Genomic DNA, 144,179 nt, shown 5'->3' on the forward strand with positions numbered 1-144,179 from the left:
CTCCATGATCTACTTTTTGGTTGATTCGCCTAAAATGTATCATTTAACTTGGCTGCATTCATAGAACATTTCAATTTCATTCTCAGGTTGATATTTATATAGAAATAAAAAAAATGAGGCAATGCCTTCATGATAAAATGCCATCAAAGGTCCCACTGCACTATTCAGAGCAGGAGCCAGTCACCGGTCACACAGATTCCTGACAGACGTGATGTTTTTGATTCTTGGCCATCATCCGTTTTTCAAATAAAAAATAGAAAACTGCGTGAAAACAGCATGAAGCTGTGACCCAAATCGTTCAAGCTGCGTCTGATATCATGAACTATTTCACCTTGTTTTTGTTTTAATGATATTAGACAGAAATGGTGGCCATATTGAAATATTTTGTTTCATTTTCCTCTATGTTTATGGTTGTTTTGCAGATTACAAATAAATACAATGGAGAAGTTATTTTAACACAAATACTGTAATATGTTATCCCTTTCTAAACTCTAAACCATAAAGTTTATACACATTTGATTTTTTCTGAGAAGTATGTTTTCCATGATTGTCAAAGAAAGATCTGATAAAATTTCCTTTTAATGGGTGGAAAAACAAGATTATTTATGGTGTTGTTTTCGTTTATGTATTTCCCTAATTAAAGCATATTGGCTTCCAAAGGCAATAAAGGAAACAAATTGCTTTGGCATAGCTGTGGCAGTTGGAGGACAGACTCTGCGTATTGGCAGATAAAATGGGATTTGGAGTCTTTGAAACTACATTTGTGCTTCAGTCGATGTTAATAAGGCCTAGCAGAAAGATATCACCACTCCCAAATATTTAGTCTGTCATTTTGTGGTTATACTTTATGTACATGTGTATAAACTTAAAGTTTTTTTTTCTTTTTTTTATTTTTTGGTTAATTATTTTGGGGTGAAAAAAAAAACAACTGATATAATAATTGTTGTATTTTAATCATAGTTACCTCTGGGATTCCACAATATTTATGTAAAAGTTTCAGTTTTTTTTTCAGAAAATAAATTAGCCATATTGTCTTTTTAAAAACATTAGTTAAGTTTAATCCAGGTTTTTATCTGATGTGTAGCCTGTACATGTGTCCTGTGCAGTGGTGTGAAAAACATGTGTGTGAGCTCCATAAAACATGGTTTCAATAGTCTGACTGTGACAGTTTGAACTGGGACCCGAAGGAGAAACCACAAAACAAGCTTTCCTCAAACAACAGCAAGGGGTGGCGATGCACTGCGGAGATAATGGCCTCTTTGAAAACAATCAGGCTTTCCCCTCCTGTATTTTGGAGGGAACACATGTTTGCCTGTCTCTACTTCTGTCAACACCCACCACTACAGTGGCAGAGACCAAAGAGAGCTCTGCTCCTCATGTGCCGAAGGCGGGAGAGTTCCCCTGTCATGGATGGCTGATATAACGACTCATTTCACAGAAATGCATCTGTGCGGTAAACACGGTCAGGCAGGAAGCAGTGAGCTCAAAAACAAGGCAGGCAGACAGAAGTAAATATAAAGAAATGCTGAAGGGCTGAGATTCTGTCTCTGAATCGGTTAAAGTTCCTATTTGGTGAACCAAACTCTAATTCCTGACCTCTTCTTGCCCTCTAACTATGAATCTACCCCTTTCTATTCTTCTAGGAGTGAATAGTGGAACCAGATGTTTTTAACAGATAACAAATGTCAGAAGCAATAGCTGCCTGAGCACCTGGTACAGTACAGACAAAGAGCTCTGGACATTTGAGAACAGATTCCTTTTACTGCATATTCTACAAATTGCATCACTTTAGTTTAATGCGAGATGCAAAACCATCTAGCTTTTTTTTATTATTATTAATAGAACAACATTTTCCTGCCTGCTTTATTAAAGGTGACTGTTGAGAATTTGCCTTTGTGCTTTTGTCATCATCATTTTTATTTTTATAACCGCCTCAGCTGTCATAAAAAAATAAAATCAGTAAAACAGTATGAATATATGACTGTTATTAGGTTTTGTAAATGTTATTTCTGAGTGATCACATTAGATTGTTTTTGTTCAAATTGATGAGAGATTTGTGAACGGCTTAGTAAGCGTCACCACATTCACTTGTTAAAGGTGTTTATTTTTATGTCTCTGCTGTAATTTTTGAATACATTCAGATGAAATGTCCTCTTTACATAAATAAGATCTTACATTTAACTGGTTGGTGTTACATAAATGGCGTCATTAAACGGCCATAAGCTCACGATGTGAGGCAGGCAGTACCTCTGCCTCTCTGAAGAGGGCAGTCTTGAGTAAACAGCTTTGCGATGTTTTTTCTTCTTTGCAGAGACCAGAAGAAGCAAAACACTCAGCTTAAAAGTAACAAAACTGGACCTTTAACCCAAAGATGAAGTGAAAATGTTGGCGTGAGAAAGAAGCTCCCTCCGTTCAGCCCGAGTGAAACACCTGAACCCTGAGAAAGGCGAAGCGGAGCGAACTGACCATCTGAGGCAGCAGCTCTGCACAAACATCCAGCTGCTCCTCACGAAGGAAACCGTTTAAAAAGAGAAGGGTTTGATCTGAGTGCTGCAATAAAAAGCAAAATGAAAACGAGCCCAACCGTGACTCCACTATGAAGCAAACGTACATCTGTGTAACTAATCCTTAAAACTAACAATCTATCACAGCATCATTGAGGTGAATTTTAATTATGTATTTAAAAAACAACTTGAAGCTCTTTAAGTCAAAACATTTTGTTTTGACTGAAATCTTTTGGAGAGCTCTATGTAGGCGTTTCTCTTGTTCCTTCTTTTGAATTGGTCACATTAAATAAAATTAAATAATATTACTGTTTATTTAACCCACTCTGATACTTCAATCTACATCCTTTGGTCGAGAAAAACGATCCGTACATGACTGTAGAAGTCTAATGTGTCACTTATAGTACGACACAGTTGAGAAATCTGGTGTTCAAGTTCAGATTTTAAAGTATATTACTTTATACCTGCTTCTTCTTTTGGGGATTTTTAAAGGTTAAAATCTTCTGCTTTAAGCATCAGATCACCTGATTTTATGTTGGATATTAAAGTTACACTCCACTCTGAGACCCAGTAGCTCAACTGGGGACCTGCCTCTCAGCCAATGACCACTGGACCCCCAGCAACTGGAAAAAGTCTGATGTATGTTTGAACAGTAAGCAAGCAGTTTATGTGAAGGATGCGATTAAACTCCCTGTGTGGGTGCAGATTATTCCTGATCAGATTGGAGGGAGAAGCTTCACGTCCTCTCGATCACTTTGGATCAAACAAGAGGGGAGGAGAGATGGGACTAACATTCAGCTAAGGTTTCTAATATTTATTTATTTTTGCCTGAGATTTAAAAAAAAAAATCTAAGAATTAGTCTATAATTTAATCAGACTGCTGGGACTGATCACTGGTTGCTTTGCTCACGACTGAATCAAAATTAGACACAATGTGGGGAAAATTAACCATTTACTAACCAGATTCAGATGTCATGCAAACATTGTTGAATTGTGGGATTAGTAATCTGATTCCTGGAGATTATCTGAAGCCTCTTGCACCTTGATGTTTGGACACCAGAAGCTCATTCAGATAAAAGGCTGCAGCTCAAGCTTCAACAATATGAACATACTAATTTCACCTGCTGGGCCCTCATTCAGATAATCAGTGTCATGTGTTAGTTAATGAGAATGTTAAAGATTAAAAGCCACTTTAAATCAACTTTCCAGTGAGATATTTGCTGGTGATGTTGTGTGATGGAAACTCTGAGGAAACTAAAGAATTTTCATGCTGCTGTTGACATGAAAAAAAACCCATCATTAATTATATTGAATTTCTCAGCTGAATTAGGAGAAGTGTAGTTTGTTGAGCCTAATAAGTTCTGCCTTTAAATCAGTTTGGAGCTGGCAGTGGTTCTGAAAACAACCCGGTTTAAATTACCTTCAGATCCGTAACATCACCAACCAGAACCACAAGAATTATGCAGGTTGTTGCAAAAAAAGTGATTTTTTTTTGTTTTTTCTACACTTCAGTTTAGTATGTTTTGACATGTTGGGAATTCTGGGTAAACCAGAATTAGTCTGAATTTAGACTCTGAGTCATTTCTATTTTAAATGCAAGTGAACAAACATACAACATAATTTAAAATAAATAATAGTTCTGACCGGTTGCTTTCGGTCCGACTTCATGTGAGCTGCATGTAGAAATCCATCAGGACTCACTGGGAGACCAGCAGGGAAGGAAGGGTGGTCCGGTCCCCCAGCTTCTGATGATTGATGACACTTCTTGTGACACTGACAGAGAGGGATCAGCCGAGCAACCAACCACGTCTGCATAGCTCTGCTTGAGCCAGACGCCAGCCATGCTATTGTGTCATCGACACTGTCGCACACACACAGTGGGACACAAGCAAACACGTCTGCCGACAAGTCAAACACTCATAATGAGTCTCTCGGAAAGAACAGGCTTGATTTATTATTGGTAAAACCCAGGTTCTGATTCATTTTGCATAAATGCAGGACATGATCTTAAAATGCTTCACTTTTGTCTTCGTTCCAAAATCAATTTTCTAAGTTCTTGTTTTTATTCCACAGGTTCAGATTTCAGGATCTCCATTGTCAACATCTAAAACATTTTACTTAAATACACATCAAGATACATTTTTGACATGTTTTAACCATTTTTCACAAATAAAACCATTGCGTCGTTTTTAGTGTCACAGTGAAGCCCACTATTATTCATACCTCTGGGAAATTCAACCAAGAAATGTGTTTCTTCTCCAAACACAATAAAACAATGAGACAGGAGGTTTTATGTGATATGCTGGAAATAATCAATACCCTTCTTAATAATCGGTGGGAAAGTTTTAATTGGCATTACAACAACCACATATTTCTTACAAGTTCTAATCAGCCGTTTGCATGTTTCCCCCAAAAAGTAAAGTAAATAAAATGTCACTATAAATTCATCTCAGATTCCTAAACTTCTAGAACAACTTACGCATCCACTCCAGGCCACAGGTGGCAGTAATGCACCAAATCAACGGAGGAAGGAAGATGTTGTGTTGGAGGATCCCTTGACTTCATTGGCATTTTTCTTTCTGTTCCCAGTAGCAGTTTGAACAGCAACATGATTGTGTGCAAATTGTGCAACAGCGAATTGTGAAGTTGGGTTGTGACTTAAATGCAAACCATGTTTCTGCAACCATGCACCGCAGGCAACGCTGGCCATGAACGGCTCACAGCCAAAATACATTCACATACCTTTTAATTGATTCAGTCTCTTGCCAAAATGTATTTACATTTTTAAAACATTGCTTATTGTTTCGAATATCGCTTTGTATTTAATTGCCTATGCTGCATATATATTTTTTATATTTGTATCTTTGTGAAATAGAGATAACACAAAGTTTATTCTTATTCTATTCTGTTCTGAAATATCCATGATACATAAAGGTTGAAAACTAACAAAGTAACCCTAAAATAATATGTTCTTTCATGGATTGTTTATGAAAATCAGTTTTTCCCAGTGTGGCTGCTCTAAAATCCTAATTTTTCACTTCTCCTCTGCAGCTGTCCAGATGTATGATTTACAGCAGTCTCCAGTCACTTTCATTTTATTGAGTTATCAATTTCTCAGCGTAAAGAAAAAAACTTTCACAAACTCCTGTTACAACTCCAGGCCCACATTGAGATGACATTTAAAGAGCTGGCCGTTAACAATATATCTGGTTGCAGTGAGAAAGCAGGATTTTACTGCCGAGCGCATATCAAATAATGGCGTTTGCTGGCACGTCCGTGTGAACAGAACAATATCTTCTCAGCACCAAGTGGACCGCGGGGAACGCCGTATCCGGCGCCAACCAGAAAGACTGAAAATTCCTGACTTCATAAAAAAAAAAGTTCTGGCCCATCGCAGCGCCTGGTAATCAATATGAAGGGCACAGCTGTCACACTATAAAAAACAGGCCTAATTTGGGAAGAGCCCTTTTCTTTCAGAGTCCTCCTCTGCTGGAGGACATCAGGATCACCTAGATGTAGGTAAGTCATCCTCTGCTTTTCACTACAAAATACTTTTACAAACACCAGAGTTACTCATTAAATGATCCTGTTTAATAATAAACCGCGATTAGAGCTAATAATAAATACAACATCTCTCTTCAGAGCAGGCTCATTCTATGAATTTCATTTCCTGAAAACTCAGCAGTGAAATACTGTACCACAACGCTGCTTTGCAATCTGATACACTGAAGACGAGACCTTGAAGAAGGCCAGAACCACATCTATCAGTGACTAAATCTGTCCTTGCATTCTCAGGGAAGACTCTCAAGGATGAGGCAAGTCTTCAAAAGCATCTCTGCCTTTTGATGTAAACTTCTGTGACTGCTGGGTGCCTCTTCAGCCCTGCCGTCTTTTAATTGATTATGTGAGGCAGAGGGCACTGTATTGTAAATGAGGTGCAAGACAAAGACTTGCAACACTCAGTGGCTTTCGCCCTGTTATTTTCCGCTACTGCGGCGGTTGACGGTAAAGACGGACGCAGTGTACCATTCAGGGAAAAGGTCATGGGAACATTAGGTGCCAAGAGGGAATAAAACATTTTTATTTTGAGAAAAAAACGCAACAAAAATTTAAATTATTTCAGAACAGACACGTCTAGATTTGTCCGTCTTGCTTTTCCCCTCTATGGAGAAAGGAAAGTTGATTCTCAGAAGCTGCAGGAGTGGAAATAAAATAAATCTCCTCTGCTTGCTGCTCAGGGTAGCGTGACATTTGACAGTCTTTTAAGGGGCAGAATGAGGCATGTTTGGGTGCGGAAAAAATTCAATTGTGCTGTATTGATTCGCGGGCGTCTGTCATTATTCCCAGGTTGATTGACAGGTGGAAATTGGTAACGTTAAGTATTTCATATGTTATAGGGGCTGACATTTGTTTGTCTGCTCCCTATGTCAATATTGTTGGAGAGATCTGTAGCGTTATGAGATAGCATTATACACCGACTGTGGCTTTTGTGTGATGTTCCAATGTTTTTTCCGACATAATTTAAGATATATTAAAAAACCAGCTGAATCTCGAGGTGTTTAATGCCAATATTATTGTCTTTCTCTAGGGGATCATGTATGTTCATAGTCGCTGGCAGCTCTCTGTGCCTGCACACATGTGTGCACTGCATGCTACACACACACACACACACACTCATACAGAGAACTAAAAATATTTCCCAGTCACGCTTTCAGGCAACAAACGCAACAAACCCATGACAGTCAAAGGGAGCTATTTTGATTTAACTGTGTCAACAATTAGCATAAGAATGAAGCTCAATGACCCCAGCATGCTGACAGTAGGCTCACCTGTTCCGGTGGTAACTGCAGTATTTCATCCATCCACATTAGCACAGATGTATATTTGTTTCCAAGTTCATGCCAAATTCACTGGAGCGCCAGTTTGTCTGGGTCAGGGGTGCTCAATTAAACTTCAGCGAGGTCCTCTGGTTTATCAGACAAAGGTCCAGAATGTAGAATATTTGCCACATTTATACAGCCAAAACTTTCTTGGCTTCATTTAGTAATAAATATATTTTCTTTTTTTTAATCACTGAATCAGACATGGCAGCATTGTACCTAAAACAACAAGCAGTTGGTGTCAGAAAAGCTACGGATCTCCTTTGATAACTATTTTCTATTCTAATTTCTAATTTTGGGGTAACTTCGCTTTTCAGGACAAATACTGAATACACTCTGCAGAAAGAAAGAACATGGCGTCGATCCTCTTTTTGTCCGTTTTCACCTTTTTTTAGAAACAGTTTGTTTTTTAATCATTAGTTTTTTTCTCTCCTTTCCATTAGCTAAGTTCTCTGCACACAGGAAGTCTTCTTGTTCTTGCTGTTCTGGAAAAGCTGTGTGTTTTTAAATCCCAGACCTGTAAGTCAGATAAAAGATGAGCTTTAAAAACAACAATCAATTTACGTTCAGAAAAAAGCTACTTTTTTCCAGCTCACTACTCTAGATAAAGGTATTATAATCAGGATAAGTTTAAATCTCATCATAATAATGATGAATTATGTTTAAGCTGAAATAACACGTGAAACCAGATGCTTTGGGATTGGAAATAAACTATAAAATTTACAGTGTAAAAAAATAAAATGTTCATATAGTTTTTTTATTTTATAAAACAAAAGGCAAACAGTATTTATAACCTAATAGTGGAAAAACATATGGAAATAAGTATAATAGTAACCGTAAAGTGGTTTATATAATCCAAAATGAATTAAAGGTTCAGATTTCTGAGATATAACTAATTAAATATTCATTCAATTCAGTTTCATAAAATGTGTATAAAACTCCAGTAAAACACTGAGAAACGGCCAAATTCAGACAAATTGTCTGGATTAAAATAAATTTAAATCAACTTTAAGCTCAATGTGTGTCAAGATGAACATGTTATGTGAAGATTAATTAAGAGACTTATTCACAATTTAAATAAAAATACAGAATTATTAGTGACGTTGCTACAGTGCATATTTATACTGTTACATCTTTGCCAATGTTTCTTTCTCCTTTTGTCATTTTGTTTTTGTTTGGATGAAAATAATTTATACTCTTATTCACTGATATAATTAAAAAAGACAAAAACATTCAGCCACCGACGCAGTATAAAGTAATATCTGATCTGTTTGCGATAAAAACGCAGTTTACTCCATCATGGGCAGGTCAGCCTGATTCCAGCTCTGACTTCAGCAAAGCTTAGCAGGTTTTACTGCCTTTAAAACATTAATTATGTCCATAATAATTCCTCAGCTGGAGGCTAGATACATTATTACTCATACATTCATACTGGCTGCTAATTATCTGACTACAGAGGAGAGGAGCTACTGAAAAATATCAAATTTCCAGGAGCACTTATCAGTCTGCGGCTTGTGATAGAGTATTAAAGAAAAGGACGGATGTAAACCGCACATTATCCAATAATAGGAAGAGTTTTATAAACAAGAATCGCTGGAATACTAAAAATGTTACCATGGTGCAAGATTAATGCAAACAAATCCATTTGTATCCCCTTCAAAAGCTAAATGCATTTAGTTTTGGCACGTTTGTAACTGGAACATAAGTTTTCTGATCCACAGAGTAATATTCCACTGTTCAGCATAATCCTGCTGTTTCAGGATTATTCTGGTCAAACCTAAAGGTAAATGTTTAGATTTTACTCACACGTCCCTTTTGCCACACCAACATAAGCACTGTTTACACAGACTTCTAGTCTTTGGTCAACATTGCATCTTAGCTGGACTTAAGAGTGACGTCAGTGGATCAGTGTTAAGGACATTGAGTTCAATCTGCATTTTATTGTTTAATTATGCAAAAACTGTCATAATGTGCAATAATTGCCCTTGAAATGTTTCGGCAGTAGGAAGTTTCTCTTTCGGTACTGATAAAAAACCCTCTCAGACCTTTGTGTACTCTGCAGCTCCCATCCTTAGCCTGCAGCTACACTTATCAAGTCTAGTTTTAACCTGTTTTTCTGACGGACATCACCAGATGCTTGAGAGGCTCCCGGGTGTGGCAGTCTATTCAGAACAACCATTTCCCATTGTTTGCATTGCTATTGTTGTTGTTTGTTTTCCATATGGCCTTTAAACTCAGAGCAAACTCTGATCACTTTTATAGTCTTACATTTGCTTTGCAATTTGACACATTGCTCCAGTTTTAAATTAGTCTGGAATTTATTTTAAATGGATTACAGTTCCAATGTAAAACAATTATAAACTAGGAAAACAAATGGTCAAAAAAATGACTTATAAAAACCGATAAAATGATGATGAAGGTTACAAAGTTGTAATATGTAGATATATCTTTATAAACCCAGAAAAGCTGAAGAATATTCAAAGCATAAGTAGATTTCAGTCGACCTCATTTTAAAACATATTTTGTCTCAGTGGGTATAATTGCTATCAGAAGGTTATAGGCTGTACATACGTATAAATGTGTTTGTCTGTAGTGAAAAGCTTTAGTGGTCAGTGTGACTGGAGCATCTGTAACAGCACTGAAGCCTCACAGTAAACACAGAGACAGACACAAACATGGAGTTCTTCACATAAGACAGGCCTTTTAAACAGAATTCAGTCAGATGAATGCCTGGCTACCGTTTCTTACAAAGATCCATTATGCAGAGAAAATACAGATTTGTTTCAACCAACAAAACAGTCAGGATACGTTTTTGCCCAAGGATTATGAAATATTAAAATCTCAGATTCAGAAAACAACAGTAGCCCAAATCCTAACACAACACAGACGATGTCAAAGCCAGTTAGCCGAAGCAGGGAGTCAACAGTCAGACCACTGATGTTTCTAAACCCAAAGTTTATCCAAAAATAAAACACTCTTTTACCTCCTATTTACATTTTATGTGTCTGTTGTCAGTAATGAATGTCTGATGTTTGGAGATCACATGGTAACATAAACCTTCAACTCTCTGCTAAGAGAGCCATAAGTTGTAACCTGCATGTTTTAACCAAACAGCTGCAGCTGTGATAGTTTCTTTCCCAGTGTCTGAGCCAAATGAACCTCATGATAGCCGCTGCCATCTGTGTATTTTAACTTTTATTGCAGTGCCCCATGTTGTGGGAAAGCATTTAGGTCTGGTTAGAAATGAAGAGTCTGGTTAGAAATAAAGTTTTTGAGTGCTGTGACTGCGATGATCATGTTTTTATGGGGGGGATTGGAAGTGTCCTGATGCTTTCAGGAAACAGTTTGGTAACGGGGATCAAAACAGAGCGAAACTTCAGCCTGGCCAGACTTTCATTTTCAAACCAGTTTCTGTCACAAATGTTTTAATGTACATAGTGAGCTATATGCAGACTGGACTCTCATCAGAAAGCTTTTAAATTCATTTGTGGTGTGCCAGTTTGTTAGATCTCCAAACTAATTTTCTCAAAGTTTCTCCTGACTTCCTCCTTCTCACCAGGTAAATCAGTACTTCAGTTGTCACTTTATCAGCTCAACTTTAATCTGGAGACTTTGTTATCCCCATTGGGTTATGCATAAATACATGGTTTAATATTTTACATGCAAGTTCATCACTCTTCATCAACTTTTATTTTTCTCAGCTGCTTTTGTTTCCTTTCACACTTTTTTAAACACTTTTCTTGACTTTAGCAATGGAAGTTATTATAACTACAGCTTTGATATATGCTCTTTTATTTTGAAAAGTCTTAATTCACAAGCAATGAGAATACATCACCGATTACCAGCACTAGTAGGCTAACCCCATGTGACGGTCATACATCACATGTGTTCAGACTTGGAGCACATTAAAGATTCATGCATGCCTGTAAGACAGAGTTCTGCTGTTTCTGCTCCACATTCTGGGAAATGTTAAGTGGGGTAAATGTAGTTGACGTAATCCCTGGATTAGCATAGCTACCAGATAATGGCCAGGAATGGACACACAGCCTTTCAATATTTGTGCCCCTTAACCTGAGGCAACATGTTGGGTGGACTGTTTGGAGAGGGAGGACTTAGACCTCCAGCTGCCATAAGCTTTATGAGAGGAGGTGAAGAGCAGCTCCAAGCTGTGACTTGTTCCTGCTTCGTCCAATCATTTATAGCTACAATCAGATAAAAACAGGAAAAAAAGCACAACTTTCTCACTTGCATTATTTTCTACTTGTTAACCGAGAACAACGTCGTCCTCTCCTGTCGGTACAACAAACAACCGGATTTGAATGTCAAATAAAATAGTATTTTTTTTAAATTTTAATTAAGAAAAATTCAATATAAATGAATTAGTCATCAAAAGTTGTTCTTTACAGCATTTTAACAACATTGTGGTCTGAGATCTAGTGATATTAGAAGCCCAACATTTCTGAGCTATTACTGTGGGCCCAGATAAGCAGGTTCACTCCTGCTGTATCTGTGGTTAAAACTCTTTATTTTGATGACATTTTTAACTTCTTGAAAACTCCAACCATTTCTTGGTTCGTCACTAAAAAACGACAGATGATAAAATCAGCAGCTGATTCGTCACTGAGCTAAAATCCTACAAGCCTGGACTGCTTTTGGTTCCAAACTTAAATATTTTTATTGATCAAATCTAAACTGATTCACCAAACAAGAATTCTTTAAATTCAGGATTTATTGTTCATATTGTTACTTGCCTGAATTTTGTGGCACTTTACAGCTTTTGTAATAAAACTTTATAATAACTATAAAATGTTCTGCATCCAGCAGCTGTTTTGTTTTGGTCAGGACTTACAGACTGTTGTGTTTTATAAGAGTCATCTGGCTCCAAATGGTTTAGAACATGCAAAGTATAACAAATAGATTATTAGTTTCAATTATAAATAAAGTCAAAGTATTTACTACATAACTGAATAAAAATACTTTACTCGGCACGAAAGGTTTTGATTATAAGTACAAAATGGAAATAGTAATGAACAAAATGGTCCAGGTAAATTTGGCTCCCACCTATTTGAATTTGAAATCAATATTTATTTTTATTTTAAGTTTATAGCAAATATTTCAAAAAAAAAAAGAGAAAAAATTTGGAAGAAGTGAAGTAAAAGTACATTATTTTTGTGATTAGTTTACAGTTAGAAATATCTTCAATGATTTAAAAGGTTAATTTGGCAGAACAGTTTTATATATATATATATATATTGTTGATATATAAATAACTCAGTTTTTCCAATAAAATAAAATCTTTATTTTTCTGCGTGATGATGCTCATTCTTCATCACATTCCTGTGTTTGGCCAACAGAATGCAAATTGTGTTTGAATGTTGCTGCTCTGATCTGGCACTCTGCAAACCTGGAAAAGTTAAATAAGCAGTCTCTCAACTTTTTTCACTTGAGTCGTCAAAAGCGCCCAGAGACTTTTCATCACCAATCACCACAGCGATCGCTCTGCATTCACACAAAAACCAAGGGGGGAAAAAAAGAAAATGACAGTTGGATCATGGCTGTCCACAAACGATGCCTCAAGGCTTGAAGTGTGAGTTTGACCAAGCGTAAAATGTCAGACAGGGAGCTTCCAGGGAAGGCTTGTTGGCAGGACGAAGTGGAAACCCAGCTTTATGTGAGGGGGGGAGAGGACGTTCGGTTTGTACTCTGCAGCATGTGGATGGCTGTGTGCTCCTCTCAAATGTCATCCAAGACGGCCTTGCAACAGTCCAACCAGGAGCTGAAGTTGTAGCCTATATTTTAAGAGGGTGATTATTTATGTACCTGCCATGAATTTTCACTCAGGCTCACCATGTACCGAAACCTCCCACATCTCCCCCCAAAACCAGATGGAACAAGGCAGAGTAACCGCAAAGAGCAGCAGGCTCCAGAGATTTTCCCTGTCTTGAGTTATGAATTCAGCATATGCTGCGCAAAATTATACTTGTGAGTCTAAAGGCTGAGGTTTGTTTGTGAGAAGCTCTGTGAGAATAAACACTGCAATCCCACTCTAAGACCTCAATCAATCTTATCGGGTGGTAGGCTGGATTTGCATGATAAAAACAATCAAATTTGTGGTTTTCAGAGATGATTGCTCGTGGTATCCAGCACCCACTGTTTTTCACAGCCAATGCTAATGCATTATCCACAACTGCAAGAGCAGCATCACACACTGGCTTCAGAATCCATTAATACTATATTCTTACTGAAGAAAAAGAAATCTCAAGAATCGTAATGTTACTCCACCAGCTTATCCCGTTTCAGCAAAGCAACGCAGCATACTGAAAATACACCATCACTGACAGAGAGAGCCTAATCCAGTGATTGGTTTTACCTTATCACACAACTTAAGGAGTGTACACTTCTAAGCTGACGGATTGAACCTCTGTTCGATACAGGTTTGCAAAACTGAATCTGTTGAGCCTCAAAGATTTGATATGGGTATTTAAAGCTCTGCGCGGCATTAACCGCAGAGCACAACAAATAGCCTGCCTTTTAACAGGGCTGGGGAATCCCGGGGCCAGTTGGGATGCAAATTGAAATGATCCAAGAGTGGATTGAGAAGGTGAGGGTGGGCTCGGATGGGGCTGCAGAGGCTGGGTGAGGAAGGTGGGGGCAGCATGAGGCAAGGTTGGTTGGAGGCTCGTGGCGAAGGCTGCCGGGGTCCTGAGGGGTTAGCCGTGATTAGCCTCAAGCTCCGAGTTCAACATGTGGGTGACAACGGTTTTGTGACAAACAGCAATGAAAAAAAGTCAACGTACGTTTTCCACCTCCTCTCCAGAGTCGGTCTGCTGCTCCGCTCAGGTTCTCTCTGAGCTTTGTGCAGCCAACCAGCTAAATGTTCAGATAAACAATAAAAAACAGGAGTCAAGATCTTCTAAAACCAGACTTCACTGGAAGCATTTTCCGCTAATAAAAGTGAAATACAAAGATCTTTATGCGCTCTTCTTCATTCACTAGAAAAACAAGTCGGTGTTTTTAATTCAAAGCCTCCAACCCAGGCTGACTGTCTTTAATGTAAAAGTTGAGTAAATCATTTTAATAGCAGATTGTACCATCCCAGTTTTAGGATTAGCCAGTGATGCCATCATTTGGGAACACTCCTCGGCTTCCCCGCACACACACACACACACACACACACGAGGCTCGCTCATTTTCCACCAGCAAAAATCCACCGACTAATTATAAGAGTGTAACTTGCATACTTTTCATCATTGTAATTAAAATGGGATAAATTAACACAGTGGACATGAAAAGAAGACGACTTCCACTTCTTGACCTTGTTAATCTGGGCTGGAATGATCAACCTAACTGGGATTTAATTGCCTTCTGCTGCTTTTCTTGCAGCAGTAATTTGGTTTGCCGGGCTGCTGAGGCAAGCCAGGCGCTGTTGGCCCATTTAAAGCACTAAAGCAATCTTTTTATTTCTTTTCTTTTTCTTTTTGTTGGGTGAGATGAGACAGGAAGAGGTTGGAGGATTGATAGAGGGATGGATGGCAACACACACTGGGCGACTCATGATTGGGAGTCTGCATGGAAGTCAATGTGAGACTATAAAGAAAGCAGCTTCCCTCTCTAGGGTGTGGTGAGGTTTAAGGGCTTTCGCATACAACTTTAAAGAGCCCAAGTTTTAAATCCTAGGATATACTGTTAAATCACATGGGAGGCTTATTGTTTTCAAGGCTTCACATATAAGCACTGTTAACCCTCTAAATGCCATTGAAACCAGCTCGATGTATGCTCATTATAGAGTATGAGCAGTCATCAGCCGGGCAGGTGTGAGTGAAAAGCATCTGTGATCAAGGGTGGGGTTTATGTACTGCTTTGTTTTACTATCCAATATCACGTTACCTTCTCCTTAATAAGCGATTGTCGCCCTTTACTCTGGTCTCCCTCTTCCATCTGCATGTCCACAGACCAGCGGGCGGATGTCTGCGGCAGCAGCAGGCCTAAAACACCGGGTTTCTGAGCTTCTGCTAAAACACCCACAGAGCCCGGTTAGAGCTCTCCAACACATGCACAGCGCTGCCAAAAACTAATCTATTCAGTCAATATCAACAAATTTTCCTCCAAACATAGAAGGTAATTTATTTTATTTTTTAGCTTATTTTCTCACGGCTGAGTTTGGAGCTTAGTGGATGTCACAAATACTTAAAAACAAAGACATGTAAGTAACCAACAGCCGATAAGTGGAACATGTGAACTCCTGCATGTCAAAATAAGGAAAATAAAACTATAAAAAGCTGAATATTCAGGTTGCTCTGAACACCAAATATGATGGTGGAGATTATTTCAATCACAACTCCGAAATAGAAACAAGTTAAATTTATTTCCATCAAGCAGTTTATTCAAAATGTTCTAGTAGAGGCTGTAACAACTCTTTACAATATGTATCAGTTGTGTTTCATGTGGAAACCTCAAGTATTCCTGATTAAAAATGTTCCTCGTGGACACGAGGCTCATGCAGGATGGAGAGAGAGAGACGGAGCGACGTCATCGTTTCAAAAAGATGCGTCTCGCTTGAACACGGAAACATGGAACCACCATTCAGAAATGTGTCCTCTCTGGGACCCAGACTAAAAAAATGATTGTTTCTGCTCTCCCAAAACGCCGGAACAGTGAAGACTCACAGCCTAAACCACAAAAACCTTTATGGGAACACAGAAAATATGTCTATTTTGAGGGGTCTGAGGCAATTTAGTAAAGTCCAACTGCCTTTGCCTTATTAATTTGTACTCATTTATATTCTTATTTTGGCTTTTAGCCAAACTTTTCTGTCAACGTTTAAAGAAAAGAAAAATCTTCACACTTAGCTTAATTGTCTTCAAGCTCATTTAGAGTTGGACTACAGTGGACAGCGGTATTCATGGAGCCATTTCTGACCATCCACAAACAGGCTGAGGTCCCATCTAAAAATAATAATAACTGCATATTTTAGTAGTTCAAGAAGTAAATATTCTTAAATATGCACTAATACATACAGAGAAAAGCATCTTATCTGTACTGCAGAAGATAATATCTACAATCTTCTTTATTTCTGCTCTAAAATGCTCTGGGTCGCTCTCCAATGGCTTGTCCAGTAAAATTGTAACTAGGGTATTTTGTACCAACCTGCAATATATATATATATATATATATATATATATATATATATATATATATATATATATATATATATATATATATATATATATATATATATATATATATATATATATATATATATATATATAATATTTTAGACATGCTCTACAAAAACATTCACAAATAGGCACATTTTCTGCAAATAGTTTGGAGTTATTCTAGCTGAATTTTGTGTTGTTTTTCTACTGAATAATAGATCATCTGTATCTACTTTTCTGTGAATTGGCATGAATTTACTGCATTTAGCGTATTAGCTTTCACAACAGCTACGTGTGTTTTAAACAGAACAGGCTTAGACCTGAAAAAGGTCTGAAATAATGCAGAATTTTTCATCTATTATTTATATTTTCCATTTCAGAAGTTGGGCTGTAAGCTGTTAAACTCACTTTTGTTATTTCAAGGCTGTCAGGTTCTGTTGAAATTTGACCACCAACCACATTAAATACGTCTGGCATGCAGGCACAGAGTTAACCAATCAGACGTTGGTATGGTTTGATGGTAAAAGTTTAAAAAAGCAACTGTTTAGAAGAAGGTGTTCCAGACAACATGGTTCATTTTTACATTCAGTAATATAAACTTTGCCAGTGTCCAGACTTCATGTTTCTGTCGACTGAACTTCCAAACATTCAAACCCACTTCACTTTTCAAGAGTTTAAAACTTTTTAAAGTCAGTTTATTTGTTGCTGAAGCAGCATTCATAGTCGCTGTGGCTGTTGTTAAAACACAGGATGGAGCTGACTGAACTTTCCTGATGTATACGGCTCACACACACCTACACACACACGCACACACACAGCTCACACACACACACACACACACACGGCTCATACACACACACAATCCCTGCAGACTGCAGCCGGGAGTTTCCTGCAGAGCGCTGTGGAGATAAGCTGCTATTTTTATTGAAAAGTTCAAGAAATCTCATGAGAGAAATTCACAAAAAGTGTTTTTACTGTAAATATTGAAGTCCAGAGAATTATTATAGTTGACTAAAAAACAGTTGGTTATTTTTCAAGCTGCATAGCAGTGAGTACATGTTTCTAAATTAAAACAAGTTGTGCAAAAAACACTGAAAAGATTTGAAAAGCATCTGGTAAAGGCAAAATCTTTGTTTTTGCAAACTAAATCTCAATATTCAGATAATTTTACATGTTTAAACGTAAAATTATCTCAAATAAAGCATCTTTAGTTGAGGACATTTTACTGTTGCACCAAAACATAAATGTCAGTAACACCTCCGGAGTGAGCAGCTCTGCTAACCTCCCCCATATTTTCTTGAATAAAATAAATCATTCCCAGAGTCAAATCCTTATTTTCCGGGTTGTCTTTCATTTCATCACCCGGCGCTCGCCCTCCCTCGCGTGGTGTGCCGTTCAGCGAGTGTCAAGAAGTAAGATATGATTGTATCTTCAGATATTGATCCCCGTCCCAATGTGCTTCATTGCCTCATATTGATTTCTCACGCTGGCGCTGGGGGCCTGAAATTGGTCTGTGCAGTGAATTTCACCTGTGCAGTGTTTTTATTTGTCGTGAAAACATTCATGCACTGCTCACCCATGTCAATGCTCCCTCTCTGCCTGGTCAATTGACTGCCATCTTGTGATGTGTTCAGCGTTATGTTCACAAGTCTTCAGCTTACATCCGGTTTTCTGCAGAGTATCTGTTTAACTACGTCTAATGACCTCTGTTTGCTAAGTGTAAAGGAAAATGTAATTTCAGCCTTGTGATTATTTGAGTTGACATTTTCCTTCATCCGATTTGAAGCATTTAATTTAATGTTAGAGCTGTGAGCAGTAATTATTGCTCAGCTCTGTTTCTAATTTCCTCCAAGAAAGGGTGGATGAGAAATCTTCAGTAATTAAAAAACAAATTGATTCAAATATCTCTGGTTGAAAATATTTATCAATTATCTGTATCATACAAATGGTAAAAGATAAAATCACAAATGCTTTTTAGCTCAAAAGCTAAACAAATGGGATTTGACTTTCTTTGTACGAGTGGATGAGGAAAAGCACAGAATGTGATTTAACACGAGTCGGCTCAGGGACTCCAGCTCCAGTCAGTCAGAGCGGCTGCTTTGTGCCGCTCCCCTGCTGATGACATACATTTATTTTGAAACAGAATTATATGGCGATTTTCAGGTCATAATTTGTCTGATTTGAAGCTGAGTTTTGGCTGTAAAAACCTCTCATTTGCTGTTTAAGGGAATATTAGTGAATGTGTAATTTCAACAGGCTGGAATCTTTTACATCAAATATTCAGCTGTCATTTTCTACTTCTGCTTACTTTTTGTACGTTAAAATATCCTCTATTTAAATATAGTCTGAGTATCCTGTCTTACATAAACACATTAAAATATTTAAGCACTATAATATAATTATTATCTAAAATGTGGGTCTCACTCAGTCTGTCCCCTAATTGTGGTGAAAACTTGGCTTCAGCAGCCTGTAATCCTCCCTGACAGTGGCAGGGCCGTCATGCAGATGATGTGTTTTCACCACTGCAGATAACAGCCATTATTCCAACGAACAGCCATCTAAACAACATGACTCAGCTCAGTCTAATGAACTCACTAATTTAATATGCCACTGTGCTTTGGTGGCAATAGATTCAAAATCTAATCTGGGCCAAAACTGATTAGGCCTATTAAGTGGTAATGGAGCGCGGGGCACTTAGCATGCTTGGAGGTTAAGCACCTCTATCTAAGGCGTGGCTGCTCTTTTGTTGTCCTGCTGTTAAGCTGATTGCATGGCCGCGACCAGCTGCCTGCTTGTGTGGTCTTTGGTTTTTGGTCTTGAAATCCGCTCATCTGGAACTTGGAGATTTTCTCAGGGAAAAGTGAGAAAATCTCTGACTTAATTCTCAGAAATACCAAATCAAAAGATTCTTATTTTCACCACATTTGTTGTTTGGTATATTTGTTTAAATTCCCCGTGTATCTAAACACCTGCAGCCACAGATTAATCCAGCTAAAGTCTAGAAAAAGCAAAACAAATGTTTAAAGACAACAAAATGCACATTTCTTACTTAACAATATGTTTGCTGGACAAATCGATTCTCAAATATCTCCATCTTAATCAAATGTCAGAAAATGAGTATGTGCTGAAATAAAATCTTTCCAAAAGCCTATTGTGTCGAACATAAATAGTGGAATAAGCTGAGAGCATCTTTTGAAGTGTGAGTGATCTGCAGAGCAGCACCACCAGAAGACATTCCTCCCCAGGAGAACTGGCCGCGGGTCTCCGCTCCCAGCCAGCGCAGGCTTCTTTGCCACGGCACGTTTTCTTCTTGCTCGCTGAGGGCCCTGACACTTTTCTGGCACGCCTGAGCGATGGATCACAGGACGTAAAAAAAGACAACGTCCTGCAGCGTTGAAAATTTATGGCCTCACTCACCCATATGTTAAATCTGGGGAGATGGGGCCGGCTCTGAAGGCGACAATCAAATACATCTCAATTAGAGCTGTTTGCTCCTGTAATACCTGCTTTAATTTGATGGGTCCAAGACAAATGAGCCAAGCTGTGATATGAAAGATTATTTCAAAGCGTTTGACATTAAGCTTAAGTTATTTTTGGTTCCTTTTATAATATAATTTTTTATTCTATTTTTGGAGGGCTATTTTTATTTTTTAAGAAAACGTGATTTTTAAGCGGGTCATAAATGTGCTGGGTTTAATTTAAAGCTTTAAGAAAATGTCTTAAAGCAGATAAACTTGCAGGACAAAAATATTAATCAGTCAGGAATAAATGCAATATTTATCTTCTTTAAACAAAAAAACCCTTTCCTGGTCATTATTTACATATATAGTTAATTTATTTTTTAACTCTTACAGAAATGTATCGTTATGAAGACAAATAAAAAGAATTGAGCTGCAGAAAAAGTGACGGCGACGGTCAGGCATCTAAAGCGGGGATCAGACGCCATCTACTGGTGACTCTGGCTATTTCATTTCTCCACAAGGTGGTAAAAACCATAAAGAATACAAAGAGAGCAACATTTAAACTAAAAGAAAGGTGTAGATACTGAGTAAATTATGTTATATGAGGTATATGTAATAGTAGGTAATGGTAAATATGTATGTATTCTGAAGCCAAAGTGACTTAATAACCTGAAATCATTCATTTTCCAGTTGCTAAAGCTCCACTCAGGACTGGATCAGCTGCCGTTTCGGTGCCGACTCCTGACAGCAGCGACACGGAGCAGCTGCCACCATCCTGTTGGTGACTCTGCCATGTGACCCTGCAGCCCATCTGACCAGATGGACTCCTCTCCAGTCCTCCTGCCTCTGCTGCGGGCCTCTTCGCTCGTTTCCCTGCGTCTCTGGGCTTCTGGCAGCTGCACCGCTCTCAGATCCTCTGATACCTAGGCGAGCCGGGTCGGGCCAGACCTGGAGTCAAATTATGTGTGAGTTTGTTTTGGGTTTGCTTGACAAAACAAGATTCACATCCTATGAAGCCCAGCCATGTTGTCATGCATTCTGTACTGTAAGTCACAGGGTTCTGGTATATAAGAAATATTTATTTGCTGATAATTCTTTCAAGCTTTTTTGAAGCTTATTTGCACATCAGAAAGCAGATGGTCCAACCTTTAGATAAAATTACTTCTGAATCCCATAATTTGTCTTAAACCTAAATTCCAATCATGTTTAATTGAATAAAACATGTAGAATGTGATGTTGGAATAAACAGCTCGATGATGCAGGAGAAAGATTAATGTGCAGGTACGTAGACCCATTGGGGGTTATTTTTACAGATGCCATTTCCCCTGACCCGGCTCTGTAAGACGACTCTGCCTCTCAGCAACCAGGTGGGAGTCTTCCCTCCTCAGGACCACGCCTTCGACGTGGAGGATCTCCTTCCAGTTGTGTTTTTATCGTTCCTGGACTTAAGCGTAGGCCACTTAACTATCTAAGCTTTCGTAGTGATCATCCCATTTATCTGGGATTATTGCAGTGAATTTACTGTTTGGTCTTCTTCCAGGCCTAAAATGTCAAGTCCAAAGTCATGTATGCAGTAGCTTTATTCGGTAAGACCTTCGCAGATCCGTCCAAAGCTGGTAGCAGTTGATCTTTGGATAGAGCATGAAATAAATAAATCCTCTTTAGCAGATCAATATTCATCCTATTTAATGCTGGATGTGAAACTGCTGGATTTGAGGTGGTAATGCTGATGTACAGCTAATCGTTGGAAAATAAGCAGCGGGGCTTTGTGATTCTCCAGCAGATAGTTTAAACAGGAAGACGGATGAGTAAATGCCGATTGTCTGGGCAGAGAAAAACCTGATAGCGGCTGCTTGTAATTTATAGCCTCTAATTAATACGCAGAACTTCTCTGCTTGAGTGGGATGTGATGGAGTGACGAGTGTGTTATTGAAGCAGGAAAATGAGCCGGTGACACGTTTCTAGCTGCAGCTTTGCAGCAAAGACATGGAGCCCTAATGATATTAGTCGACACTGCTTGCATAAACAGAGAGACAGGAAGTAAATTGAGACAACAGAGGGATGTGAGCGCTCATTATTATCCTGACTCCCTGTGTGTTTTATTGTATAAAGAAGAAGCAGGAGGACACGACCTCTGGCTGAATCAGAGGGAGGAAACATTTCTTCCTGTGTGTAAATCCAGTCTGCAGAAACAGCTCTAAAGCATACCTGTGACAGGCTGTGACAGTCACTCCTGATGAATAGCTACCGTTAGCTAAGTTTGCATTGCAGGGCCGGTTCTCATAGCATGAAGCAAAGTTATCGAGAACTCCACCAATATTATTTATGGGTATGAGACCCACCCACTCAGACTCCCAGCATTTCTTGATGAAGATTTACAGCACATGCAGCTTCGAAGAGCTGAGATCTGATGTCTGCATACCTGCAGCTTCTAACATTAGCATGACTGCTGCAAACACACAGCCGCTGCTGTTCATCGCCTGTCTGGACTGTGGAGCCTTTTCTACAAGAAGCAGCATTTTAACAACAAATAGCTGAGGAGAAGAAAGTCACACTGGCACTAAATTACTGCTTCATTTTACTTCATCATCAACAATGGCTTCCCATTAAACTCCAAAACCTTTTATAGGGCTCAACAGTCAAATCAAAGAGGTTTCATAAAAAGCCTCTTTTCTTCTCTGAGTCATCCATTCAAGCGCCTTAAAAAAGTCCAACAACATAAATCCTTGCTGTGTCCTCAGTGGGACACAGTGATGGGAGCAGCCATGGATGGCGCCTCAATTCAAACAGAAAAAAAACATGGCCGCCCATCAGGACCTGCAGTGTTTTGGTAACGAGGGCGACAACCACAGGTGATGCACCCGCAGTAAAATCATCTCAAATGCTGATGGATACAATTCCTACTTAATATTTATGCTTTACTTTCCTTATTTTATTGTACAGAATAGGTGTGTTATTATTAATGAACATAAAAACAAACTAAAAATCTTTTATTTATTTTTATTTTTTTTATTTTTCCTTTATTTAACCAGGTAAACCCCATTGAGATCCAGATCTCATTTTCAAGGGGGACCTGGGCAGAAGTCTGCAGTGCACAGCAACCTGGTTACAAAACACAATTGATTAATACATATACATAAGTATAAAACAGTATAAAACAACTTAAAAACAGTGACACTGTTGAAAAGAATCTCGTTGCCTGTTTTTAAGAATCACTCGAAATAAGTCCAATGAAATCAATTCTGACATCTTGAGTTCAGACTGGAGCTGATTCCAGGCTGAAGGAGCATCACACTGAAAGCTTGCTTTACTTTTCGGCAACGTGGAAAACGCAAAAGAAAAATGTTTTTGGAGCATAAAGAATTGGAATGAACAGATCTATGTAAAAGAGAGTTTAAATATGCTGGAGCCAAACCGAGTAGAGATTTATAAATCAGGATCATTCATTTATTCATTTAGTTGGATACCAGGAGACGTTAGTGCCTGTTTTCCTTTGGACTAAAAAAGTGTCCTGCTGAAATCTGTTTTTTTTTTTTTTACAGTGTATTGTGTGTGGCCTAATAAATGATCAATGATTTGAAATATAGACGTTGTGTTACAGCTGTGCCTGTAACACAACGTTACAAGCTGCCCTTTTTCCCACTGAAGCATCCGACCCCTAAATATCTGGGCACGCCACTGACTACAATACACATCAAATAACTTCCTAATATATTTATTCAAATATGGCTTCTACTTCTAGTCATTTTAGTCTCTTATAGATTTAATTCAAGATTCAACATTTCTAACCAAATAATAAGAATTGTGTGGCAGCCACAGTTTTAATTTGTTGCTATGGTTTCAGGTTTTGTTAATAAAATCCAGAGGGAGAATTTGGGTGAATAGACGCTTCCAAAGCATAGAAATGCAGAAATGCCCCTCCCCCACTTGTTGCTTCTCTCAGTAATATTTGTAGCTGCTACCATCTTTCATCAATCTTACAAACACAATGCTGTTTTAGAGTCAGGCTGCCTGAACCGACGGCCTGATTAACTGACCAGCTAACCGTAAAAAAATAATAATATTCTGTCCAATAAGCATTTACAATGCAACACCAACTGCAGCTGGTGTTAATTCTCCCTCATTTTGCCCAAAGTAAATTATCATTAATCAGCATTCTGTCACTTTAAAAACAGTGGGAATAGTTTTATGTTTTAAATTAGCATAATGTGATCATGTTAGACTGAAATATTTGTGTAAATAAAGTGAATCTGAGTTCATCCATCTCATAAGCCTGTATTACAAACCTTTAGACATAAATATAAAGTCTGTATATTGGACAAATGTATTTTTGATTGGGTCATATGATGGTCTGCAACAAGTAACTCCCCTTCCTGTAAACACGTGACCACTGTGTTCATCACAGTCTAAGAAACCATTGTGATATTTAAAGTTTTTATTGTTATTTCTGTGATTATGTGTGATGCGTCTGGGATTGTTTAGACATCAGATGAGACATGGACTATAAATTCACATTAGGTTAGTGAAACCGCTGAACACCAACCATCCCAGAGCAGGCGGGGGAGCTGAGGGAGAGACCGGCTCAGTGCTACAAAGCTGCCGGACCGGGATGTTTACCAAGGATTTTTGGCTCACCAAGCCGAGAGCCTACGAAAGAAAAGAAGAAAGGCAAGACGAAAGAGGATGAAGATGAAAAAAAAAGATATTTGGCATTTCTGACTTTTCCTCAACAAACACCCGAGGGTCTAAGAGTCTCATTTAAATAAACAAAACCAAGGGGGCTGGATCAATTTGTGGACAATAAGCTTTGCCTCGGGGCCCCGTGCTCTGACGAGCTTTGAAAGTGGCGCCGGACTTTGTCTCAGTGAGTCAGAGGTAGAAATCCCATCCTTCAACAGGCTGTTGTGAAGAAATGTTCACAGGCTTCACTGGTGGCCTCGCCCGTCTCTGCAAACTTTGAAGTTTGTGGAACCAGACGCAGGCTGCAAATAGGCAAATCTCCATGTACAAAATGGCCGCTAGCCACAAAGTGTGTAGGAGTGGTGAAAAAAAATCAGATCCTGGTTGAGAGGAGAGGAGCTTGGCTGTACAAATCAATGCTTGGAGCAGATTTAAGGTTGAGGAAAGTGCCTGCAGGGATCAGCAGCGTCTCTGTCTCAAAGGTCCTGATCTCTGTTCAGAGGTAGACAAAGGTGTTTCATCATGACTGTTTCCTTCACTCCACACTCCTACTGTAAAGACTGCGTGCCTGCCTGTTGTAGTTACAACATATGGCCAGCAGATGGCGACCACAACACAAAGAAACCGCTTAAAACTGGAGTGAGGAGTTTTAAATGTCTAGAAAAAGCCAAAAATAAATAATATCCCACAAATAGTTCAGCTGTTTGGTTATTTGATAGACATGTAGCATTTATAAGTTCATTATTTTTGTTATATGATCAAATGCTGTTTATTTTTATATGTTTAAAAATAAACAGCATTTGAAACAAGATTTGAGAATATCAAACAATCAGAAGTTTAATCTGTACTGACTTTAAAGAGATGAAGACAGAAAAAAATAAAATCTGCTTGAATAAAATAAAACAACACAAATATAGCTCTGATGTGCAGTTTTGTAGAGAGTTTTTATAAGTACTGCTTGAAGTCCGTTTGAAAACACTGATAAATCTCCTCTGGGTTACAAGCAGCGATCAGCTGTTATGGATCTGATGAGACCGAACTGCAGCTACAAAGAAACGAAACTTTCTCTGCTGACTTCCTTAGTTAGCAAAGAAAACCAACACCGTCCAACTTTAATGTCTCTCAGCTGAAGCCTTTTGTATCTATTTTTGCTCATGTCTGTTTTTCATCATTCTTATTAAATTCCTCCTGAATCCGGTCGCCTCATGCTGAGCTCCAGGCTTATCTTCACCTGAGTCTCATGCAGACGTTTTGCAACGTTTTTACGGTCAGTTGACTGTTGATGAAGATAAATTGTGGGCAGTTCATCATGATATGAAAATCATTGGCAATAATAAGGTTGTGTAAAAATATAAAACTATTTTAAGCTGACCGTTGATTTAGATTGAATTCACATACATTTACTGTAGCAAAAATATAGAATGAACACTCATTGAATTAAGCTGTAATTTTTAAAGGTTTAGTCCATTTAATATTGTACTGTTTTTTATAATTGTGCTCCTTCTAGAGGAGCTCAGAGCCTAATCTTAAAATAAGGAGTGGGTGGGGCTGCTCCACTTTTCACAACAGGCCGGCTTTTCACAAATATTTTCAAACAGTCAAATTTTCAATTTTTTAAGGTCGGAAAAATGTAGGAGCCTTTGAGGAGTCGGCTTTTTGACAGTGTGCAGCAATAGGTAAGGGAGGGGCCGCACTTTGTTATTGCATTTTATTATTGGAAAACGAGAAAACCCCAATGACATCAGCGACTTTTGTGGCATCTCAACAGAAGGCTTTAAGCCACTGGAAAATTATTGTTGGTATATTTTATAAAGGTGTGTTTGATCTTTATAAACCAAACAGGATTTATAGATAATCCTGTTTGATTATAATTACACCAGGTCTGGTTTCTGTTTCCTAACTGCTAAAACTTGCATCATGCTGCTCCTATTTGATGAGAAGCCATGCAAAGCGTCAGACTGACTGGAGTTTGCTGTAGTTACACAACGAGTAACACTGTGCTGCCCCTCCCCAACCTGCTGCTGCACTGTCCAGATCAGGTGACCCAAACAACACTTTTCCATCATTTACAAGGAAAATAAAATAAATTGTTTTTCTTTATATATTTCTGATTGCAAGCCCAATTAAGGTAATCCTGTTTTTAATGTAACTCCAACTAAATGTAGCATGTCCCTTACATTTAGTTGTAACTGGTAAACCTGTGCTGCCTGGTTAGCTAGGCAGGCTAACTAATTCATAGTTTAGACATTTCGAAGGTAAAAGTTTTGTTTTGATTGACGTTTAGTAAAAATCCACTGTGGTTTTACTGGGAGGCTGAAGCTACAAAACCAACCAGAGAAAATCTGAAAAGTGGTTTCAAGATGCTAACGTCTCTTCCAGCCTTTAGCTTCAGCCTCCAGAATCTGACTCACCTGGATTTACACTAAATGTTGACACCAGGAGCGTTAGCCGCTGCAGGTAAGATAGTAACTACTCAGAAGCCTCCAACAGAACCTTCCTGAAAAGCCTGGACTTTAATACAGTAACTGTTTATGAGCCTTGAAACTGTTTTCATGTTTCCTGTTAACAATCTGTACTGTGAATCTGTGTAAAATTGTCAGATTTTCACATTAGATACATTTTATTTACTCTGACCAGAAACTATTACCGGTTTCATTTTGCTGTTTGTGTTTCACCTCGGTTTTATTAGTGCATCATATCACTCTCTGCGTCCAAAATCATAGATTTGTGCGTAAATCATGTTATGCAAACACAGCAGCAGTATAAATTAGCCTTTGCTTGAAAAGCTGGGATCATTTTGAGACTAAAAAGTATAAGATTGTACAAGAGTACTGCAACATCTCCAAGTAATCAAAAATAACACGTTTAATGATTTTAAGTGCTTTTTTAAAACTAAACTACAAATATTCAGGTAAAAATAAATATTTGTTGGTTTGAAGGCCAAACTTAAAACAAATCAGGTTGAAATAATTAACATTAAATGTAAAGTATTTGGATTTTGGTTTGTACCTGCACAGGGAGCAGTTAGGATCTGGTACCTGGGCGTTTCTACAGGCTGCAGAAATAAATAAATCAACTTATTACAGAAAGTTGTTTTTTTTTGTAAAGAAAATCAAGAGGAAAATTGTACAGCTGAGGATTTGCAAAGATGTTTGTGTCCACATTTTATTATCTGGTGTTAGTTATGATTCATTTCTTCATGAAATAAACAAAACCCACTGAGAGAGTCTGTTAAGGCCCAGTTGCATAGGTTGCTTCATTGGCTTCATGTTAGATATGAACACTGTCACAGGGGAGGTATCTCTTGCTCTTCAGATTGTATAAATGAAGGACTTCAGAGTCTTAATTTCTTTGATCCTACGGCTTCCTGAAATTACCGGCTTAAACATTGTTCTGCTGTTCTCCCATCTTCCCACAGGAGACTTTCCATCCCATCCCAGACACAGAACGAGCTAGCCTAAGCCTCGCTAAGTCACTCTTAGCTCTGCCGCCACAGCTTGTGTGAGCCAATTCATGCTGAATAAGACCATGTTAATCTGGGGTTTACAACGGGACTAAGTAACTTCGTTTCTATCCTCTGTTAACCTGGAATCGCTGCGATGGCCAACTGGACTCAGAGCTGACGCCTCCTTCTTGTTACTGTTCCCAAGACAAGCCACCAGCATGAGCGCGTGTCCAAAACTAAGGCGTCAGATCCAACACCTTGCTTCGTTTCCTGTTCTCTTGGATAAATTCCATCAACATATTGCATTTGAGATTCATTCTTGTTGTCATTATAAAAAGAAGCAGGTTTTGTCTCTATGCTCTGCAGGATTATACTGTGTGAGGTTGAGTTCTTTAGCAAACTTTTGCAAAAATATTTTAAAATCTTTTAAAGTATGAAACCAAGTACATCTGCATGTTTTCTATTTAGGAGTTCCTTTTATTCAGACTTAATAAAAGTTACTAATATGTCACTTTGAGGTACGTTTATACTCTGACAAGCATACTGACGTGAAGTTGATGCCGACACGCAGCTGTCATCTGCAGATTTGAGGCTGTGCTGTTGGTTTTGATGAAGGCCGGAGTCATCATCAGCTGTCAGCTCATCCTGACGCACAGCAGGACTCAGAGGCTCAAACCTGACACAAACATTTCTATTAGCTGTTTGATTTTAATGAAGTCACTTTATGAACCAAAATGAGATTTGTTTTAATTTTGAGACAGGTACATTTGTTTTCCCCAAAGAAAGATGGAAAGCAAATATTCTACAATTATCTACATCTACAGATTCAAGTTAACTCTTATTTTATTTTTTACGAAAAACATGCTTAAAAAGCCAAATCCAAGAAAGAAAAAAACCATTTAAAACAACCCAGCAGCTCTTTTTATAATCCTGACAAAGTGTCTGACATTACTCACAGCACAGCCATAAATGCAGTTATCAGAGGCAAAGTGTGGAGTACAGTCAGAGAACACCCTGCCTGCTGCAGCGTATCTCTGCTCTCTTCAGCCGGGTGAATGTTTTCCACAGGGAGATGGGAGGCAGATAAGAAGCTCTGACGGGTCGCGGAGCCTCTTGGGACTGGGCAGTGTCAGGTGGGGTCAGCAGCACGGCCGGCCCGCGCGCGCTCAGGAGGAATGCAGTCATCTTATCAGTTATAAAGGAGCTCTAGAGCCTCCGAAAGAAAAGCAAACGTCTCCGCAGGACGACGAAGATATTTTTCTTGTCCTGCTTCGCGCTGGTTGGCAGATTTAAAGCTGGGCTGGAGATAAAAAGTATTCCAACTGTCATGAAGGGTGTGATTTAAGACATGCTTCCTTTTTATCCACGCTGCCTCCCTCTATGTTAATGTTCAATAGTCTAATGACATGCAAGCATTAAAATGCATTGCTAATCAACTATTAAAATCAGCCAAGATTAGGGTTGCCACTGATAAGATTTACTACTTATTTACTGTAATACTTTAAAATGTATGCGTAAAGTGAATTATTCAAGATTATCCTGATTGTCAAAGAAGAGACTGATGTAGAAAAAACAAATAAAACATGTTCAGACATGACTGTAACTTTAAAGGGAAGTGAATATGTTTATTATACATTTCATTTAAATATAATACAATATTCTTGGTTTGAAATACAGTAATTTACATTTACTAAAATCATGCACACTGTTAGATGCAGATTAGCACCTACAGGCAGAGAGTTTATTAGTAAAACATCTGAATGTTTGGATTAAGTCGTATTGAAGGGAAGCAGACGGACAAGCTTTCCATAGTAAGAAGATAAACTTTCTGTGTTGTTACTCTTCATCAGTCACTCCTGGCTGCATCTCTTCAGATTCACGTTCAGATTTTATGTTCTGGTACCAAACAAAACCTTCCTCGATTCCAGTGACTCTTATTTAGATTTGTTCTAAATAAATTCAGAAAAAATATGAATTTATGGACCACAGTTCAAGAACGGTGCAAATTTCTCCCTCCAGCTAATGGAGCCGATGCAGATCAAAATTTTTAGGATGAGATTTTCAAATACAAATTCATGTTTACTTGAATTGAAAATGCTTTTCTACTATTAAAAGCAATAAAATAAAAAAACATTTAACCTGTAAATTTAGGAAACTGTAAAACATCCTTTTATTAAGGAAAAGGTTTCAGCTGCAGTGATTTGTTTCATAAAATTTTAATTTATTGCTGAGCAGGAACAAAAAAAAAAAAAGAATTCCTAATAAAAATTTTAACAACAAACATTATGGCCGACTTTGGTCTGTGATAGAAAGGTTTGTCCTCATGGTGGCAGCTTGTTGAGCAGCTCTGTCCTGTTATTTTATTTATTTTGGCTGACAGTTACTCCGTCTGGTTTCAGATGCTATGCAGGTAGAAAGAATTTTGCACTTTTTATTTTACTTTTGGAAACAGGGTATTGTTTATACGACTGACAGCAGGTGATTGAACTTTGACCCCAGTGCCTAGAAGAGGAAGAGAACCAAACAGCAGAGAGAGAAGGAGGAAGTTCAAACCATCAGGGATCACATCCTCAACTCCAACATCTTTCCACCTACAGCCAGACGGAGATTTAAAGAGGAGTGGCAAAAGCAAAGGACATGGATTAGCAGCTTAACAACAACTGATTGCGTTATCCAGGACGTTACTGTGAAATAACATGTCTGTTGCCCAGAAATTGAACTGACAGCCATGAAACTGAGCAACAGAGTCTTCAGTCAGAGGCCTCTTCAGATTGGTTGTGAGACTGACTGCTACCAGAGATCCTTCCTGATCCTTCCAGCATCACCATCCACAACGCCTCTCTGAAGATACATGGATCATTTGAGTTGTGACATTTAATTATAGCTGGTTGTGACTGACTGACTTCTGTCAGTTTCACTAAACGGATGTTCAATTACGCTGTAGAGGATGATGTGTAATTCTGAAAATTGAAACCATTTAATAAGTTAAATATCTTGGTTAGACTTTTAGGGTGAAGTTTCCGTTTTCTGGTTGCTTTGTGGAATTAAAATATTTAAACATTTAAATGTACATTTTAAAATGTGAAAAAGTAACTTTACACTCGAGTCTTCACATTTTACTTTAATTCTTACTTTTGCTTTTTCTCTTCTTTGAAATCCAAAAACCCACTTTTGGAATTTTCAGTGATGATTTTGGTCAAATATTTCTAAACCCAGTTTTGTTTATTCTTTCTAATATTTTTGACTCAATTTTAACCATATTTACCCCCAGATGCCAGAAAAATGTCTGAAAGCACCAAATAAAATGGCTGAAGCTGGTTGTCAGCAAAGACAAAGTATTTTTGTATTTTCTTGAAGAATTCTGCAGGATTTTGCTGAACTCAGAATGCCTTTTTCTCCAGGGCCAGTTCTCATCTCCTAATCCCCGGCTCCGTCTCCTCCTCTCCTGCTTAGAAAGCCGGGGCCAATCAAACACCTCACCGGGACGGTGATAGGGAGCTGGATGAACCAATTACTGCGGCAATGGCTAAAACCCTCCCTGCATACAGCCAAGTCACTAAGTCGGAGACTTGTTGCTCAGCGGGAAGCGAGTACGGGTGGATTAACGCTGCCACAAACAGGCACAAAGGCCAACATGGCAGGGGGCTGTGACCCCATGAGGAGGGGTCTGGAGCCCTCCATGCAGGCCTCATAAAACCTCCCATAACAAGGTGGAGCAGAGCTCCATCAGGCTGAGCTGACCAGCAACTTTACGCTGCATGGACTGCCGCTGCGATGCATTCGGGTGGTCATGACCCCGTCTCCATGGCGCTGAGAGGTTGACAAACCAAAAGTAAATCCTGGAGCTCAAACAGAGCAGACTTATATATAGACTCAGTCTGCTCTCTGCTTTAAACTCCTCTCTGCTCGAATAGAACGGGGCCATGTGTGAAGTCCAGGACAAACAAATCTGTGTTTTTTGTGGCAACAGTACCAGCTGCACCTGCGCTGGATCAGGCTGATGTTAGGGCAACAAAATGAGGTCAATTCTCACACATACTGTCTACTGCAAATTTAGAAAGTTCAAAGATGTTTACTGAAGTGAATCAGTTTTAAACTGCACTGCGTCTGGAAGATGATGGCAGTCAATATTATAAAACCCCCAACATTTAAACTCAAACTATTACTTTGTCAGCAACATTGAAACATTTTAAAAATTTTAACCATATTATTCACTCATTTAGTTTAAAAACTAAATATTTAGTTAGTAAGCTTCCTATTTAACTATATTTAGTTTGGAATTTAGAAATGTGTGGTTGAACTCTGAATTTTCCTAATAACTATATGGTTTTGATAAAATATTACTAATGATGTTTGTCCTATTTATTAAATGCCTCTCTTCAGATTCAAAACCATCATAGAGCCAGGAAGAACAAACGGTAAAACTACTTTTATAACAGATACAAAAAGAGCCAAATGCTGTCTGCAAGCTTGAAATTTAGGTCTGTCTGTACTTTTGTTCTTTTTACAAAAATATGTTGACAATATTTGGCAGAAAAAGTTGACCACAGTTTATTGCAAACCCATATCCCATATCGTTGTTTATGAGAAAAGAAAAAAAAATGTAAATAATGGAAAACAAACCTTACCCTGAAGATTTGAAAACAGATTGCCAAATGTTTTAGATCTCGATCTGCAGATCTCTTTTCTAGAAACATCAGGTAAAAATCATAATAAAACTAGTTTTGCATTATAAAACTGAACTTTTATGACCTGTGAATTCCTTCACTGTGGTGATTTCAACCCATTCGGGCAAAAGTTTGGACTCTACTGATCAAAATGGTCAGATAATGATTTTACCCCAAAAAATAAATGTACAATTCAATGAAAAGCATTATTAGAGTTTCAGAATACATTTCTTCCAACGATATCAATAATCCTGGATAGTTTTGCACAACCTATGTGTGCTAGTTATTGCCAAACAAAAATAAAAAAACAGGTATATATTTCTACACTCAACATTTCATCACTATTTTCATGTATATGAGAAAAATTCCCTTTTGAATTAATAGCTTTCATTCTGCTACAATCAGTTAAACATTCGATTTGAATTTTTGCTACATTTTATTTGCGATAATAAAAATCTGCAGACATTTTTCTCACAAATCCCGTCTATGTGACTCCACTTGTGCACGCCACGCACCGCTGCTCTCAGGAGACACAGATGACACCAGACAACAGAGCACTCTAAACAAATTGCCCTTTGGCTGACCTCAGGAGACCGAACATGTAAACAACCAGAGAGATGCTTATGTTACACACATTCCCCCTCGGCCTAATGACCATCAGGAGATAAATTGGAGGGAGACACGGTTATATACAAGCTTTATATGCACAGATTGATGTGGAATGAATTAGGTGGAGCATCACACAAAGACTGTGTTCAAGAAAATGTTTAAACTGCTTAAAGGTGAGATTTCCCTCTGTAGATCAGAAAAATGATTAGTTGTGACATTATTCTCATAGTTTAATGACTCATAATGCACATTTAGTACATCCAAAGGTAAAGATACACACTTCTTTGTAAATGCTCAAATAAGAATATTTCCCCACTTAACATAACCAATCGATGAGCTTATTCACCGTTTCCACTAATAAATACACAGAAAATTACAATTTGAAATAAATATCTTTCAAGCGAGAGTTAAAGTACAAAAGTTAAAGACTCATTTCTGAAAAAAGAAGCTTTTTATTATTACAGAACTCTAACAGACGTGTTGTGCACAACATTTGGTTCCACAATGTATCCCAGAGTTTGAAAGTGGCGTGTAATTCTGAGGTGCTGGTGCTGTTCTGCAGAGCCAACAGGCTGAGAGCGATGAGCTGCAGACGCCGCACGGCGAGCTGGGGCCTCATCTGTGACTGAGTGGGTGCTAGAACGCCAAGCAGAGAAGCACCAGGTCGCAGTAAAGGTTAACAAAATCAAGGCGGGGAATTTACGATCGTCCGTGCTTCACAAGCGATGTCGCCAGCAGCGAGAGAGGGAGTGTAAAAGACAAGAGTGGATGAGAGGATTATGGGGTGTGTGTGTGTGTGAGACTGCGTGCAGAAGTCAATGTGTGTTTGTTTGCATTTGCCAGTGAGATTTTCTCCTAGTTTACAAGCAATACATTGTGACAGAACGATTAGGGACCTTTACTGCGACTAAGTGTTCATTTCACACACTGTTGGGCTGCGTGCCCTCGGTTAACTGGCTGAACCCGAGACAACGCCGGCTTCAGAGCAGCTTCGGTACGGCGCTGTCTGTCTGTCTGTCTGTCTGTCTCTAAGGGTTGGTTAGTAGTAGTTAACCTTTTATCTGAGAAACAAGCAAATTATCTCAACACTAAACCAGACAGTGGACGTCTTCAGTTAAAATCCCCAAAAACCAAAGTTCTGATCATCTAACCAATGAAGTTAAAAGAACTTCAGTTTCACATTTTAATGCACCAGATGCTCTTCTAGTGTTGTTGTCACCATGCCAACGTGCTGATTTACATCTACAGTAAATGCTGCCTGGCGACGGAGCCACCAATGACGGGGAATTTCAAATAATTAAAACATGCTAAATGCTAAAGCATTTTGGATGGTTAATGAGCCAACAATGATTTTCCACAAACTGGAGGGAGGAACTAACATCTAAAGTGTGTCTGAAGGTGACCATCAATAACTACTTCATGAGATTTATTCAACCCCGGCTCGGTCACAAACACAACAAGTTATTTTGTTTATTAGTAAACAAGATTATTGGTTGATTTATTAGACTGATGAAAGTTGTCAGTTATTTAAAGTCATGTCCAATTGGGTGTTTTTGTTCCATTATCAGATTTACACTGGGTTTAAAAACACAGCTGGGTTCTAGAGTTTGGATTTTAATCAAAGTTCAAACAGAAATATGTTTTAAAAAAACTAATTTCACAGTTTGTGAAGAGAGGTAGGAAAACCAATCTGATCAATTGACAATGATGAACTGATAAACCATGTTGGCCTGATAATAGTTAAAATCCTATTACTCCAGACCACCTCTAAAATTGTCAATTTTAATAGTTCAACTATGAATTATACCGTAATATGCATTTTACTGGAAACCAATGGAAACCATATTAACACTACCACAGAATCCAACATCTACGGTCTCCTTGGTACCTTCATGTACCAAAGAGGAATAAGAGGAATGTTCTGGTTGACTTGTTTATACCACGTAAGATGAAGAGTTCAGAATAGGGTTTACCAGCAAAAATGATTAAAAGCTTTCTGAACCACATCTGTCAGGATCTCAAAGCCAGACAGTGGCTATTCTACCCGACTGAATTTAGGTTTCCATGCATGTTGTAGACCAGATTCAGGTAGAAGTGTCCATAAATGATTTATAAAAACATGAAAACCACTGAACCTCGCTGAAACTCAAACTCACTCACTGAAACACCACCAAGGTTTTTCTCACAGGATCTTCACACAACACTGATGTGTTCATAACAAACCATTTAAAACTTTCATTATTTAACTTGGACCAGCGGATACAGACGGGTGATAATGTTAAAAATACACACATCACCGACACACACAGTGAAGCTCAAACTGTACAGATAAGATGCCTTTCCTGCGTCTTGCAGCCACCTATAAGTGGAATTGAGCCCCTCGATTTTAAGAGACAACGTAGTGATAGGACACTTCATCACGGGGAAAGGTCCTCCCCCACTCCGATAGCTCCAGTTTGTCTGGAAGAAGTTATGCTTTGTGATAGTCTGGCAGAATCATGGATTTGTCTCCTTGAACCAGTTGGAACGCATACAGTGTATCAAGTTTTAGCAGCATATGGCTTTAATTTGACCCCCTAAAACCTGCTTTCATTTCTCTTGATGAATGCCAAGGAGTTCAAAAGCTATTATTCTACGCATTATCAGAGAAACAACACGACATAATTTGCAGATTTTCAGCCGAGGGAACCGTTTAGGGTTCATGGGTTTCCTGCTGGCTCCTCGCAGGCATCCTTTTGTTGCTCCATGTGTTAAGACATTCATCATTCTCACATTTAATAACACAAAGCATTGAATTTCCTTTTTTTTTCTACAAAGTTACTCTTGGGCTTGATTCGCAGTGGGCATCCGTCTGCCTGTCCGCGTCACCCACTGTGTGGATGAAGGCTGATCTAATTCAAGCATCGCTCTGTTTCCACTGCGCCGTGGCGATGGGTGTGTGGGTGGGTGGGTGGGGGGAGTCCACAGCTGATGGATCCACTCTGGGCTTGGCACCGTCCGATTTTTTCCCCGAACGTCGCCCACTGGCTTCTGTTGAAGTTCCATTCAGAGAGCATATTTGCTGGATGACAGCACAGTCTGTGTATCGTTTGGTGAATACGTCGTCGTCAGCAGCTCCTCACACTGGCATAAATCCACGGTCAACAGTTAGTCTCGACTAGGTCAAGTGATTTATACACAGGGGCACGCAGACTTACTTTTGCTCGTCTCTCCACAGACTGCTGCAGAGAGGCATGTTCAAACACACATCTACCTCGCAGCTTCCCAGGGCAAACGATGGAAACCTGTTACTGTATCCTCGAGGGCCGTAATGGGAGTCTTGTTTAAAGTACAGAGGAATCTGGTCTGGAGGTCACTTCTGAGGAAATGCAGAGCCCAAGGGAGTGAGTGCTAGGAGTTTTCCTCTTCATGTAGGAGGAGGAGGTGGTACGCACAGACACTCTTATTCTCACACATGCATGCATTCAGCATGTAGGCAGAAAGCAGGCAGGAGAAGATGAAGTGCAAAGTGGGTTGGTGGTACTTGACCGTAATCTCTGGACTAGAACTGAGAAGGTGCAGTGTGTCTTTGAGGATCATGGCACAGTTTCAACGTTTTCACCAGAAACTAACTTTACTGCATTTTATGTGTCACAGCAACAGAAAGTATAGAAGAGGGACGGTATGTGGCTCAGTGTTGGAGAAGGTTCACCACAGGTGAGGTTTACCCCTCAACGCAGCTGCCCTGGGTTCGACTCCCACCTCTGGGTCATGTGCTGCATGTCTCCCAGTCTCTCTACCCTACTTCCTGTCAGGCTGCTGATCAATAAAGGACACTAGTCAGTCAATCAATCGACACTAGTGCAAGAAAAAGAGTGGAGCAGAATTGTGATAATTCAGTTTTCAACAATGTTTTACAATTAAAAATCTGAAAAGTGTGTGCCGATTCTGGTTTTAAGGAAGTTTCTGTGGAACATAACTCCAAATTATTTGAAAATCCACATATTTGAGGATTTTTTTCACAGAACATAACTAAAACAGTCAAAAGTCAATGTAGCTTGAGAAGCTGAAATACTATTGTACTTGACATTTCAATGGTTGCCATTTCCAAAGCAGCCAAAACAAGAGCTGGATTCATCATTTTTACCATTTATCATTTTACTTCACAAATCTAGTTTATTTTGTTTTGGTAAATTAAAAGAACCTGAAAAATGTACAAAATTTAAAGGGTTTGAATACTTTATGAAGGCACTTCATATATAAGAGCTGTGTTCGGTCCCTGGAAGTGCATTATAATATTCCATAGAGGGACATTTCATACAAGTCAATTGCATTCCCAAGGCCAGGCTGGAGTTAAATGCTTCCCCTGCCACAGTTGCATTACACACTGGACAATTTGATGCGACATTTCATCAATAAAAGGGTCAACCTCTGCACCATAACTCTCACAGGAGTTTTAGAAACTACAATAACAACAATATATGGACGCATTCTGGGCAAAATCTGGATTTGCAGCGTTCCTCAAAGCTGAGAGACAAGCAGCCTGGCAGAACTATTAGAAATCTGTCAAAGTCACATCACTGCAGGGAAAAAGTCTGATCCTATTGATATTGCCTACTGTCTGGTCTTTGAAAAATACATCTAACAGCTGCTTGTCTTAGCCATAGCCCTCAGTGTCCCTGTTGTACATCATCAGACTTCAACAATATTGACTTCTGTTGAGGAGATTAGCTGTCAAGCTTTTATTTTGTTAAGGGATCAAGGTCCTTCATGTTCTTACCTAAATATAACTTTACTCCATCGCAGGATTGAAATTGCTGGTGCAGGTGGTATTTCATTTATAAGAGCCCAGAATGCCTTGGCTTGACCACTGGGCTTCGGGGGGATTATGTCGTGAATTTGTGTTTTACAGCAGCTGTTAGTGAGAAATCACCAGGGGTCTAAAAGTGGATATGAATGCCCACAAATTGGGCCCTATGCTCACTTTCAGTTTTTACTTTTCTGAAACTCCCCATTAATCTGTTCATTTTGAACACTGCCTGCCTATTTGAAGCAACTAGTTACATGTCAAATGTTTGGATAGTGAGGGAATGGAAAAAAGAATGCAACACCAGAGGAGCACAGCGGGATAGGGGCTGTATCAAACTACACCCAAAATTAAACGTCCTTAGCCCTGTCTCTGAGAGCACCAAGTTAATCGTGTTCATGTCTACATTAATAAGGATCTTCTGCAAGACAACTATGCAACACCTCTTTGGTCACTGGAGATATTGATTTATGAGGGAGACGGGGGCACAATTGATGAACTGTTAATGCCTACTTGGATGCTTGGATTGCTGCTGCCATTAAAATGAGACCAGCAAATGAGACCAGGCTGAAAATGTCACCTGGGTGCACAACCTTTTACGCCCCAGAGCCCTTCTCAGAAGTGTAAACTCTATCTTACACACCTCTGACCACTTCCATCGATGGCTTACGGCAGAATCCTGCCAGCAACACAAACCTCTCAACACTTTGCTGTAAATCAAATAGCTATCTAAAGCAGCGGGACTCGTCGTTACAGAGCTGGACGGCAGCAAGTGGGAAATCCCCAGCACTTGGAGGTCCAACAAGATCCGAGGGGGTCACAAGCCTCCGCTGGAACATGGTGTGCCGTAAGAGAGGAAGCCTATCCCCCCTTCAGCCAGATTAAGCCTTGTTGACAGAGAGTCAATAATTAATTCAATAACATATGTATTTGGAAATTAATAGTGGGTTTAATGTGAAATTATTCAAGTGCTGCAGAGTTTCTGGCTCTGATTAAGTCCTAGTGTAGGAATTAAAAACATGTAAGCAAATGTTTATTACATTTGAAGGACAGGAAGCACTGAGCTAGAAATGCACCAAGAATTTATCTGGTTACAGGAACTATAGCCCGTTTTCACCTTGATTGGCTCTTATTGACGATTGGCCAGTCAGAAAGTGAGAAGTCCAACAATTTTCTGATCAAAGGCACTATATGTGATATGGAAAGAGCAACACTGGGAGCGAGAGAGGGCCAGACTTTTAACATGATGACAAAATGTAGACAAAAACTCAAGGTTGGAAAAGCCACAAAATGCTAAAATGGTCATCTGGACTTTCCAAAGTCAGTCGTCTAGAGCCGGTGTCTCAGATGTTGTAGTTCTTTCCCTGGGTCAACGTACCTGACTAACATGAGGTGATGAGGTGGGTGGATCATTTGAATGAGCTGGCAGGGACACCAGCTCTTCTGGTCACATATGATCTAGCTAAATGGGACATTTTTAAGCTAGAGCGAGCCTGTGAGGTTGACATCAAGTCCTCTGGATGTCAGGCAACTTGTCAAGGGTTTTATATATTTAGTTTTAATAACTAAATATATGTGTAAGGACCCTGTTAATTTTACGACCTTGATTTCCTTACTTGTGTCAGTTGGAGGACTTTATTACACCAAGTGTCTTCAGTCCCTCTGAGGTCAATCTTTCAGACATGAGGCCTGTTGGGCCTTTGCTGCGTTTCTACACATGCAAGCTGCTCTTTCCTCCACCTTCTTCACACACACACACACACGCACACACACGCACGCACACACACACACACACACACACAGTCAGAGACACAGGTTCCCTCTGGGAAGCCCCTGTGAGTAATGAGACGCGCCTGTGTTCAGCGTCACATCACTTAGTGTGACATGAACCTGCTTCGCTATGTGTGATCGATCTATTTATTGCCCTGTTTATGTAAAGCCAAGCAAAGTCTCCTGACAGAATTTCATCAGGCTGAAATATCAATGGCCATCACTCACTTTTTATTGCTTTTTTTCTTGTCCTTTTGCTTCCTCTGACATTTACCCTGTGGAGTATGAAGGACAACATATGAGATGTGGAACATCAGGGGTGGATGTGACTCCTCTCCCTTTTAAATGTTATGTTTCCAGAAGACCAGAAGCCTTTTACAGGAGCTCTGACAGTAACAAGGTAAAGTAAAACATGGTGCTGCATGTTCAGGGTGGGATGTTTTCAGGACCTAACCTGCATTAACTCCTCCAGAACCTTCTCCCTGACCTGCTGCTGGGTTCCTTTGTTCCCATGGTCCTGATATTCTCTGAAGAAATCCTTCAGAGAACTGAAATTATACTGAATTCATACATGATTAGCATGTTTGAGTGAGATTACATCTCAGGTCTATAAAGAGGAGGAAGAAAACTTACTATTTTGAAATATCTAACTATAAAATATAAGATATATTTAAAATAATGAACTATTACATCAGGAAGTGTAAGTACAACATTGTTTTGTGTATTATTTCTGTAAACACTGAACTGAATACTTTTGAACCTACTTTTGACCTTTTTCTGTCACTTCTACTGTAGCTTAAATATTTATATTTTTCTGTCTTTGGAAAAAAAAATACAAAGCAAAACTACTTTTTGTTTTTTTATTTCAAGAATTTTAAAGAAAAGTATGCCTGATGGTTTCACAATGTTTTGGCTTAAATTAAGATTAATTAAACATTACTACCGATAAATACGTTCATTCTCGGCCTTGTTAAGCACTTATGCAACATCTACTCTTTCTATCCCTCATAATCTTCAGAGGTGTGATGTTTGTAAAAACTTTCATCCGGACCCGTTGCTTGCGACGGTTGTTGGAGCCTCCGGGTTTTTGCTATCACTGCAGATGCCAGGCCTTCCTAAGAGGGCTTCTCGGGGCAATCCCAGTTACAAGCTGTGGTGTTAACCTGTTGGAGGACTCTTATCAGCGACATGTCATGTTCGCATTTTCCCCGCAGCTCCACCAACCACCTCACAGCCATCTCAGCTCTCTCCAGAGCTCCGCCCACTTTTATCTGGAGTTTAAGTGGGAAACATATTTGTGTCGAGCTTTCCCACAGTCCTGGAAGCTGGAAAAGTGCAAATAGCAACAGGAGTGGAAGACAGTCAGTTTCTGTGGGCTGCTTGGTGCCGACATGTTTGAGACACTTTGATTCAACATTACACGGTTCTGACATTTTAACTTATTTATTCATCTGTAATCAGTTAAGACTCTCAGAAGAGTCTCTTACATATTAAAAGAAAAACATTTATTTATTCATTTTAGAATGGAACTGAATGAAATTAGTTTACAGTGACGACGCAGACGTGCTTTCGCTATTTGAAGTAACTGTTTGGATGGTATTAAATATAAAACAATTAAAAATGTGAAAGTGACAGAGGTTCAACATACATTTTTTAAATCAAATTTAGAATAATTTAAAAAATATATATAATCAGACAGCTAAAATTACTCCATTAGCAAAACTGCTTTTTCCCCAACATCATGACCATGCTACAAAATAATTTTAAAAACTATATCCAAACATGTTGAATGAAAAAGTTTAGCACCATCAGAAATTTCAACTGAACACATAAGTAAAACCCTCTAACATTTATCAAAAACAGGAAGTTTGAAACATAATAAAAAGTATTCAGAGATGCTGAATATGTTTCTAAACTTATAACCAGTTGGGATTTTAATCTGAATCTGATCGAGTTGCACTGTGACTGGAAGCTCCACCTGAAACCTTCGACCTCATGCTGGGTGCAAACCGTCATTCATCTCCGACCTCAACAACAACATGGAGTCTCACTGGCTGTTATCCAACTCATTCTCATGCAGCTATTCAGAAATGTCAATGTTCAAAGCTCTAATGCAGAGTGAATAATTATTTAGTGATTGTTTTGATTCCACCTGGGAAAAAAACATAATTGATAAAACTACAATAAAGATTTTCCATCAACAGCATTAGAGGTGAAAATGGTGGAAATAAAGGTTTTCAGGCTTTTGCAATATTTTACAACACTTTTTTTCCCCCCAACTGAAGAACAAATAACAGTTTTAAATAGAAAATTCACTAGTTTAATTAACTGATGATAATGTTTGACAGACATTGACAAAGTGGACTTTCGGTTTTTTCCTGCTGAGATCGGTGACCCGAGACGCCCACCTACCGCAGGACCGTCAGTAAATAATCACAGAACGGGCCGGAGACATGTAAGAAAATAAATGCTTCAGTGCTTGTGTTATCCGACTTTCCTTTTTAGTTGACTGGAGGACTTTGCTTTGTTAGGCTTCCTGTGACTCGTTTCATGTTGTGAAGGTTTGGGTTCAGAAACAGAGAAAACTGGGATGAAGTTTGTGGGAGAAAAAAAGATGGAAAGAAAAGAGGAGAGATTTGGAAAAACTACTTTTTGATGCAATTTAGGAAAACATGTTCATCCCAACAGAAGAATTATCTGTTTTTTACTTCTGCCCATTGAAATGTAATCGAGCATCCTTGTATGAGAGACACTTTATGTTTCCAGGTGACACAATTTGATGGGAAATAAAGAAATGTAAAGTCATTAAAGTATATTGTTCAAAAATAGCGCCACTCCTGGTATCAGTATGTTGGAGCAGCTCTGGTCCTTCTGATTTGTTCCTTTTGCTCATTTTTTTCTATGAGTCTTTACATGCTAAGCACCTGGGAGGAATTTTGGAAGGAATTTTATTCTTACTTTAAAAATTTAAAAAGGAGATTTAAAAAGGAGTGACAAAAGCAAAGAAGGTGGATTAGCAGTGTCCGTTAACTGATTGTGTCATCCAGGACATGTTACTGTGGAACAGCTGCTCTGCTGCCCACACATCAAGCTGTTAGAATATCAAGAGACCAGCTGTTTCCATTTAATTGTCATTCAAATTTTGAGTGAAATTTTAAAATGTTGGGGAAAAAAACAACAACAAAAAAACCCACAAAATGCAAATTAGGCATGTTTCCAGGCTAGGCAAAACTTTATTTCTTTAGATCTAGTAAGCAAGATGTAAAGGTTACAAACCAGCATGGACCACACATCAGAAAAATGGAGAGTCCTCCCCTCTGAGCTGGAGGTTTTAAAGTTTTCCAGAGGAGAGCGTTCCCCCGTGTGGAGCGCCTCTGGCCGGCCACTGCAGGCTGACACTCCTCCCCTCCGCGCTGGAAGTCTGGATCCCACCAATAGATGAAAATGTTCACTATGCCAGAACTTATTTTGTGTTTCCATCTTTGGAAAAACCAAAAATCACCCAAACTAGCTCTTCTTTTTTTTTTTTTGTGGAATTGAGGAAGTTATCTTCACTTTTGTCATTTCCATAAACCTTTTATAAAGCGATATTTTAAAATGTGCATAAAAAAAACATGGTTACTGAAATAAAGCAACAGTTCAGTCAGAAGCCTCCTCAGATTTGTTGCAAGACCAACTTCCTGCCTTCAGCTTCACCACTGTCCTGCGTCACAACAACATCCGATTTCCCTGTGGGATAAATAAAGTATTTTTATGTTTTCAATCAATAGCAAACTCCTTCATTTGGTGACATAACCCCCTCCTGCTGGCACTTCTCTCCATCTTTGTGGATTGGAAGCCATCGATGGGCCCCGCTGCACCACATGCGCTGCACACACACCACAGTACAGCTCCTCAAATCTCTAGTTCTTAGGGCGCTGTGTATGATAGTGACTGGGCAAGCTTGGGGCTTGATTAGTGCAGTTAGCCCTTCTAAGGCTCTGGCTGTTTACAGTGGATTACAGGGAGGGAGGCAGGGGTTAAGTCTACCCAGGCACAATGCTCCATCCCCCGCCCTCACGGGAGCCGCTGCAGCAGGGCTGGCAGCTCGTCTGGGCTCCACACCGCCAGGCCAGGCTGACAGGTAGCGGGATTTGGCAGAGCACTTTGCATGAGAGCCAACATGAAAAACTGAACACGGCGGATTAGCTCGGGATTATGTTGTCAGAGTTAGCCCTGACGGACAAACTGCAGAGGAATAAATTGCAATCTGTTTGAGGAGCACGCTGCCACGCAAACGGCTGAGGCATCAGCTTGTTGCAAACTGACAGGGTGGACGAAGGAGGGGCGGGGGGCATTAATAATTTATAAACAAGGACCACGGCCGTTAATGACGTCTGGCCACTCTGGCCGGACAAGACGTCTGGTTGTCTAACCCCTGAGACCAGGAGCTGGTTCATGTTAAAGCTTAAAAGCAGAAGTGACAGCGAAGGCACGCTGATAGGAGAAGGTCACACTCGGAGAGGTTCTAAGAAGACCCAGTTACCACTGCGTTTTAGCACCATCGCTCTGGTTCTGATTATAATGCAGAAAGGAAGCTCACCTCTTCTGATCAGCCAACTTCAGTTATGAATATTTCTGATAACTGGGATTTAGGCTTGAAGATTAAAAATACGTATCTGCAACAGCTTCTGATGAGGGACCAGCAAACAATTAATGATCCAGTTGCATATTCTTTGGATCCGAGCACACCGTTTCTGACTTTATATTAGAGTTTTATCCTTACTGTACAGTATATTACTCTCAATTTAGTTGTGTGTGTATATATATTATATATATACACTTTTATCTGTCTAACACGCCTCGACTGCCTGTCACTTTGCAGCTGTTGTTGCGCCTGAATTTTCCCCACTGGGGGAATAAAGGAGATTTCTATTCTATTCCACTTAATGTCTGAAATGTTTTAAAATCTATACATAAAATCTGATTTTTTTATACCGTCAGTTATTAAATATATACAAACTAAAACCTGTCTTTCAAAGGTGAACTATATAGATTTATACACAGAATAAATACAGATGTATACCACTTAACTAAAATGTTGTGTTTTCTTGAAAAACTGCAAATTCCACACTTAAGTAAATTGTCACCATTTACAGAAATAAAATAAATGTAAATCAGATTTATAGGTGAAATATAAGTGCATTTCTGGGAGAAGGATCTAATGATATAAAATTCATAAAACAAATTCTGGAGAATTAATCTCATTTTATTTCTGTCTGCAGTTTTTTCTCCCTGGTGAATAAACTGAGCTGAATTTGAAGCCGTATGGCAGCGTTTTCATTTCGAAGGCTGACTGGCATTAATGAGCTTTATTCTATTCTACTCTCCCCTCCATCATTAGGAATGCATGCCTGTATGTTAAACACATGAATATGCATCAGCATAGAGCATTTGCTCTCTGAGTTCGCAGTGAGTTGAATGATAATCTGCCTGGGAAATGAAATGAACTGCATTTCTTTACCCTCAAGCATGTAATAAAAGACTGAGAAAAACCTATTAATGTGACATTGTGCTTACATTGCAGTTCTGTTTGCTTATTGGATAAAAACTACATTTTCTCTCGCATGACTACATTCATTTTTACTGTTTTTAATAGATCAATTTGTGATCACAGAATCTTACAACTGACTAGCAAACAAGCAGAATGAATTAGGCTTTCTCTATGTTAACTGCATTTTTATGATTGTGAGCAAATACATTAGACAGACATTTGGTTCGTGTGTGTTCCACCAAACAGATCTGATGGTGTCGGCGCTCAGAGCCACGCCGTCAGGCTGGGGTCATTCAGAGGTCAGCGCAGATCACCAGATAACGGCTAACAAATTACCATGATGCCTCGCACTCCTGAATGACGCGCGGGGAGGGGGTTCATGTGGAGGATGGGTCCAGATTAACTGAAAACGAAATAAAACTCTAATGATGCCACGCTTTAACTTCATGTGAGTGACTATCTGAAATTTACTGAAACTATAAGCAAAGATTTATTGATGCAGCTGCCCCTCATTTACTATTGATGTTAGTTTGTGCTGCAGCTTTAGCTCAGCAACACGCCCGACTAATCGTTGCCCATTTTATTGTTTTTATATCTTTAAAACTGTTGTAGTTCATGCACATTAATTTGATGTTTAAATCTGAGTTTTCCTTTCAGAATCAAATGGATTAGGGGTCTTCAACCTGTGGCTCCGGAGCCACAAGTGGTTCTCTGGACCATGCAAAAAAAGTTACTGCCCAGCAGCTAGTTTTACATATAAACATTATAACAAGTCTAAGTCTGAGGAGTGTTCCTGTTTTTTCATAGAATAGTTTCTACAGAGTCAAAATAAACATATCAGTAACAATTTTTAGGTGTATTTTTCTTGCTATTAAGTTGGAAACTATGTGGGTTTATTCCACAAATAAACACTCCAAAGAAGGAAATGTATCCATCATCTTTTTGCATAAGTCTTATGATTTTTTTAAAATGTATTTTAAACCCAAAAATTATAAATAAGCTGTGGGTTTATTAAAAATTACCCATTTCCTATTGTAGATATTTATTTTAAAAACATTTCAAAAGATCAAGTAATGTTTGTGGCTCTGAAAGAGTTTTATTTATCCAGAATGGGAATAAAAAGGATCCTGTGTGTAACCAGACTCATCTAAACATACTAATGTTGCTCTGGCACTTCAGAAAACTGAACCGCATAAAAACAGCAGGAGCAAAAGTAACAGAGCATCAGGTGTGTCACATGTTACAAATAAAAGAGACAGAACATGGATGCTGGATCCCAGCAGTGGAGCGTTTGATCAAAGTGTATCTACTTCTGAATAGACTCAATTTCACTTGTTTTAACATACAGATATAAATACTTTTGACTTTGCATCAGTAAACAGACAAATTGAAGCATACAGAAACTGTACAATAAGCCCAAACATGAAAAAATATGCAGCTATGAAAAGTGAGACAGCGTGTGCAAACAGCAGCCTCTGCAGTGACCCTGCCTGAAAACGCCACGTGTGTTTGTGGATCTAAACTAAATGAGTTTCCTTAAATTTCCTAATTTAGTTGCTGAGCTGTTTTTATTTTATTCATTTTAACTTAAGCAGTGGTAGAAATGGTTAATCTTGGTTCTGGCTGACACTAAGGCTGTAAGTTTCTAAATGTGTCATCTTCCCAGCAGCCATTTTGAAAATAAACAGATAAGTTCCAGCTGTACTGGAGTTGGCCTGTGGAGAACATTACATTTTCCATTTTCCGACAGTATTATCTTAGCTTTCATCTGCTGGGAGGTCAAACAGTAGCAGTGGAGAGTCCCATGTCTCTTTAAATAAACCGCATTGTCTGATGATGTTTTAATGGGCAAACCTCCGTCCCCTGGGCGATGGCCTTTCTGACTGCTTCAGTCATGTAATCTGCACGGGGCACTGAGATGTAATTGCTGTGTACATATCAGCCTTTTCTCCAATTTCTGCACTGTAAAAACTGAACGGTTAAATAAATCCTCCTGGCACGAGTACAGAAAACAAGCAGCATTTCTGTAGAAATCCTTCATTCTTTAACTTTTTACTGTAAATGCGCTGCACCAACAACCACTGTATTTGTAACAAGATCTTTCAAAGTGAAGGACCAGAGTTAATCCTTCAGATTGAGTTTCATTTTTCAGATCAGTTTTGAACACTAACGTAGTTTGACGTGGATTGATCGTAAAATCAGTGCTACAGATTAATAAGGATTTATCCAGAGAGCCAATATTGTTGTTGAACTTAGACATACATTTTACCCACCTTTGAAAAACTTTGACCCTAATTTGTTGAATTAGTATTCCAACAAATTATTTTTTACAGTGGTGTCCAAGTTTATGCATTATGTTCCAACCACTTTATTCCCACATGGGGCTCCAGTTCCAGTCAAAACAAAGATGCCCTCTAACCAAGCAGACACCAGCACACAGACTCAGTGTTTTAGACAGAAGAAGCAGAAACACGTGGAATAAGGAGATGACAAAAAGCTCAAGACGGGAAACTTTATAGAAAAAACACAACAGAGGATGTTCATAAGTTTGAAAGAATGAGATGGAAATGCAGACAACTCCCACGTTTTCCTTCTGAGAATAATGAGTTTCTGCTCAGGGAGGAAATGCTTTAAGAAAAGGTAAAAAATGCCATCAAACAGCGGATGTGTGCGTTTGATTAGTAATTCAGACCAAAGCTGTCTTTGATAAGACAATATTACGAGAGGGCTCAATGAGACAGCTAATGAGCGGCTAAGCTAACTCAGAGCATACAGTCATCAGATTTTCTGGGCGTTGAACTCTAATTGGATTGTGGAGACATAAAGAGACCAGGAACATTTACCGTTCAGTCATCAGCAATTCATATCTTAGACAAATTTGCCAGCTTGCGTTACCATTTGATGAAATTAATTATTGATGAGAGAGAAATGTTTGTCATTTCATTCTTCTGCTCCTATACAGTCAGAGGATAGATGCTGGAAAAATTCCTGGTCCTTTCTGTAATTTCCCAGTTTGTCTCGGTCGCCCTCAACACCTGTCTCCCATTAGAGCGCTATGAGCAACCTTTGACTCGGTGCACAGGAAGCGCCGCGGCGACGTGCCGGACCGTCTAGAACCAGTCTCGGGCCGCCACTGGGGAAGCGGCCTGATGAAGATGTAAAGTAATATCCCAGCAGTACATGAGGTCACTCAGACCCCTTTTACAGTCAACATGAAAAAGGTTCGAGCGGCGGTCACGAGACAGGGCTGGGTCTTTGTGATTCAACAGGGGTTCATCAGTTCAGAGAGCATAACGTGAGTCAGGCTGCTGCTTCAGGCCATTTCTAATCTAATTAAATAATCCTGCATCAATTTATTGACTTTTAGAGACACGCCTGACCTGGAAAAACCATTTGTAATACTGGAAAAGGGGGTAAAATGTAGCATGAGGACCTTAAAGGTGTTTATTCCTCCTGAACTTCTTCTCGTTTTGTCACATTTACCCCTAAAATTCATTTTATTTCGTTGGGACTTCAAGTAATAGACTAGAGGTCTACAACCTGTGGTTCTAGGGCCAAATGTGGCTTTTGGGTTTATTCTAGAAAATTAAGATGTTTTTGTTCCTTTGTAAAAGTTAGACATTTCATTTTGTTGCAAAATCTGAAAATACAAATAAAATGTAGTTGAATTTTCTCAGCTTTCAAAATAAAACATTTAATTTAGTTATAGATTTTTCAGTATTATGGAAAATTATGAGCATCTTCATTTAACTGCTTTGCAACAACACTGTTTTTGGTCAGAGGCCTCTTCAGATACGTGGTAATACAGACTGCTAGAGGAGATTCTCCCTGCTGACAGCCTTTAGCATCTTCAACTCTGAACGGCCTTAAATAATGAGTTATAACATTTAATTTTCCTGTGGAATTAATAACGTAATAATTTTATTAAAATAAGGTGTTGACTTGTGTTTCTTCCACTACTCTTACCTCTTTTCTGTATAATCCACTTTCTCACCTTACCTTCTTTCTGTCCGTGTCCATTAAGCTTGAAATAAACCCAAAGCAATTTCTAATAAACATAAAACATAAATATAATGCTTTACTAAAGTGATTTACTTATGAAAGTAAATAATAAGTAAATTCCTTAAATCATGTGTTTTAGAGACAATCTATGTATTTAAGTAAAGTTAATAGGTAAAATAATCTTCCAGTGGAACTAGTATTTACTTATCAATATTAAGAAATTACTGACTTAAAACAAGCCTATATTTGTTGCTGAAAAGATACTTGTAAGTTTTATTTCTAGTGTACAAAGATATTTGAACTAAAATCAAGACAAAAACACTTTGTAAGGTTTAGTTTTTGCAGTGGATATCCCAGCTTTAAGCCGTCTGTCATCTGAACATGCAGAGACCAACAAAGACCTGGACGCTCACCCAGACTGACCGGATGAAAAGGGAGAAGCAGCCAGAAGGCATCAAGGAGGAGCTGCAGCGATCCACAGCTCAGGTGGAAGAATCTGTGGATGGGACTCTGCATGACTTTTGAATTATTAAAGGAAACCCATACGCTTTCCCCTCTGCAGGCCTCCACAATGGGACACAGCAAACAAGTGGAAGGCAGATGGAAGCTTTATGTTTCAGGAATCAGCGACGTTTGTCTATCAGTTGTGTAAAACGACAGTTTGGAGTCATTTAATCACTAGATGGATGAAACGTCCCACATGGGAGGTGATTCACCTCACAGTCATATTAAGCTCTAAATGCTCGTCGATGTTGGGGAATTCACAAGCAGCCTAGAGGAAATAAGTGGGGGAGGGGCTGCAGAGGGTTCAGGCATCTTCTGTGAATCACGCTGCGTGGCGTGCAATCGGCCCACTGCCCTCCTCTTGACTCCCCCATAAGCTCTGCTACAATAACACACTTTCCTGTCCTAAACACAGTCAGCACCAAGATCCACATGGCTGAAAAATTCAAAAAGAAGAAACGAGTGCGTACCTACAGTAAGAAGATAAAATCTGAGAGGGGGAGTTTAGTTCAGCCCCTGGTTGCCCTCAGAACTCCTCTATTGTTGTTAGTATAACTGTGATGACAAAGATAATCTTTGTTATCATCATTATTATTATCATTCCCCGTTTTAATTAATTTTTCCCGAGGGCTCAGAACAGTAATGAGAACCAGACAGACAGCGAATGGTTCTACTGGACCAAGAAACGATCAGCGCCGAGGTCCAAACCCGGTTCAAGTCAGGGTTAACAGTGCCATCTACAGTAGAGACAAACGCAGTCCATCATGTCTCAGGAGGACGTCAGACCAGCAGACGGTCAGATATGAAGCTTTCTGGAGACATTATGGGACATTCAGCATAAACTAAACACAATCCAACCGGGTTGTAGAACGATCCGTTTCTTTGCAACAACAAGTTCTGGAGCTATACACATTTAATTAAAATGTTTCTTATAATGGTTATAGTTTATATAATTTTACTCAATGTTTGACGTTTCAAGCTGACACACGTTCTGGACATTTATTTGGACAACTTTTTTGCAAAATTAACTAAAATCCATATTTTACACTTCCTGACATGTTTTTAAAACTGTTGATGAATTTCATACACAGATGCTTCAACTTATTCTGGGATGTCAATACTCGCTATAAACATTCATGTTATTTGAATTAATGTTGGTGTCTTTTAATTTTGATTTTGTTTTATCAAACATGAATGAGAAATAAATGAGATATCAGATCAACCTGTATAAATAAAGGTCAAATAAATAAAATGCAAATCTGTTAAATCTAGAGAAGTTGTGGAAAATAAACTTTAAAATTGTTTTTTTATGTAGCAATTTACTCAAGAAAAAAAAAATTGGAATTTGGTTTTGATTGACCTGATGAAATTATTCAGCTTATGTTGAATAAAAATACACAGGTCAAATATAAACCCTTGATTTTAAAATGCCATTTTTAATCACCAATCTAAACTTAATTATTATTATTATTATCCTCGAATACAAACATTTTTTCTCAGTAAATAAAAAAAAATCCAGAAACTTCTCATTGTGACTGGTTGAAATATTTATAAAGATATGTTTAATCTTGTTAAATGGGATTAACCTCTTCATTACTGACTAACTTTGCACATCAGTGCAAGAGACCCATTAACACAGAGATTTTTTTTTTTTTTGTAATATATTTTATTGAATTTTCTCTTTTAGGACACAAATTTACAAACATTCAACTTAACATTATAAACATCACATTCACTCACGCATTAACCATTCAAACCTGCATTTGTTTGATTCCAAAAAGGCCCTTAAAATTGGAACAAAAAGAAAAATTAACAAGACAGTATTTAAATAAAAACTGTAAACAAGAAATCCATTCAAGACACCCATTATTAAGCTCCGTCTTCAGTCCCTATGATCCTCATATATGGCTCCCACAAGTTCTCAAAGTCCCGATGTTTACCCTTGGCGATGTATGTTAGTTTTTCCAGTCCGAGTGAGTTTGCAATTTCTTTCTTCCAGAGTCCCATGGAGGGCGCGTCCATGCTCCTCCAGCATAATGCAATAGATCTTCTGGCTTGAAGAAGTCCATAGTCTATCAATTTAGTTTTAATCTGTGATTGTTTAAATTCCACTGGGTATATTCCCAGAACACAGATTTTAACCTCTAATGGGACTTTCACCCTAAACAATTCAGATAGACACCTTATAACATCCTTCCAAAATTCCTGAATTTCAAGACATTCCCACATACAATGGAGAAGGGTTCCTTTTTCAAATAAGCATTTAGTGCAAGTATCTGGAATGTCACTGGACATATGATGAAGCCTAACTGGTGTTATATAGGTTCTCATGAGCCATTTATATTGTAGAAGTTTAAATCGTGTGTTTATCGTTTGATTTTGTGCTTTCAAACAGGCCTGATTCCAGTCTTCCTCATCTATATCTTCAAGAGTATCCCTTCTCCAAGCGTCTAACTTATCCATTGCAGAATCTTTAGAGGAAAGCATCAACAAATTATAGAACACAGAAAGAAAACCTTTCCCTTTTAAGTCCCCAACACACACCTCTTCTATTTTTGTTAAAGGTGGAATGTCCACTATTTGTTTCCGTTTTGATGACATATAATTTTTCAATTGCAAGTATTTAAAAAAATGTTTTGGAGGTATTAAATATTTATTACATAGCTGATCAAAAGTAAGCAACCTGCCATCGGTATATAGATCTTGAACTTTCTGAATGCCTTTGGTTTTCCATAGCTTAAATCCTCCATCATTTTTCCCTGGGGTGAACCTTTCATTACCCCAGATAGGGGTGAATTGTGATAGCTCTGTACAGTCACCCATATGTTTGTGTGCTGCATGCCAAATTATAATTGTATTTTTTAAAAAAGGGTTCTTTGTGTTTTTTTTAAGTGCCTTTATATCCGAAGAGTGTAGGAAGATGTTTAAGGGTAAATCTGGAACTGATTGCTGTTCAATGTCTACCCAAGCTGGAGGTGCCATCGGACAAAAGTAATGCGTAGCTGATGTTAGTTGGGCGGCCATATAGTACCATCTGAGATTAGGGACTTGAAGTCCACCTCTTTCATAGGGCAAATAGAGTAGCTTTAAACGGAGTCTTGCTTTTCTATTACTCCAAATAAATTGATTAAATAGTTTGTCCAGACTATCAAAAAATGAGTCTGTCAGTGGCAATGGAAGTGTTTGAAAATAGTATAAAAATTTGGGCAAGATTGTCATTTTTAATACATTTATTCGGCCTATCATAGATATAGGTAAATTTGACCATCGATTTAGTATTTCTGTGACTTTTTCCACAAGGGGATTATAATTTGCTATGCTTATTTCATTGAGGGATGGAGTGATCTTAATGCCTAAATATGTAAAACCTTTTGTAGTTGTTTTAAATGGGGTAGTCACAATAGGACTTCTCCTTTCTTCTTCATTAAGAAACATTAACTCTGATTTAGAATTATTAATTTTATATCCTGAAAATTCACCGAACTCTTTTATTAGATTTAACAAATTGGGAATACTGATCTTCAAATTACTTAAGAAAAATATGATGTCATCTGCAAACAAAGAAATGAGATGATCTCTTCCTCCAATTCTAATACCTGATATTCCTGTATTTGCTCTAACAGCCATGGCCAGAGGTTCTATTGCCAATACAAAAAGCAATGGTGACAGGGGGCAACCCTGTCTAGTTGACCGTTGTAAATTAAAAGGTTTTGACATGTTATTATTGGTTAAAACTTGTGCTGTCGGATCAGTATATAGTAGTCGTATCCATTTTAGAAAGGTTTCACCCAGTCCATATCTGGGGAGAACCTCAAACAGATAATTCCACTCTATTCTATCAAACGCTTGACGAGCGTCCAATGATAACATTACTGTGTCCTTACAATTATGCTTTTCATGTAATACATTAAGAACCCGTCTTATATTATGGTATCCTTGTCTCGTTTTTATAAATCCTTGCTGATCATCTATTATTAAATTGGGTAGGTATTTGTCTAATCTCCTAGAGAGAGCTTTACACAAAATCTTTGTGTCACATCCCATAAGACTGATTCCTCTATATGAGGAACATTCAGACGGGGGTTTGTTTGGTTTTAGCAAAAGAGTTATTGTAGCTAATCTCAGTGAGTCTGGGAGTATTCCATCTTTATATGATTCTTCATACATGTTGAGAAGTGGTGGGATTAATTTATTTTTAAATGCTTTATAAAATTCTATTGGAAGTCCATCAGGACCTGGCGTTTTACCACTATTCATGCTGTCTATTGCTTCAGATAGATCTTTTATTGTTACAGGACTATCAAGAGTTGTTTTCTCTTCCTCTAAAAGGGTTTTGAAATTTAATTGATTAAGAAATTTAGTTTGTGATTCTTCGTTTCCAGAATATTCTGACTTATACAAAGTTTTGTAGAATTCTCTAAAATTTTCATTTATTTCTGAAGGGTCTGTGATTAAAATGTCAGATTTTGATTTTATGCTGTTAATTGCTCTTTCTGCTTGCGTCCGTTTTATCCTCCAAGCCAACAATTTACCGGCCTTTTCTCCTTGATCATAAAATGCCTGTTTTGTCCACATTAAGTTTTTTGCCACTTTCTCTGTTGTTAATTTATCATATCTGGTTCTTAAAACGATAAGTTTGTGTAATTTTGTAGGATCGTTGCTCTGATAAAGTTCTGTTTCGCTGGATTTAATTTGTCTCTCTAATGATTTTAGTTCTTGATTATATTGTTTATTTTTATTGCTGCTATAGCTGATAATTTCTCCTCTAATATAGGCTTTAAAAGCTTCCCATCTAATACTAGCTGTGGTTTCGTCTTTATTTATTTCAAAATATTTGTCAATACAAGTTTCTATAAATGTAACAAATTTTGAATCTTTTAGTAAAAGTGTCTGCATCCTCCATCTTTTCACCCCTTGATCAGTCTTATTTACTTTAATTTCCAGGGACACTGCAGCATGATCACTGATTACAATACTATTATACCAGCAGTTCTCCACATGAGGCAGTAACTCCACAGAGATGAGAAAATAATCAATACGCGAATGGGATTGGTGTGTACTTGAATAACATGAAAATTCCCTGTTATTTGGGTTCCTTGTTCTCCATACTTCATTTATTCTTAAATCTTTTATGTAGTTAAGAAGTATTTTCCTGGTTTGTGTATGACTGGTATCAATTTGAGTAGATCTATCCAGACCTGGGTTTAGGGTACAATTAAAGTCCCCTCCCACAATATAAAGTCCCTCCAGCGTTGACAAGGTTAAGAATAGATTTTCATAAAAGGATGGGTTATCATTGTTAGGCCCATAAATATTTATCAGATTTAGTTTTAATGTTGAAATATGTCCCTGCACAATAATAAACCTCCCATATGGGTCTTTGATTGATCTTATAGTTTGAAATGGTATTGACTTATGTATAAGAATAATAACTCCTCTGGCGTGACTAGTAAAGGAAGAGTGGTACACCTGACCCTGCCATCTTTTGGTTATCTGATGTATTTCTGGCTCCATCAAATGAGATTCTTGTAGGAAAACTATTTTAGATTTCAAATATTTTAGTCGGTCTAATACTTGTTTCAATTTAGTTAACTTTCTTATTCCTCTGACATTCCAGCTTGTAATTTTGATGTTTAAAATATTTCCTTTGGTTGTCTTTTCCATATCAGATTATTTAGTTTACCATTGCACTCAAATAAAGAAGGTAAAGGTAGTACTGAAAATACAGGTTTGCACATACATTCACACATTCAACCATACAAGATACAGAACTAGTAATGAACCATCCCCAACTGAACTTTTGCATTTCTTTAACTGAAATGCCTGCCCTCCCCCCCCCTTGAATCAGGTATTTGGGGGACGTTGATCCACACCACTGAGGAGCAACTAGTCAACGTGACCTCACCAAAAACTCCACACGGGGTAGACGGTGTCCACTAACCATCAAAATAAAATAATACCTTTAACCCTTGATAGAACGGTAATAACTTATTTAAGGCTTAGCTTTTAGCATAAATTCTAAAGCAGTTCAAATTAGGCTTAGAATACGTGAACACATAAGTGCAACATGAACTGTCCATTAACTTCGAACTTATCCTGTTTATGTTCCCGTCACTGATCAGTTGTATTAGAACAGGAATATCCACATGAAATGTCTTATCGGTTTACCTGTTTCTTAGGCAGTATGTCTTTCATGACTCACTGATCAAAAGCATCCACTGTGTTTTATTTTGGAAGAGTCTTGTAAAATTTTTCAGCTTCTTGAGGCGTTGAGAAGAGATGGATCTTTCCACTGTGGAGGATCCGAAGTTTGCAGGGGTTGTGTTGGAATCCACGGAATGCGCCGATGTCAACAAACAGCTTCACCACCGGGTGAAACCCGCGTCTGATCCGTACCGTCTCCGCGGATAGATCCTGTGCAAACGTGATTTTGGCCCCATCTTGTATAATATCTTTTTTCCTTGCCTCTCGGTACACAAATTCCTTCTCCGGGAACTTTAAGAAGCGAATCAGAACCGCTCTGCCCTGATTTGGTTTCCCAGAGGCTGGTGTGCGGTGAACCCGCTCCAGTGTGAATGACTTGTCCGGTGCGAGTTCCAGCCATTTCGGTAGCATGTTGCTAATAAAGTCAAAAAGTGGTTGTCTTCCCTCTGCTCCTTCTCGAATGCCAAAGACACGCAGATTCTTTCGTCTTCCTCGGTTTTCCAGGTCATCTGTTTTAGCCTCCAGGAGCAGGATTCGTTTCATTGCCGAAGTCAACGACGTTTCTGCTTTTTCGAGCGAGCTTTCTACTTCGGCAATGCGAATCTCGGCCTCCTCCATCTGAGCCGTCTGGTTTAATAGGTCTTGTTTTACCTCAGACACTTTAACCTCCAGTGCAGACATAGCAGTCGCCATTCCAGTCAGTCTTTCATCTATACTATCCAGCTTTGCTCCAAAGTCCGACCGGAGCGATTTTAGTTCTTCCAACACTTCAGCTATGCTAGCCATATTAGCATCCTCACCGCACGCTGGACTCTGTGTTGTTTTGGTGGCTGCCTTGCGTCTTTTTGAAAAAATTTCGCACTGTTTCACAGACGAAGCTTTAGACATATCAGTGTCGTATCTTTCCAGCCTAACTTACAGCATTTAAAAGGGTTTTAAAAGGGAATTTCGGACACTGTCCTCGGAGTTATTCACCGAGCTGCCATTCCGGTTGTCGGTCACGTGACCCCCCTCTTTCCTTCCTTTTCTGACTGGAAACTTTGATTTCTCTTTTTAACACAGAGATTTAATTATTTGTGCTGACTAAGACAAAACCTCGCCGTTTATCCTCAGTCTTCTCACCCCTGGCAACGGGCTTGTAAATATTATCCTGTTTTCTTTAATCCAGCGCACAACGCCACGCTCGCCCACTTACCGGAAGCTCCGACATTTACTTCGGGATTTGCCGGGGCTTGGGCTAGAGTGGCTGTGAGAGGGAAAGTGCTAATCTACACAGCAGAATCAGGATTAGTGTGGTGAGCCAGGTGACCCTGGCCTGATACCTTACAGGCCACAGGAGAGGACGGCCCACGACCCGCGGCGGGGAGCCGGGGGGACGCAGGCGAGCGGAGGGGATGGGGGTCCCCCCCAACGCTGAGGTCGTCTTGTTTCCCTCCTTTTATCTCGCTTTTTCTCCTGCTGTCTCCTTTCCACACACTTTCTCATTCTGTCTCAAGGAGCCTTGATGAGAATTCCACTAATCATCTGAGGATTAACAGCGACTCAGACAACACTACATCTAATTCCTCCTTCATCGCCGCCGCGGTAACAAGAGGGCTCACACAACAGCACTCTCACACATACAAGACATGTGTGGAGCTATTTCTATATGTCAAATATGTTCTGCGTGATTTCAGTACGAGATTGCATCTGCAACAAAATAAATCATGTTGGCCCTGTGCAAGTCTTACATGGAATTTGTTTTATTTATTTTATTTCATTGCTTTATTTCTCCTTTTTTTTTAAAAAAAGAACAATCCACTCAATGCAAACTTTGATTTGATGAAAAAGAAATGGCTGTTAATATTTGTCAAAGTGCAACACTACACTGTTAACTAGCCATTAAGGAATACTTTGATTTTTTTAGCTCAATCAAGCTCTGACCTGCAGGTCAGAAAATCAAGAGCCCAATCTTTTTCTGATCAGTGAAAACAACTATCAGGTTGCTCTGACAACGACACTCTTTAGTGTGGAAGGTGCTGGTGAGCAAAGATGACTCAAAGTTAGTTATGTTTAGTAGAAGTTTAAACGAAGTTAGAGGAAACAGAGAAAGACATTTAAATCTAACTTCTTTCTCTGACATATCAATCCATCCATTTTCTTGCACCCTTGTCCCTCAGTGGGGTCAGGAGGTGCTGGTGCCTCTCCAGCTAACGTTCCGGCCGAGAGGCGGGGTCACCCTGGACAGGTCACCAGTCTGTCGCAGGGCAACACAGAGACACACAGGACACACAACCATGCACACACACACTCACACCTAGGGGCAATTTGGAGAGACCAATTAACCTGACAGTCATGTTTTTGGACCGTGGGAGGAAACCGGAGTACCTGGAGAAAACCCACCATGCACAGGGAGAACATGGAGACTCCATGCAGAAAGACCGGGGCCGGGAATCGAACCCAGAACCTTCTTGCTGCAAGGCAACAGCTCTACCAACTGCACCACTGTGCAGCCCTTTCTGGACTTTTGTAATTCACTGAGGAAGCAAGAGAGGACCAGTCTCAGCAGATAACAGGAAGGCTGAACAAAATTATGTTTGTTATCCTTTTGGACTTTTAACTTTGTCAAGAAACATGCTGGATTTGGAGATCTCAGTATTAAGGCCTGGACATGAACCCATGAGTCCATGGAGCTGTGAGCCATGACTGCATCAACAGGAATGTCCTGGAACCACCATGTCCATCCTGAGGAGAGGTGCCCAAGTCTTTGGGAACTAATATCCTGCTACTTCCTGGCTACATTTACACAAAGCAGGAGAATGTGACCCAAATCTGATATTTTTGCCCAAATCAGACTCAAATCTGACTTTTTTATGGCAGTCAGAACGACCCAATTCCAAACTTTTCACCACTCAAAAAGTCAGACTTGTGCCACAATATGTGGTACTAAATCTGATTGGTATCCGATAGTTTTCTAAGCATCTGAAAGGTCATGTTGCATTTTATTAGATTTTTATGTCATTGATGTGAGAGATGCGTCACAAGAAGAAGAAAGACACGGTAAATCCTGACGTAAACAACTGAATCATTTAACTTTCTCCTTCCTTAGCCGCCGCCTCCATCTTGTTATGGTCTTGTGACAATATTGTTGGCTCTTATTGCTCAACATCTTTAAAATAAACCAGACAGCAGCATCCTTAACTACCTCTGTAAACGGAGTGCTGCTACGTGACGTCTACATTGTTCTGCAGAAGCAGATCACTTTGGGGTCCGAAAGTAAGCAGTAGTATGAATGTCCACATAAAAACATAAAAATAAAAATAAAAAAATGGAATTGAGTATCATGACCTGCTGTGCGAACGCAGCCTAAGCTGCATCAGCTGCTAACACGACAGTCTTATTCAGGTGAGTTGGAGAAGAAATGCATCTAAATTTGCAGGAAGGTAATTTTATTAGTTTACAGCTTAATTTTTGCCACACTTTTCAGGTTTTCATTTGCACAAATTTTGTTCATTATGGTGCTCTGCACTGTGTTTGTCTCTGACATAAAACTAAAGCTTTGAGCTTTGAGGTTCTAGCATGATAAAATGTGTAAAATAATAAATTCACATTGCTACGCTTGTAGGTGTTATTTTAATCTTCCAGAAAGATCAAACAAGTTATAAAAACAAAGATAACTTACTGCTGGCTTACAATAAAATTCAATAGCATTAAAATCTCATTCATTTTGATAACAATTTATTTTCTCTCAGGTCATGGTCGGCCACCCATACAGACGAAATAAAAAAAGATAAAAAATGTATTTAGATCAAGGGTGTGTAATTTCACACCAGCTGCAGCAAGTTAATAGAAATAGCTCTGAAATGATTATTTTCTCCATCTATTGAATCTCATTGACACAAAATGTCCACAAAAAGAATTGATGACAATATATTGGAGGCATCAGAGCCAAGTGGCTTGCAGTTTCAGTCTGGTTAAGTACATTCTGGCAGCAGTCTTGCACCGTCTCAGAGACAGGTTGGCTTCCCAGCCTCCCACAGTTTTGCTGTAATGAAGGAGCTGTCTTACCCAAACAAACAGGCACTCTGGAGAGGTACCTCAACTGCCTCCTTAATCCAGGAAGTCTCTCTTATCTCCACACAAATGGCCCTGCAGCACATTACAGTGCCATCCATCAGGTAAACCGCAGGGCGACGTGTGGGCACGCTTGCATCATGCTGGAAAAGTGAAAACGCTGTGATGGAGAAGAACATCAGGGCTCCAACACATGATTTGTTGACATGTCGTCATATTATTTATTTTTTTTGTTGGTTGATGCAGATTTAAGGTTGGTTAAGATATTTTTGTTTCTTTTGATTATCTATTTTTAAGATGATTAATATGTTTATAACTTTTCATAACTATAAATCTAGTAACAGCTTACTGTTACTGCATAACGTAATATTTTCCTGCATGGTTTTGCTTCAGTGTTATATTTTTTTGAAAAATAGCTGCAGATCTGATAAACTGAATTATTCTAACCAGTTCATTTTCCTGAGTTTTCTCCTTTTTGCTTTCAGTCCAGGTTTGGCTTCACTGCACCGATTTGTCAGACATGTAAAGAAAAACGGTGAGGAATTTACAAAAAATATAAAATAAAATAAAAATTAACAAGATATATATATTTATTTTATATGTGAAATGTCTGAATTAATTTGTATAAAAAACAATAAAATAGTTTCATGATCTGATGTTTACAAAATAAAGAACATGAACTATGATTTCCATTATAACTTCAAAAACAAAGTATTTATTCTTCGTCCTTCATTCAAATTTGAGATTTACAGCTGAGATTTTGACAGATTTCAGAAAAACGATGAATTGTGAATTAATGTTTTGACTTTTAAAATCCACTGATAAAAAGAAGCCAATACAATAATCACCGTTTAATTCTGGTTATTATTCATTGTTTATAGGTAAAAAGGATATTATCACAAATTAAACCAATTAAAATCTAATAAGTTAAAAGGAAAGTTTAACACATAGATTGTTTAAAGGAGTTAGAATTCTAAGAAATTTTACAAAATATTTCAGATTTTAATTTTTTTCTTTAATGCTTAGTTTGCGAAGAAAAATGTTTAAGAGTTTTTTCATTGCATTGGTTGTATTCCTGATGACTAGGACACAACTAGATGAAATATAAAGTTTAGTTTTACTACATTCATGTAATTACAAACAAATTTTCTCTTGCTAATTTTTCCTGTGTTTTTAATCAACCTTTTTGTCTTTTCTCTTATTTTCAGGTTCATCTTCTTGCTGTCCTGTAAGTGAATTGTCGTCTCCCACTCTGTGTTAATATGCGTATGTGCTAAATTGCCAAGCAGTTTCCCATTACTATCAGTTACCCTGAGGCAGCTTTTGAGCCAGTTGCTAAGAGCTTTCATCCAACAGTGTTGATCGTTAATACTGATCTGTACATTTTCCCAACTAAAGCTCTTATAAAGAGCTAAGACCATAAGACTGTGTTTGCGAGTCTAGTGACTATGCCAACAAGGCAACAAGGAGCTGGAAAGAATTGGAGACGGAGCACGCAGCCGCTTCAGAAAGCTAAAAACAGCTGTGTTTTTACAACCACTGAAACACAACGCTCCAAAGGATTTTTTTCCCATTGGCTACCCATACTGCACCTGCCATTTCCATCACAGCCATGTGGTCACAAAGGGAGCAGTATATCTGTCAACAGGATCAAGTCCTCAATAGACCCCGCAAGCCACTCAATCCTCCAAGACACCCCCTCCTGTGGCCCCAACAAAGCCTCCAAACCCCTCAACCTGGCCACTTCAGCCCAACTCATTTTACTTCCTGTCCTCTGTCTGAGCGTACCTGAGGAGCACAGCGTTACCAACACGCAGGTTGTCAACTTTAAGATACTTGCTGAATTGTTGGTGCTATCAGTTTCACTTTATTATGTGTAGAAAAGCATCTCCACTTTTTTTTATGTGCTGTAAATTAAGATTTAATCAACATAAAATCCTCCTCCTAAAACAAACTTCCATTTCTCTGGTGACATACACAACTGATCAGAGATTTTCCAACAATATCCAATCGTTTTTCAATTTTTTTATTAATTAAAATGCTTGTTTAATCTTGTCTTCAGATAATGTGTTTTGGTCAGTTAAACAACTACAAGTACAGGCTACATAAACTCCCACTGAGTTGAAATAGTAGTGATATGAATTAAATAATTCAAACAGGAGGATTATGAATAAAATCACACCAAATAAAGCTCATCTTTGGTATTGTAACGGTTTGCTTCAGTGAAACCATCCAAGCCTTAATCGATAATGTTTTTACCAGTCTAAGGTTGAACCTTTTGCTTTTCCATTTTAATTCCAGTTGGAATCCACACATTTAAATGAATCCATTTCACCCACCAGTCTTTTTAAGTCACACCATCCTTCATCTCCATTTTAAGAAGACAGAGTTAGGAAATAAACGCTGCAGCATCTTCCTCTGACACATTCAACACTGTTTAATCACCAGACAAGCAAAGCTGCCAAACATTCTGCCTCACAAGCGCCACTGCTAATGAGACAGAAGAGATGCACCACTGTGACAAAACTGACATGACTGCAACTGAAATATCTAAAAACAATTACCCAATAATAACATTACTTAGCTCACACTGCATACAGAAATCCTGCAAAGCTAACAATATTTGATTAATAGTTATCTGACCACTAGGGGGCTTTCAGTGAGAGCTGAAAATTATTTCCTAAGCAATTAGTTGCAGTTTTTCCCAATGCTTCCACTTTTATACATGGTTTTTTTAATACATCAGTCTACACAGCAAAATAGGAAACGGTGTTCCAGCAGCTCAAACACGGATTCAGCATTTTACAACATCTTAAACATAAGAGAAGTTGAATGTAGGTTTGGATCATGACTGGTTCAAATTCTGTCTTTAGGTCAGAATTTAAAGTGTCAGGTGACCAAAGATGGAGAAATGAAATATGAGTAAGCTTGTAAAGAAAGTTGTCATCGTGGCTCAGCTCTGAGCTTGTGAGCATTAAATAGCACGAGTCTTGAGTGATTTTCCTGTGTCCAACTCGAGTGTCAGCATGGGGTATTCGCCCTCTGAGACAGAGACGCAAGAGAAGATGAAGGAAACTGAGAGACCGGGTCGACCTGCTGGGGATTAAGGACGGGTCACAGTGGATCAGCTATGTCTTCCTCTCCCACAGAGGAGAGAAAACAAATATTAATCACCTCTAGCACTTCACACAAAGGGCCCCAAGACAAGGGCAGGAGAGCCAGTTGAGAAGACGACACGGGCCTCGACAACTAATGAAAAGACCTCTTATGGGCTTTTCTGTGGTGGGCCCATGATCTCAGGACACCTCACTGTGGAAATGTGTTTTCAGTGTTTGAAGGAAAATCTAGTTGCACTTCATTAATATGCTGTTGAACATTCATTCTTTGTGGAATTAATGTCCATCACTGTGCACAAAGTATTTATAATCCTGTGAACTTTTTCATATTTTGTAACTTCAGTGCGTTGAGCAGCGTTCCATGGGATGTTTACTTATTTGTTTAATCTCCATGAATGTATGTAGCATAAGGGTTTTTTCACACCTGAGAGTCCGGTAGACTCGATTTGATTAGGGGTCAAAATTGCACCATTTGTTACGTTTTCAGCTGGTGCGGTTCTCTTTCACACTGCACTGCGTCAACCCAACAAAACCCTTTGAGCAACCAGTTCCCCTCCTCACCTGTGGTGGCGCTGCACCATAAACTACTGCAGGAAATTACACAAGAAGAAGAAGACACTGAGCACAACTTCCTTTTACACAAAATGAAACTAAAAATGTAGTGGTGTCAGATTTTACGAGTTGTAGTCTTTTTCTTTTGCCTTTGGTAAAAGAATACAAGTAATTTTTTCTGCTAGAGTTTGTTTGTTTTGATTGCATTTTCCCAGAATGCCCTGCAATGTAGTTGGCTTCCTGCTTTTGATGTTGGTTTCCTCAAACATCTAGGTCTATATTAACTAATCAAATAAAAATGCACAACACACTTTTCAGATTTTTGTAACAAAACTTTTAACCATGTTCATTTTACACCACAATTCTGCATCACTTTGTGTCAGCCTGTCACATACAGTAAGATCCCAGGAAAATAGATGGAGTTTTAAGGTAGTAATGTGACAAAAGGAGGTAATAATCTGTACTTATTATGTGCTGGATATCAGGACAATATTGATCCCAACAGAAAAAAAGCTCTGAATGTGGCAGGAAAGACTCTTGTCTCATCTTCCTCTCGCTGCAACACAAACTCGTCCGTCCTCTGTCCATGAGGCAACTCACGAGCGACAACAACGGACCCCACCTGGCAAACTGGTGGCGGTGCCATCTGGTTGCGACCAAGGCTCGCCATCCGGCCCGCAGTCGGTACCCGATGTGCCAGTGTGGTGTTGTTTAATGAGCGCATATGAGCAAACATTTGACTGCCAGGTGGCGTTGCAGCCACGCCACGCAGACCAGGCGGGGTTCAGCCACTGCCGTTCAAACCCGGGGGCATCAAAAGGGGGCCTTGGATTTCTAAAGTAACTAAGCCATAATCCACCCCCTTATTGGTCCCATTCATATTGAAATACATGATCAGAGGAACTGCAGAGGCCCTAATCTTGCCAATGAGCGGTCCGGCACAGCTGCAGGGATAAAGTCAGAGTATGAGACTGCCAGTATATTAGAAAAACTCAGGCCTCACTGATTGGATTAGGGGAGATGAGGGAGGGGAGGGGGTAGAAAGGGTCTCAAGGGTGAGGAAATGTCATCTTCCAGCGTTAGCTGCAGCGTGGTGGTCTCTGAGAATCAGACGCCGGGACAGGCGCACTTTTGAGGGTTGTGCAATCTACAAAAGAGAAATCGGAGGGGGCGCGAGGGAGAATAGCAACAAGAGAAAGAAAAGGAAAGGCTGAGTGTGCAGCGATGGGCCTCGATAGCACCTCCCAGCCACCTAATGTGATACCACGTCTGGTATTAGCAGGGCAGTTTTTAGGAGGAAACAAACTAGAGAAAAAGAGAGAGAAAACTAAACCGGGCATTAGCTGTCGACTTAAAGGTTTGTTCTGGTTCCTCTGGTAGGAAGAGCCGCCCCGTTTAAGTGCGATTGAGCGTGGCTTAGATGGGGATCATTGGTTATCCTCTCGACTGTTTTGTTTTGAGGTTTCTTTTCTGTATTTACTGCGAGACGTAGGAGAAGCCATTTTGTCTAACAAAGCAGGAGCCAAATATTTCCTTAGTTGTGCATCTGGCTCTAAAATGTAATTTATTCATTTAAACTGGCAAACACAAACTTCTCTGCTTATTACTGTTGCACACACGATACTGTTTTATCCTCAACACAGATTAGAAAAGAACAAACTGTCAAATCCCTTCTGTAATTTTAGAGAGCTGGTGCATCAGTCGAGGACTCCGCTCACCAAACGTTACAGGCTGCTGCTGCTGAGCTCAAGTAAATCTAATAATTATTACCTTTTTCCCCGTTTTTACATATTTCTCACATCATTGACTTGTGATCTGACATCCACACAGATATGTCTTAGAATACATTTAAAAATGTTGGTTTTAAACCATCTTTCGTGTAAAATTTGTATATATTTCAGCACATTTTATTATGGAAGATAAATCAAAAATTTCTTTAAATTTATGCAATGAAAAAAATCTATTATAAGGTAAATTTAAGCATAGTGTTATGTGTATATATTTTTATTTAAAATGTTTGATTTTAATGTTATTTTAGTTGAAGTTTGACCAGAAAAATGTTAATGTTGCAAAACAAAATAAAATACAATTCAAAGTTCCAGTTGCCCCCCAAGAATTTTAGTAACTTAAAGAAATAATGTATATATTTTATTCATATTTATTTTTCAGTTACTAAAAAATATATATATATATATATATATATATATATATATATATATATATATATATATATATATATATATATATATATATATATATATATATTTTTTTTTTTTTTTTTTTTTTTTTTTTTTTTTTTCAACTGAAAACAAAAAGTAGTAAAAATAAGACTGTCACTGCATGTGAAACATTATAATTATGGCTGCAACTAGCGACTGTTTGAGGATTAATTGATTAATCTCTGAAATAAAATTGGCATACTCCAGAAATTTTTCATTTAAAGTGTGCAAGGCTAAACTGTTGATATCCAATTAATACATTAATTGGATAATAAACGATGCTTCTTTTTACAGAATTTGAACAAGGTGAACGTCTTTTGAGGAGCTTTGGATCTTTTTATTTTAAATGTAAAATGCATGTTCTTTACACAGTTTTGGTTTAATTTCTACTCTCAGTTTGTTGTTTTAGCAATTTGCTTTTTTACATTCTTTATGCTCCAGTTAATTAATCAATTACTAAATTAGTTGACGACTATTTGAACAATTGATTTATCAAGATTAATCAGATTATTCATTTCTCTTTCTAATTTTGTTATCATCATGCCATTAATGTGAGAGACAGTTGAATGCTTCAGACATGCACAAAACCACAGGTGGGACATTTTTAATTAGACAATTTTAGTTTGTAGTCAACAAAGTTTTGCTGCTTTTCTTTTTAAATAAAATTGTCTCAATCTGATAATTCAGAAAAAATTATAATTTAAATCTAACCTCTACAATAAACAAAGCGTCTTAGTTATTTGTATCATAACAATAAAGTTATGTGATACATTTTACTTTTTCAGTACTAGTATAGTTCCATTGTTTCATTTTTTGTTGTTCTTTTAGCTGAATATTGGACAGAAAACATGAAGACATTACTGGCGTATCGTCCACACACTGCTGCAACATGTTATTACTATGGAAGCCCTAATGTGCCAATATAACAAAGAGTATTTAACACATAATTTGTGAGTTATAGATAGAATAATATTTAAAACAACTTAATCTAAAATGCAATATAAATGATGAATTAATTAAAATGAATATTTATTTAGATACAGAAATGTAGTTTCTGTGAAATAATGCATCATTACTGCAATGTAAGGCAATAAAATAATTAAAAAGTGAAATATATGTGGAAACCAAATCATTAGTAAAGACTACTTATTAATTACAGATATAGTCAATCATATTTTAATTTATTTTAAATTTTGAATGACAAAGCATTTTACAAATAACTGCTTTATGTTTTGTGAAGCTCTTGCATTTTCACAATTATAAAAATTTCATCATTTCGTGTAATAAACAGCTGACCTGCAGCTTCAGTGTCACTTCTGACTTCACTGCAAGTTTGGCAACGCTACATAGGAACATTATGCTTTATAATAGTTCAAATGTTTTTTGATAAAGTGCTGCTGGGATCATTCTGTTCTAAAACTAAATTCTGCCTCAGTGCCTCTGAGCTCTGTGAGCCTCGATCCACAGGGATCTAGTTGATTTAGAATCCTGCAGCGAGAACGGATCGATTGCCAAACACTCAAAGGTCCAGGACAACAACGGTTGGTCCGGCGTCAGACATTACTGCCCACACTGTGGCTCGTTTTATCTGCAATTTGAAAATTATTAATATCAACAGCCAACTATTATAACACTTCTAATTAATGCAGTTTGATTTCTGACAGCATCCTGATTATCTAATTGGATCACATAAACAACTTATTGTATTTTTACGTCATCAGCTGCAGCTTTAGTTCATAGCTTCCAGATGGGACCTCTGCAGGGGTTCTGTGTATTTTTCTGTTTTTCATAATGCATGAAATTCCTGATCTGTTCTTTGCAACCAGCTGACAGAGCACCCCGTAGTTCTGGACTGACGGGTTTTCTGGGTTGAATTCATCAGAGCCACATATGTTCGGCCTTTTAACATCTCAGAGATTTTGCTGTTTATTCCTTCCGTCTGTTGCTCATGCTAATAGACAGGCTGAGTATGCCAAACTTCATTCTGCAGCTACAGTGATCGCGGTGCGTTTGCTGACAGCTGGGTTTTTATCAGGAAGCACCTGCTGTCCCTCCTCATCTATCTGTGAGGTGGTTTCCATTTCGGAAAGCTCCTCGCTAACGGGTCTCCTTACCGGTGAGCGGTCCCAGAGCCATTCATCTCTTTGGAACTGGAAACATCCAGGTTCACCGGTGAGTCCTCAGACATCAGCTGAGTCGCCACCGTCTGGCTGTCGATGTCGCAGTTGTATATTCTTACAGGCTGAAATAACAGAAAGAGCACTAGTGAGTGAAAGAGTGAGTGTTGAATTTGTCCACCATGTTAACTGTGGAGTAACACTTTAAAAATACATGTTGCACACAGTAGTGCAATAGCACAAGGATCAAGTCTCCAAGCAGCCATGAATGACACCATAATGGACTTTGAAGTGGATGCATTAAGTGATGTTAAACAAGAGCTAAATTTGTCATCTAAATAAACCAAAAACCATTTCAGGCTTAATTTACAGTCACTTCAAGCAACATCAAACTTTCAGCATAATCAACTAAATAAATCCTGACTGATTGCCCTCTTCATGGTTGACTTAAAAAATAATAATTGTGTTTTCTTTGCCCCACACAGGTGTTGTGCTTCACCTTTCGTCTGGCAGTTCGTTTTCTCTCTGGTTTTTGTTTTATCTACAGTCTAAAATATACTTGAATATTTCAAACAAGCAAACATTTGTCAAGATTATTTAAACCCAATGAACTGGTTATTTTTATCAGAGCATTTTTCTTACAATGAAAACAACAAAGATACAGCAAACAAGAAAAAAGGGTAGAGAGATGTGTAGGTAACAGAGGAAACAATGAGTTGAAGAGTTTTTTGCAATTGTCTTTATTGTTTTGAAAGTTCAGTTGTGTCCTCTCAGGGGTTTAATACAATCTAAAAAAAATTTAAAAAATTAAAAGGGAGGAGGCGGGGGTGGAGGTCCTACCATGGGTTCGGTTCGGTCCTGTTCTGCTCATTTGAAGGTAGAGGGGAAAAAACCTGACCTGTGACAGGCCAGAACAATAATCAGCAATTAAATCATTAAATTAAATCACTTTATCGGTAAACACAAATAAATTACACACATTACTTAACCAAGCAAGCAGTTCAAAAACCGGTTAGCATGCCCGTCGAGTACCAAAATAAAATGCATAATCAATTAGAAATCATAGCCGAATAAGCCAATACATTAATTTGCACATTACGCACATGCAAATTAATTATATAGGTTTAAATCAAACTTAAATTTGAAAAACGTTTTTTCAATGGAGTTCCGCGGTGGCAGCGCCACAACAAATTATTTTTAACAACTAGACCAGCGGTCCTTAACCTTTTTTGAGGTTAAGAACCGCTGTCGAACCCAGAAGTTTCATATGCGCATTCACTGAACCCTTCTGTAGCGACAAATAAAATATGATATCTTTCCCCCCAAATTCAAGACATAGATCACTAAGTCTCCTTCTGAGAACAGTTCTTCAAAATATAGTCAGTGTTTTCAGCAAAGTTGAGCTGACTGTCTAGGAACGACCCAAGGTATTTCAAATTTGCCACAGTTTCAACAGGTTGGCCATCGGGAGAAACTGGAACCACTTTAAGGTCTTGTTTAGATCATTTAATTAGCTCTACATTCTCAAGAGAATGAAAAATTAATAATAAATAATAAAGACTTAGTAATGCAATTATATTATCTGTGTTACCACCCCCACGCCACTAGAGGCAGTAGCAACCCCTAAAAGATGCGACTAAGGAGCAGATTTAGAAGTTCACCGAAAGCTACAAAGTTTGGTAAAAACGGTGAGTTTTGCTGAAGTAAATAAAGACACAAGTTCAAATCCATGCTGAGAGTGGAGCTCCTTCAATCAGGGCTCCTCCGCAGCTCTGATTGGCTAAGCAATGTAACGTGATCCTCTGCTTGGCTAAGCAATGTAACGTGATCCTCTGCTTGGCTAAGCAATGTAACGTGATCCTCTGATTGGCTAAGCAATGTAACGTGATCCTCTGATTGGCTAAGCAATGTAACGTGATCCTCTGATTGGCTAAGCAATGTAACGTGATCCTCTGATTGGCTAAGCAATGTAACGTTATCCTCTGCTTGGCTAAGCAATGTAACGTGATCCTCTGATTGGCTAAGCAATGTAACGTGATCCTCTGATTGGCTAAGCAATGTAACGTGATCCTCTGATTGGCTAAGCAATGTAACGTGATCCTCTGATTGGCTAAGCAATGTAACGTGATCCTCTGATTGGCTCAGCAATGTAACGTGATCCTCTGATTGGCTCAGCAATGTAACGTGATCCTCTGCAGCAAGTGATGGCAAAGCGGGGCGTCATCACGACTTTACACAGTGTGTCTTTACCTCCGAGGCAGAGGCTCCGCCGAACCTCTGAGACCGACTCACCGAACCCCTGGGGTTCGACCGAACCAGGTTAAGAACCAGTGAACTAGACAAATCGAATACTCCTAAAAACAGGAGAAAAAATACAAATCTTACTGCTCAGTCAAGCGTACAGCCACATATTGTGTGACAATGGATTCTGAAGACAGATTAGAATGCCAAGTTTTCATCTGGTAGCAAAACAGGCGAAAAAACGCCAACGCTCCCTTATCAGCTGACTTCCGCCAAGCAGTGACGACCAATCCGGGAAGGGTTTATTGATCATGTGACATTTCTTAGTTTTTTTTCTTCTTTTTTTCTGTATTTTAGTGACGCGTAACAGCCTTTGTATTTCAACGATGCACAAAGATAACCAGTTGGGTAAGTTACTTAAAAAAGGTAATTAGTTATAGTTACTAGTTACTTTTCAGAAAAGTAAACAAGTTAGTTAGGTAGTTACAATATTGCGCCATTTACCAGGAAAGTAACTATTGTGTTACTTAAAAAAAGACATGCATAAAAGCATTCAGGTTCACTATGTACTGAAACTAAACAATAAGTCCAAATGTTCAATGGACACAAACAGAAAACACTAATTTACACTACTGAAGTATTACTTTCTACATACACACACTGATCACCTCCAGAACCTACACTGGTAAAAATCAGGGAATGTTGGATTGAATCCGACTTTCCTTGGATCCAGTCCAACCAGTTGTGTTGGTTTCTGGAACCAACACAATTGGTTGTTATGTGAAACTTCAGCATAGCAGACCTAAAAATGACATACAAATCATATATAATACAAAAAGGACTGACTTGTGTGCAAGAGAATTAGGAGCTCTATTCTGGCTCTTTCCCTTGTTACTCACTGGTGTTGGCTGACATCATGATGATGGCTGGCTGTTCTGTAACTGGAGGTGAGGTGTGGTAAACTGGTGCAACTGGACGAAGCATGAGTCTATCCGTCTGGTGGTGACTGTTGGCAGGTGTGGCTGATGTTGCAGCGATTTTGCAGGTTTCAACAGGTTCTCAAAGGTCCAACGTGGTCATTTCAATCCACCCTGGTTATCATGAACTGGTGTCCATAAACATATGCAATTCTCATATAAAGACCAATGTAGCCTGATTGGAGAACAAAATAAAACAGAAATAATCATATTTAGTTCATTTTAGCCTTACTTAGCAACACTTTAGCAACTTCCACCGAATGCAAAAGTTGGTTTGCTCTCAGTTCAAACAGTTAAATACATATCTCCATTACAAAGGTAAAAATCTAAACGTGTCTTTTTGCTTTATGCTAGTCAAGTTTATTTGTATAAATTTGCCTTACATGATAAAAACATATCATAATAACCAATTATGTTGAAAACTGCAAACCAGTAACAAACATTACATTTTGTCAAAAACCATTATAATGACGTGAACTATGTGTAATTTGAGTTTGACTGATTATGAAGCAATATCGCAGCATTAATTATTTACAATACTAAAATCCCAGACAGATAGACACAATATCACTGTAACATACTTAAAGGAAGCAGCTGCTTTTGCTTTCCTTATTTCTTCGCGTTTTGATCCACATAAAACATGTTTTGGAAAATTAAAAATCAGCGTTGCCAGGTGGATGAACTCTAAGATGATCCTTCCTTGCAAACCTGACAGGCCTCTATCGTTGGCCTTGATTATCTGAATCAGACTTTATTCTGGAAGTTTGGCCGACAGATCCATGAAGTTGATTCTTGGAACAATGGAAACCACTTTAGTCTGGAATCTTTTCTTCTTCCCCAACTCTAGAACCATATAGAAACATTTTATGCCCGTCTATTGAACTCAAGACACACAACATCCATCTGTTTATGCGCATCTCGTTTTTCCTTTCTGCACATTTGATTCTGTTCAAGTTGTGGACTTGATGTGAGGACTAGTCTCAGGAGCCAGATGTTTTGTTCAAATGTGTTGAGAGTATCTGCTGTTGTTGTTCAGGTAATGAAGCACTGAACTGTGTTTATGTTTGGATGATGTTAAAAACACTGAAATGAAGAGAAGTAGACGGTTGTAGCTTCTCTAGGAGAAGCCAAACGCTCTTCGTGGATCAACAGGAAGTTCCCTTAGACTCTCAAGTTTTAGAGGAGAATATCTGTTTAGATTTTGGAGACATTAGCAGCTTTGAATTCGATGGTGCATAATATAATACTTTTCTGTTCTTTGCGATGTTTACAATAAATTACCTAAATAATAGACGACTGATGATTAAATGGCTGTGAGGAAACATTTAAAGAGTCTGTGGAAAGAAATCTTTTGAAACGTGTTTTTTTAAGAAGATTAATGAGAAACTCTATTGTCTGAATTCCTTGTTGTCTGTTTACTCAGCCGTTAACTCTACATGACGAGAACTTTGAAGAAGCTCATTTTATCTGGAGCTACTGGGATTATTTTAATTACACACAATGACAGACTCAGTCCTTTTAAAGTTAAACCTCGGTTATGCCTCGGTTTAACAGCAGGTATGGTTGAAAAATCACTGGAAACCCCCTGAGTAGTGTGAACATGTTCAGGATCTGCTGTTTCCCTAAGTAATGAGGAAATGCTTGATGGAACGATGAAAACTAAGTCCAACAGATGCTGTATGCTGGAAACTGATTTAAACTTTAGTTCATCCAAGATGTTTTCCATCTTGTTGGCATTTTAACATTTTTGCAGGAGTTTCTTGAAACTCTTCACAGGAAATCATGAACTCTTAAGTTTGTGATTTTAGAATGGTAAGATGTGGAAAAGTTTGTGCAAAATTGAAAGCTAAATTATTTTATATCTTGTTGAAGAGATGAACTGACATATTATAACTTGCTGACTTACCATTCAAGTGTTCTTCATGAAAATCTGCACAGTGTGTGTATGAATACACCTGCTGTGAGGTCACACAGCTGCGCTGACACCCGCTCCACCTGACGGAGGAGTCATCTGGCCGAAGAACGGCTCCTGGGTTGGACTGCAAAAATTTATGGCTGCCTTCTTGCTCTCATGCCTGTGTGCCATAAAATTTTATGATGTCTTTTCCACGGTATTTCTTGAGCACATCTTTAGCAGACAACGGAGACATAACTCAGCGGTGGTCATGATACAGTCGTAACTTATCTCAGCTGGATGGAAAACTGCTTTCAAGAGCTGTTTGTCAGTGTTGTGATCTTGAGCTGATTTAAATTCCCCTGCAGGCTGGCCTGGAAGAAAACTTTAAAAGTTTGTGCAAATTTCTATATTGTGAATATTTAAGTGAGGGAGAAGTGGACTAATCTGAAAAGTTTGGCCATCCCAAAAGATTCCGGCTCTTTCATGCAGTACAAAGGTTTGAAACTTTAATGAGCCTCTCTGGGATGTGGGCTGGCGGTTCACAGACATCATCAGGACAGGCCAAGTGATGTAAGGACTCTCATCCTGCAGTTCACCACGTCTCAATGAAGTAACCGGCTGTAAAGTCTTGTTTTAATTCTTGCAAAAGTATGAAGATAAATTGATATGAGGTAGCTGCACAACAACAAAAATCACCATCATATAAGTGATAAAAATAGATTAGAAGCCACCAGGCTTGCAGCAGTGTCAAGCAGACATTAATTTATTGTTAAAAAATGCTAAAGATTATGTTTTTATCATTGAATTTGTAGCTTATACTTAGAATTTATTGTCTATAAATGATACAGCAAGACCACATAACAATGATCCAAATACATAAATGCATAAAATAGTCTGTTTGAAAATGTTTCATGGTGGACAGTTTTGGCAGCAAAGCTTCTATGAGTAAGCACAGACTTTATTTTCAGTTTTCCAGTTTAAACTCCATCATTTTTATTCAGAGAAGTCGGAAAGGTCCAAACTTGTCCTCTGAGTGAAGCTGCTGGAGGACACTAAATCCTCATTCTGTTAGTTAAGGCTCAAAGAAATTGTGTGGAAGAGAGAAAATGTCTTGGCAAAAAACAGCACCAAGATTTCCTCAGGGGAAATTATTGTTTTTAATTTAATAAATTCTTTAACTCTTAGCAGAGAAAAAAATGGGATTTTAGAGATTCAAATCAAAACAAACAGAATGTCCAAGTGAACGTAAAAGAAAGTGAATAATCTTTGAAAGAAAATCAGTTTTACACAGAATAAAACAGGATCCAGATGCAGACAGGCTAGCATTTAGCCTCAGCTGTGCTTGCACACACATGCACACACACACACACATGCACACACACACATGCTCTATCAATGATAATGAATTTTGAAGGAGCTGACAATATCTCAAAGCTAATCAAGATGAATGGCTTCAACTGTAGCAAACCAAACAGGCTCCATTTTCTGCTGTTTTAATTTCTTATCTGGGTGGCGGCGAGCCATTAAAAGCATTTATGAACAGAAACATTTGGATGAAACGTAAAAGCCTGAATGCAGTCACATGATGAATGTTGTACGTTGGCAGACAGGAGAGAGATTAATGATGCTGAGCTCAGAGGCAGCCAGGTTTAAACACCTTGACTGCAGATGGAAACTCTGCTACTCCTGATTTTTATTGAAATATCCAATCAGGAGCAAAGAGTTTTGTTTTCTATCAGTCATTCCAGATTTTTGTTACTTTATGTGGTGTGATGTCATACAACATTTTAATGCATTTGTTGAAATAAAATTAAGCTATTACTATCTACTAAAAAGATTATACATCTCTATAGTCTTTCTCTGATTATAGATTATTTGGTATCCAATGTAAGATCGATTTACTGCAACTAAATTACGCCAAATATTGTTGTACATTGCAGTGGCAGCTGGAACAGAAATGCAGATGTCCTTCCAGGTCATTCAGTTCGTTTTTCTTCTGACCATTTGTGCAAAATTGCTCCACCTAAAGAAAGAATAGCTGTACTGCAGCTATAAGGAAAGAAAGATATAAAGGAGCAGGTCAAAGTTTCTCTTTATATGTTGTTGGTTTTCAGACTCATTGTGACTCTGGAGGAGCTGCAGAGATCTTTAACTCATATTACTGAAGCACTTTACAGATCTGGCCTTTGTGGAAGTGGCAAACAGCAGACATTACAGAAAAAAGTGTAATTTCCAGACACAAATTTTGAGGTTAAACTTTTTGTGACAGAAAATGGGCCACACTATCTGCATGGTGGTGGCAGTGTCATCCTGTGGAGTTGCTTTTCTTCAGCATGAACAGAGAAGCTGATCAGAGCCGATGAGAAGATGGATGGATTTAAATCAGGACAATACTGGAGGAAAACCTGCTGGAAGCTGCAGAGGTGCTGAGCCTGGGCTGGAGGTTCACCTCCCAGCAGGAAACCAGCCTGATGAACATCCCATATAAAATGTGAAAAAGTTTAATTAAAACTTTTGCAAGGTACTTTAAGAACAATTTTCTAGCCCAGACTTACTGTAGCAGGACAGTTAGTGGATAGAGTGCTGGTTCTTCGCCACAAGAATTCAATGAATTTGCTTTCTTAACCGAGTGGTGAGACGTTGTGGGAAAAAGGACGACACAGTTTTCAAAACCATCAGCATCACATTTTCCCATAGTAATATTTGCAGTTTTCTTTAAACAGAAAGTATTTTTAGATCAAATGTAAAAGGTAATAGTCTTTATTTCAACTTTTCCTTTCTAATCTTACATTTTTGTCTTTATTTCTTTCTTTATCGCTACTAAAACTACTATAATCTTTTTATAACATGAAAATACTTTCCCATTTCAGATCTTTCGTAAACATTTTGAGCTAAAGGCCTTACGGTGCATGCGGTGGTGACTGGTGGGTGTTCCATCGGTCTGCAGAGTGAACCAACTTGTCAGGGCAGGACGGAGCTCTGGGGTGGGGAAATCTTCCTCCTGCACCCTGGGGACAAGGGATTACCCTGGGCAATTTAGCTGTTTCCAAACAGGTGAGAGCCAGGTTAGACAAGACCGACTTCGTTGGGGTGTCCGGAGCTTAGCGGATATTAAGCTAAAAGCGACTTGGTGGGTGTTCCCGCTGCTCCTTCCTTGTCTTTCCTTGGTTGTTTGTTTGTCAGTCATTAGAGATGAAGCATCATGTGTGGGTAGCTGCTGCTAATCCAAGTGCTAGTGATTATGTGGGCGGTCAATAGAAGCTAATTGTGTGGACTGCAAAGTTATTACCACAAACATAATTAGTCAGCTTTAAATTATGAGGCAATCTCTTGTTGTGCAGCAGTGCTTCCTTTGTTGTCTCCAAGAAAGACATTTCTGTGGGTGAAATGTAATAATCCTGTGAAATGCAAATACAGTTTAACAATCTGAGCGATCAGAGAACATAAATGGAATCGTTACTGGACCCATTTGTCTGGCATAAACCCTCTCAAGACTGGGGACTTTGTGGGCCTTAATAAAGCCCTAATAACCGGGACGTATTGTTTATTTTCTGTTACACTGGCCCTTGGGCCACACAAATATAAACCCTCCAGCACAGTGGCTTTGCCTCAAAGCCTCGCATATCTGCTAAATACCATCAGAGATCTGAGACTTTTCCTCAACCGTTTCTCTCATTACTGCTGGTGGTGACCCAACTTAAAGTCTTCATTTGCTAATGATGTATTATATGTGCTTTCACTATAGAACATTACCTCCTCAGGGCTTTGCTCTCCAGAGCATTTGCTGCTTTGCATTTTAACATTTGCAGCTTGTTTTGCTGAAGCTTTAAACAGTTTAAGAGCTGCAGTTTCATCTGTGAGAAACACAACAGGATTTCTAAAAATGCCAAAATGAACTCAGAGTTTCTGCCTTTAAAAAGGAATGTTGGTGGATAGCAGCTGATTATATTTACTTAGTTATAATTTCTTGAATAGGTTTAAGAAAAACATGTATTTTTGGAGGCATTTTATGACACTGGACTTAATACTTTTAATTTCTAACTATCACTACTTTTAATGAGTACATTTTCTGGATACTCTACTTGTAGATGTGAGAAACTTCACTGAAAGAAAAACTAACTAAAAACACACAAGACACAGAAACAAAAGTGAGACCTCCTGTTTGTACACAATCTTTGCTGTTTGATGTTATTTTTCATCTGTTTGTAGATCAAAAAGATACGGAAAGTAAAATGAAAGTATTTAAATATATATACATTACCTACTGTAAGCATCAGTTTTTACAAGTTTTATGTTAAAAAAATTGGAAATTTGTTTCTTTTGTCTTATTTTATAAATATTTTATGTATTCATATTTTTTTATTAGTGTTTAAAATACCAGATTTTGCCCATAACTTGTTTGCCTGAAATTAAGTCAGATGATTAGTTAGTATTTGAGTCAACTTTTTCCAAATAGGCTACTTTTTTATTCTTACTTGAGTAATTTCTTGGACAGCTACTTTTTACTTTTACTTTAGTGAAAATATATTAAAGTTGTGCTTCTCCTACCCAACTCTGATGTTGCATAAAATACTTTATTAAATATTAAAACTTGGAAATCTGATGTCATTTGTTATGCTTACTCTTTATAAAGTTCTGTTTATATGCAGTGGCAAATAAATACACATATAAAAAGTATTAGTGTGCATAATGTCTGTGGATCTTGTTCTTGTGAAAAATTACAGCTCCACCTAGTGGAGGTTTTGGTTTTAGCACCTACATGAGCTTGACTCGTACTCAAATAATAAAAAAAAATATTCAGACAGCAGAAATAAAAAGGTGGAAAATGATCCAGCAAGAGTTCACCTGAAATAATGGCTTCTACATTTTTCAGCAGAAGGTGTGTGGACGTCTCGGTGAGGCTCATAACATCCCATCGCAGTCACACCTGACAGTCAGAGCTTCAAACCAAGGCCAGGTTTCGCTGTTTGCTCAGAGAACATCACATTCAACCAAATGTGTTTGCTCATACTCTCAAGACATGTGGGCTGAGGAATGAAATATCAAACAGGACAACGGTTAATGGGATGCACAAGTGTTCACACAGCTAGGTGAGAATGCACACGCACACATACGCACACACACACACACACACACACACACACACACACACACACACACATAGCAGATGATTATGCATGCATTCAGATTTGCTGCATTTCTCAAACACATGACAGTGACACACTCCCTGACACTCCACACCTCGCTGCCCTAAAACATAATTAGTCCTCTCTCCTGCTTGTTGAATAATCAGAGACTGTACTGTGGGTTTTGCATGAATAATTTCTAATGTGACAAAGACGGAGAGGAGAAGGAGAGGTGTCCTGTTGTGTTTTGGGACACGGGAAGGCTAGATTACCCGTGTGCCAGGGGAATCTAATGCAATTACGAGTGTTTGCTTACACCATGTGTCCTCTTCCGTCTGCGCAGCAGCGTCAGGACTGCGCCCGCCGCCATCCTCCCATTCAGCCCTCTTGTTTGTTTTCAGTATTTACACCACCACCACCACAGGCAACCCACCCACCCCACACCCCCCTTCTCATTTACCCCTGCTTTCAATATCACTAATTAAAGTAAACCAATAAGACTGGGGGAGGGCAGAAAATAAGACGTGTTTGAAGACCAGATTGAACTCTACCGGCAGCTCAGAAGTCAAAAGAGACATTGTGAGAGGGCTGTTGTGTGTGTGTGTGTGTGTGTGTGTGCGCGTGTGTGTGTGTGTTGCTGGGAAAATATACATTATTTATAATGCAAAAAAGAGGGGCCACATGGGGAGAGAGAAAGTTTATTTAAAAGACTAGGGATGGCCTCCTTATTAGCTTTAGCTCTCAGTTCCACTCATTAGAATAGACGATGATAGATAGATAGATAGATAGATAGATAGATAGATAGATAGATAGATAGATAGATAGATAGATAGATAGATAGATAGATAGATAGATAGATAGATAGATAGATAGATAGATAGATAGATAGATAGATAGATAGATAGATAGATAGATAGATAGATAGATAGATAGATAGATAGATAGATAGATAGATAGATAGATAGATAGATAGATAGATAGATAGATAGATAGATAGATAGATAGATAGATAGATAGATAGATAGATAGATAGATAGATAGATAGATATTTTCCCCTGACTCTGGGAATCTGATGACATGTATTTTTTGTGTACCTAGAACTGAGGATAATTTTCAGATAATCTGCCCGTGCTCCTGTTTGCTCCATGGGATTCAGGAAATAAAGGCAAACATGAGGCGCTTAGAGGCTGCAGCTGAGTTGAGGGGCGATGGGGAGAGTTTTAGGTGAACGCAGGCTGGTGGGGGGGGATTGTTGGTTCTCTCAGCGTGATGCTGTGAGAACAAAGTCCAAGTCCAACTGTCGTTGGTTAGGATTACATATTTGACGTGTAATCCGTTGCTAAAGTTTAAGTATGTGTGTTTTGCTAGCAGTAAAGTTGACCTTACAATACAAACCGTCTGTAAAACTAACTTCCCAAAGGCATTCCAGGCGTTCACTAAGATCTGTCAGTTTCTGGTCTTATGGAGCAAGGAAACGTGCCTAAAATAATACACTTATTATGATTTATCTAAACCTAAAAAGGCAATTATTTTAAAAGTGTAAAGAAGTAACAAGTGGCAAATCTCAGTGGAAGTTTAATGAAAAACCTGGAATGAAGCTGGTTGATGATCACTTGAAATAAAAAAGGTTTGGTTACCAAATCAAGCAAAGATGGTAGTTAATCAGAATGTAATGATAATCATAAATAAAATATCCGGTACAGTGGCAGCAATCAGCCAATCCAGGAGCACAATTTATTTCCCCTGGTGCTGATTGGCTGTACTCCCAAGAGCATAAATAAAGAAGACAGTAGATATTAGCTTCTTGTAGTTGTGAAAACATGGTTTCTTGTTTATGCCATTAAAATGGTGTTTTCAGACGGGGTCCGAAGTATTCACAGATTTCATGTAATGGCAGCCGACTGATCCCTAACCGCCGTGGTGCTGTTCAGAACTGGCCCATCGTACGGGTCGGTTAGTGTTGCTTCATCCCTGAACACGTAGAATATTAATGGGAGGAACTAAATGCTGTAGTGAGGGGTTCCATAAGACATCTTTAAAAAATAACACCAAAGCAAAGCAGAGATGACTCAAAACTTTCGCTAAGCTCAGCTTTAGGAAGCATTAAGATCATACAGTGGAGAAAGAAAGGTGAACTGAACCAGAACTTTAGGTGAATATCTTTCAGCAGCAATAATGCACATTGCTGCTCTGAAACAACATCAGGCTGAATGGAAAAGTAAATGGAAAAATCAGCTTCTGTCCAAATCCAGCTACCTGCAGCGTTCAACCAGTCCAAAACACCAGACCAGAGGGGGTTTCCCAACACGGTGCATTCAAGTACATCTGGTTCACTGGGCTGTCTAAGTATGACAACAACTCTGAAGTGACTTAATCACTTTTATTCCCAGATGTCTGCAGAGTCTCCAACGTCTCTCTGTCGGCTTTATACCTGTACAAACAGACAGAGATTTAAAGGGGTGCAGCAAAAGCAAACCAGGTGGATTAGCAGCTTACCAGCAACTAATGATGTCATCCAGAACATGGTACTGTAAAACATCGTCTCTGCTGTCCAGAAACTGAGCTGTTAGCATGTCATGACAGAGAGCGTCACACAGTCTTTGGTCAGAGGTCTTCAGACTGTCTGCAAGACTGACTGCTACTGGAGATCCTTCCTGTTCACAGCATCCACTCTTTGAAGATGCTTGGATGATATAAGTCATGACAAACATTTAATTTTCCTCTGGGATAAACAAAGTATTTTTGATTTGAGTTGAACTGAATTGAAGAAAGTTGTGAGTTTGATTCCAGCTGCCTCTTCTGTTACATGTTTAATCTGTTTCATCCAAAAGGAAGAAAAACGTATTTCTGTTAAATAGCTGCAGTATTTGACCTCATGTGGAAGAATTTCAAACTTCATTGTATAAATCATTGAAAATGTTTGTTGTTGTACAATGAATGTTTCATCAAAAGCCTAAAAAGAAAATTGTGTTCATGCCCACGTATGAACCTTTCAGTGGAATTGTTATTAATCAATATCATAACTAAAAACTGCAAGAAAAAATGACAATCTGCTCAAAAATGATCTTGAAGTTTGAGTGTGATGATGGCAAGCTATTCAACCTTCAAAAAGAGATTAAAAATGATTCAATGAATCATTTTTTTAGCTTTTAGTCCTGGAACTCCTGCAACATCAATTCAGTTTTACAAACTGAGTTTCTGCACATTTATTATTAAAACTGCAATGCTTTGGAATGAGTAATGGAGCGACGCACCTATAATGGATCATTTCAGGTTTTCTTTACTGTTCACCACAATTACTACCCAAAGAAAAGTGTTCAGTCAGCTGTGTTCAGTTCGGAGTGTGTTTTTTGGGCTCGACCCAATCCCTTTGTGGCCAGGCAGCGAGCCAAGGAACATTGATTTGGAAGCCTCATCTTTGGAAAACAGTGAGTTATTGTGAGCAGAGGGAGAAAAACAGAATGATTTATTTTATGGCGGTTGTCTAACAAGGTAACTGCGACTCGCCACACACTCATTTTGATGTTCCTTGCCTTCCCACAACCTTGAAAGCCTTTTGAAGCAACACTTAAATGATCTGGGACGCATCGGGAAGAGAGAAATGTAAGAGAAAACTAAAGAGAGAAGTTAAGTAGGCCGTAAAGAGCCGTTCAGCCGAAACTGATTCCAAACAATCACTTTAATTCACGTATACACTTCAATCATTATAACAAGATGAAAGGAATCATTATTATTTTCAGATAAAGATCTGAAAAGTGTCAGCTGCATTTGTATGAAAACTATAAAGTCTCCATCCAATTTGACTGATTTGGAACTGTTTTTAAAAGAAATGGGTCAAAATGTCAGAATAAAAATGGTGGAGACAAAATCACTTTATGGTCTGTAGTTTGTTAAACTAACCTGACAAAATGCACAAAAAGTTAAAGAGGCTTTAATATTTTTGTATTTGTAAAAAAAAATCATTAAAGAAAGAAAACAGCTGTACGTATTCCCAGGAATGCTCTCAGACCTTTGCGGGTAAACTGTGCAGACGTCGAGGGAAACTAAATCTCCCAGAATTTTCCTCATGCTTGTGCCGTTTTCAGGGATTTGGGAAAAGCCACCGAGGGTATGAGAAAAGTCTCCCCCTCTATCTCCACCACAAACCAACTGGAGATGTTTTGTTGACTCAAAGTTAACACACAAAGGTAAAAGAAATGCAAAAACTTGCAGAAGGGATTTGGATGTGACATTTATATCCACGCCTGTCACTGAAAAGCCCCATGCAGGTCCCACAGGTGGTAATTATTTAAGACAAACTAGGTTCGTTTACTGCAAGAGAGCGTGGGCATAACATGGTGATCTGATTGTGCATTCCTGTCGTGTAGAAACCCAGACGGGATGTTTGCTTTGAAAAGGTTTTAGTTATACTTTTCTATACAGAGAACATTTCTGTACCAAGTCATTCAAGGACGACTCAAAAGACCTAAAATAAGTCACATGGCTTCTTCCCAGGCCTGCTGCTGATGAGCTGTTTGACCAGAGTGGGAGAGACAAAACAAGGGAGTGTCATGATAGCACCTTCCAGCTAATCTCTCAATTACTACCTTACTGCTACTGTCAGACAAAAGACAACAAAAGCTTAGAGCTGTCACGCATGAATCCCTCCATGTGAGCGCGTGTTTGTCTGTCTCTGCTGTAATAGCTATGTGTGGTCTACGTAATCCTGCTTTTTGTTGTCTATTTCTGTTGCAATTCATCTAGAAAGCGCAGTCATGACTGACAGCTTGCAAAACATGAAACGTGATCTGACACGGCTCATTGAGGAAAGCGTGATATAGTATTTATATGGGATGAAGGTTATGAATTAGCAAAAAAGAGGAAGAGTTTGGAGGAATCTAAAGAAGAATATTCATATCCAGTTGAAGGAGAAACTGCGATGAATGTTTATCGAGTCAGTGGGCCGTTTTCTAATCTTTCTTCTTCATGAAAGCCCCTGCAGTGAGCTAAAGCTTCAGCTGCAACAGCTGTTCTTCCCAAACGCTGAGTTAGTTCACTGTTGTGCCATTTTCAAATCAAGTTAAGTATATTCCTCTGACAAGTAAGCTAAATCTGTGTCAATGAAAGACCAGGGATGTCACAGCCATTGCCTGGCATTAGGCGTATAATGGCCTGGATTTACTGCTAAAACGGGGGCTTCACATGGGCAGCTTCTGGTGACTTAAGTGGGCTGTGGAGCTACAAGCTGCATCAATGCAATGAACTTCCTCCTCAGCTTATTTCACACAAATCTAAATGGAATCATTTATTTAACAAAGTAATGATCACTGAATGTATTACTTTGCAGTGTTGCCAACAGATCAATAAAGACCAAAAGGTCATTTAACCCACACAAAATTATCAATTACTGTATTTACAGACATTATTGACATGAAAAGTTGCATCCACCCTGATAAATGCAGCAAAAATTATTAAACTGATGATGTCAAATTATGACTTTTAACCTTACTGGTAGTAACCATGTAGATGTTCTTCTGTATGAATGCAACCAGAACATTTTTCAGTTCTTTTAAATCCTGGAAAATATTTAGAATTATAATTTAATTAACATTTTTAACATCTTTTTAATTTAACACCCAGAATCATTCAGTGCAAATTTAAATGTTAACTCTTGATCAATAGAAATGTTCACTTACAGTTTTAAAATCCATATTCTGTGTGACCAGCTAAACCCTGCACAGCCGCTTAGTTTGCTTGTGCTTTGGGCTGGCCCTAAAAAAACTATTACAGACGTTTGACCTGCAGCTGAAACCTTTTGCTTTCTAGTTTTTAAGAATTAATCATATTTTTTCAAGAAATTCTGCCACAGTGGAAGATTGTAAAACTATAGTGCAACCAAACATGACCTCTATAATAACATTTAACGAGGAAAAAAAACATTTTTACTACAACTACAGCTCTGTTTAAACGGTTGTGAGTAAATCGACTCATCATGTAAACTCTGATAGATAGATGCTACAGTTCAGACTAATTTTCTTGCTGTGATGTTGATCTGCAGGAGAGAAGACTGAAAACATTTATGTCACATACTCATAAAAAAATCTTAAAAATAGTTCTTGGTTGAAACCATTACAGAGGAAAATCCAATGTTAATATTACTCTCCAGCAAATACACCTGTCCCTCTCCATGCTTGTTTGGTGGTTGGTGTTACTGAGGAAGAGCCAGAACGTTGAAGCTGAGCTAACATCCCATAAAGCTTCTCAAATATAAATTTGTTGTTCGTTTAAAACTCACGATACTTCCTTCTTGGGTTTCTGCTGCAGAGAAACCACTTTGAAATTAAATTTCATGTAGAACTAAATTGAATCAGGATGACACTAATTCCAGATTAAAAAGCAGGTTTGCAGCTACTGTACATTGAGAAAATATCCACACAGTTAAGCCCAAATGATTCACACCGCTGGGAGGTTTAAGTTTGAAGTAATCTCTTAATTTGACCTACGTCTTTCTTCTGACTGGAAGTAGCAGCTGAATCCGAGTCCAGACTTGAATCTGATGGAGAATCTGAGCAGGGAGCTAAAGATTAGGGTGATGGAATGGAGGCCTTTCAACCCCAAGGACATAAAGCTTAAAATACCAGTGGAAACATACAAAAAGCGGAAAAGCAAAGGGTTTGGTTACTGTATTGCCTACACAGATTTTCCATTCAATATTGAACCAAAAAATAATGTTCAAGTCAATAAAATGCAGTTTCCAAATTCTTTCTCCTCTTATGTCATTTTATTCCCCACTAGAAACAAAAAATAAGTCTAAACCTCTGGAATGTTTTTGTTTTACAATGTTCCAGGTTTCAACTGCAAATTTAATTAATTTAATTAAAATGTTATGTGATAAGCCAACACAGGGTAAGGGAGAAGAAGATGATGGATATTTATTCTTAATAAAAACCTGAAGCCTGTTGAAATAAATCAAGTTTTAAGTTTTAACCTCCCCCAACTTCACAGTGGACAAAGCATTCCCATAGCGGAACATAGTGATGGCAGCATTATGCTGTGGGGATGAATCCTGGAAGAAAACCAGTTACAGGCTTCAGAAGACCTGAGACTGAAGTGGAGGTTCAGCTTCCAGCAGGACAAACACTGTGAACATATAGTGAGATTTATTATGGGATGGTTTAGAGCAAAGCAAATTCCTGGGTGAAAATGGCCTAGTCAAAGTCCAGACTTAAATTTAACTGGGGAGCTGTGGCAAGACTAGTCTCATATAATCTCCATCTGATGGAGCTTGAGCTGTTTTGGAAAGAAGAAAGTGAAATGTTTCAGTCTGTAGATGATTACAGCTGATAGAAACAAAGACAACCAGCTGCAGCTGAATGAATGCATGAACGCATGCTGCATGCATGAACGCATACATGAACGCATGCAGCATGCATGAACGCATGAACCCATGCTGCATGCAGCTGAACCTCAAGTGAAAGTTCATCCTAAAAAGTCTCCACTTCTGATGATGAATCCATATATTTGCATTTTTATTTGTCAAAATGCTGTTTTCTCCAATCACTTCACAATTTTGCAATACTTTGTGTTGCTCCATTCCACAAAATACCAATAAAATAGTGTCTATAGATTACTTGTGTAAATATCAGTTTATGGTTGTAATGAGAACAAATATTTCAGTTTTGAATATTATTTCTGTGGCATTCATCTCAATAGTAGCAAATTTCAGCTAAATTAATGCTTTTTTTTAAGATTTCAGATTTCACACACAGACTGATTAATAAAACAACTTTATTGAAATCTAGATGTTGTGAAATACAAGGCAACGCCTCTGACCTTTTTCAACCAAACACACTTTTATTTATTCAATCTAACACTGTTATTGATAAATATTCTCATTTCTTAATAAAAATAAAGTGTAGAAATATGCAAACATGAATTCTAAATGTCAAGTTTTCCCTGTTTCTGTTTCATTGGAAATATGTGGAAAAAGTTGCAGAGACGTTGCGTCTGAGTCTGAAGAACGGTTGTGACAATTCAGATGCATGGATTAAAAACAACAAGCAGGACTCGTGGATTTTCCTTTTGGATATTTTTTCCCATAAAAGAGTCAGTGGTTCAGTCACATGGATGGGAAAAAGCAGCAGAAATCCGTGAGCATGTCCAACACGATGGTTCCCCGTCGCTCCAACACCTGTCTGGACTCGTCTCGCTTTTCCTTCCTCTGATTCGGGATCTCCATGCTTCTGCTCTCCAGTTCCTAAAAGTTTGCCTTAGCTTTGCATTTTAAGGTAAAACCAGGTCATCTACTGCAGTCTGTGATTAATGGCACCAGCAGAGAAACCAAAGATGAAGGGAAGAAATTTATTTTCCATTTTATAAAAAGAAGGTTTGGAAAATCATTTTAGCTGCCAAGTGCATTCATTTGATCCGAACAGACCTTCAATAAAACAAATTCTTTCGACAGCCATTTTGGTTCTTCCCTGTAAAGCATTCCCCAAACAACCTTTTGTCTTCAGTCCTGACAGCCCACAACTGTTTTCCTAACCGCTCAATATATATAATATTACCAAGGACGAAATCTGGTCAGCCTGACCACATGAAGCCGCCGTTCCTCACAGCTGAGGACGGATTCGGCCTTTTGGTTCCCACAGCTTCTATCCCAGCTTCCTGTCCAAGTTGGTGTAAAGCAACTTCAGGGTCACTGTAGCTGCCAACTGTTACAGATGTATAGAGAATATACCCTGACGCTGCTGCAGATGCTGCAGAATTAGGAATTTCTTTCTTTAAATGAGAGACATTAGAGCTTGGTGTTTACATCTAGACTTTAATAAACTGTAGGGAAAACATAAAATAAAAGAAACTTCATAAATGGAAATGTGATTATAGGGACAAATGTTCAAGTTTTTTCTATGATACAACACTGCCATCTAGTGGGATTTATGGTAACTTGATGCTAAAACAAGGGATTTCTTCAAGGTGGACTCATTTCTGCTGTATCCTTCTTTCAGAAGTCGTCCAGACTGATGACTGTTCGGATACTAAACAAATAAAAACAGGAAGAATGATGAGGATAACTCAAGGTTTCCTTCTATAGAAGAAAATACATGACTGCAGTTATTAAAAATAAACTACATGGTGCATTAAAAGAAAAAAAAAGACTTTAATGAGTTTTAAACTCATTAAACTGAGCATGTTTCAGAAAAGCACTGAACAGGAAGTAAAGATGTTGTGAGATCTGCTCAGTGATTTAAGTCTAGCTCTGCTCTGCAGCTACCTAAACAGAGGAAACGACCGCAAATGGAGTGAAAACTGAACAGCTTCTCACCTTTGACCGTTTCTCAGCAGGTCGAAGGCGTTGTTGATCTGAGCCAGCGGGAGGTTATGGCTGATAAATTCATCCAGCTTCAGCTTCTTCTGCATGTAATCCTCCACCAGCTGAGGAACGTCCTTCGCACTCTTCCAACCTTCACAACAAAACATCAAGTTTATTTAGGTCAGTTTCCAAAAGTATTCACACCCCTAGGAAAAAAAACCTAAAATGAGGCTGGGATGTTTTCAACTGACCTCCAAAGTAAGTCCCCTTCAGGGTGCGCCCCATCAGGATCTTTATAACCTTGACGCTCATCGACTCCGTCTCTGTCCACCCAGCAATGACGCATGTCCCGCAGCCGTCTCTTGTGGACTCCAGTGCAGCGCTCTAGAAACAGCCAAACAAGCCCAGTCTTTCAGAAACTACATGGAAAACTTCAACCTTAAATCTTAAGTGTTCTCATTTAGAAAAAGAAATGCCATCCACCATGGTGACTGGACTGCCAACACACTCTAGAGCATAGTCCACCCCCCCGTTGGTCTTCTCCACCAGAATCTCCTGGATGGGCTTGTTTCCATAATCTCTGGGGTTGATACACTCTGTCGCTCCAAACTCTCTGGCTTTCTGGAACTTGTCAGGGTTGATGTCGACCGCGATGATCCTTCTGGCCTTGGCCGCCTGGCAGCCCATAACGGCAGCCAGACCCACCGCTCCGAGTCCGAACACGGCACAGCAGGAACCTTCCTCAACCTGGATGGAAATGCAAAGATGGATGAAAAGGTAAATTAACTTCTTTAAAGAAACAATAAGATATTGGACAATAATTTGGATCAAAATACTCAACAGAAATGACCATATGTAACTTTACAGAAGCCATTAAAAATCATCTGGATGGAGGTAAAGTTGTTCAACAATCACATTTCTCAACAAGGATCAAAACTGGTTCGAATCATCTCGTGTTTCTAGACAGAAATGTGTTCAAATAAACTACATTTTTGCATTGATAACATTTGGAATGTGATGTAGGTGCACCACAAGGGTCGATGCTGTGGCCTCTGCTTTTCTGCTCACTGTATGCAGATGATGCAGTAATTTATGCAACTGCAGCTACTGCTTATCAGGCTGCAGAATTATTAACTCAGCAGTTGGCTGCTTAATGTCAAATTGCAAATCTTCAATGTGTTTTAAAACACGTTGAAGAAAGAGTTTTAAACAAAGGTGAATCCAGAGGAAATTGGTTGATCTATACTGAAATATTTGGGGTTATCTGAGACTCAGTTTGATGCTCATGTCAAGAAAATGTCTCAGACTTCAAGACTAAAATAACCTCTTCCTGTTTGATAAGAAATGTAAGCAGCTCAAAAACACATGTAATGATATTATCACATAGGTCACATTGCTGTACTGCTTGGGGCTGGACTTCAAAATCAGTCATGATTAATGTTATACAAGCAAATGTAATTTGGAAGAAGGAAGGCAGGCAGGCAGGCAGGCAGGCAGGCAGGCAGGCAGGCAGGCAGGCAGGCAGGCGGTCGGTCGGTCGGTCGGTCGGTGACCAATTAGCTTTAACTTGACCTACACCAGGTAGTTTCGGTCCTCTCACCTTCCCGGTTTTAACAGCCGCACCGTAACCAGTGGAGACGCCGCAGCCCAGCAGGCAGACTTTTTCCAGTGGAGCCTTGGGGTTTATCTTCGCCAGAGACGTGTCGGGAACCACCGTGTACTGACAGAAGGAGCTGACACCCAGGAACTGGTAGACCTGCTGACCTCTGCAAGATATTCTGCTCGTCCCGTCAGCCAAAACACCCGCTTGTGTGTTTTCCCTGTAAGTGACATGAAGATCAGAGCGTAAATAAAGTCTGTGGGGGAAACACCATGCATGCGACTGTGTGTGTGACTCAGAAATCACCAGTTCTTCTTGCAGAGGTTTGTTTTCTCACATTTACACTGGTCACACTCTTCACAAAACGGAAGAAAAAGAGGAATGACTTTATCCCCTGACAACAAAATGAAAGCACAAGCATTAAAAGAGGATACAATGGGCAAAAAAGATGAAGTAAAACCAAACTTAGCATGTTTCATGGGCAAAAAAGGGCAACAAAGATGAAGTAAAACCAAAATCTGACTCTGATACTTGTGTGTTTTACTGTGAAAATTACCCGGTGCAAACTTGGTTACATCTGGGCCAACACTCTCCACTACACCTGCTGCTTCATGTCCCAGAACCACAGGGAAAGGTCGGAGGCTCATTCCTCTTCCGGCCTCATACAGGTATTCCCAGTCTGTGTGGCACACGCCTGAGGCAACAACCTACAGAAACAAAACATTGAAACAACTGATCAGTTTCAGAAAGAGGAAGCTGATGTTTTTCCAGGCAGGGTTATCAAGCTGAGTCAGTAACAAGTTTTATCTTTCAGATATGTTTTTGCATAACTTTAAGATAATATTTGGTAACACTTTATTTGAAGGGTTGTGCGTAAGACTGACATAAACATGACATAACACCAGTCACGAACATAAAGAAGTCTTTATGAATGTTTATGACAGTTGTCATGACGTTTCATTCGGTAAATAATGACACTTTTAATGCAAAGTTGCTCTAAAAGTTGCATTAAAAGTCCATTAAAAGTGCCAACTTTGCATGATTTTGTAAATTACGATAATTTAATGCAAAGTTGTCATTTTTAATGGACTTTCAATTTTAGAGCAACTTTGCATTAAAAGTGTCATTATTTAACAAACGACACTTCATGACAACAGTCATAAACATTCATAAAGACTTCTTTACGTTCATGACGGGTGTTACGTCATGTTTTTGACTGTGTCATATCAGTCTTATGCACAACCCTTCAAATAAAGTGTTACCTAGTATTTTAATAACATACATCAAAGTCAGCATGAAAACCCCTAAAACTGCATCAGAAACTAATTCAAATGTGTGTGTGCAGTGTGTGTACCTTGATCCGGACTTCATGAGCCTTAGGAGGGGCAACATCCACTTCTTCAATAGAAAGAGGCTTCCTGGGCTCCCAAGCAACAGCTGCCATGCATCTGATTACCTGGAAAAAACGAAACATGCTAAGTGAATTTCCTTGCCACATCCTGAAGCTATAACGACTGGCAGTTGATGAAGTTCATATCAGTACAGAAATGTTTCACAGTTTTTAAACCTCTAGTTCAAAATCTTAAAAGATTAGATTACCCAGAAAGAGATTTTTAGGGTCAGCCCAACTACAAAGGAAGAAATCAAACATAGACTGCATTATTGTTAAATGCAGCCTATGTTTTACAGTAGAAACCCTATTAATTACAAGAATCTCTTTTGGACCAACACAGAACAGGTGCAATAAAAATATATATTTTTAAGAAGATCAAACATGGCCTGAATAAGTTTAGCAGAAAAATAGCAAAATATCAATTTTCTGTAAAAACTCAATTAACAATTAGAAAACATAATACTTTATTTTTCAAAACTGGGCTCAGCAGCTTCACAGTAGAAACTGTTATTTAATTTAATTTAAAAATACTTTCCTAAAGGAAAATTAAATGTGGTAACTCAGATCTGAAGACTGTGGCTGTACAGAATCTGATACAGATTTGTATGACTGCTGCAGCCAAGGGCGTAGGAACGAGTCTGTCATGGGGGGAAGGGGGCGCATATCGGAAACCTGACAGATCAGTAAATAGCTTAAGCAGAAATGTTAAACTATTGTGCCATCAACACATCAGTAATGCGTTACTCTAATCTGACCCTTGTTTTCAGTAACAAGTAATCTAACATGTTACTATTTACAATCTAATAATCAGATTAAAGTTATGCACAGTATAATGACCGTTATTCCAGGATGAACACTCACTTTAGCATTTGCCTCACAACTAGCAAGCTAAATACTCTGGTAGCACAGACAGGCTACCAGATTCTGATATATCTTATTGGTCAAGACATTTGATTATTGGTCAAAATGCATTGATATAAATTGACTGGTAATTGAACTGGTTCTACCTCTTCCTAAAACCAAAGTAGAAAACAGCTCATAAAATAGGACTCAGCAGTTTTAAACTCAATACAGCAGTTTGACCAACAAAAATAAAATCTAAAAAACAAGTTTTGTTCTTCTTGAACAACTCTCTACATCAGTGCAACAGTTTGATCTACAAGATAAATAAAAATGATACTTTTCACGTCTAACAGACCTTTAGCTCCTCACTGTTAACTCAGTCTCACTTTACAGCCCTGAGTTCAGTAACTTACCAAACATGATCCATAAAAACACTGAAGCAAAAAGACTAAATGTTTTTTTTCCTGTCATTTTCAGCCACAAACATTTAACTAAAATATCTACGGATATGTGTTTCTGTCTCTGCCTCCCTCTGACTCTCTGCAGCCTGATGTTCCTGCATGGATTCACGGATTTACAACAGACAGTAATGTCAGAATGTGAACTAAATATAAAAACTATGTTTTTATCATACAGAATGAGAATTTAAACAACTTAATTTTCAGATGTATACATTATTATACATCTCAACTCTATTTACTGTGTAGCAAAAATTTTCACAAATTTATTTTTAAACCTCTCCTCAAGCACTTTTCTTATTGTCTCCTTACTATTATCCTTATAGTGTGGGAATAATGAAAACAATATTGAAACATTGAAAGAAATCAACCTGACATCAGTCTTCACCTGTTCTCCTATCTGGTTTTATTGACATTAATATACTTTTTATATCTTCACACTCTGAAACTCCACCTGGCTCTCCTATGTCTTCCCTGACCTGCTCCTCTCATAATAAAATAGTTTATTTAAAAATTAAAAACAGTTAATACATATTTCAATAAACTCAATGAAGATCTCACCAGAGCTTCTTCACCTTTCTTCAACATCATTCTAGCACTGCTGTTCTCCTAAATATCTTATATAATATAATATAATATAATATAATATAATATAATATAATATAATATAATATAATATAATATAATATAATATAATATAATATAATATAATATAAATACATGTTATGTGGTCGAGTATGATCAGGTGTTGCTCACTTTAAATAATAAAAAGGCTAATTTCGCTGCTTTTTCAGTCTCATTCTAAATCATTGTGACTAGACTAGCTAACTTTTAAACAAAGTTAGGAGTAAAATTTTGTATATGCGACTATCCCTGAATTAAAACGGCTTAACCAAAAAGATGTAGTTCTATATATGAAAGAAAACTCACAACAAGATGTTATAAACGAGCAGCGCTCTGCTGAATGCGCTGTTGTGCACCTTCAAAATAAAAGTACGCGAGTGGAAGATTTTAAAATTCTTCGCAACTGCGGTGAAATTATTGGGGATGAATGTGACTGTCTCTAATATTGGGGGTGGGGAAATGTCCCCCGCCCGCCCACCCGCTTCCTACGCCTATGGCTGCAAGACATCCTTCCTTCCCCTGCATCATTATAAACCATATGCCTGTTTTACATTTAGTATCCACTTTATTGAATAATTAATAGTGAATAATAAATAGTAAAGCCTTAATGTTTTGCCTCATCCGGGCCAATATTTTTGACATCATATGGATGAAAAGCTTTATTGTTTCATGAAGCTTCATCTCACTATCACTAATGCTAACTATGAAAGTGAAATGATCGAATATTTTCAGATTATTTTTGAAAGTTCCTAGGCTCTACTTGATTTATATCGCCATGCTGCACTCGTCTAGATGCGTCGATCATGTGAAATAAATAGGAAGTCGCGAATCGGGTGTGAACTTCAGCATCAGTGTCGGTAATTCATTTATGTATTTATTGTTGAAAGAAAAGAAAGACAAAATTGTGCCTTCTTACCTGTCCTGTTGTTGCCATTATTAAGTGAAAGTAAGTCTGGAAGTGAACAAATATTAGAAAATAAACTGTTGGAAAACAAGCACTTAACCAGCGGCAGCAGCAGCAGCTGTCACAAGAGAGAGAAAAAAATGTGTTTGTTCCTTTAAAGATGACGCCCAGGAAGTTTACGACACTTTCCGTTACACTTGGTTATGTTTACGGCAGCCTCTTGTCACACGTGTTGTCGCATGGCGATTGGAGTCGGTAGAGCGCTCAGCTAGTAATTCAAGTATGTATTCTAATAAATATGTTTTAGATATTTCGTTTTTCTATCTTAAGTGATGCTATAACATGTTTTGTAGTTTAATAATGTTGTTTAGTGAGTGTGCTCGAGGAAGCTAACTAGTTAGCAGGAGCTAATACCGTTAGCTCTTTGAGATGCATGTGTTGATGCTACTTAGTTCAACTTCCATTGTGTTTTACTTTGCTTCTCATTTCTTTCTATTTCAGACATCTGAAGGAAAATGTCGTTCAGAGGCGGAGGTGGACGTGGTGGGGGTTTTAACAGAGGAGGTGGAGGTTTTAACCGAGGTGGGGGCTTCAGAGGCGGTGGAGGATTCGGCCGAGGTGGTGGAAGAGGCGGCTTCAACAGACAGCAGGACTTCGGTCCTCCGGAGCGAGTTGTGGGTAAGTTCAGTTCAACCAGCGGAGGTAGCAGATCTTTGAGGAGACAAGAGATCTTTCAGTTGATTCTGAAAGATGATCTCTTGATTGATTCTGATGCTAGCAACAGGAGATTAGGTGGCACGGTTTTAAAACCTGAAGTTATGGGCTAATTCTGGTTGGTTTTATATTGAATTCAAAGAGATTTTATTTAAATTAACTCATATCATCCACGCATTTCCAGTTACTTGTTGTGGATGGTGAGGTTGTGAGCGGGAAGATTTTCTGGAAGCAGTCAGACTTGCAACGAACCTCTTCGGGTTTTGCAACAACCTGAAGCAACAGTCTTCACCAACTGAAGACTGTTGCTGTATGAAAGTCTGATGATTGTGATGACATGCTAACAGCTGAATATTCGGGCAGCAGAGCCCTTATCCCACAGTAACATGTACTGGATGACCCCATCAGTTGTTAAGCACTGCTAACTAATCCATAAAGCCTCCTTTTTAACCCCACTGGGATTTGGGGTCAGAATTCAGCTATTATTTGAGGTTTTGATTGTTAATCACCTGTAGATTTGAAATTTTGAAAGGTGATGTTTTCTATGTAAACCTGAATGCCCTAAAGTGGAGCTGAAGTCAGATTCCCAGATTTTGTGCATAAGTTGGCCAATAAAGCTGATTCTGATTCAAAATAAATGCTAATGTAGTTTTTTCCAAAGCTTTTGCAAAGGAACGTTCTATAAAATATCTCTGAGATTTAATCCGTTTCATTACCATCTCCATAACTAATTTACTTTAGCTATGGAGATGTTTAAGTATTCATATTTAAGTATCCATATTTTCCTCCAAGATAATATAAAATGGTTTTGAAATGGAACTAAAAAGGGATAGAATGGCAACCTGCAGGTAGAGACTAACAAACAGGTGACTGACCTTGAGTTGGTGCTGAAGTGGAAGTGGGGGGAGGATGCAGGTGTAGGTGTTGTCATGTCAACTTGAACCCGGTGGAAACGTGTTGTACGTGTGTGTGCTGACTTCACTAATGTCTCTACAGATCTCTAAATACCTGGAGTGGCCATACCAAAGTGTTCACTACATCACAATAGTACAATGTTGTCATAACTGTTGTTTTGACAACAGTTGTAATTACGGTCACAATAACTTCATTAGGTCTGATCTGAGGAACAACAAGTTCCAGAGAAGATTGAATTACATAAAAAATAGTTTCTCTTGCAGCATAATGACCTCGGCTGTTTTTGACATTAGGAAACTTCTTCTGAAGCGATTTAGAAAAACCTGAGGAGGTTTTTTTTTATTTCAACTGTTATGTTTTGTTCACTGCTGCATAGATTTGGTCTTTAGCCTTTATTATTTACCCTAAGCTGTTGATGCACAGAAACTTTATTTCTGCAAAATAATTAAAGGGCACACCACACTTTTCAGATTTTATTTGTTAAATATTGCAAACCATGAATTTTTCTTTTCATTCCTCAATTATCCACCATTATCTTTTGGTCTGTCATGTAAAATACTTTTTGTTGTTGTAACAATAGAAAATGTGAATAATTTCCCAGGACATAAATGCTGCTGCAAGTAGCTGAATGTGTGGTGCAGATGTCTCTAGTTTTTAGATATTAATAATTTAATGTAATGTAATAATGACTTTGTCTCTGCAGCTTTGGGGGAGTTCATGCACCCCTGTGAAGATGACATTGTGTGTAAGTGTACGACGGAAGAAAGCAAAGTTCCCTACTTCAACGCTCCGGTCTACTTGGAAAACAAAGAGCAGATCGGGAAAGTGGACGAGATATTTGGCCAACTCCGAGACTTTGTATCCTTTCTGTTGTCCTGATTTTAGGCTCTGAAACTTCTGAGGATTTTCATGTGTTGCATCCAGGATTGGTTTCTTTCTTTAACAGATTCCTGCAGTATTTTTCAGTAAAGCTCTCTGAAAACATGAAAGCATCTTCGTTCAAGAAAATGCAGAAGGTAAAAACTCATTTCCAGACTGTGATTGATTCTTTTCCAGACTGAACTCATTCTAAATCCCTTCGGTTTTAGTTTTATATCGATCCAATGAAGCTGCTGCCGCTGCAGAGGTTCCTGCCAAGACCTCCAGGAGAAAAGGGGCCTCCGAGGGGGGGCGGAAGAGGAGGGGGCAGGGGTGGAGGAAGAGGCGGTGGGCGTGGAGGTCGGTCTTGTCTGTCACATTCAATCAAATGTAGAATGCTGGTGCTGCTACTTGGGTTTGTACATAATCAGGTCCACCACGTATGATTAGTTCCCGTTTTTGTTTCTATCAGGCGGTTTTAGAGGCGGGAGGGGAGGATTTGGAGGAGGCCGAGGAGGATTTGGAGGAGGCCGAGGAGGTGGAGGAGGCTTCAGAGGGAGAGGAGGAGGAGGAGGAGGACGGGGATTCAGAGGTCAGAACTTCTCTCTGTACAGAATATTTGTCATCCTGTGTCAGAATGTCGCTGGGTGTCCTCATGGTTTGTTCTGATGTTCAGGTGGAAGATGAGCGCGCTCTGCTGGCCTGGAGTCAACATCACATCGAACCTCCAACTAGAAGCTTTCAGTCTGCTGGATTCTGGCCTCACAGACTCATTAGGACTTTAACTGATGAGTTTCATCTTTTGTCTGGATGACTGATGGATTTATATGTATTTTTTTACCATTATTTAAAAGGTTCATGTGTTTGTGTCTGACACAGAGGGGACCGTTTGCTTTTGGTCTCATATTCTGTCTTGATGGGGGGAAAATATAATTCTAGGAAATGCTTCCATAAAACTTTCATGTGGTGATTTTTCTAACATAGAGAAATCTAAGTTTATTCAGCATTGGCTGGAAACATTTTAATAGAAATATTTCTTAAACTGAATTTTTGTTAAAGGCCTTGATTAAAAGGTTTTCTGTCTGTGTGTGCTGCTGTTTTTTTATTTTTATATATACGTATATATATATATTGAAGGTTTTAAACCGTAAGTGCAGGGATTCTTTCTTACCTGTAAGATATAAATAGAAGAGAATACAAAACAGTTCATAGATAATGTACAATTTAGGTGCATGATTTGAATTATTGGGATAATTATCTGCAAAATGTGTGACAATTGATTATACACATGAATTGGTAATTTAAACACCTGCCATGGACAAAATGATTTGGGAGGAAATGGTTTGTTTAAAGGTCCTGCTGGAGATGACAAGTAGATGGAAAATTAGAATATAAAGAGTTGAATAGACTCAGCAGAACATTTATTTTAAAACAGTTTTATGTAACTTTCTGGAACCTTCAGTGAGCATCAAGTACAGTTGGATTATTTTTAATGGGAAATGTTGAAACTAACAGGCAACAGAAGTCAATTCAAAACGACCAATATAGAGTAAAAAGCACAGTCAAAACCACAAGGAAGTAAAGCAAAAAAGTTATGTTTTATTTCCATTAATTTGTTTTCTATTGTAAATCCCAGAGATTTTTTTTAGCAACGGTACAATGACGGATGGCTTTCAATTTAAACTCATATAACAAATTCTGTCTACGGTCTAAATGTATGTAGATTTGTTGGGTAAAATACACATTAACATGCTGCGATGATTTATAACTTCTTGTTCGACCCAGTTTTCGCTCCTTTAACCAAGCTGACGTCATACGCACGCTGAGCGTTCTCACTTCTGATTGGCTTAGAGGTCGAGTCCTTTACGGCTGCTCGGCATCCTCCGCCTCCTCGTTGCAGAAGGAACGAACATGGAGACAGCTGGGAAAGTAAGTTTCCACAAACTAAACCAGAAATATTTCATATGCATTTTTACTCCGCGTGAAGAAAGAAGAGTAAACGCTTTAAAAGTGTCCATGTTTAGTTAGAGCTTGAAGTTCTGAGAACCAAGATGGAGGTTTTTACTGAAGCGTGTTGAATGAATCGCAACAAAGAATTTGGGTCTCCAGACTGAACAGCAGTGACCTTTGGCAGGTCGGTTCCAGCTGGTACTTTCAGGATTCCCCCGCTTCTGCCACTTAAGTGTGGACTCTGTCTCTCCTCTGATTTAAACAAAAGTAATGCAATGAAAACATTTAAAGCATTTCTCTGTTGGCGGTAAAATGAGCGTCACGCATCGCTGTTAACTGCAGAGATTCAACTAAACTAAGCAGCAGCAGCAGCGAGAGGCTTCAGCAGGAAAATACAGGAACTGACTGCAGTGTGGGACCTTTGGCATGCACAGCATAACAGGAGGTACTTGTTCTTGTTGCAACGCCTAGTTGATGTTTAATTCTCCATTTTTGTTCCTGCAGGTGATCAAATGCAAGGCAGCTGTTGCCTGGGAAGCAGGGAAGCCTCTCTCCATTGAGGAGGTGGAGGTTGCTCCACCCAAGGCTCATGAAGTTCGCATTAAGGTGAATTTTAATCTGATTTTAGCCCAGTTTTCTAAAGTGGTGCATATTAAAGTAACAATCCCTCTTGAATGAACATTCTGATGTCATTTTTAGGCCCTTTGCTTTCCATTCAAACCTGTTCAGTTTGTGGATTCTGATGTCAGGATAAATGTGGAAAATGTTCATGAGGAGAAAATTACTGCCAAAAAACTCAGAAATTTCGTATCTAATTTTAAATATTCACAAAAAAGACGTTTGTAAAATTTTTTCTATGATTCAAGGCATACATTCATAATATTAAAACAATCATAAATTTACTTTATGATTTGCTGTCATTAATTACTGACTATAATTTCTGACACTATAAAGTCTAAAATTACTGCCAGACGTTCTCTAAGAACAAAGTATTAAATTTCTAAGTTGGGCTTCTGGATATTTTCCAAGGTGTAAGTGGAAGATCCGGCCTCTTCCTCTATCAGAACCAGATATTCCAGATCCAGACTCACTGCGAACGCCTCAAACAGGATCCAGAATGTCGCCTGCTTTTTACAACGCAGCAGGGAAACCCTTGGAAAATACGCTGATACTTCAGGCTGCATCAAATTCTGACATGTATCAAGTATTCTTATACTAAAAACTGCAGTTTGCATTTTAAGACCTTTTACTCTTTAAGCAGAATATTTCTTATTTCAGTTTTTGTTGCTCTTTGAATTATTAAAGTACAGTATTATTTTTTATGGTCTTAACATTTCGGTTGCTACTCTACGACACACACACTGAAGCTGTAAGAGTCATAAAGTTCTCCTCAATAATTTATCTTTCCTACTGTAATAATTTGATATTTGACATGTAAAAGGCTCATAATGTGCTGCTAAACCTCCTAGATTCTTGCTACCGGGGTTTGTCACACCGATGCTTACACCCTGAGTGGCAGTGACCCAGAGGGACTTTTCCCTGTCATCCTCGGACATGAAGGTGCTGGAACTGTGGAGAGCGTTGGTGAGGGCGTCACTAAGTTCAAACCAGGTAAGAAGTGGTGCATAAATATACAGGTGGGCTGTGTTATTTGTGTTTTTAATTCAGAGTTATTCTCTCCCAGGTGATACTGTCATCCCTTTATATGTGCCTCAGTGTGGTGAATGCAAATTCTGCAAAAACCCAAAGACCAACCTGTGCCAGAAAATTAGGTGACATTTAAAAACACAAACCGAATGGAAACTCAGTCATCAGTAAGAATGTCTCCTCATGCATCCACCATGTTTCTCCACCCTGCAGAGTCACACAGGGTCAGGGCCTGCTTCCCGACAAGACATCACGCTTCACCTGCAAAGGGAAGCAGGTGTTCCACTTCATGGGGACCAGCACCTTCTCTGAGTACACGGTGGTGGCCGACATCTCGCTGGCTAAGGTTAATGAGAAAGCTCCGCTGGATAAAGTCTGCCTTCTGGGATGTGGGATTTCCACGGGTTATGGAGCTGCTCTGAACACTGCCAAGGTGAGTTCATCAGGAAATAAAACTATTATAATCTTACTACTACTACTACTAGGATGCTCAAGGATGTTTTGCATGTAAACAATATAAACACAGAAAAGAATTTAAAAAAAAAGCTCAATTTAAAAGAAAAATAAACAAATTATGAAATGCCCTGATACTTTGTTGCAGAATTATTCATAAAACAAATGCTTTATGCATATTTGATTCCCAGTTTTCATGCTGGCCTGTAGCCAACAGGTTGCAAAATACCCAGAAATATGAAGATCTTTATCTGTGGTGTGTAAGATTTCACCAACCGAAACAAGTGAATTTCCTGCCTACAAATCGACTAGTCAGACCATTATCCTATGATTTCAGCCATTAATTCTCAGAAATGTTGGCTCTGTCTCACAGGTCGAATCCGGTTCCACGTGTGCTGTGTTCGGACTCGGCGCCGTCGGCTTGGCTGCCATCATGGGCTGCAAGGTTGCAGGAGCAACCAGAATCATTGGTATTGACATCAACCCCGACAAGTTTGAGAAGGCCAAAGAGTTTGGAGCCACAGAGTTTGTGAACCCGAAGGATCACAGCAGGCCCATCCAGGAGGTTCTGGTGGAGATGACTGACGGCGGCGTGGATTACTCGTTTGAATGCATCGGAAATGTGCAAATCATGGTGAGACGTTGTTACTGGTGGAGATGAGATGATAAATGCATGGCAGCATCATGACCGTCTCTCCTCAGAGAGCTGCTCTGGAGGCGTGTCACAAAGGCTGGGGGGAGAGCGTCATCATCGGCGTGGCCGGAGCGGGACAGGAGATCTCCACCAGGCCGTTCCAGCTGGTGACGGGCAGAGTGTGGAGGGGCACGGCGTTCGGAGGTGGGGAACACTTCTGAACCTTTCTGATGAGGCTTCAGTCTGTATCTCTATCCCTCAATGAAGCTGTTGTTCCTCCAGGCTGGAAGAGTGTGGAGAGCGTTCCTAAACTGGTGGAAGAATACATGAATAAAAAGCTGAAGGTGGACGAGTTTGTTACTCACACTCTGCCGTTTGAGAAGATCAATGAAGCCTTTGACCTGATGCACGCCGGAAAGAGGTAGAAAACTGTTTATCATGCAAATCAGTCAGACCATTATGCTGTGGTTTTAGTTTTAATATTGTTAGTTTTATTGCATTGTGCTTTGTCTACATCCTGATGCCTTTTCTGCCTTTTGTTTGTTTGCAGCATCCGGAGCGTTCTGACTTTGTGATCTGCCTAAAACATTTGTCACATCCGGCCTTAAAGAAGCTCCATCCCATTACAAGCTCCAGCACTTGCCTCTCCACACGTAGTTGGATATAAATTACAGCATTTAGAAGAAGCTCTAACAGCAAAACCATTAAATCATGAACTCTGTTTAGAAAATCTTATTAAAACATTTAACTTGCTACTTTTGACTGATTTGTCTTTTAATGATGTATGGTCATTTTCTGACTTGACAAAAACAAGTTTGGTGCTTATTCTTGAAATGAAATGTATTTAGTACTGAAAGATAAGTCTTCCTGAAACTCACACACACCATGCATTAGGAGCTCCTATATTATTAAATGTAGAAATTGTGCCTTATTGTTATACATCAATAATGTGGAAGGAACTGAAGCAGCAGCTTTCAGGTTTATCTTATTGATCTCATTTCATTGTTAAAGTGAAACAGGAAATTGAAAGTTCAGAGTGATTGAAGATCTTCATCACATCTTCCTCTTAAAAACTAAACTCATTTGGACTTTGTTCTGATGCCAGAAAAGTGCAGAGTGTTCAGTCTGGAGGCAGGTGACTTTCTCTGGAGCAGCTTTTGCTCCTGGTTCTGCCGGCTGTGGTCTCTCTCTCTCTCTCTCTCTCTCTCTCTCTCTCTCTCTCTCTCTCTCTCTCTCTCTCTCCTCTCTCTCTCTCTCTCTCTCTCTCTCTCTCTCTCTCTCTCTCCTCTCTCTCTCTCTCTCTCTCCTCTCTCTCTCTCTCTCTCTCTCCTCTCTCTCTCTCTCTCCTCTCTCTCTCTCTCTCTCTCTCTCTCTCTCTCTCTCTCTCTCTCTCTCTCTCTCTCTCTCTCTCTCTCTCTCTCTCTCTCTCTCTCTCTCTCTCTCTCTCTCTCTCTCTCTCTCTCTCTCTCTCTCTCTCTCTCTCTCTCTCTCTCTCTCTCTCTCTCCTCTCTCTCTCTCTCTCTCTCTCTCTCTCTCTCTCTCTCTCTCTCTCTCTCTCTCTCTCTCTCTCTCTCTCTCTCTCTCTCTCTCTCTCTCGAAAGGTTAAACTGAAAAATTAACAAATGAGGTTAGGAATTAATTCAATTATAATTTTCTGAAAGGAAACCCTTTTTTTTATTAATGGACTATTGCTAATTAGCACAGCAACAGAGTGTCTTCAGTCAGAGGATTCTTCAGAACCGTCAGCATCTACAACTCGTTGAAGATTGAGTTACAACATTTAATTTACCTCAAAATATTTTTTAACTGAAGTGAATAAGTATGTACATACTTTTGCAAAATTCTACAATTTACAGTATTTTTTTTCATCATCTTATTTAAGTTATTTCATATTTTACAAATAAACTATGCAGAATAATTTCTCAATGCATAACTTTTTTTTATTGATTTTTTTTTATATGTTTGGGGTGAACATGTTTCTTTTTCTGTAAATCTGAGTGCGCATGCGCAACCTGAAACTATTTTAACACACGCCAAAAAGCAGAAAATTGACTCCAGAAGATGGCGACCGCTGTAATGGTGAGTCCCATACATCCCTGTTGTTGGCCGAAGCGGTCCAGGTAGGCTGTGGCGGGCCTGGAAACAGAATTTATCCACCACTCAACACACATACAGTGAATGGAAAGTTAGTGGCGGTTCGGAACGGGAACCAGAAAAGCAGATAAAGGTCCAAACTCTGCCAGCTAGCTCGTTAGCTTCACATAAAGTTAGCGTCACGGATCCAACAAGATGATTTCAGTGGAGTTGTTCGGTTTAATCACTGCTTGCTGAACTTGCTTTTACCAGAACTTACACCGGAGTTACGTTTGATTCGGAACCACACATCATAGGTTTATTCGGACCGTTTAGAACAGTTGAGTCGGTGAGTCAAACTGTTGCTGTTGGAATGAATGAGAAGCCGGACTGGAGTAGGACGTTAACGTTTCCGTCAGCTGGTTCCGCTCCTGGTGATGTGGGGTTAAAAGCTCGGTTCCCGTCACTTCTGGCAAGAAGAAGTTTTTGGCAAACGGAAATCTGTGGGTTTATTTAATATTGAATTTCTTATTATTATTTGAAACGGAGGCTGACATGAGATGAACCCGGTCTGGGAGCTATGTTCCAGATCCAGATTTCCTGTCCTGGTGTCCATCTGTTTGTCCATCAGTTTTTCCATCCATTCCTCCTGTTTCTTCAAAAGTGTTTATTTTCCTCCAAACAGACGAGTTCAGTTCCTGTTAATTCGGAAAAGGAGAACTGTGAGAAAACTCTGCAGAAGGTTGTGAGTCCTGAAGGTTACATCAAACATCCTTTACAAAACAGGCAAGTTCTTCTTTCATGGCGCTACTACCAAATAAGTTTAAAAAACATTTTTAAAACGTTTTTATTAAATTGTCAAGATGTTCATTTTAAGGTCAACTTTGTGAGGTTAATGACATAAAGGTCTGTTTGCCTGTAATGACGGATCGTTTCAGCCCAGCATGAAAGCTGCACAGATAAAGATTTATGCCGTTTCCAAACATTGCACCCAGCCGTGCCTCTCTGAGGGTCTCCTTGTTTTCCCAGGTGGGCTCTGTGGTTCTTCAAAAATGACAAAAGCAAAACGTGGCAGGCCAACCTCCGGCTCATCTCCAAGTTCGACACCGTCGAAGACTTCTGGGCGTGAGTAGATTTACCGCTTCATAGAAGACCAGACTCATTCTCATATCAATTCAAAACTCTGAAGATGAATGTTAAGAAGGTTCTGCATCAGATGTACATTCTCTACATAATCTGGTTGTTATCGGCTGGTGTGTCTTTAGAAATTGAACTTGAGATTGTAATCACAAGAACAGTATGTCAAAAGAGGTAACTGCTAAAGAAAGTGGCTGTGCAGTGTTCTTTATCTAAGGCATATTAATTGGTAGTTGAGTGGAAGGAAAAAGTCTACATGCAGCAAGGTTCTGAAGGAAAACTCAATATTTCATGTTTCTTTTTGAGCAGCTTTATGAAAATGCTGACTCAATTTTATGGCATGACCTTGAACTGGTCCATACTGCTAATAATACCTGCTTCAGTCACCATGGCATCACTCAGTGCAGTTAACAGGGACGTTACCACATTCATGAAATAAAATCCTTTATTTGCCAGAGGTTCAGAAAGTATTCAGATTTTCTAAGCTTTAAGCCAGAGTGATCAAAGTAAACCGGTTTATAGTTCACCGCTCTAATGATCCAGAATGTTGGTTTCAATTAAGTTGAACTAAGTAAAATTTTTGATGCGCCTTTAGTTTAGGTGTCTATTTGATGAGAATATCGCCTCCTGTTGGCAGGTTGTATAATCACATCCAGCTGTCCAGTAACCTGATGTCTGGCTGTGACTACTCTCTGTTTAAGGTAAGGCTCACCTCTGACACGTTAACACAAACATCTGATTTGTTTTTGACTGTGGATTACATTAAGGTATGAAGAATAACAAATGACCTTAAAGTATTTTACAGAGCTGGTTCCCTGTCTGATCCGTTCTGTATTTGACCACAGGACGGGATTGAACCCATGTGGGAGGACGAGCGGAACCGACGAGGCGGCCGCTGGCTGATAACTTTGTCCAAACAACAACGGAAAAGCGATCTGGACCGATTCTGGTTAGAGACGGTATGCTGAGCTCTACTACAACCATATTTAGTTTTCTTTTATGTTGGATTTGAGTCATGTTGAATATGAAGAAATATAATCTGGAACATCACATCACTAATGTTTGAAGGCAAAATTATAATGATTTAAGTTGACAAAACCCTTGTTTTATGCTTCATACTGTGAAAACGTCACATACTGAGACGGTCTCCGGTAGAAACGGTTTAAATCCGTTTTGTCCTCCTGCAGCTCTTGTGTCTGGTGGGTGAAGCGTTTGACGACCACAGCGATGACGTTTGTGGCGCCGTCATTAATGTAAGAGCCAAAGGGGATAAAATCGCAATCTGGACGACAGACTTTGAAAACAAAGACGCCATCACACACATAGGGTGAGCTGCACAAACCACCATCTTGTTTCACTTGGTCTTCAGGTTTTCAGTATTTCCAGTGGTAGGAATATTTCTGCTAATGTTATAATAGTGCAACTCATTTTTTGTTTAGCATTTTTGCTAAGTTCTAAAACGTTTAGCAGTCTTAGCTTGCTATTTAATAATTTAAGAAAAATTCCAAAGCGTTAATTTACTTGTAAACTTTCAGTTGACTAAAGTTTGACATTGGTGAAGATTTTATTCTCCAAGAATCCTTCAACTAGACGTTTATATTTATGCTCTTATTTTGATTGATTATTTTTTCAGAGATTATCTGTCTCATGTTAGGACAGCGAAAGTTTTAATACGTATGTAAAATGTATTTTTTTAAGTTGGATGCTGCAGCTTTAAACAGAGGTTCGGTGTGAGAGTCACTACCAGGTGAAGCAGAAGCGGCGCTCCGTCTGTGAAATATTACTACCTGTAGCGTAGCATCAGTTCAACAGCGAGAGCAGAACCAGCGTCTTGCATCGCAGCTCCAAGACTTAAATAATCTTGCGGGTTATTTGTTTAGCTTTCTGACCGTCATGCTAATCCGGGTGAGTGTTTGTAGCTGTGCGCTGCTTTACCTGCTATCTGATCCTCCATATGTCTTTTTTACTGCAGTGAGCCTCGATGTAGCCAAACTCCGTCAGCTATGGCATTGTTTATATGTCGTATTAGCTTCGTTGTGTTGATACATTTTGACCTGCTTCAATTTTCCACCACAACACGCAAACTTCCCCATTCACTCAGTGCGTTATAGTTCCACATTGCTTAGGATTTGTTGCTGCGCGTTTGCTCAGTGTGAAGGAAAGAGGAGACCAGCTGCACAGGCAGGCTGAGAAATGAGAGGCAGGTGATCGGCAACAAGAGCCATTGATCGCCGATCACCGATCATGCACTTTTCACGAAAATCGGCTCGATTATGATCGGTGACCGATCGATCGGCACACCTCTACTTTATACATGTTTGTTTTTGTTTTTTTTCTTTCAAGAATCTTTGAGCAAGTTGTGAGTATGCAACAAAAAAAAAGATGAATACAGAATATCACAATACTTGAGTGAAGAAACAAGCAGGGTGTTAAACAAATGCAAAAATTCACAGAAATTGTTGAGCCTCATGTTCTCCACAGTGATGCCATGCAGGAAATGATATCTATTCTGTACCCAGAATGCATTGCTGTAGACTACATCCTGTAGTTGTGCAGTAAACAGTTTAAATTTTGTTCTGTTTTTTTTTTTTTTTTCATGCTTCAATTCATTTCCTGAAGCTTTTTGTTGCACCGCAGCAGTACTCCTGATATTCAGCCATTTTAGAGTAATATCCAGAGATTTTCAGCACCAGCTCATATTTGGCTACTTGTTTGTGCTTCTAGGCGAGTTTATAAGGAGAGGCTAGGCGTCCCACCAAAAGTGATCATTGGCTACCAGTCGCATGCCGATACGGCCACCAAGAGCGGTTCCACCACCAAGAACAAGTTTGTTGCCTGAGGACTCTGGATTCATTTACCACGTGTTGTTTTCTGCCGTTTCTTTCCATGAATGTAACTGAGAAATTAATCCACAGGGTGAATGTTTTGCTTTAGTTTGTGGAGAGAGTGCAATTCAAAAAGTACCACTTCTTTGGACACTTTATTTTGTAGCAGTTTCTGTTTTACAATTTGAATTAAATGTTAAAGGGGAATGTAAAAAAATACTTTGGTTATGGATTACAACTTTCTAATGATTGGAAACTTTGCTAAATTTGAGTTTTAAGTTTTGCTCGGGTCCAATAAAAATCATTTATTTTACAATAGGAAAATGTTCAGTTTTGTAAAATTAAAGTGGTAAAATGTGACTTTGTCATCACTGGTGCATGTTGGGTAATTGAGCTCTTTGTATTAGAACTCATCTGTGTTACACAAGTGTTCATTTGAAGCTCCTCCTTCAGAACCAAAGTGAAGTTTAAATGGAGCTTGAAGTCAACTGCAGAAAATAGGATTTCTAACCAGAACCACAAAAAGAAACCAGAAAATGAGTTTTCTTTTCTCTTCAGCTTCAGGTCACTCACAGTTAAGTTTTTATAATATTCTTCAGTTGTAGAGCACAGAGCTGCGGTTCCTTTGTCTTGAAGCCTCACTGTGTAGATGGAAAGGAGATGCTTTCAATGATTCTCACAGATTTAATCTGCAGTGAAAAATGGAACATTTGTTTGAGGTAAAATACATTTTTTGAAGCTAAAAGGTGCCTTTAGTGTTTAAACCCTGTTTGCATATTTTTATTTTACAACATATGTAAAAAGGACCAATGTAAATAAATTGTACAGTGATGTGTTCTCTCATAAGCAATGGAAATAAATATATTAAATGGTGTAAAGTGTTTCTGAGAAATCTTTAGAAGTCTATGGAATTGACCATATTTTTATTTCTTTACATTAATCATTGTGGACAGAGTCCATCCAGCAATTTTAACCAGATGTAAGTCCAGTTTCTCATGGACTTTCAGGTTGCCGTGATATCCTGATGCCGTCGTCCTGCTGTCCATGGCAGGACTTTCAAACTCCAGTCACTGAGCGCTGCTGACATGGAGCTTTTCAGTCTCTGCTTAAACCCACCAGATTCAGGTCATTGGATGGTTGGACTGAAGGACTTTAGGACATTTAGCCATTTGATGTCTGGGACACCGACCCCCAGGGATTTGAGTTGGTCTCTCTGTGGACCAGTCATTCAGGTTCTGCTACAGAAAAACATCCCCACAGCATAATTCTCACATCACTGTGCTTTATTATACAGATATCATCTCAGGTTCAGGCCAGAAAGGTTTTATTTGTGTATTCAGGTCATGAAATGTTTTTCCTCCTGTAAGCAGGTCGCCATGTTGTGCTGCTGCTTCACCATGAAGGGCTGACTGATGGAGGGTTCTGTGAACACAGGAAGTGAACTTCACTTTTTATTTTAAGTCGTTTACGATGGATAAAAAAAAAAAGACTAACGTGTGTTAGAATAAGTGTGCAAAGCAACTGGTTTGAAGGAAATCTACTGCGAGACTTCCTGAGAATTTAATAGAGGATAAACAAGTCATCAGAGATGAAAGCTTTCTTGTTGTTGTTGCATGTTTAGGCCACTATGTGTCGCTGTTGAACTGCTTGAGGGAAGATCAAGACGGGACTGTAGGCTGTCATGTAAGGTTGCCCAAGGTGTGGTCTGAGGGCCATTTGTGACCCTCTAGATTTTGTTTTGCAGGTTCAGACCACATTTCTAGAATGGAGCAAATCTGGCCTGCAATTAGGAAATGTTGATGCATTTCAAAAATAAAAAGTTCTGAAAATGAAAAGGTGTCTTCTACTCCACAGATGTTTCCTCATCTGTTAACCAGGATTCAGGTTTAAGTTCATTTTTTTAAATGGGACAAGATGAAATGAACATTTACATGAGATTATAGCCACATGACTAATTTCTATTTGTATTCCCAATGACAGGTTGTTAAAGCAATAAAATGTAAGACTAAAAACCACAAAATACTACTTAAAAGATTCTGCATTTATTCTAATTTCATAGTAAGAAGCTCAAAAATCAGCATTTATTCAAAATCAGACCTCATTACCTTTCCCAGTTTAAATATAGAGACCCAAGTTTTTCCTAGACAAAAGCATCATAGCCCCCAAAAGAACAAAGGCTTTTCAATGGCTCTGGAAAAGACGAGTGTTTTGTCGACTTACCATTCAGAAACCTCTTTCTGTATTCCTGTTGGTTGTGCAGGAAACTCCACTTCTGCCTTTCAAAGATGTACAGTTGCATAATTGCACATTTGTTTGCAGCCAAAGCAACACAGCAAAAAATGCTGGGTTATTTTTAACCCAGCAGTTTTTACTGTGAATCTGAAATCTCTTATCTTTTAATGACTTTGTACAAAAGAATCTAATAAACGTGTTTCTAAAGACCTATACTAACCTGTTCAATGAAGTCTAATAAGCCATCTTTAAATGACACGTAGTGGGGCTGTGACTACCAATCAGGTGACCTCTGAAGGCAAGGTCAGGGTTGGATTTTATTTATGGCGAAACAAAATACAGAAATCCATAATTAAACATCTGCAACCTATTTGGCTGAAGTGTAACTCTTGTTTAAAGCTTTTTCTTAAATGATACTTGTGACGACGCTGTGATCACACCAGCGGTGAGATTCAGAATGAGATTTTGCAATTCCTTGATATCCCCCCTAGGAGCTGATTAGCACATCTCGTGCTCCTGCAGTGCTAACAGCTGACACATCTGAGGTGTCTGGATTTGAAGCTGCTGATGTTCTGATTGATGGCATTGATGATCCGAGCCGACACCTGTAATTGACAGAGGCATGTGCTCCATCTAAAAGATAATCAGCAACAAGAATGACAATTCTCAGAGTTTTCCTTTAGTCGTTCTCAACTCACTGCAAGCTCATGATATTAACCCAATCAGTGACTGATTCACACAAAAGCATCAACATCTTGCCGTAATTACAAGTTCTTGTGTATAAGTTTTTTTGGGATGACGCATTGATAAAATGTCCTTAAAAATGACAGCCACTCTGACATACCTTAGCATTAGGCTTCGCTTGATTTCATGATTTGATCTTGTTCTGTTGAGAGGTGCTTCAGTGAGCAGGTCTGGTTCACTGCTCCTCTGATCACAGCACACTTTGATAACATGTCTGCTCTTTGTTCTGCTTAAGCTTCTATGGCTGCTGAACGTATAGAGACCAACCGACTCACACCTCCAGACTCTGCATGCTAAACCACTGATAGTATTTAAATGTGAAAACAGCCCCTATATGAAACCAAACCACCATGCTGTATGCTTTCTCATGTGCAGGATATTTATATCATCTGATTGGTTGCAGGGATTTGCTTCTATTCAGTCTTTACGATTTCCAAAATAAAGAAATAACAGGAAGGATTGAGAGAAGAATGAGCTGGCTTGTTGTCTGCATTCTGGATTCAGGACAGAGATCTGCACAAGCCAATTACAGCCGCAGTCAAAATATAACACTCTGCCTCACCTTTGTTGCTATGGGAAATGTTTAATGATGAAACAGAGTACACTCTTGAGTCAGACTGGCTGATGTATTTCACTTCTCACCCATTCCCAACCTGTCCACCAGGAGGCAATGTGGCCACACGTATGACTTCTACATCAAACATGTGACTCCTTCATAATTGTTTTTTTTTTTTTTTTAGAGAAAGCTGGGTTTCCTGTGAGTGTGTGTCTGTTGGGGAAGACAATGACTGTAAATAGCAACTGAGCATCTTTTTTCCCCTCTTTAAACTCCAACCCCATCCTGAAAAAATAAAAAATGGAAACATTTGCATTGCATAACCCCCACACATCATTGCCCCAGGCAACTGACAACCTCCTGCTCTCCAGCCCACCTCTTATGCACAAGTGCCAGGTGCTGGAGGTCTAGACTCGGTGACATGACACCACTCCGGATGAGACTGCAGCATGAAAGGTTTTCCAAAGTCCCTCGCATCTGCAGGAGGTGTTGATACCCTCTGTGTTTTTTATGGCAGACATGTCACCGAACGCTTAGCTCACTGTAACTCTCCAGCAGCTGCTGCTTAGGATTCTAAGCTAAGCTCAATAGGGACGTTATTATCTGTGGAGCTGCTAACAGAGTCCTACATTCAATATTCACACTATTCATGCTGTCATGTTATTCTGAGTATAAATAAATATTTGTCAGATAGAATATGGTTGGTTTGTATACCCAGCAAATCATGAGCATCCAGCTCCTGGAGTGAACAGAAAAAATGTTTTATTGCTACTCAGTGGCTCTACTTTGTTGTTCAGGACATACCTGCACATATCTTTGGCCATTCGTCTTTACACAACGTCTGTTTCTCTTTAGATTTAGGTCTGGACTTTGACTAGGCCATTCTCAAGCCTGTCACGATCAGAACGTAAGTTTTGATCACTTTGAATCGAATGAAAAGATGTTCAATAATTAAAGAATAAAACTAATTTAACTGGACGGGTAATTTTCTACCACTTTGGTCTATCAGAGTAAAAAAAACTGAAATTCTGGAAGGCAACAAGATGTTTCAGCCTAAATCATTTTCTCATTTGAGTTTAATCCGCTGGTAATGAGGGTCGAAGCATTTACACCAATGAAAAGCAATTTACAGTGTATGTTGTGTTTCTATAAGCTTCTTTCTCTTCTTTATTTTAGGCTCCATCAAGATAATGTTACAGCAACCCAGAAAGGACAAAGTAGTGGATGTTATAACTTAGCTACATGTCACTGGATTCCGCATATTCGTGTGAAAACTGTCTAGTCATACTTTGAAAATGTATCATTATGAAGAGCTTTGAACCATCCTGGACCCAGAAAACCCACATGTCACTCATGTCCTTTGTTTTTTATCCGCTGTGATAAACCTGGTCGACTCCAAACAGAATATATGTAGATTTTTATCATTTCTTTGTGTTGTGAGTCTAAATCAGGGGTGTCAGAGTTCAGTACTTGATGGCCTTCAGTACCAGTGTCCTCCTACTTTTAGAAGTTTCTGTGCTCCAGCACACCTGAATATTTGATCATCAGAAAAACTGCAATTCAGCCATTGGATTCAGGTGTGTCGGGAAAAAACACACCTAGGCACTCAGTGAGTTTAACACCCCTGTTTTGAATAAATACGTATATCAATCCATCTTCTTACACCCTTGTCCCTCAGTGGGGTCGGGAGGAGTGCTGGTGCCTCTCCAGCTAACGTTCCGGGTGAGAGGCGGGGTCACCTGGATAGGTCACCAGGGCAACACAGAGACACACAGGACAAACAACCATGCACACACACACTCACACTTAAGAGCAATTTGGAGAGGCCAATTAACCTGACAGTCATGTTTTTGGACTGTGGGAGGAAACCGGAGTACCCGGAGAAAACCCACCATGCACAGGGAGAACATGGAGACTCCATGCAGAAAGACCGGGGCCGGGAATCGAACCCAGAACCTTCTTGCTGCAAGGCAACAGCTCTACCAACTGCGCCACTGTGCAGCCTAAATTCATACAGCGATGAATATTTTAATGGAAAGCACAACTGGTTCTTGAACATATGGTCCAAAGAAAGCAGCATGCTCACCTGGCATAGTCCAAACAACAATAATTCCAGGTAACATTACATTATTCAAGAGAAAATCTTATTTAAGGAATTGCATTTCGGAGAAAAACATGTTTTGAACAAAAACAAATCTCCCAGACATTTGAGCCTTTTCTATGAATAGCAGACTGTCCTTCCACAGAAAAATGGACTCTGTGGGTCTGAACTTCCACAATGACGTTGTTCAATAAAGTGAAAACACAGTAAGAAGGTTTATTTAGCAGTTCACTGAATTGAAGTGAGAGTTTCTCCTTAATGGTTGCCCTTGAACAAAGTGATGGAATCTGCATGCTGATATTAATGTCTGCTCACTGTAAGGTTTCATTTTATTTTATTTTTTTAATGTCAAGGAAATAGTTATGCAATGTTTTTAACTTATTTACCTTTTCAGGCTTCATTCTGTTCAGGTTTCTGAACGGCAGTAAAACTTACAAGGTCACAGCAGGTCACAGAACCAAGACAGAGACACGCAGCCTCTCTCATGTGCATCCTCTCAATACAAGGGTCAAAGGTCACAGTCTTCTGCTAACTTAAGGAAAGTCATGGTGTGATTCGACTGAGATTTGCCGTTAATGCAACAAAAGAAGAAAACTAACCACGGTGATGCTGTCAGCGCAAAGGGCAGCATTTCAGACAACACATTGTTTTAAATTATAATTAAAGTCTCAAATATTCAATGTTTCATTTCAACTACTTGTAAATTACCACATTCCTATATATTCAAATGTTGTATAGAAAATAATTTTTTTTATAGAAATAAAATACATTTTTAATGAAATTTTCTTTTTCAAAATTTATGGAAAAGCTTCAAAGTTTAGTAATACTTAATGTACACTGAGAATACACTGTACTGTTGTAGCCACGTATTACTCATTTTAATTTGCAAAAGAAAGTAGAAAAATTACAACTACACTTCATAGAAAAAAATAAATATTAATGATGAAAATTAGCCCTTTGATGTTAAAATGCAAGATTCACAAATACAGTTTAAAATATAAATAATTGTGAAATAAAATAGTATATGGCCAAGGACAAAACCTTGTGGTACGCCATTATTTACGACAGAAACTTCATGTTGAAGTTTTTAAAAATAACAGCTAAATTTGATTCAAAACAGTTTCTGAGTTTGTATTTATACACAGAGGCCAGACAAAGTTTATACCTGAAACTGTACATAATCAGCATGAAAAACATGTTTTTACAACTTGACCAAGCAGCTGTTAGGTTATTATTTTAAGAATGCATTCGTGACCTGGCTCAGAAGCCACCAACACAATCTGAAGAAAGCTGACAAACATCCTGGTACGTCCTCCACGTCAAAACGAATAAAAATCACTTCCGAGGAAAGTGCTCTGAGAAAAACGCTCTGAGTCAGCCATTGAAATGTCAACTGTCCAAAAACAGCACCGTCCTGAGCCATAATGGATCCTGGCTGCACAAGAACCAGGACGATTCTTCATTATGTCTGCATCCAAAAACTTTCACAGCTTTTTTTAAAAATAAAAACATACTGCAAATTATTAATGCATTAGAAATCATTTTCTCTTCCAGACAGTTTGGGCCAAAACACGTTGTTGTTTCTTCTCTTTCAGTTCTCGACATTATATAATCAATAAACTGAACATTTTACATCTAATAATAATAATAATAAAGAAAAAAAGTGTAAATCTTGCCTGTATATTTGACTCCTCCTTTTTTCATTTCTGTACAGGACAGGGAATTTTAAGCATATTTAAAATATTTTAAAACATTTTGAGGTTAGGCTAGCAGCACCGTTCCTGAATGTTAGCCTGAATTTTTCCATTTGGATGAGTGACTGTGATACATAATTAGCCTGTAAGAACATCCAGTTGTTTTTCAGTGTCAACAATGTACCTGACTATTTGAGAAGAGTTTGAACAAAATGCTTATCTTTATAATTTTTCTTCCACTCTTAAAGACATGTCAGGAAACCGATCAAGTTATATGAACTCTACTGGTTTTGGGTTCGATAAATATCTCACCAGAATCATCACTTGTTAACGATTGCTTCTTTGTTAGGGGCGTTTATAAGTGAATGTGTATGTAAATATCTGAGCCTTCATGTGTAACTATGAACCAGTGTCGATTACAGAAACTCTACATTCAACTGAAAATGAAGCACTGATTCTTGTTTTTTAAATTTACTGCTGTTTTATTCTGTGCAACCATTCCAAACCGTAAATAAAACATTTCAAATTTGAAATTAAAAGACTAAAGTTAATGTAATATTCATGTCGATGATCATGCAAACTTCAGAGCAGCTCTGTACATAAAAATAAGCTGCCTGCAGGTGAAAGCACTCGTTCTGAATGTGGGCAGGAAACAAGGATCCTGTAGCAGCTTCTTATAGTGAAATGAGCTTTTGCTCCTGTCTGATCAGCAGTTATCTCTGGTTTCACAGCTCCAGAATCCAACCTATGTTAAATTTATTCCCCAAAGCTTCAGCTATCATCCATCTCCAATGGCTGCCTCTCTGGACAAGTTAGGATTTCTGCCCCACTTTTTTTTGGAAGCACATTTGCATCAGTTTGACACAGTGGCGAGATGAGCTGCTGCTGCTGCTTCTTATGCAGGGTTTGATCTCGACTCTGAGGTCAGCTCATCATGCGTAAATGGTGTTTCCCTGGCAACATATTCTGTATAAGAAATGCTGATGAAGGCGGTGAAGTGAGGGGAGATCTCTATCTGGGAAATCATTCAGTGGTTGCAGCACATGATGATCACACAGAACCAATATTTCAGACTTGAGCACACAATTGCAATATCATCAAGAATCTGAAACAGACAGTAAGTGTGGGTTATTTTTGTCTTGCCACATATGTTGGTGAAACATCCATCCATCCATTTTATATTCACCCCTGTCCCTACTGGGTCAGGAGGTGCTGGTGCCTCTCCAGCGAACGTTTCGGCCGAGAGGCGGGGTCACCCTGGACAGGTCACCAGTCCGTTTCAGGTTGGTGAAACATCAATGTACATTTTGTAGAACATAAAGTTCATTTTCAGTGTTTACGTTCAGCACCATGAAGGGTATTCTACATTTGCTATGACATCATGGTTTTATTTCATTTGGTTATTTTTCCAAATTTAATGGTAAGAAAATGAATGTTTAATGAGGAGAGGTCATTTTCATTAGGACAGACTGAGTGTGTGCATGACTTAATAAGAGAATAAGTAACTGTGTGACATTGTGAAAACATCTGATGGTGTCTTGTTACCGTTCCAGATGCATAGGAAGTTAATGGTGGAACGTTATTTGCAGAAGGCCTGTTTTCCCTGATGTTGATGTTTCTCATTTTAATCACTGGAGATGTTTCCTGTGTCAGTTTTAATGTAACTTAATATCACTACAATATCTTTCTACGCTGTTAAAACACAAAGCAGGCACAGGCAGTATTGTAAAGTTTAAATCATCAACCAGTCATTTTAATATGGATCATAACTGCAGCCAGTGTCGCAGAGGTTTGAATTCACCTTCTGATAAAACCTTCACCTGATTTCTCTGGAAAACTGATCAAGTTACACATACTAACATACTAATAATTGTGAACTTGCTCTAAATAATTGGTTCCCTTCAGGTTTTCCATGTGACCAGGAATGGAGCAGATATATCTGTTTGTGAAACAGTGAGCTGTTCTGAAACATGGAGTAAAGGTTAATGCCACAAAATCCTTTAAATTCGATGATTTTTGACTGATCAAAACTGCCTTTAATCCAAGTCTCCAGTGTTTAGGGGAGCATGTGTATTTTCCTCTGTCTTCTTGTGTACATCGATTTGTTGGCTGTTTAATCTTCGATTGCGACAGTGGTCATTGAGATTAGGGACTGGAGCTGCAGCGTTGGGTCTTTTAGTCGCGTAACAGGCAAAAAAGCGTGTTAATTGCCCTTGACTGTTGAAAGTAAATTAATTATTGATCCCTTCTCGACTCCTCTTCTGTACTTACGTACCCTTACAAATCCTTTTATCTCCGCCTTGAAGTAAGAACATTTCCTCTCTTTTCTATCATTATGCAGGCTGGGAAAAAGCACCAACCATTTCAGCCAAAGTCGTTTTTATTTTGTTTCTGCTTGTAGTTGTGTAGTGTACTGAACAGAACTGTCAGAAATTATCACAGTCCTTTTCTGTAATCTACTGCGACTACCTGTCTGTTACATCACCCCTCCTCAACTTTAATTTTCCAAATAGCTTTTCGTTCATGTTTTTCTCTCTTCCTGCCTTCTCGTTTTCTTTCACACACACACACACTCGCGCGCCTGGAGCCCCTGGCACACACACATGTTCTCTCGCCTCCACACCAGTGCTTGTAACAAATGAATAAGAGGAGAAGATGAATAAAAACTGGTGCTGGGGTCCAACGGCTGTGTTGTAAATTGATGACAGTGAATGTAAAGGTGTAGTAGCAGTTCAGACAACATCATCATTATTCTGCGTATTGATTTTTCCCTCTGCAGCTAAAAGGAAAAATGTTGCTTTATGTTAGAAATGAGACATAAACAAAAGCCGACATGATATAAGCTGCAGATGACAAACAGTTTGGATTAAAACTTTACTGCAAAACCAGAAAAACACCAAGACTTTCATACGTTTTAGTGGCACAAATGTTGAAGGATGACAGCTGCTATCGAAGATATTTGCTCTTTTTGAACAGTTTGCTCAGTTGGCAGGTGCTTTGATCTGTCGACATTAGGTTAAACATGGTCCTATTTAAAATATTGAATTTTCTGCCAGTAAAAACAGTAAATAATTGTTTTATTAGAAACTACTTATTATTTTTGCATAGTTCTGTGAAAACCTTGACATGAAAATGATGCTTGGCTCTTCTATTTGATGTCGGGGTTAATTAGGAGTACAAATAAAATCGGTTGTAAAATAATTAGTTTTCACTTGCAGCTTCTTTTAGTGTGAAAAGTAGCAACTAAATGTGAAGTTAGATTTCCTATCTAAAAGAGCCATTCTATCAATGTTAGGGCCAGATTAATATTTTCCATCCATCCATTTTCTTACACCCTTGTCCCTCAGTGGGGTCAGGAGGAGCTGCTGCCTCTCCAGCTAACGTTCCGGGTGAGAGGCGGGGTCACCTGGACAGGTCACCAGTCTGTCGCAGGGCAACACAGAGACACACAGGACAAACAACCATGCACACTCACACTCACACCTAGGGAGAATTTAGACCAATTAACCTGACAGTCATGTTTTTGGACTGTGGGAGGAAACCGGAGTACCTGGAGAAAACCCACCATGCACAGGGAGAACATGCAAACTCCATGCAGAAAGACCCAGGCCGGGAATCGAACCCAGAACCTTCTTGCTGCAAGGCACCAGCCCTACCAACTGCACCACTGTACAGCCCATATTAATATTTCACAATGAAAAAGAATTGATGCAAGAGTTTCTCCCTAGAATACGTCCTACTAATGGTCTCACATCCCAGCAATATGGTTTGTAACATTTTATTATTTTCCGGCAGTGAAGCCTGTTTTTATTTAAAACCAAATTTCATTATTTCTCAAGGTATTTTACAACCAGGGGTTCTGGTCGGGTCCTGAAACTGGTTAACGGACCTGGAGGAGCCCAGAGACAAAACGAATGAACTCCAACAACAGGAATCAACTTTTTTCACAGCCTTATACTGTCAAGACATAATAATAAGTAATAAGTTAATAATAAGTTGATTGAATAGCTAAAAAAAGAAAAGCTAATATCATAAAATGCACTTGAATTCACTTGTAATTATTCACTATTATAATAAGTCACCACCAGCAGACTAATATTCCCCTGAGCTGAATTCAGCCCATCCCAGCTCCTCCCACTAATTAAACCATGTAACCTAAAACATGGAAGTTTCTCTAAGAGAATCGCTGCAGAGCACATTTCTGACTCGGTTAATCGCAGTTTTCTCGGAGCAGAACGTCCCAGAAGTTGGCATCAGCATTAGTTAATGAGTCCTCTGGTCACTTGTATTAGTCTTTTTCAAGAATTATGTGATGTCAGCAAATGTCACAAAGCATGAAGGTTGGCCTTTGCTAACGGGAGAATTGAGCAGGCGACAGATAGACACACAGTCTTCATGGCCACACAGTAAGAGGTCTAATCAAGCACAAGAAGTGTGAACACTTGTGTGGGATGTGCCGCGTCTTTAAAATGCCAAGCATAATGACCAAATAGAGCATGCTTCTTTACAGCTTTTCAGTGCAATTATGAGCCCTTTATGCTAGCATTGGAGAATACTAATGACATGCTAATAGTCAGTAACTGGATATTAATATTCTGGTGTTTGATATTATTTGGAAGCATGTTAAATGATTTTTGGTTGACTCGATCTGCTGTTTGTTCTTTTTCTGATGAATTTATGCTTCATTCTTATTCACATAATAACCCTCCATGTTTGAGCAGCATTTTCTATTAGCTGGTTTATTAAACTCACTAAAAGCTCGTTTAAATTAGCTTTTCTTTGAAACCACCTTGTGGAAAATTATGAAAAAAATTAGTTCTTGGAAATCTTGCAGTTGTTACAAAAAATATAACTTGCCCCAATGAGAGATGACGAATCCGTTACTACAGACAGAAAAATCCAGAAATGGATCATCATCATCAGTGTTAGTCATGTTGGATATTGACTCATGTTTTAAACTGTCTGCTTGGCAGCTGTTTGGTGGAGCAAAGCCAGCAGAGACCTCAGCTTGCACTCATTGCTCCCAGTGACTTGAGCTGTTCTTATTCTGCCGTCTTTGTCATTGAAGGACCTTGAATCTCCCTGTAGCATTTCTTCTATGATAATGGCAGCAGAGATTTAGAGAGATTTCAGGCTTTACTGTGGCCTCTGTGTTGGGAGGGAGCTGGTCATCTCTGTCAGGCTGGGATCTTTATAGCAATCTAATCTATCGAATTTAGAGACAAGTGAATTATAAAGACTTTAACGGGGGTTTATGCACTGAGGCATTTCAATAATGTGACATTAAATAAAACGAGAGGTTCTGAGTTATTCCGTAGAATGACCTGTCTTCTCTCGCTGTGTGTCTGCGTTTAGCAGATTTTAGCAGAAGTCCAGAAGATTTTCTAAAGGTCACTTTAGAAACTCTTTAGTGAAGCGTCTTCTATATGTCAGACAACGCAGATAAAAATCCAAGGCTACGTTCACAGCGCAGGTCTTGATGCTCTATTGCAATTTCTTTTCTTATGGTCCTTCATGCTGCTAGTTAAATGTGACTGCAATCAGACTTCAGTTTATGACTAGAAAGTGAAGAACGTCGCTGTCACACAGCAACGCTCTGTTTACAGAGGTAGTCATGGATCGATTTTAAAGATGCTGAGCAACAGCAGCCGACATATTGGCACAAGATCGTTACAGATCGAAGGAAGCTGACAGAAAGTATGAACAATACAGCATCCTTTAGTGGATCACTGGTCACAGCTTCTGTAGAGAAGTCTGTTTGGCTGTGCAGTCGGACCTGGAGGGATTTCAATGCGATGCGTTTCTCTGACAGACTGCTTTCATAATTTCATCAGTTTAATTGTGAGCCATTGTTTACGTCCAGAGACGGGTCGCATTCGCCTGCTGCGTGAACGTAGCACAAATAACACGTGAGCTCAGCGACAGCTGAATTATGCATTTATAGTTTGTTACAATGCACAAGACAAACAGCATCAAAAACACTGAAAATAAGGAGCTTCCATTTCAAAACTGTCTGACGAGTCACAGCAGCATATGTCTGTATGTCCTGGGATTTTTCTGTGTGATAGTCTGAAATATTCATATTTCATCTGGGACTTAATGATGACCTTTGTCAATGTGCTACATCATGTTTGAAACAGGATATTTTTTTATTTATGCATTTTGTAGCTGCCAGCAGCATCTCACTCTGGTTCAACCAGAAGACCAGAATTTATCTATCCAGCCTCCCAGCAAGTGCATTTGAACCTGGAATCCAAATGCATGCAGATTGCTAATTGACTCTGTGTATATGTTCTTTGGTGTCTGTTGAGTCAGCCTCATTTGGAGCCACTTCCTGTATAGCTGCCCAGGATAAGTAGCTATTTACTGAATGACTAAAACATAAAACGATAGAAATGACTTATATAAGAGGTACTCTGTTGAAGAGACAAAACACCATCCAAGTTCATTTTTTTAGACCTCCAGCTATTAATGATATGATTCTGCAACGACACTCTGAACCAGAACATATTTTGTAAATATTTACATAAAAAACAGAGTCGTCCTCACGGCAGCTTATTTGAATTTTGCCGAAAGGTGAAAATGGATGAATTAGGTGTAAAAATGCAAAAATAAAAAGCCAGGCATGTCAGTCTGGTGTGTGTGTGTGTGTGTGTGTGTGTGTTTAACTGTATTTATGTGTGTGTTCCTTACTGCAATGATTTCCTGCCAGTCTTGAGGGGACTGTTATCTCCTTGACTTGTCTTTACCTGGAGCGAGTGCCGCTCTCTCCACCGACCTAATTCTGCAGCTGTGCCAGGTGAGAGCAGCAACCTCATTTAGCTAAATGTTATTTTTCTTTTTTTTTGCCTCCAGAATTTGAGCTTTAAAATGAATTCAGTGGGAACTTATCTGGCCCTCTCCTCACATTGCACACCTTTCTCTGTATTCAATTGACGCTAGCACTTCCTTTCTTGCTTTGTTTCCTGTCACATCTCAAGATTAATAATGTATAACAGATACCCACCTCCTTATTTTATCTGCAGCAGATAATGCTCAGACAGCACAAGCTAATTTTGGAGGATGACACTGCTGAGTGCCTGCGATAAGCAGCTCACAATGAGCGGGGCATTATTTCCTCTCACTCAGGTTCCAGTCTTCCTCAGGTGGAAATCACTGTAAACAGCCTGTCCCAGATCTGGGAGATTGCTGAAAATGCTGAACATATTTTGCATCATTACTCGGTACTCTGGGCCGTGCATGCCTATTCGCACAGCACAACGTCTTACAAAATTAGCACCTGACTGTTATTTCTGCATTTAGGAAATATTGCTATGTAAACAGATGCAACTATTTGTTTGTGAGAGAAAAAACTGCACCAGAGTGATGGGTTTGAAAGTGTTTGCTACAAACAGAGATGAAATAGGCGACAGAGTCTCAGAGGAAATTATCGATATTGTATCCAAACACTGTTGAGCAGCTTCCTCCACTGATAACAAGTGCCTTAAGAGACATCTTTTCATAATTAACAAAGAAGTTGGGAAACAGCAGGGGGCTCCAGTTCATTGGTTGGCACAGAAACCTGTTTAGCATTCCACACTTGGAGCCCACGGCGCAACTGTTTATCACATGAAATGTATTATTAATTTCCAAGCCTTCAGAAAAATCGACCTCAGTATTTGTCTGACCTAATCATGTTTATTTTATCTTGCCCGTAGCATGTAAATCATTCTAAATCAGCTTTAATTACACTGGAGTGGAGTTTGTCTGCGGCGGAGGCTCAGATTAGATTCAAGGACAGGATTATTTTACTGGTACCAGACTTTTTGTTGCCTCTTGTTCTGGATGTGTGTTGCTACGGTGACATGTGGGCTCCCTCTGTGTGTGATCTTATCTGACGAGAGAGATAATTGGAATTTATAGGAGGTAATAGATAACATGGTAGTACGTAGAGCCGAGCTGACAACAGCGGCGGAGTAATATCTATCATATCATGGCTCTTCAATTTCTTAGAGTGGTTTAAAATGGAAGCTAGTGAGGAATCTGACACAGATTGAAGCTGCTGCCTCTGGGATTCACACTTCTGACTCTAAATGTGAAACCAGATGCAGGTGTGGTCTTAACCTGGGGATTTTAGAGCAGCAGCCCATTATCTTTTAAAAAGTCTTTTGGTCTCTAAGGAAGTGTTAGCTGCTTTTATCTGTTTTTACATCTCTAGTTTTCACTCCTCTAACTTCTTCCTGCACTCTGAGCCACTTCTGAGCACAGAGACGAAAACATCCCATTACGCAGTTCCAGGGAAACATGAATGCTAGAAACTGTGAAGTGTTTGAAAACTGTTAAAGCTTGGGGATAAAATCAATTTGCGTTAGAAAGTTGGTTGCAAAGCTTTTCTCTCAAGTACTCGACTCGAATTTTATGTATTAGACCAAGAAATGGTTTCATACATTTTTATGAATGACATTAATGTTTGGTAATTCATGGAAACATGCTTCTCTGTTAAAATTATTAAAAAGAACAAAAAAAGGCATAAAATGCAGGTTTTAGTTCCAGGGGAACATGGAGCCTCAAGCTAAAAATGCAAAAACTGATCTACATTCAAATCTCAACACCTGATCGCTGAAGGAGCAGCAGAAACTCCTCTCAGTGTGGGAGCGCCATCTGTAGGAAGGACGTTGAGGTCAGAGGTCAGGTGGGGGCGGAGTCCTGGGTCTCATCATAACTCAGCTCAGTTGAAAGTCAACTAAGGATAAATGAAAGAGATTGAAGTCCGATATAAATCCAGTTATATGTAATCCATTTCAATGCCGTTTGTCTTTGTATTGCTAATTCAATCCAATTATGGTTCAACCAACACAGGATATCAGAGATTTATCTTTTATTGCTATGGAAAAAAATCCTTCTCCCATTTTTCCTTTGTGTCTTCTTTCTCCTTTATGAATGAGCTGAAAACATCATTTCACGTTTCCTTTAGGAAGCCTCGGGTCGCCTGTCCCTTCAGATACGGTCTGAAATGATTCTCTATTCTTTACACTGTAAGATGTATTATAACCACATTGTTGGATGTAATATTCTTTGTCAGAGCCACATTTTAGGAGGATGGATGCAGAGATTCTTGTCTTATTCAAATGAATATGTGACAAATGAGTTTCTCTCGAAGCCATATGATACATTATTAGCATTTTATTATAACTAATGATGTGGGTGATCGGGATTATGTAGAAAAGATAAATCATTTCCCTTGGCTTCATTTAGGGAGTGACAGTGTTTTATGGCCTTTAGCTAGACATAAAACCCGGGTCAATGATTTCTTCAGTTGATTTTAAAATGATATTTTCTACTCGGTTCTTCTTATTGTAGTTTTTGCAATCATGACAATCACTTTCTTCAGAGTGGAGCTAAAGTGTAACCATTACACGGAGAAGCAACGCTTTTCCCAGTAGCTGCGCTCCAAGGGGAGATTAAAGCACACCGCCAGCATAAGAGCTTAATTACTTCTGCAGATGCAAGCCATCATGATAAAAGTCCCCTCTATAGCAGCTTTATGTTATTAATATTACAGCCCCACCACTCTGAAGTCACACATATGTCAGGAATATTCCATTATGACCGGCTTCCCCTGCAACTCCACACTACATTAGGAAAGTAATCACAGCAGAGGTCTTTGTCTTTAACAATGCATCTGTCTTACAGTGGTGTTGCAGGTAACCTTTTCCATTAAAAATGTGGTGAAGTACAGTAAGAGTTGCGTTATGTTGCAACACCGACCTCCTCTCTCACAAAGTGAGCTCTCTGTCGTTTCAATGTGTTGCCTGACAACAAGGAAGAGCTTCCTGATTGTTCTGTCTTTGTCTGAGGAGGAGACGGAGCTTTGGAGTTAATCCTGGGAGTTTTCTTTTCAGAGCTGATGTCTTCCAAACTACACTGAGAGACAGTGGTGGTGTGAAGTGTTGGCTGCAGAGCAACAGGGAGGCCAGTGTTTGGTGATTTATGTTTGCATTTAAGCTCCGCTTCACTTCCCCTGCTTTCTGCTGTCCAGCGGCTCCCAGAGAGAAAACAAGCCAAAGGAGGAAAGAAAAATATCACTTTGGAAGAAACATCTTTGCGCCTTGCAAATGCACTCACAACTCTTGAAATACTTCCTCAAAACTCTGCCAGTAGGCAGTTTTTCTGCTAATAATATGGAGTCAAGTTCCACCAGAAAGTTTTCCAAATTTATCTTCTAAAAATATGTGAAAGGTGTCGGTCAAGTCAAAATTTATTTGAGCAGCAACAGCAAAGTGAGGAAAATCATCTCCACAGCTTGATGGGTTGGTTTAACCCTGAAGAGGCTAACAGTGATGTAACATTTGGTCTGAGCGGAACAGAAAACCTTTTTCCAGGTTCGTTCTGTAGACTTCTGATCAGATTCACCTCTTCTAATACATAAACCTCCTCAGATTCATTACCAGACTAAAAGCTACATGAGATCCTCGTTCACAGCATTACCATCTACAGCGAGTCTTTAAAGACACCTGGATGACTTGAGTTCAGTTAATTTCACGTTGAATTGAACTGAATGTTTGATGCGTTTTCCACGTGTCTCATGGAATACTGGAAGTTCAATACAGCTATATTCATAAAAACTGCATTAACATGCGTGAAAGTTGCAATGTGACAAAATGTGCAAGCCAGTATGAACACTTTTAAAAGGCAGTGTAGGTATAGTAATATTAAAAAGAACTAATTAAGTGCATAAAGGGAATGGATTCATTCCAGGTGCTTTTATTGGGAAATTGCTAACTTGTTGGAGAATCAATATTTAGTGCAGTTTAGTAAATTTGCTGCTAAAATTCCAAGTAAAACTGTTAGCATGCTGACTTTTACTCAGAAACACACAAGGCCAACAGAAGCAAACGTATTTTTTTTGTTCGTTCTGCTATGTCAAGGCCTAATTTATGAATCTGTTCAGTGAATTACAGCCTGCTCTCTAAGTTCACTTCACAGTGCATCAGTTACCCCTGATGCCCTTGTACTGGTGCTGCGTCTGCAGCTGCAAGCCTTATTTATCCGCTGTGCTGCTTTAATGCATGTCTAAAAGCTGAGTGTGTCTTTCAGGTCTTTTGTGCACATCTTACATGTTTAATGCTGGTTGGAGATGTTCGGGAGAAGCAGTTTTTGTTGTATTATTTAACAACGGTATGGTGGGTTAACTTGTTTGTGTAATGGATAATATAACTCATGTGCCTTTCTTCTCCTGACTTTCTGTGACCTTTTCAGTAAGTTCATAAGATTTTCTCTCTACATTTCCACTAGAGAAGGTTTGTGCATTAGCTGGAGAAATATGATATATTTACAAATTATTTTAGTTTGGATTTGAGTCAGAATATAACAGCAAAAGTTTAAATATAGAAGCTAAACAAAAGAGGTAATTCAAACAGTTTTTGGCTGTTTGTCCAGCATGTTATTGCCATCCATCCATTTTCTAACACCCTTGTCCCTCAGTGGGGTCAGGAGGTGCTGGTGCCTCTCCAGCTAACGTACCGGGCGAGAGGCGGGGTCACCTGGACAGGTCACCAGTCTGTCACAGGGCAACACAGAGACACACAGGATAAACAACCATGCACACACACCTAGGAGCAATTTAGACAGACCAATTAACCTGACAGTCATGTTTTTGGAATATGGGAGGAAACCGGAGTACCCGGAGAAAACCCACCATGCACAGGGAGAACATGGAGACTCCATGCAGAAAGACCCGGGGCCGGGAATCGAACCCAGAACCTTCTTGCTGCAAGGCAACAGCTCTACCAACTGCACCACTGTGCAGCCGCATGTTATTGCCAACCAGCTAAATATTTAGCCTGGTGTGATACTTCATCATATGCACTTTAATGTATTTCTTTATAACTTTGTAGAGCCAATATTTAAATTCATTTGGAGCAAATTATTCAGTTTGTAAACTAAATATTTAACTTAGTTGAACATTCAGTTTGAAACTGACATTTATAAATTAATTAATGAATAACAGTGTGAAAATATGACTGAAAAATTGACCCACATTTTTTTGTACTGCATTAAACTTGTGAACAGAGTAAATAATCAGTTGTGCTCTCATTTTGTTCTCCCTCTTTTTAAACAAGCAAATCTCTTTTCCCCCAGAAATAGAAACAGAGGCTGGAAGTAAAGAAAAGAAGAAGGTTTTAACAACAGGGAGATGAGTGCAAAGACAAGTGGAAGCTGCACATTTTGCCTTCTAAGCTTCCATGCAGGCAGAGGAATGACAGAAAGCTGCTGTGTGGAAAAAATAAAGTTTTTATTGAGAAAACACCTTAAAAAGACAGAGGCTCAGATTATCTGTTTCAGCCTGTTTTTATTTGGTGTCAGTGTGATTTCTTGGGCGATGTCTCAGCACAGAAAGGATCGAATGATGAAGCGGTGATAAAAGGTCATGCTCTCTTCCAGCTCTGACAGACAGCCTGCTGTCCAGCCCTTTGGATTGAGCTGAATGGGGCTAAGCCACGGAGAGCGGATCATTCTGTCTTCTGAGCATAAATCTGATCAAATGCAGTTCCAAAGCAGTCAAAACAAACATGCCCTGCACCTGAACTCAAATGGGTTTTTACTTATTTATATCCCCACAATACAACTTCAGAGCACAGAGAGACAGGCAGGCGTATTACCTGTGGAAATGGTGAACAAGAAACCTGAAATAAGCAAATATTTCATTGCACCAGCCTGATTTAGAAAGTTTAAAAAAAAATCTAATTTTAATTAATTAAAAGCTCAAAACATTGAATTGTTCTCTATCTTTGTTATTTATCTGGGATTCAACTCAAACTGTGAGACTAAGATTGATTTGGAGGAAATAAGGAAGGGAAATGATGTTGCTTGTTAGGTAAAGTGGAGGATCTGTGGTGCTGTGGGATGCTTCTGTAAGCTTTTTGAAGAAATTTTACAGACAAATCTAGCAGACTACTTGAAAACTGAATCATCTGGTCTTTAAACATTCAGCTAATGAACACAGAAATGGCTCAACAAAAACTAAACCAGCCTTCAAAATGTTTGGATTTATACCTGATACATAAATACAGTCATAAAGCTGTGAGGAGAACCTCAGAGAGCAACTGGAGAGATTGTAGAAGAAGCTCAAAGATCTCTCTCTGGATGCTCAACCTTTAGGAACAGAGAGAAGTTCTGCGCTGTGGGACAATGGGAGTTGAACAAAGCATGAAGAGCAAAGGGACCAATCATTGTGCCTCTGGTTTACAAATCCCTCTGTGAGATTCGGCTGCTGCAGCAAAAGATGAATATATTTCATAGTTTTTGTACTCAACAAATTTGTTCATGTCTGGATGTTCTTTGATTTTATAACGACTGAAGGAAAATCAAGAGTCCTGCATAATGACAGTCATCTGATGGCAGTAAGACGAGTTGTTTCTGGAATGAGTTTGCAGCTCGGTCCATTTCTGGTTTCGCCTCCATAGAATCCGTTTAAAGATAACATTCACCTTTCCTCTGAGTGAAGGTGTGAATGCATCAGGGATCCCAGGAGGTTCCCAGATCTGAAGTCTACAACTAAAGCCCTGGGGGTTAAAGAATATCCCGGCTCCATCACTGTGACATGGAGGAACATAATCCTCATAATGGAGATTTTAATTGAGTGCTGTCACTTTAAAATCCATGAAATGATCAGGTCTCTGCAGTGCTGAGGTTTCTTTTGTCTAATTTCTATCTGTCAGAATCTAACATAAATTTTATTAAAGTGTGCAGTGAAGTGATTTGCTGTGTTTGGGCTTATCGTCATCAAAGTTTTCATTAAAAAGCTAACTACTGAAATCCTCCTGCGCCCCGAACTGTACTGAGGCTGAAGGGTATCAGCTCTCCTGTTGGGTTTTGTACAGTAGATGAATCTGTTTCCCCGCCTGTCTTCAGGTTGGGATTTGTCTTCTCTGCTCTTGTGGTTTCTTGTATTTTGATCCATTTGAAAAAGTGTTTTTTTCTTTTCCTCCCCTTGTGGAATCTGTTTTCCTCCCAGCCGTCAATCAGAGGCGTTGATGTGCTGCTTCTCAAACTCCCACCATTCAACTGCTGGTTGTATTTGGTGGAAGGTTTTCAAAATACTTTTATCTTTTCAGCAATAGCCGTCTCTCCGCTCCAGCAAAAATGTAGAAAATCCACATTTAGGGCATAATAGGATGCTAGCTGAGCGTGTTCTTCTGTACTGTACAATAAAGTGAGTCCAAAGCTTCAGAGAGAGTGAAATAAAGGTCACACATACATTTATCTGAGCTGTGTTTTTATACTAGCTGGCTGTTTTCCTGTTTCCTGGTCATTCAGCACCTTTTGAACAAATTCTTCCTGTAGCTTAGTCAGATAAACATCAACACAACGTATTCACACTGCTTGTCCTCTTTTGTCACGTTTCAAACAGACCTCAACGCATTTCATTTAGATTTTAATGCAGCGCCAGAGACGGCTGCACAAAAGTGTAAGGAAAGGACAGCTGGTTTTGGATTTTCCAATCTGAAAAGTGTGACGTGCATGAAAATCTCTCCAACAAGTGCAACCAACTGATTTTAAGTGTAGCTTCACTGTTAAACTGAGTGCAGCTGCTCTGTTCTTTACAGAACGTCAGAGAAGAACCCAGCTGACGGTCAGAGGGAGGTTCTGGAGGATGAGACTTAAAAACATGAAGTTCAGGTTCACTGAATGCTCTCTGTGAAACAGAAAGATGACATCATCCTGTGGGAAACTTTTCTTTTCGGCATGGGTGGAATTAAATCAGGACAAATCCTGGAAGAAAAACCTCTTAGAGGTTCACCTTCCAGCAGGACAACCAGCCTGAACATCCAGTAAAGGATGTTATGGGATGGTTTACATCAAAACAGATTCATGTGTTCAAATGGCCTAGTCAAAGTCAAGAACTTAAAGACCCTGTCCTGCAAATCTGACAGAGCTTTTTATTTGTTAAAAAACAGATTTTTTCCCCTGTTATTCAGTTATGTTGGCCTCTTGTCTCATTGAAGTTTGTTGTTGCAAAGAGAGAACATGAAAAAACGAACAAGTTCAAAATACATGTTTCAAATATTCTGTAGGATTTCAGTTTTCCTATGAAGCCAGTAACATCAGGACAAAATCCTATTGGCACAAAGCATCCAGAAACAAAAGAAAGGCTCTGCTCATCAGTGTTAGAGTCAGTCTGCCCTATATAACATTTGCTAGTGATCTAACTCATCTGTAAGTAGAAAAGTAGGTCAGATTGGTCTCAAATGTGCCTGCTGGCTTTCAAAACATGCATTTTCTGATTTCTAACTTAATGCAGATTGCAAACATATTCCAAATCTGACATACATAGCTTCTAAAGTCACAGATTTGTCAGCACAGCTGACACATTTGGAGCTGCACTCTGCACATGTGCTCCGTCAAATCAGCAGCAAAATGTTTTGTCTTGTCTTCCTGTCTGAAGTAAGTTTCTCTGAGTCTTTTCTTGAGTTTCTGTAGATTTTAGTTTCAGTAAAGCTCTCGCCTACGTTCAGCACCCCACTGCCTCGCTCTGCGTCTCGTCTACCAACCACAACAGAAAAAGGATGAAATGGTTTTACAGCCTGAAAGACGTTGAGGGAAAGCATAATTTTCTGCACAAGTGACATGAATTAAGGGTTTTCTTCCTTAAATATATACATATAAAACAGTCTAGTTTCTGCCCCTCAGCATCATATTGAATGAAGAAGAGGTTTGACTCAGTCTTGAATATTTACCATCGCTGCAGAATTTCAGTGAAGCTTCATCTGCATAAAGCGGCGAATGAAACGTTTGGTCAGATGTTAGCTGAGTTTTCTGTGGCGAAACCTTTTCATGAGTAACTGCCACCTTTTTTCACCTCAACACCCAAAATTGGGAAGGAATTTAACGACAGGTTATTGAGTTTCATTTCCTTTAGCTTACCTCACCAAAAGTGACCTAAAAATACTTTATTTACCCCAAAGAGAAATACATATTATAACTCATCCAAATGCCTTCAAGAGTCATTGTGGATTTTCCAACTTTATTTTCAAAGCATTGAATTGGGATGATGTATAAAACTGATTGTATTTTAATGTTTTCATCTTTTCCTTGCTCTGACTTTAACTCTTTGGGTTATTTGGCAACAACTTTCTTCACCCTGCTGGCAAAGACCTTTGTAGCAGCGACTTACCTGTAATATAAAAAGAAGCAATGCAGACATATGAAAAGGTAAATGTTGCAGTATCTTTTGGTAAAACAGCGCGGCTCCTCTGCTCTCAGCATGGATGCAGGATGTGGACGAGCAAACTAAAAAAAAAATCTGGGGCTTTGATGTTTGAAGTTTTTTCATAGGAGCAGGACTGGGTCAGCGCTGTGGAGTCGTCACTCCACCTCAAGCTTGATGCTGACCGAGTAAATATCACACGCTGTTCTTGATGTGATGAGGCAAAAGTAAAAGAATTTATACAGAAACAGGACTTGTGATGTACTGTTCCATGTAATATTGATCTTTATTGGTAATAGGTACAATGAGTACTGTAAAAACCAAACTGAGGTTTAACTTCAGAGTTGTAGCGACGCACCAGATGAGCAGAATCAGTTCTGTCTGAGTCCTTCAGCAAAATCTCAGGAAGTCAGAAGCTGAACTGGTTCCTTCTATAAACCCTCAAATATGTTAAGGTGGGTGTTTTATTGAATGCTAATTGGCCAGTGTGGAATATCATTTTATGATTCTATTTTCCTTCTTCTTGCAGCAACGTGTGCAGCGTTTAGATCTGCAGCAGGCTGAATCAAGACTTTCCAGTATCTTTGAGTTTGGCTTTATTACATTTTCCAGTTTCACAAGCTTCTCACATAACTGTTACAGTTTCTAAATTGTTTCAAGGAAACCTTCATTTTTAAGGCCCATTAGAGACTGAAATGACTTGTTGAGACGGATATGGTTTCATTGTGGTGTTGCCACGGCCACCAGATGCACCATAATAGGGAAAAGTGTTGTGATGGACTGCAGCAGCAGCAGCTACTGATGTTCACCTTGAGATGAGGGTCACAGTCCTGCCTCATAATCCATAAAGGAGCCATAATAGCTTCTCCTCCAGACAGACACAACCCCTTTCACACCAAAGTAGAGCAACACAGTCAGACAGATGCTTTTCTACTTTAACAACATAAATGAACGTGTGACGGCATGCGGAACAGAAACAAGCGTGCAGCTTTAAGGAGAAACATTTCAGTTTATTGGATTAAGAAACATCTAATTGGAGCAATTTATGCATCTGAATAAAACAATTTAAAAAACTGTTATTTTCATCAATGGATGAACTCAACCGAAAGCAATTAAGAAATCCAAATATAGTCTGATGAATAAAAAGCAGAATCACTCAGAGTTGAAACCAGAAATTTACTTGTTTCAAGTAAAAACTCATTTTTATCTCACTGAACTTAAATCAGATCAAACTTTTAGGTTAGTTAGAATAACAGAAAACTTTTTTCAGAGATTCTTTTGTGACTATTTGAGTTCAGAAATGTACATACATTGTATTGTCCTTATCATATAATTATCTGTTAAACTGTATGACTGGGGTCAAACATTTTGGTGACTCATGTTTGAATTTATAAAAGTATTTTTGCTTTTGTTTCTTCCAGTTTTCCTTCTGTTATGATGTGGACAAGAGAGTTTGGAGCCATAAAAGAAATAGAATAAATAGAAATAAAGAAACAAATGAAAGATATGGTAGAAATAATTTAACTAACAAAGAGAGATTTTATTTTTTCTGTTCCAGAATGTCTTGAATCCTGTGTGTTGAAAAATTTTTAATTCAAATTGAACATTTTAATAAACCCAGAAAACAGAGGAATGTCTTATGGCCTCGGTTGTTTTCCACCTGCTGTTATTGTGAATTTTGAACTTCTCAGCCTATTGTTTGGTGGATCCATCATATCAGATCATCATGATGGTGTAAATGTTTGCATCCCTGTCAGGACGTTAAGATGACGTTGATACTTGGATGAAGGTGAAGCTTTAGGGCTGCGTGAAAATAATCCAGCTTTATCGTGTGCTTACTTCCAACCTTCCTGAGGAATAAACCCACTGAAATGGACTTGGTGACACATCACAGTTACTTTAGAGCATCTCAAGTTCCTTTTGCTGAGTCATCAAACTTTTTTTCCCTCCTTAATTTAAACCAAAAGCATAAAATACATGTTTTCAGTGTCAGGACAGTGGCTGAGTTGTTTTCAGGAACAGGAATAGACGCTGATTTCTCGTCTTCTTCGGATCCAGGCTGTGCTGAAAGTGTCCTCCAGGTTCTGCTGTCCGCCAGCTGGCTCTCCTGCTGAGCTCCGGGTTTTGGCAGCGCAGCTATTGTTGTTTGACCTGAAATGCTTGAAGTTGATAGCACTCTTCATGTGGAAGCATTATTAATTTGTTAGATTACTGCAAGTGTTACAGCAAAGAGCATGAAGCTGCTTGTAGACGGTGAACTTTGACCTTGCTCCTTCAGCAGCTCTTGGCTTTTTCTCCTCACCTTGGTTTCCAGAGTCATCACTTTTATTCCTTCTGCATGTTGAGTTCACTGCACACAGTGATGCAGAGCCCCTCATTTTTTTCCATTAAAAGCATTGATTGCTTACAGGTTAAAGACACATCCGATGCCAGATGAGGACAAGCGTTTTGTTACATCTACAAATGGCAAAATCAATAAACCGGACCTGGTTTCCAGCTTCACTGCAAGATTTGCTCCTTTTTAATGATTTCTAAGCAGAGGAGAGCAAGAGGTTGTTTTAGTTTATTCAGTGGACAGAAATAGATATAGAAGTTTGTTAAAGATGGAAAGAATTTGGAGATCTTGTTAAATATTTAGTTCTACATAAATATGTTTGTATAATCTTTATATTTGTAGATAAGAAAGATTTGATTTCACACAAACACCATGAATTAACATTGTTTTACTCATTAAAGAAAACAGGATTTACATTTGGGCTGAATAACTTCAGTGGGAAGTTTCTTATTTTCTGCCATCAGTCTGAAGGAGGCTTGTCTCATTTCTACTAAAGACACGACATCTCAAAGAGATCAAGATCGAGCCTTTGACTAGGACCTGAACTCGCAGTTTGTTTCTGAGCCAGACCTCGGTGGATTTACTGGTAGCTTTGGGAACCAGTTCTGCTTCAGCCTACATTTCTTTAAGATTATTTCATATTTCTTCAAATGCTCTCTGATGAATGGCAGAGCTGAGGAGGAGGACTGGTCAGGTACTGCTGGAGCAAAACATCGTTCATTTAAAAAAACATTATATCTTTCTGTCAGGCTTCAGTCTAACCTTCATGTTTCTCTTGCAGGGTAAAGATTTCCTCCCTGCACAGCTTCCATTAAAGCTAAACTTTTCTCTTGCTTCTTCTTCAGGCAAGTGCTTTCATGTCAGCTGAAGGAGATTCTAAAACCTGGGGGCTTTTAAAGACTTTTTAAAAGCGTACTGCGTTCTGCCTTCAGAATGCGTTTGGTTGGTCAGCCAGCCTCGACATGCTGGCTGTAACTTTCAATCTCCTCCACTTGGAGGCCAATTCCAAACTATTTCTCACACTGATAGTGCATGTAGCGACAGTGGGAAGGAAGAACTCACCTTTAGCTCCAACTGAACCAGAACCTGGCTCAGTGTGAGCGGCCATCCGGCTTCAAAACATAATTATGACGTATCCAAATTTATGCCTCACTAGAAATTATGTCTTAAAATATTTTACGGAAAAATCTGAAAGTTTTTTCTTCTGTTTTTGTTCAGATTTCTCATTAGTGTTAAAATGGCGTCCCAATCTTCTCTCATGACTGTAAATAATTTCAGTGTTTTTGGGGTGAAGAGCAGAAAAAACAACCTTTCAGAAACATTTGTTATGACAGCAAACGCCACGGCAGCCCTGGATGAAAACTCGCTGCTGTCACACTGGCTGTGTTGTTTTATGTGTTTCAATCAAGAACCGGCTGCTTCATGACATGATAACAGGTCAGTCAATTTACTGGAGAGGATGAAATCAAAGGAAATGCGCCTCTGGAGAGGCGTTAGCTGGACCTGGGAGAATACAGAGTGTATGAGGAGTGCATGCCGTCTGTTTGTGTGTATCTAGGTTGGGTGAGTGGGTGTGAATGGGAGCCGCTCATTTTGACTGTGTTTGCCTGTTTATTTGTCAGGTTGGGCTTTGGGCCACCCCCTCTCTGGATCATCTGGGGCCGCCCACCAAATGTGGGGTCTACTCCCTCTGCCCCGCCTGCTGTCGCTGCCTCCTCTTTCACTTTTCTCCATGTTGTTTGCACATATAGTGGAGCATCATGGTGAAAGCTGTAATGCTCCACATGTGAAAGTAACTTTGTTGGGCCTCACCAACATGAAACAGGACATGCAAAATAAATAAAAACAATAGATGAATGGATCAGTGGTTTAGAGGTGTGTTGGTGGTCAAACTCTTTGGCCAGAGTTGGGATGATTTTTTAAATATATGTTTTAAAATAACTTTCTTTACTTTGTTTCTGAATGTTTTTAGAGTCATTTCTCAGGCATCATTTTAGTTTTTAACTTAAAAAGTACTTTGGGCTTTACTTGAAGTAATACTACGATTATTTGAGAGTGTTGAGAAGGAGAATCAGATCCTGGTCATTTCTCAGAGATCAGAAATAATTATTTCTCCTTCTGATGTGCCGGTAAAAACTGCTGCATGTTTCAGACTCAAAATAAAGCTTTACTTTAGATATTTGTTGTATTTTGTCATATTCTGTTAACAACACAAGGACATTAGTGTTGTTTGCACATTGAACTGAAGTAACAATAAAATAATGAGGTGTTGTCTATGTTAAGACATTAAAGTCTTCTGTCTCTGTCCCCTCCTTGTCCTTGCGAGTCTTTCCCATCTCACTCAGCTTCCAGATCTCAGATTGGTGGATGGGTGACAATTTGATCTAAATTTGTACTTTTTTTTGCCAATTATTTCTTGACAGACGGAGCCGTGTTCCAGAAATGACGAATGTCGTAATGAAATGACAAATATTTCACTCTGCTGGGAAACTTTTTGAGCTGCATGCTTATAAACTTTTTCCAGCAGCACTGAAAATGGCTGAAAGTGTTACATTAATAAACTTTCTATTTTATGAATATTGAAGCAGTTAAAAACTGGTTCATTGATAGACTCTGCTCATAGAAACGTACAGAAGCATAAAAAGAGCAAAGTCAGAGTGAAGTGAGGAACCTGGTGCCTCCGTCAGCCGCTGCCGAGCGACGGGTCTTGGTGCTAAATGAACTCCATGGCCCTAATGTTCACACTACACCCACTTCCTCCTCCTCTCTACTTCTCCCGCCCTCCTCTGTTCCCCCTCTCCTCTCAGAAAATGGGCACTGAGAATCCATTCTGGTCCACAAATCAAATCTTATTATATTGTCATTTTCCATCTCCACTCTGTCTCTTCCTTCATATCCGTCGCTCCTGCTCTTTCACTCTCCCCTCCTCCTTCCACTGTTCAGAGCTTCTTCCATCTCTCTGCCTGCTTTAAGAAAAACGTATCTGATGTGCTGAAAGATATATAAGGCAGTGGTGGGGAATTTTCTCCATTGATAACAGGTAATCCTATCAGGTGAGCTGGAGCCGTTAGAGGCAGAAGTCGTGTGTCAGGACAGCTTCTGGGTTCGATTTGAACGTTTCTTCTCTCTAAGACGTTTTTGTAGCTGCAGTCATTCACATGAGGCAAGCCAATTTCATAATAGCGTCATATTCATGAACAGTCCTTCCCTCTTCGGTAGAAAGACATTTCAGTGTCATCAAAGGGAAGTTTCACTCCCCTCTTTGGCTCTCATTGTCGTCCTTCTCTTTGTAATGTGTGTTCCCCACCAAACATAATGGCTTCCATTTTTTTGAGAGAGCTCACAGGAAAGTAAAGAGGAGTACAAACACACAGACTCAAGCCCGAGTGCAGACACGAGCGCGCACACACACACACACACACAGTGCACTATGTCTCTGTTCTTCTGTGAGTGATTATCCTCCATGGTACTCGGAGAGGTCACTCCAGATGCCTCGGGCTGCATGCTGTGGTCTGTCGTTTAATAGAGGAGCTCCAATGAAAATATGGCTTTTAACAGAGGAATCGGCCTCCACATCAAGATTACCTGCCATTGACCTTGAGGACATTGGGGTTTTAACATCCTTGACCAATCCAATGAAATAACTGTTCGTCTCAACAGTCCACTCTCTCACCACAGGTCTCTTTACGAGTGGAATATCAAGAAAGCCTGTGAACAATTCCCCCAGGCCATAGATGTGCACGTATATATAAGGGAGTCCTAACAGATGAAAACAAGTGAGTAAAGCAGGTCCCAACGGGAGCCGTGAACTCAGTCGATTCGATTAGATCCAACCCCATCAGCAGCTGGTGTCCTCAGCTAATGGCACAAAACCTGTGAAGTGCCACAATGTGAACGTTATGAGGTGAGCAGCAAACTGGATCCTTCATGGACCGGACGGATGCTGAACATGAGAAACTGACTGGGTAACAGCACCACACCAAGAATCATATTTACTTATGCAGTTTTAAAAAAACAGACATGGCCTGCTCTTGGTTAGTGTTTGGCATTAAATCAGACTAAACATTTTGTGTTTTAGGTCAGTTAGGGTTACAAAAACTATTTCTAATAATTAAATACCAGAATAATGAGAGAGAGAAGTCTACATACATTTAAAGCTCCCACATACTCCATGTACTCTGCCCACAAGTGGACACGGATAGTTGATTATTCATTTTGGTCTAAAACACTGAACCCTTGCAAGAGACCGGCCAATAAAACACCTTCACTGCTTGCTCCTTTTCCACACTTTGTCATGTTTGTTGTCACACTATATGTGGCAGCATTATGTGATTGGGTTTATCCATACCGCTCAGTGGAAATGAGGAGATCCGTTTCTCAGTCTGTGGTTATAACAGGCTAAAGCTCCTAACAGTTTGATTGATCTATGATCCCTGTGAACAAAGTTTTAACCACCTCCAGCTGATAATTGGTTGGTTTTTCTCTCCTCAATTATGATGCAACACTTCATGGAAGTATTTTTACACTTCGTGTCTCCTGACCTCAAGCTGCTCACAAAGCCACACATAGCACCATCTGCATTGCTTTGAACAGCCCTTACATCAACATGCTTTTCTGGAATAAAGCTACACATGATGTCCATCCGTCTGCTGAGGCTGGTAACAGACTCAAAATACTCCCAAAGCTTCACCGGATGAAGGAAGGTCCAATGCTTTGTCTGATGATGTGGTTGTAACTTTAATTCCAGCTTCTCTTACCTCTTATATCTAGATGTTGAACCTCAAGTTGGGCAAATGAAACTGGGGTAAAATTGTGTTGTGGAGTCTGAACAGTTGGACCAAAAGTGTTGCTCATTTTCAATCAATCAATCAAATTTTATTTGTATAGCACATTTCAGCAGCAAGGCATTTCAAGGTGCTTTACAAAATTAAAGAAAAAATAAAAACAGCATGTGACATTGAATAAACAGTGAGAAAGAGAAAGAGATTTAAAAAAAGATAAAAACATACTTTTGTTACGGAATTTAAGCGACTGTTGTTGCCGGACGTTGTTGTCCATTTAACACGGGTAATCCAGGTATTATCCAGGTATTATCCAGGTATTATCCAGGCCCCGCCACCTAACAGGACAAGGTCTCCAGCCTTGCAGCACCAGGTTCCGTAGAAAGAGGAATAAAAGAAATTAAAAATAGATAAAAAGTAAAGATAAAAACATTCAAAACATCAAAGACATAAAAACCTGCACTCTAACCCTAATTTAGCCATAAGCAACTCTAAACAGGTGGGTTTCAAGTTGAGACTTAAAGGCTCTCAGTGTTTCAGCTGTTTTACAGTTTTCTGGAAGTTTGTTCCAAATCTGAGGTGCATAGAAACTGAATGCTGCTTCTCCTCGTCTGGTTCTGGTTCTGGGGATGCAGAGCAGAACCAGAACCAGAAGACCTGAGGGGTCTAGACGGTTGGTACAACAATAACAGATCTTTAAGGTATTGTGGTTCTAAACCGTTCAGTGATTTATAAACTAACATCAGTATTTTAAAGTCTATTCTCTGAGCTACAGGGAGCCAGACTTTAAAACTGGTGTTATGTCTCTATCTTCCTGGTTTTAGTCAGAACAGCAGCAGCAGCTTCTGGATCAGCTGCAGCTGTTTGATTGATTTATTAGTCAGACCTGTGAAGACGCTGTTGCAGTAATTAATGCGGCTAAAGATAAACTCATGGATGAGTTTCTCTAGATCGCGCTGAGACATAAGTCCTCTAATCCTGGAAGTGATCTTCAGGTGATAGAAGACCGACTTTGTGACTGTCTTAAGTCACAAAGTGGGAAGCTGCTTACAGAGAGAAGTTAAGCTTTTTTTCAAAGGACAGTTCTTGAACCGTGTTGAATAAAACCTGAAGATAGGTAAGTTATTGTTAGTTTCTGAATTCTTTTCATTTAACAGACACAAAGCATACTGATTTAAGTTGTCTAAGCCTTTGTGACCTTCAGTCTAAACTTTAATTGCCAGTTAGTACAGTTTTTTTTTCACATTTTCTTATCTTTCATAATAAAAATGAGTCACTCACATAGCCTCTCCATAATAAGGTCACATCACAGTCAGCAGCAAACCCGCTCTGCCTGCTGGAGTGAATTAAAAATCTTTACTCACTGTGATGCTAACCATAACATCAAACCAAAGCTATATATTATGAAGTTTTCTTTTTCTCTTATTGTTCATTGATGTTCTAATTACTGCAGTAGCTTTAAACCATAAAATCCTCAGCTTTGAAGGCAGGTAGACATATTAAAGGACAATCTGTTACATTGTTTCCTGTGATTTTTTTTTATGTTTTGCAGCTGACTGTAGTTTTGGAGATGCTTCTGATTTCAGGTTCACAATAAATATTTTATTATGTTTTGTATCAAGAACATTTTGCTATAAAAAGGAGAAGGGAAATTCATCTAACAAAAACCAAAACACTTTAAAAATGAGATAAATGAAATGTTTCAAACAGTTGCACAATAAAACATGTTTTACAGTTGTTTTATATTTGATGTGATAAAAAATAGAGAAAAACAGAAAAAAGTAGAACAACAAATAAGAGCTGAGTAAAACTATTAATGAAGTTTAATGTGGAAACACTGGAGATAAATACAGTAAAAGACTTCATATGTAAACTTAATTTATACAAATCTAAATACTAAAGCAGAAATACAAGTAAGTACGTTTTGATTTTTTTAAGCTGCAATGAAAATAATATATATAATATATGATGCATATATAATACTTAACTAAAATGGTTAACAGCCAATAAACACATAGCTTAAGTTGCTAATAAATGCAGGCAGAATAAGGGAAAAACATGTCCATCCTTTCAACTGATCACAGACTGATGCTAAATACATCATCCCTAATAAATGTTTTCTTCCATTCATGTTCAGCTTTAAGGACTTTCTGGTAAAACTGTGCACCAACATCCCTCAGGAAAGAAGCAAACAGCGAAAAGCTCCCGTTCAGGCAGGACGTATATGAGGAATCTACTTTCTAAAAAGGCTATTTGAATTCTGTGAAATGACATTGGGCTTAGAAATACTTTTTTCTCTTGCTTTGGGATATTTGAAATCCTTTTTGGCATTAAAGACTTTTTTGCAGTTCACTCAGTGTCAATAACTGGCAGAAACTTTTGGGGCTATGAGACCGAAGCAGCAGCCAGCTAAGACAGCTGCAGCGGAGCAAACACTAATATCATTTCAGTATGCAAATGTCCGCATCAGTGAAATTCCTTAATGCTTCTGCAATAGCCACGAGCCAAAGGCCAGTCTGGTTCTCTGTGCACAGAAAAAAGTCATGTTTACTTTATTTAAAAAGAAAATACTCCAGTATTTATGACTTATGTGCAAGAATGAGATGCAGCCTCCCTGTTTTTGGTTTTTATCTTCACTGTATGAGAGCAACACCGAGATATTTGGACACGTTAGAGAAATCCATACATAAGTTTAAAAAATAATTTGAATAGATTCCAGAATCTTCATTAAAGTATATATATATAAAAAACACTAAAAACAAAACCAGGAATTTTGTATTGTAATTGTATTTTTTAATATTTTAAGTTATTATTTAAACAAAATCTAAGTAATAATATTAAGAATGTTTATTTTATTTTTGCGGTCATAGTAAGTGACGTCACTTCCTCTTTCACCAGCGCGTTTGTGGCCGTTGTGGCGGAAAATGAGCTTCTCACGGAGTTTCTGTTGATCTCAAAGTTGCTTTCAGGACAAAATGTTTTACAGTGTTTTAGCTAAAACGTTTGTAATATGTTCGTTTCAGTTTTTATACGTATTTCAAGGGAGGATGGATGTTTTTGTCGGGCCAATCAGACCCGGTTCTTTTGTCCCGGGCAGGTGAACCGATGCCACCTGGATGTTCTTGTTCTGCTGATCTGTTTAATTCATCTGTCTTGTGAATCTTTTAAGTTAATTTTCACAATATTCAAATTGTTATGCATTTCAGTTATTAATCACATACATCAGCTGCTGGTGGGTGTTTTGATATTTTTCCTGAGTTTTTTCCTGAGTTGTATTAGCAGTTCATTAATGCTGAATGTCGTGATAAAAGACCAGACTGTCTGTTCATGACTCTTATAGATGAAGGTCAACTGATTGTTGTTTTATTTTTTCGTGCTGCTGAACTGTTTAATTCTGTTCTGTGCAGAATAAATACTCCATCAGTTATTCTGACCTTTAACTCCTGAGTTTTATTGGTGTCTGGGTGGAGTAATGCTGAGCCCGGCTACTATAACGTCAGTTCAAGTTATGAAAACAGTTTTTTGTCCCAAAGACTTTATACCAGTGTACAATCTGCTCCTATGACTGAACTCTGATCTTCAAAATTGGGGAATAAGAAATGTAGAAGGCTAAAAAAATCCCAAAAGCAATCTTAAAAGTTAAATTCCAGGACAGTTAAAAACTGTCATTTAAATTGATCAGTCTGCAACATGGTGGTGGTAGTGTGATGCTCAGGGCTGCTTTGCTTCTTTACGGCCTGGATGAGTTGCTGTTATTGACGAAACCATAAATTCATTACAAGAAGCCAAATAATCTGAGTACAAATTTATTTCTGTTCCTGTTTAAATATTTTTATACAATTGGTTTCTGTGTATTGTTGTTTTTTATTTTTCACTATATTTGCAGTTATATTGATATGGACAATGTTTCTATGTCTGGTTTCATATGATGGAAAAGGTCTTTCCACCTTGGTCAACGTGCTGTAGGATTATTTTAGCGTTTTTCTGCATGTGATTACTAATAAAAACAGTTTTGATCACTAAGCAGACAGATCAGGAATTATCTTTGCTCCCTGAAACAAAACGTAAGAGTTATTTATTTTATGACTGGTAATCTGCTGTTTTCTGCATAGTGGCCATCAGGTTTGTAGTCAGTAATCGGTTTTACAGATCCTGACAGGAAATGTAAAAAAAATACATGAAGTAAAGGTTATTTTCAAGTGACAGATTCAACCTGTCATAAGAACTTATTTGACAGTTTAAGGTTTTCCCTTTTTACAGTACATATTAGTGCAGGCTGTCGTTCTTAAAGCTGCAGGGCTGATTTAGTTCGACTTTTATCTCTGCCACGTTTTACAAATGCCACTCAATAACCTTTAAGACGAGGATGTGCTAAGTTGCTGATTTATTGTGACAGAGAAGGAGAAGAAGCATTTTCACAAATTTCAACAATGACACAGTGGATTGTTCACTTGGAAGTGGAGCCCTGGGTGATAAAAATGTGCAGAAATAATATTTAAAAGGTAGGAATAAGTGTGAAAGTCTAAAAATCTTGGCTACCTCACATTTAAGGTGATTTATTTTAGTGACTGAAAACGCTTGTTGGTTATTTTTTAAAACTGAAAACCTACACTTAAAACCAACATCCCTCTCTTTTGTAAAGACCTTTACCAGAAAAATGACCTTAAAACATAAATTCTATCTGTTTCAACAAATGAACTCATTTTTATGAGTGGACTAAATTATGCAGGAGCTATGTCATAATCTGTATAACTAAATTATTCAGTAAAATAAAAGGTTATATCTAATTTTAGCATGCACCCTACAGTTAGAACAATGTAACAATGATGGAAGATTTAATTTGGACTGATTCGGGTTTTTTTCTGACTCTAATTTATCGGATGTTCTTCATCGGTGGCGACGGGTCCAAATTCTCTGGATGCAACATATCATGGAGGATTTGACAAAACATGACCAGCTTTGAATTAATAAAGCTTTTTTGTTGCATCCATTGAATTCAATTGTGTTTCTTCATATGGCACAAATTAATGTGTCATTTTAAGGCTCTTTACAAAACTGAAATAAATCTAATAAATATATTTTAGGTCAGTTATTTCCAACGTAATTCTTTCTAGTTATCAAACGATGCAGTCAAGTTCAGCGTATTATTCTAGCTGGTTATAAAGTTTTGTATCTTTCTCATATGCAGTCAGAACATAGTAATGGTTGTAACAAAAGCATGTTTTTGAAAACGTCCTGCAACTTTAAAGAGCATTATCTGACATGCATTGACAGGCGTCATTGTCAGAGTTATAAACATTACAGGGTTTTCCACCTGCTGGATAAAAGAGCTTTTCAGCTCAATCTGATGTCATGATGAAAGCCTTGTGCAAAAGGCTTGGTCAGAGTAAAAATGTGCAAAACCTGAGATTTCTGAGAGGATCATGTTGGTTCAGTTTGCTGCAGCTGGACGGATTAAATTCTCCTCATTTTCATGCTGGTGCATCTTTTCAATACCTAAAACATGGTTTCTGTGGATTGTTCACAGAAAAATGCATAAAAAACATTTTAAAAAGCACAGAGGATGTCAGAATAAGTGATTTCTTTGTGCCTGATGTGGGTTCAGTCAGTCCTTGACCTGGTCTGTACCCGGTGGCTACATCCTTAGGTGATACGTCACCCTTCACACCTCATCATCTGACAATACTGTAAATGTTCCCAGACTGTTGGCAGATTGAACGTCCCCCAGCCGTCATTGATGAACACTCTCCGGGTGTGTATGTACAAGCTCGTGCATGCACACCTCTGCCTTTTGCCTTTCTGTCACCGCGTTGCCTTGACAACTGTGCCTCTGTATTCTTTGTCCTTTGTCACTTTGCTGAGGAGTAACAGGATGAAATCATTTGTTTGATCAGGGTTGTTCTGTGGGCCCAGAAAGAAGCAAAACACATTTTAAAAAATGAGATGAAATTTTATATTTCAATTATGAATGTGTTTCTAAAATAATAATAAAAATCCCACATTTTTTTTTTACTTTTGTAAACGTTCACGAGTCTGTCACCTGCAGGATTCCCTGGAGTCTGTTTTTATTCCAATCCTGTCTGTTTCCTGAGGAAAACATGAACATCTTTTGTGCCTCTAATCCTAAAAGAAATAAAAAAACACAAATATGATGGCGCCTCGAGCAATTAGCAGAAGAGAAAACAGCCAAAAGTGTCCACTGGCAAATTGGAGGTTGACATATGTCAGCTGAAAAGAGCCCCCCTTGAGACAGTTTGACATTTGAATGCAGCAGATAGAAGCTGCTCTCTGAGGGCGGCCTGGTGGGCTGCGCAGATAAATAACGATACAATTCAATCTGTCTCTGTTTATGTATAAAGTTAGGACTATTTGGTGCATTCATGCTAGAATATCTGTTATTCCACAGGATTGTTACAGATTCATTTTATTTCCTCACATGTTTCTTTTTTCTTCTCTTGAAGCTGAAGTGATAATGACGTAATTCCAAACATTATTTTTCTGGACAAAGTTCCCTTTTTCAGAAAATGTAAAGTTTTGTCATGGCATTAAAACTGTTACATACAGGAATGCTTTTGGAAACATAAAACTTCCCTAAAATCAACTCTAGAGCTCACAGCTTCTGTCAGAGGGGTGTGAATACTTTTCTAAGCTCTAGTTCAGGAGACAAGGGAGTGTGGAGAATCAGCTGTGACCCTTTTTCTTTTTTTGTGTTTTTTTTTTTTTAGA

General features: G+C 38.9%; 4 protein-coding genes and 4 long non-coding RNA genes across 10 annotated transcripts; 6 read left to right on the forward strand and 2 right to left on the reverse strand.

The window, feature by feature from the left end:
- Window positions 1-5,955: 5,955 nt before the first annotated feature.
- On the forward strand, window positions 5,956-28,683 carry LOC108166610 (uncharacterized). The gene is made up of 3 exons (XR_001776968.2): window positions 5,956-6,023; window positions 20,694-20,968; window positions 28,102-28,683. It is a non-coding gene; the product is annotated as an uncharacterized LOC108166610 (long non-coding RNA).
- LOC145553191 (uncharacterized) lies at window positions 23,028-70,777 on the reverse strand. The gene is made up of 6 exons (XR_014089463.1): window positions 70,646-70,777; window positions 69,101-69,158; window positions 68,258-68,385; window positions 29,085-29,428; window positions 28,677-28,804; window positions 23,028-25,175 (listed from the first exon to the last, which is right to left on the reverse strand). It is a non-coding gene; the product is annotated as an uncharacterized LOC145553191 (long non-coding RNA).
- Window positions 40,040-58,470, forward strand: LOC145553190 (uncharacterized). 2 transcript variants are annotated; one of them, XR_014089462.1, is made up of 4 exons: window positions 40,040-40,360; window positions 45,740-45,941; window positions 49,883-49,981; window positions 57,372-58,470. It is a non-coding gene; the product is annotated as an uncharacterized LOC145553190 (long non-coding RNA). The 2 variants fall into 2 exon arrangements; XR_014089461.1 differs by lacking the exon at window positions 57,372-58,470 and having other exon boundaries at window positions 40,042-40,360; window positions 49,883-51,305.
- A 16,507-nt stretch (window positions 70,778-87,284) lies between the features above and the next one.
- LOC103471825 (alcohol dehydrogenase class-3-like) lies at window positions 87,285-93,780 on the reverse strand. Its single transcript, XM_008421033.3, has 9 exons — window positions 93,628-93,780; window positions 90,748-90,849; window positions 89,950-90,100; window positions 89,700-89,787; window positions 89,394-89,613; window positions 88,277-88,540; window positions 88,045-88,177; window positions 87,806-87,944; window positions 87,285-87,518 (listed from the first exon to the last, which is right to left on the reverse strand). Exons 1-9 carry the CDS (start codon window positions 93,643-93,645, stop codon window positions 87,485-87,487), a joined length of 1,149 nt encoding a protein of 382 aa, XP_008419255.1. The 5' UTR covers window positions 93,646-93,780; the 3' UTR covers window positions 87,285-87,484.
- On the forward strand, window positions 93,773-97,185 carry gar1 (GAR1 homolog, ribonucleoprotein). The gene is made up of 7 exons (XM_008421032.2): window positions 93,773-93,895; window positions 94,117-94,293; window positions 95,948-96,102; window positions 96,201-96,260; window positions 96,333-96,462; window positions 96,575-96,694; window positions 96,779-97,185. The coding sequence occupies exons 2-7, from the start codon at window positions 94,131-94,133 to the stop codon at window positions 96,787-96,789; spliced, it is 639 nt and encodes a 212-aa protein (XP_008419254.1). The 5' UTR covers window positions 93,773-93,895; window positions 94,117-94,130; the 3' UTR covers window positions 96,790-97,185.
- Window positions 97,186-97,875: 690 nt separating this feature from the next.
- Window positions 97,876-101,541, forward strand: LOC103471823 (alcohol dehydrogenase class-3). 2 transcript variants are annotated; one of them, XM_008421031.3, is made up of 9 exons: window positions 97,876-98,031; window positions 98,557-98,658; window positions 99,522-99,663; window positions 99,737-99,824; window positions 99,913-100,132; window positions 100,526-100,786; window positions 100,855-100,990; window positions 101,069-101,207; window positions 101,337-101,541. In XM_008421031.3, the coding sequence occupies exons 1-9, from the start codon at window positions 98,014-98,016 to the stop codon at window positions 101,359-101,361; spliced, it is 1,131 nt and encodes a 376-aa protein (XP_008419253.1). In that variant the 5' UTR covers window positions 97,876-98,013; the 3' UTR covers window positions 101,362-101,541. The 2 variants fall into 2 exon arrangements, with proteins under 2 accessions (XP_008419253.1, XP_017162744.1); XM_017307255.1 differs by lacking the exon at window positions 97,876-98,031 and having other exon boundaries at window positions 98,512-98,658.
- A 1,225-nt stretch (window positions 101,542-102,766) lies between these two features.
- Window positions 102,767-107,699, forward strand: eif4ea (eukaryotic translation initiation factor 4ea). Its single transcript, XM_008421030.2, has 7 exons — window positions 102,767-102,865; window positions 103,545-103,645; window positions 103,889-103,984; window positions 104,634-104,697; window positions 104,842-104,955; window positions 105,184-105,323; window positions 106,721-107,699. The coding sequence occupies exons 1-7, from the start codon at window positions 102,848-102,850 to the stop codon at window positions 106,833-106,835; spliced, it is 648 nt and encodes a 215-aa protein (XP_008419252.1). The 5' UTR covers window positions 102,767-102,847; the 3' UTR covers window positions 106,836-107,699.
- A 4,836-nt stretch (window positions 107,700-112,535) lies between these two features.
- On the forward strand, window positions 112,536-113,134 carry LOC145553046 (uncharacterized). The gene is made up of 2 exons (XR_014089225.1): window positions 112,536-112,770; window positions 112,849-113,134. It is a non-coding gene; the product is annotated as an uncharacterized LOC145553046 (long non-coding RNA).
- Window positions 113,135-144,179: the final 31,045 nt, after the last annotated feature.

Source organism: Poecilia reticulata, chromosome 10, assembly GCF_904066995.2.
Source record: "Poecilia reticulata chromosome 10, P_reticulata-male-v2, whole genome shotgun sequence".
Taxonomy (NCBI): domain Eukaryota; kingdom Metazoa; phylum Chordata; class Actinopteri; order Cyprinodontiformes; family Poeciliidae; genus Poecilia; species Poecilia reticulata.

Bases quoted from the DNA above. Each gene is read 5' to 3' on its own strand.
- LOC103471825 (XM_008421033.3), bottom strand. The intron at 89,788-89,949 runs GTAATTTTCACA...TTTTGTTGTCAG, and splicing joins TGTAACCAAGTTTGCACCGG to GGGATAAAGTCATTCCTCTT. The intron at 87,945-88,044 runs GTCAGTTGAAAA...TTTGTTGTGAAG, and splicing joins GAAGGGGACTTACTTTGGAG to GTTGGAAGAGTGCGAAGGAC.
- gar1 (XM_008421032.2), top strand. From the start codon at position 94,131: ATGTCGTTCAGAGGCGGAGGTGGACGTGGTGGGGGTTTTAACAGAGGA. The intron at 94,294-95,947 runs GTAAGTTCAGTT...TTGTCTCTGCAG, and splicing joins TCCTCCGGAGCGAGTTGTGG to CTTTGGGGGAGTTCATGCAC. The intron at 96,463-96,574 runs GTCGGTCTTGTC...TGTTTCTATCAG, and splicing joins AAGAGGCGGTGGGCGTGGAG to GCGGTTTTAGAGGCGGGAGG.
- LOC103471823 (XM_017307255.1), top strand. From the start codon at position 98,527: ATGTTTAATTCTCCATTTTTGTTCCTGCAGGTGATCAAATGCAAGGCA. The intron at 98,659-99,521 runs GTGAATTTTAAT...TAAACCTCCTAG, and splicing joins CTCATGAAGTTCGCATTAAG to ATTCTTGCTACCGGGGTTTG. The intron at 100,787-100,854 runs GTGAGACGTTGT...GTCTCTCCTCAG, and splicing joins TCGGAAATGTGCAAATCATG to AGAGCTGCTCTGGAGGCGTG.
- eif4ea (XM_008421030.2), top strand. The intron at 103,646-103,888 runs GCAAGTTCTTCT...TTGTTTTCCCAG, and splicing joins AAACATCCTTTACAAAACAG to GTGGGCTCTGTGGTTCTTCA. The intron at 104,956-105,183 runs GTATGCTGAGCT...GTCCTCCTGCAG, and splicing joins ACCGATTCTGGTTAGAGACG to CTCTTGTGTCTGGTGGGTGA.